The sequence below is a fragment of the Lolium rigidum genome, chromosome 7 (genome assembly GCF_022539505.1).
Source record: "Lolium rigidum isolate FL_2022 chromosome 7, APGP_CSIRO_Lrig_0.1, whole genome shotgun sequence".
In the NCBI taxonomy this organism is placed as follows: Eukaryota; Viridiplantae; Streptophyta; class Magnoliopsida; order Poales; family Poaceae; genus Lolium; species Lolium rigidum.
Genome location: NC_061514.1, coordinates 11834552 through 11975844, shown reverse-complemented (window position 1 = coordinate 11975844; position 141293 = coordinate 11834552). Strand labels below are relative to the sequence as shown.

The 141293-nt window shown below is 47.2% G+C and overlaps 9 protein-coding genes, 1 long non-coding RNA gene and 1 other non-coding gene across 30 annotated transcripts in view; 4 read left to right on the top strand and 7 right to left on the bottom strand.

The window, feature by feature from the left end:
- LOC124676333 overlaps positions 1-517 on the bottom strand; it is a 3270-nt gene extending 2753 nt beyond the window's left edge. For 2 of the 3 annotated variants that reach the window (XR_006993576.1, XR_006993577.1), the window contains exons 1-2: positions 178-387; positions 1-91 (exon numbers count right to left, since the gene is read on the bottom strand). The exon at positions 1-91 is cut by the window's left edge. This is a non-coding gene — a long non-coding RNA (uncharacterized LOC124676333). Of the gene's footprint in view, positions 92-177; positions 388-495 lie in introns of those variants that run through there. The other variant, XR_006993578.1, reaches the window with a different exon arrangement.
- Positions 518-1501: 984 nt separating this feature from the next.
- LOC124679228 lies at positions 1502-6174 on the top strand. Of its 18 annotated transcripts, none has more exons than XR_006994877.1 (6): positions 1502-1597; positions 1697-1786; positions 2255-2434; positions 2655-2751; positions 3397-3882; positions 4263-4534. XR_006994877.1 is itself a non-coding variant. In XM_047215026.1 (3 exons), the coding sequence occupies exons 1-3, from the start codon at positions 1520-1522 to the stop codon at positions 2309-2311; spliced, it is 327 nt and encodes a 108-aa protein (XP_047070982.1). In that variant the 5' UTR covers positions 1508-1519; the 3' UTR covers positions 2312-2641. The 18 variants fall into 18 exon arrangements, 1 of the variants encoding a protein (XP_047070982.1); XR_006994873.1 differs by having other exon boundaries at positions 1697-1888; positions 2655-2720; positions 3778-3882; XR_006994871.1 differs by having other exon boundaries at positions 1697-1888; positions 2655-2720.
- A 4399-nt stretch (positions 6175-10573) lies between these two features.
- Positions 10574-10646, bottom strand: TRNAA-CGC. The gene has a single exon. It is a non-coding gene; the product is annotated as a tRNA-Ala (tRNA).
- A 62468-nt stretch (positions 10647-73114) lies between these two features.
- Positions 73115-75939, bottom strand: LOC124675014 (probable adenylate kinase 6, chloroplastic). The gene is made up of 4 exons (XM_047211076.1): positions 75614-75939; positions 74797-74937; positions 74264-74536; positions 73115-73590 (listed from the first exon to the last, which is right to left on the bottom strand). Exons 1-4 carry the CDS (start codon positions 75917-75919, stop codon positions 73447-73449), a joined length of 864 nt encoding a protein of 287 aa, XP_047067032.1. The 5' UTR covers positions 75920-75939; the 3' UTR covers positions 73115-73446.
- A 512-nt stretch (positions 75940-76451) lies between these two features.
- Positions 76452-79901, bottom strand: LOC124672478 (polyamine oxidase 4-like). The gene is made up of 9 exons (XM_047208700.1): positions 79414-79901; positions 78790-78994; positions 78577-78690; positions 78401-78488; positions 78217-78302; positions 78016-78118; positions 77784-77881; positions 77118-77547; positions 76452-77021 (listed from the first exon to the last, which is right to left on the bottom strand). Exons 1-9 carry the CDS (start codon positions 79439-79441, stop codon positions 76704-76706), a joined length of 1470 nt encoding a protein of 489 aa, XP_047064656.1. The 5' UTR covers positions 79442-79901; the 3' UTR covers positions 76452-76703.
- A 2090-nt stretch (positions 79902-81991) lies between these two features.
- Positions 81992-85754, bottom strand: LOC124675898 (polyamine oxidase 5). Its single transcript, XM_047211973.1, has 10 exons — positions 85630-85754; positions 84348-84463; positions 84151-84239; positions 83941-84054; positions 83762-83849; positions 83596-83681; positions 83401-83503; positions 83141-83238; positions 82612-83041; positions 81992-82505 (listed from the first exon to the last, which is right to left on the bottom strand). Exons 1-10 carry the CDS (start codon positions 85661-85663, stop codon positions 82185-82187), a joined length of 1479 nt encoding a protein of 492 aa, XP_047067929.1. The 5' UTR covers positions 85664-85754; the 3' UTR covers positions 81992-82184.
- A 5499-nt stretch (positions 85755-91253) lies between these two features.
- Positions 91254-93206, top strand: LOC124679198. The gene is made up of 3 exons (XM_047214999.1): positions 91254-91313; positions 91438-91729; positions 93103-93206. The coding sequence occupies exons 1-3, from the start codon at positions 91288-91290 to the stop codon at positions 93127-93129; spliced, it is 345 nt and encodes a 114-aa protein (XP_047070955.1). The 5' UTR covers positions 91254-91287; the 3' UTR covers positions 93130-93206.
- On the top strand, positions 93200-94630 carry LOC124679197. Its single transcript, XM_047214998.1, has 2 exons — positions 93200-94098; positions 94245-94630. The coding sequence occupies exons 1-2, from the start codon at positions 93200-93202 to the stop codon at positions 94474-94476; spliced, it is 1131 nt and encodes a 376-aa protein (XP_047070954.1). The 3' UTR covers positions 94477-94630.
- Positions 94631-107242: 12612 nt separating this feature from the next.
- LOC124675020 (protein DJ-1 homolog D) lies at positions 107243-117227 on the bottom strand. The gene is made up of 5 exons (XM_047211081.1): positions 117033-117227; positions 116791-116907; positions 108414-108854; positions 107923-108285; positions 107243-107680 (listed from the first exon to the last, which is right to left on the bottom strand). The coding sequence occupies exons 1-5, from the start codon at positions 117084-117086 to the stop codon at positions 107489-107491; spliced, it is 1167 nt and encodes a 388-aa protein (XP_047067037.1). The 5' UTR covers positions 117087-117227; the 3' UTR covers positions 107243-107488.
- Positions 114361-115747, top strand: LOC124675019. The gene has a single exon (XM_047211080.1). It carries the CDS (start codon positions 114361-114363, stop codon positions 115558-115560), a length of 1200 nt encoding a protein of 399 aa, XP_047067036.1. The 3' UTR covers positions 115561-115747.
- Positions 117228-118246: 1019 nt separating the features above from the next.
- LOC124670356 (zinc finger CCCH domain-containing protein 32-like) lies at positions 118247-122197 on the bottom strand. The gene is made up of 3 exons (XM_047206867.1): positions 122049-122197; positions 120633-120743; positions 118247-120472 (listed from the first exon to the last, which is right to left on the bottom strand). The coding sequence occupies exons 1-3, from the start codon at positions 122178-122180 to the stop codon at positions 118571-118573; spliced, it is 2145 nt and encodes a 714-aa protein (XP_047062823.1). The 5' UTR covers positions 122181-122197; the 3' UTR covers positions 118247-118570.
- Between the last annotated feature and the right edge of the window lie 19096 nt (positions 122198-141293).

Sequence of the window (141293 nt, the reverse complement as noted above, 5' to 3'; positions counted from 1 at the left end):
TTCATTGTCTCGACGAAGGAGACAGACTGCTGGGATACTCGAGATCTGCTCCATCGTGAAAACAGACCCAGGTCCTTGATGTCCTTTTTTCCTAGATGATACCTCAGAGATATTACTGGTTGCTGATGAAGATAGTCAACAAGATATAATCACATCATTTCCAAAGGAGAAATTTACCTGGGGAGCAAACTCTGAATGTGTTCATGTTGGTTCAGCCTTTACTGGAATACAAATAGACCGGCCCATCTTATCCAACTCCTTAGCCCTCTCTGCATCTTAGACAAAGTGACCTTTAAGTATCAGTTTTAAGCTTCCAGATGATTGTACATGCATACTGAATCTTGCAGCAAGCATAGGGGAAATTTATGACAAAATATATTGTGAAGCAAAAGTATAGTGTGCACTATATACATCGTGTGAATTACATTTGCTAGATTAGTAAGACATAGTACTGATGTACATGTAAAATAGAAACATTACAGTGAAGAAACATACCCTGAAATCAGTTTGAACACACAGTACCACAGTGCGCTTAGGTTCTTTAACCTATAAGGCTGGTATTGACATATTGTAAGAGTCAGATATTGAAAATCATATGTGGTTAAGAAAAGAAAATGCAATACATGGAAGAAGTAATAATCGATGCATTTTTTTTGTTTGAAAATGCTACTCTACTTACTGTAATCAATACTGTATACACCTACTGCTACGCTCCTAGCTTCGATTACTGGATGAATAAATTACCACCACAATGAGACCCCCAAATTCCCCTCAAGCAGTCCCCAAAAATCGATCGCCCGCTCCAATCGAGCAACCACCATAGAGGGCCTACTCTAATTCAACCACGAAATAGGATGAGAACGATGATTCATACCTTTGGGAGAGGCTTCCGCCCGGTCCGCCGGGGCGGCGTGGCTTCGGGGCGACAAAGGGGACCACCAGGAGGCGCGGCGGCGACCGAGCCCACAGCTAGGGTTAGCCGCAGCGTCGTGCCCAGGGGCGGAACGGCGGGGCGCGGGTGGGGATCCGGGTGTTGGGGCAAGGCGCAGCTTTCTTAGGGCGTGGCTGCGGAGGATGTGGCCGGCGTTGGCCGGCACGGGGGCGAGCGGCGGTGGCGCATCGGGGAACCGAGGGAGGCGCGAGAGAGGGAGGGAGGGAGGCGCGGTCGTGCCGGGGAGGAGAGAGGAGATGAGAGAGAGAGAGTTGAGTTCGGTAGGTTCGATTTTTGGCATTTAGGCCCTTCAATTGGGTCGTACGAGTACGTCGCAGTATAGTTTTCATTTTTGCCCCTTAGATTCTGAGATATTAACCCGCACTCCGTATGCCCAATTGAGGCGAACTACCGCATCGCCCTCGCCCCTGTTCCAACGCCGCCCGCTCCGTCCCCCACGTCCGAGTCGCCGCCGTCCCCAAACCCGGCGAGGAGTAGGGCGCTAGCGAGGATGAGTTGCCTCCACGCTGCACCGACAACCATCGCGTGTCCCGCATCGACGAGGCCTTCTGAGCTCCCGGCTCGAAGATGCAGAGCGTCGGCCGACGACGAGTTCTCCTACAACTGCCAGACCACATCTTCGACTACCTCGTCAACAAGGATTCAGTGAGTTCTCCGCCCGCTCCCATCCGATCCTTGCTTCATTCGTTGTGGATTTGATTAGACATCTATTGATCTGGTATGGTTTGTGCTCGATTTTTGCAGGCTGGGTGCAGATCTGTTTGCACAGTCTGGGTGCAGATCTATTTCCAGGCTTTCTTTGGTCTGGAGAATGTAGCCCAGGCTGTGGATGAGGTAGCTGCCACTGCCAGTAGCTATTCGGATTTTCTTTGTGCATTTTGTGTTCCCATCGAATCAAGATCACCGTGCTGTTCGTCTAATGAACCGTGTCCTGATGTGAGTTGTTCATCTATTCTAGATATGTGCAGACATACATTTTCAAGAGATATTTTTATTAGAAGAAATATTGGTTCTAAGGCTTCATTCGTAGGATACTGCTTGCTTGGGTCATAAGATATTATGATTAAACCGAAAAAGGTTACATTGATGATTTAAATTGTTTCTTTTATGTATAAACTTTAAAGTATCTATGATTTCTAGCATTCTAAAGTGCTCGTATGTGTCTCTAGATGCCATGTACTTGTTGGGTTTTTTAAGATCTAAATTACGGAAATTCTGTTTTGAATGTTATGTTGTTACCTATTTCTGTTACGCTCCCATGCTATGCAAAACTAAAAACTAATTCTGTTATGATATTTGCAGCTTGAGATTAAAAAAGAAGGATCGAGTACACATGTAGTTCTGAATAGTTTTCGATAAACTGAAACTTGGTTGGTTTGTGTATCCGACCTCTAAAAAAATGGTTTGGAGGGATAGTAGCTCACTGGTGAAACTACTAAAATCTTTCTCTTGGATATTTTGAGCATAAGTTGGCACAAAGTGGTGAGTTATGACTTCCCAGCTTGCACACGTTCTGTAGTAAATCATGTTGCCACAGTATATATGAGTAGTATAAAGATCTGGTTGTAAGGTTTAATGTTAGGAATGGAAAATGTTCCCGTTGATTGTTGTTTCAAATTGACACTCGATCATTAGTATTTAAATATTACTTATCTTCTTAATTTTTATTTATGTATTTATGGATGTTATTTGTTGCATTCAGTATCTAGGCATGTAAAACGTAATACTCTGAATGAGGAGCTGTATGGTTCAGTAAATACTCCTTCTGGTAAGTGTCCTTGCCGTTCATCCTTATCCAGGTGAATCTTTTTTTCCCAGTTATTCCTTCTGTCCATAATCTCAGGCCAAATGAAAGTATATGTTCTTGTCTTCCAGCATTTCATTGCATACCATAGATGATTGTCTTGTCTCTTTCTTGGTTCACATTGACAACTGCTTGTTGCTTTGTTGCAAAGTACATATTTATCTCAAAGTTATATTTTAAATATCAGCTAGAACTTGTGTTTTCAAGAAAGGATAAACATGTTTTGGAAATTGTTAATTCCGTGTACCTTGTTTTTGTATAAAAAATGTCAGCAGAATTGCAAAGATGACACAGTTCCGTGACATGGAATTGAAAGCTGATATTTGTTTTTCCAAACTCCAGTATGATGAGTGTTTTATGGATTCTGATGTCGCTGTTGAGAGGGAATGGAGCTTTCACAGGGAGCTGGCTAGATGAATTGTATTCTGTAGCTACACAGGGAGCTTTTATATATTGACCAATGCATTTTTTTAGCAGATTAATATCGTATTCTAGAGTTCGTAGCCAACAAGCATGAACATCTGTAGAAAACATCGATATATCTTTTCTTTCTGCAAAACATCAGTAGAAAACATGTGTTAAGACATAAGCATGTCTTAACATATGGGATATTGATTTGGTTCCGTTATCTTACTTGCAGCTTTTATTTTCAAGTTTCGACCATAACATGCTATACTAAGCAGCAACCATCTTCTGAGCAACTTTTACTTGAAGTCTTGGACCATAATGTTGTACTCATCAGAATCATGGGCAGGTCGACATCAACCTATTTTTGATGCTGCTTGCTTACTCAACATGTAGTATATTAGTAGCTTATGTAATGTTAAAATAATTATTATAGATGCAGTAACATGTATTAGTGCATAAACCATTTACTTGTACACTACTCCTGATGCAGAGCTTTGCAAATAATTTTCATGGCTGTGCATAAATAATCTCCAATTCTGTTATCCTGAATCGTGGTGTGCTCAGGATTCTGCTCTTCTAATGATGTGGTTTTGTATATGCTTGGTGCTCGCAGTTGACGGAGAAAAAGCTGGCAACTTCATGCGGGAGATAAAGGTGCAGAAGCTCGTCCTTGACATCTCCGTCGGGGAGTCAAGATCGCCTCAGCCGTGCGTCGAAGGTATAAATATGACTATCTATTTATCCTAATTCTCTCCTGGTTGAGCTCGCGCTTGTCGGATTCAGATTACTTTCATCGAGATATATTAGTATGTTTGCTGTTAGCTTTGGTGATGCTGGGATGAGCAGCGAGTGTTCTACTTCACTTGTAGCATTCTAGTTAATCTGGAACAACGTACAAAGTCTTTTCCCTGTTTGTCTTGGTCCTTTACGTCTCCTAACAAATCAAATAGATTATTTAGCTCAGTAGATATGTTACATGGCTATATAGTTTGATCGACTAGTTCTTTTTTCTTGGTAGCACACAACACACTCTGTTCTGAAATTCCTCTCATTTTCTCTCTGATCTAATCTCTCGCTCTCTCTCTCTCTCAATTACAGTAACCATGCAGGATACGCGATTTGGTGGTGCTACTTTTCCCAAGACTTGAGGTTATTTTCCTCCCCAAATTCTAATCCTTTAGGACTGAGAATGTGGATGCTTATGCTTGTAGCAATGTTTGAACATGGAATTTTCCCTTCTAAAATATGCATGTTGTGGTTTTAGTACACAGAAATCTGTTAGTACTGGTTATGATGTTGAACCATGACCCTGGATCTTTTCCCTTGTTGGTAATATTTAGTATATTTTCAAACCTTGATATTGGACCTTATATTCTTCATTTAGTTCCACCAGTTCATGTTCTTGCTCGATATAAAAAGGAGCTTAAAACAAAGCTTCTTTAGAGAAGGAAACCCGGAAGTTAGAATAGCCAATGAGACGAAAACAAGTGAATGCCAATTATGTATGTGCGTCTTAGTAGCCTATATGTGAGTTTCTTCCTACACCTGATGCTGCTACGTTGTTTTTATCTAGAATGGCTTATTAAGTTGTTGCAAAATTTCTGGTACTCAAAGATATAAATGAGAACAAAAAACACATCAGTTTGATAGAAGGTTTTTTCAGAAATGGTTGGCATTCACGCTGCAACAACAGCCTGTCAGCTTTCTAGACATAAGACATGGAGTTAATAATTATGCTGCTAACCTTGTACAGCATGCTGCACATTAAATCTATTATTTTCTTTGCAATTGGAATGGAGGTCCTTGAGGTCCTTCATTTCTTGTCACATCCCTTTTCTTAGGGTGTGTTTGGTAGCCTGTGTCATTTGGAATTCACTCTCCCACCTCAGATTTCTGAGCTCATACAAGCCGACCTGAGATTTTGTGGTGTGTTTGGTAGACCGTATGTGCCGAGATAATCTGAACTGATACTTTGTTTGGCACTGTATGTGGATTGAGATTGGCCAGAAAAGAATGAAATTACAGTGCGGTCCAAACTCTTGCACAAAGGATCCTAAACAAAACCCAACAAAAGCAATCAGGTCCTTGTCTGTGGGACGATGCAGCGGTGGGCGGTGGAGCGTCGATGGTGGCCGGCGGGCGGTGGAGGGCGGTGGAACGCCGACCGTGCGCGGCGCGGGTGGGCCAGGAGAGCGGCCGGCGCGGGCGTTCTCGGCACTGGCCGACGCGGGTGACTGGGAGAGCGGCCGGCCGGGGGTCCTCTGCTCTGCCCGGCGCGGGTGTCCTCTGCATTGGCCAGCGCGGGTGGCTGGGAGAGCGGCCGGCCCGGGGGTCCTCTGCACTGGCCGGCGCTTGTGGCTGGGTGAGCGGCAGGCGCAGGACGTCCCTCGCTCGCGGCCGCGCGGGTGGGGAGAGCGGCCGGCGCGGGCGACCTCGCTGCTCGGCCGGCGCGGGTGGGTCGGCGGATGAGGAGGGCACCGGCGGCGACCCTTGCTCGGCGGCGACGGCGGGTGGCTACGGACGCGGGAGGAGGTCCGGTGCGAGCTCCGGTGGCGCGAGATCGACGGGGAGAGGTGAGCCGTGCGGGGGCAAATGAAGCGGTTGGGCACGTGGGGTGGAAGACCGTGTGCGGGAGCGGGCTACGCGGGGCCAACCTACAGTACTTTGCGGGATGAGGCCAGCTTGGCCGGGTTGCGAACCTCGATTCCGGCTTCCCAACGCGACCTGGCTGAGAGGCAGTTTCCGCACGAAGCCGGCAGTGCCGAGATGGCCCGACCCGGGCTAACAAACAGGAAAAAGTTGTTTTAGCTAGGTTGAGATGGGAATATCTGGGTTGCCCCAGTCTACCAAACACACCCTTAATTGACAGGACGTGAAGGTTTTACGGTAGCTCCACGTCAAGGTTTGATGACATGTGAAGCCTACTTATCAAAAAAGTATCAGAGCTGTGGTTGTACTGTACGATACATGATGTAATAGACTGATCATGTGTAATACTGATCCTGTGTAACAGACTGATTCTGGTCGTATATCAAGCGTAAATTTGATTTATGCCTGGTCTGATAATTATTATTTTTATTTATATATTTTAAAAACATGAAATCTGCATTCTCGAAAACAACATCGAATCCGGAATCTGAGGAACATGACAAAACCTGACATGTGATATGTGGTGCCTGAACTGATTTGGTGTGGGTTTGGCATCCGATGCTGATAAAGTAATACTGCTTTTTTGTTGATCTGCTCTTGGTGCCTGAACTGTAGTATTTCTCTTCCAGGTTCCTTCACCGTGTTCACTTTTCCAAACTGCCCCAAAAGAGACTTACCTATTAGGGCACCTCTCCAAAATGCCCCAAAAAGTAGCCACCTACAGGGGCACTTCTCCAAAATGCCCCAAAAAGTAGCCACCTACAGGGGCACTTCTCCAAAATGCCCCAATAGGTGTATACCTATTGGGGCACTTCTCTAAACTGCCCCAATAGGTGTATACCAATTGGGGCACTTCTCTAAACTGCCCCAATAGGTGTATACCTATTGGGGCACTTGTTCAAACTGCCCCAATAGGTGTATACCAATTGGGGCACTTCTCAAACTGCTTCGATAGGTGTATACCTATTGGGCACTTCTCAAAACTGCCCCAATAGGTATCACCTATTGGGACACTTCTCAAAACTGCCCCAATAGGTAGGGCATTAGAGGCATTTTGGCAAAAGTGCCTCTAAAAGGGGGTATTTAGGGGCACTTTAAAAAGTGCCCCAGGGCAAAGTGCCCCTAAATTCCTACCGTGTAGTAGTGATCCATCCTATTCCACCGAGGCACTTTGACCGGGTTAACGTACGTACGTACACCTCTCGCTAGGACAGGGACCAGCTATAATTAGCTGTTGACATGAGTGATTGTGCTTGGCTGTGCAAGCCCGAAGGTACACCGAACAGTATCGAGATCCATCGTCCCACATAAAGTACCAGAGTTAAGTTCAATCCATACATTTTGTGTGTGTTCGTGGAGAAGTTAAAACCAAAGTTACTATATGCAAAAATAATCCTAAGGTTGCACTAGCTAGTTTCATAATGTATTATTTTCCTCAAAAAAAGTTAGGTAATTTTTAGTTGACTGAGAATTAGCTAAACCTCAGTCAAGTTGCTGGCAGTTGGATTGTCTATGGACTGTGTGGCCCATAAGCGCGCATGTAGTTTGTACCCCTCCTACCTATTTTATGTTATGAATAATTTTCCGCGCAAGTTAAACTGTACAAACTTTAATCAAGAATATAGATAGTAATACAGTGTTCTACCATGTCAAATGCATATAATATAAAAATATATTTCATACAATTCTAAAAATATTATTATTTTGTTGTATATGTTTAATTTTACTAAGTTTAACTTTGATCAAAACTTATATGCAACATATTTTAGGCAGGAGGGAGTATGGGTTTCTTTCAGTTTTACTAGCTAGCCTTGTACCGAGTATTGTTCCTAACAAAAAAAAAGATACAATTGCCAAAGGGCTAGGATCACCTCTGCCTAATAAGTATGCTGCTCAGATGTGATTTAGTAGGATATCACGTTGCAACATTAATCCTATTTACAAGAGCGGTTGACAACGGTCCAACTGTTACAAGGATATGACTAATTTCGATGGAATTTACATACGAATGAAAATTCTCCGCAATTTTTTTTGAAACGAGGTAAAATGATTTCTTTTTTCATTATTGAATAAGAAAGAGAGTCTTAGATGTTACATGGCCTAGATCCACACAGTGGCGATGCCAATAGCCAAAGTTCGGGTCAAATGGCTTAGATACCGAGGATTGAAACATAAATACCTATAGACTAAACGGGTTTTCCAAAAAACCTATGGGATCACTTGACCCCACAAGTTACATGTAGATCCAATGTTGGACCAACACTATCCAACAACATGGAACATCCGTGCTAAAATGACAGCTCACCCGAAATGGAATTATTCAAGCAGTTGTCACTACCAACAACCTAGGTTGTAGCCTCCTCTTTGATGTCATCTAAGAATGTACTACGGAGGTTGGAGATGTGTCGAAAAATCCTTGAGGTGCCCTTGTTCCAAAATTTCAACACAACAAAGAGTGATCATGGAAGAGGTGGCTTTGCGAGGAGTTCCATGAGGTAGAATCAAAGCACTCCAACACTCCTTGATATTGTGGAGAGCCTCCCATTGATTCGGAAACAAGTGTGGAGTCCCAATCCATCTCGGAACACACCACAAATACGAATAGAGAAACGGCAATGCACGGTGACACTTAGATTCCGGAACGTGCCGACATAGCGGTAATTTCTCTCAATTAGGCCATCCCTGGTGGTTGGAGCTCTAAGAGATCCGCCGTTCACGCTCAATTGTGGATGATCAACCAAGCAAAAATCTTCTACTTAGGGGGGGGGGGCAAGTCTGTCAAACGAGGGTGCTCATAGATGTTGCCATGGCTCTAAAAAAATGTAAATGGTAAGCCAACAATGCAACATATGATTCTGGTGATGTGGGAGTGCCAAGTCATAGAATCTCGAGCATCCGTGTTCAAGTTGATTTCATGGAGCTTGGACCAAACAATAAAAAAGGCGGATATGATCAACCTCAAGTCCAAAGGCAATGTCCATCGGTCTAATTGAATCATCCTCATGTGTAGTGTCTCTAGCACCGGTGTTTCCTCCTGCATATTCGGAATTTTTTGGGAAAATGTCCCTCGGGCGGCAACCTATAGAGCGAGGAAGTGCTAAAAGTTGGCAACGTTACCACTTCCAATGGATGGACCAAGAATAGATTCAAATCAACTTCAGTGCACGGGTATCCTAACCAGTAACCTTCGCACATAGCTTCTATGATGAATTCCACTATAGCCATGGCCAAGGCAGCCTCGACACCCCTTGCAAAGGTATCCAAGCATTTGCCCAGGAAATTTTATTTGGTACCTTTGTAGAGTTGTGATCTTACTAAGAATAACCTTACAAAACATAGATGCACTAAAAGCACAAAGTGTTTTTTTACCATGGCGAGATAATCAAACATCTTTTTTCCAATTCAAGCTTGCATGTGCTACATGGGAATTTCCCAAAAAGTTCATAATCTTCGTTCAGGTGGAGAGACAACCTTAACCTGTCGCTTTGTCTATTCTAGAATGGATCACATTGTATGCACTAATCCCATCCATGGTCTACTATTTAGCGGCTGGAAGAAGTGAGCCTAACTCACTTGGTTAGGGAAGTGGATGTACAACCTAGCCACACAGGTTCAAGTCCCCACAGACGCGAATTTGGGTTCTTATTATTTAAAAACAAAATCATTGTAGGGATTTTTCTTACCGTATTCCTTTCAAAAAAACTATTTAGCGGCCGGAAGATGCTATGTTGAAGCAGGTGGATAAACATGTCTTTACCCTACATGGACGAACCGTTGGTGTGTAAATCGGCCTTCCACTCCAATAGGCTTGATATTTGTCGTAGGTGACCATGTACTTTGCCTTCGTTCGTGTTGGTATGGCCTTGTGGGTGTATTTGTGTTGGCTATGTGCATCCCCTACGGAGGCTAGATATATTTGTGTATATTTCTTTCGCCTTGATGGTACGTTAGAAGTCTGATAGAAGCATGTTTGGGTCAACGGATATGTTTCCATTCACCGGCACTCACTAGTCACTCCGGCCCAGAACACAAGCATCAGTGAATCTTACAACAGAAATACTTTACTCCATGCAATGCAATCATCCACTTTAGTTCGACAAAGCCCCCACAAGCGGCACACTTCCAACTCGGCCTAAACATATAGACTCAGCCCCCTTTCGCAGGTTCCATTTGTAGATGTGACATTTTCCCTCCTATTTGTTGCATTACGTACGTGCTACTGCTGCATGTCCTCTACTAATCCCATCTTCTCTTTAATCATGGCACAAAACAAGGACGGGATTGAAGGAATGATCAGTTTCTACCTAGCAAAATCGCCGTACGCCAGCAGTAACCCTACCCTTAGCAGCTTAGCTAGTACTAAAGTGATCACTACCAAGAACATTCTTCACAAATTATGGCTTTCGGGCGTAGCGTAGCGTAGGCCATGCACTAGTATGTCAGCATGTCGGTGTCCTTGTGCGTGGCCTAAAGTAAAACGAGCTGTCTGCGTTTTTTCTAGCTGGAACGCGTCTCCATTTTTTTTTCAGTAGTCGATCGATTTTTTGTAACGGCCTGGAGGGTTTGGGCTTTTCAGTTACGCCGGTGGCTCGGCCCACTGTTACTCGGCTTTTGTTCTTACGCGTTTGATGTGGGCCTTCGTGTAACAAAGGGAACCGCAGGAAAAGCCCAAAAAGAGAAGTAACCGTCCTTTTAAGTTTTAACTGACTGAATTTATTCACTGATGAAGAAATTTCGGATTTAGAGAGTGAGAGAAAAAATGGAGGTGCGGGGAATCGAACCCCGTGCCTCTCGCATGCGAAGCGAGCGCTCTACCATATGAGCTACACCCCCGTTGTGATATCAGGGTCAACTTCCCACTATATATAAGTAGGACTTCGTGTGGCAGCTTCCTTTTTGTTACCCCATGTATTAAGTTTTTTTTTTCCGAAATGGGCAGCCCAACCTTACATTTTTTAGTGCATATCATTGAAAGGTGCCACAAGGAAACAGATAAAGAAAATACATCACACAACCCATAGCCACCACTCAAACAAACCGGGAACAATCGCATAGCCCGAAACACACTCTAGCCGAAACGAGAGTGTACATCTGGATAAGCAGAGTCTTTAGCGACCATGTCTTCCACACGATGTAGAGGCCGCCACCGCCATCGAACCTTCGAGAAATCTGTTAAGACACATGTTGATTTGACATCTGACGCGTGTTCCTAAAATTTCTTCTAACATAGGCAAGACACTGCAATCATGACGCAAGAGGAGAATACAAACAGCAAAACGAGACTTGGTGTACAGATCATCTCACGTCGGCCTCGCAGTGGAGAAAAGCACAAGTAACGGAAACTCAGCAAGTGCATGAAGATCAGTATCGATCGATCTCACAGCCATATGCAAAAAATCACCTGCTGGTATAGCGAGTTCATAAGATTATGGCGGTGACCTTCTTTCAAGAAGCTTTAGCTGCAGACTAACAGATGTCTGTCTTCACAGACCGCAATGGCTGTTACTACTGGTTATCTGATCTTCAGACACAAGAGAATGTACATCAATGAATACAACCTTACGCACATCAAACTCGTACGAGCAAGGGTTGAACAATCAACTATACAACTCAAATAACATTTTCTTTTCCCGCAATACCAGATCAAACAATCGAGTTGCCAGCCCTACTGAGCTACTTGCTGAGGAATGTTTATTAAACTGCAGTTGGCATAGGCTACAGGCCCTTCAGATGAACAATTCCCCACAAGAACAGTGCAGCCTTATCTGAGCGCAGACAGTGATACTTCGATACAGTGACTGGCCAATGAAACGGAGACATGCATATTCAGTTGTCTTACATGGGCTGGCCGTTGGAACAGTAATAGCTGCATACTTCTCTCTCTCCAAAAAAAAGCTGCATATATTTCATACACATGTTGCATCAAGAAGTAAAACCCCAGGCGGAGTGCAACCATATAATGGCAGCGGCCAACACAGATGGTGCTGCTTAATTGAAAAATAGAGGCGTCTGCTAGATAATCAAGAAGATACAAGCGGCGAGAGTGAACCCAATATCCTGGTGCTCAAGGCTCAAGGACGATATCCACGGCGCCTTCACTCCGGGCAGCAGGCGGAGTGACAGCATCTCTTCTCTCCCGTGACAAATCATGGTCCAAAGACTCCTCGGTATCAAATGAGTGGCCTTCCCTCCTCTGCAGCTCTTCCGGCATCGTCTCCACCCCACTGCGTGCAAATGGTGTGACAGCATCTCCTCTCTCTCGTGGGAAACCAAAGCCCAGAGACTCATCGCTGTCAAACGTGTAACATTCCCTCCTCTGAAGCTTTTCTGGAAATGTCTCCATGCCGGTGCATGCCAACAGGATGGAGACATAGGAGAGGAACTCCACACCAGTTCCAAGAGCCTCCGCATGCAGGTATCCACGGCATCGGCTGGCAGAAAAGCAAAGCATCTCCACCCACACGCCTTGGATCAACTCCCATATCTTGGTGTCATTAACGCTCAACAAGCTCTGAGCTAACTCCCAGGCGTCGCCAACAAGAGACGCTGTGTCTTGGCTTAAACTTGCTGCTGATTTGCATTTCTCAAATACTCTCTTTGTAAGCTCTTTCTCGTTCATAGGTGTCGTCTCGCCCTCCAGTAAGACCTCGAGTTCTTCGTAGGCAGTCTCCAACAACTTCTTTCTGCTGCCTGGCATGAGCATCTCAGGATTATCAGACAACAGATGCACCATGTAGTTGGACATCACTTTGCACCAACGGGCACCTAAATGATCATCCGGAGACGTGCAAGTGTGATGAATGTATAAATCTGTGGCCAGGTGCCACAGAACAATGCTTTCATCAAATGGCCTCTTTAAGCTCCAACCCAGCTGTCGGAGACATCTGTTCCTCGCCAGCGTCCACTCACCCCTGGTATCATTGAACATCCTGTAAGAGTACACGTCCCTTATGTGCTCCTTCCACCCTGTTTCAACATGCAAACGTACCAATTCTGTGATCTCGTGGCACGAATTGCTAGGCTCCATGTGCCAAAAGTATTCCTCGAGCAAGTCCTTGCATCGTAACCATCCCACGATGCTCCTCAACGTGGAGCGCCTTCTGTTATTGGCAAATAATTCAATAATATTGTGTTGGAGAATTCTGCCACAGAACTTTTCACCGAAGTTGTCTCGTACGAACTGGTGAATTGTCTCCAGCATCACAGTGGCAAGCAACAGACCAACTGTTAATTCGTAATCTTTACCACCATATCGTTGTTTCTGCCCACTAAAGATTACCAAGAAAAACGCTGTCCCTAAAATTGACATAGTTAGTAAATTTGTGCAGAGATTGACGAGAGCTCGCCCATTCTTGAGAGCAGAGTAGACTAAGCCAACCGCTGTAGACTCTTTGGTGTAGAGAAAGCTGGTCATTTTGGATAGGGTATTTTCTATTGCGCGATAAGCTGATTCGCGCTCCAGCGAATAGAATATTCTTAGAATGTTTAAACGAACAGAATTACAACATGGAAAGTCCAAAAATAGATCGCAGGGTAGGCTTCTGATGTATAGCATTTGCAGCGGTCCATCGGAATCCATGATTTCTTTTGTTTGTTCTATGAAGTGGAAAAGCTGGTTAAGCTGTTCATCTTCTCTGATGGTGTTGCCCCGTACGACTTCAACCTCATACGAGTTGGCCTTTCGCAGGGCATTAAAGCTACTCTCTTTTAGAGCTAGGCCCTTCTTAAAGCATCTGATTATCACAAGGATGAAAAGCAAAACCGTTGCAGCCAACAACGTTTGGTCCTTTGACGACCATGTCTTGTAAAATATGTAGAGTGCAACTGTGACCTGACAGTGTAGAGTGAGCCAGTTATTAGATATTTTAGATAAAGATTAATATATTAGTAGCAAGTGCAACTATCCTAAGAACTCTGTGTTGCGGGAAATTTTTGACATGGGGAACTTACATAGCTAAATTACTAAAAAAGGAAAAATAAGATTCAAGTCACATAACAACCAACACTGACCTCAACCATGTTAGAAATAGTATTTGAGTCGGTTGTTTAGACTCGTATGTATTCAGGACTTCTCCCTCTCCCTCTTGATACTCCTATATAAACCAAGACAAAAATACAAACTCGGTTATCCGAGTAGATTCAACCCTACCTGATCTTTTACATGGTATCAGAGCCGGCCTCTTCACCGACGAAACTGATCGCCGAAACCCTACGATCCATCCTCTACCTCGCCGCCGTCCCGATCGTCTCTGGTCGTCGTCTCCATGGCGTCGCCCTCGTCGTTCCAGTCCATCAATCTGGGACAGCCGCCGTCTGATAAACTAACGCGCGCCAACTACACAGGGTGGCGAGCCCAAGTCCTTCCGCCGATCCGAGGTGCTCGCCTCTTCGGTCTCCTTGATGGCAGCGATGCTGCTCCGCCGGAGATGCTTGAGGTCGCGCCTACGGACAAGGAAACTACGGATCAAACTCCCAAGAAGATCAATAACCCGGCCTATGACTCGTGGATCTCACGGGATCAGATTGTGCTCGGGTATCTCCTTCAGTCGATTGGATCTGAGGTTCTGCCTCACGTTCAGAGAATCGAGACCGCCGCCGGTGTCTGGCAGGCGGTTGAGGAGATGTTTGCCTCGCAGTGTCAGACCGAAGTCACGAACTTGCGGATCGAACTGGCAAACACCAAGAAATTACAGATGTCGACCGATGTGTTCCTCACCAAGATACAACGCATCGTTGATGCCCTTGCTGCTGCTGGCGAGCCCATCCGCACCAGGGAGCACATCTCCTTCATCCTGGTAGGTCTCGGGGCGCCCTACAATGCGCTGGTCGCCGCCCTCGGTGCGGTCACCACGCCGCTCACGCTCCCCTCGCTCTATGCTCAGCTTCGGGCTTATGACCAACGCCAGGAGATGCTCGGTGGTCCTGCTGCCTCCGAGTTTGAGACTTCTGCCAACTACACGCAACGTGGCGGACGCGGACGCTACAACAACCGGTCTCGCGGTGACTATGGTGACCGCGGTGATCGCGGTGACTACGATCGCCGTGACGTGCGCAGGGAGGATCGGCGAGATGATCGCCGTGATGATCGACAGTCGCGTCAAGGACGCGGTGGCGGACGTGCACCTCCTGGCGGGGGCCGTGGCCGTGGACGTGGAAGGCGTCGCACTACGCCATGGGTTAACACCACCTGCCAAATTTGCAACAAATAAGGTCATGCCGCCAAAGACTGCTGGTGGTGTTTTCAGGATGATGATGACGACTCCGATGCCAAGGAAGCTCATATTGCCTCCTATGGTGTGGACACCAATTGGTACCAGGACAGCGGTGCCACTCATCATATCACCAGCGAACTCAACAACATGACAGTTCGGGACAAGTATCATGGCACTGATAGGGTCAACACCGCCGGTGGTCATGGTATGCCTATTTCACATGTTGGTCATTTAATTGTTCGTACCCCTGCACAAAATTTCCATCTTAATAATGTTCTACATGTCCCACATGCATCGAAAAATCTTTTGTCTGTCCATCGGTTTACCCTTGACAATTGCGTGTTCATTGAGTTTCACCCCTTCCTCTTTTTGATCAAGGACCAGGTCACGCGGAGAATTCTTCATAGAGGGCGTTGTGTGGGTGGGCTTTACCCACTCATATCTTCATTGATGTCTTCCTCATCCTCCAAGCATGCATGTGTTGCCGCCAAGCCCTCACAAACAAGGTGGCACAGTCGTCTAGGGCATCCATCTCTAGCCATAGTTAGACAAATTGTTAGCAAGAATAAACTTCACATTGTTAAGGAGTCTAGTTTAGAGTCAGTGTGTGATTCGTGTCAGCAAGCTAAAAGTCATCAATTGCCATATCCTATATCCACAAGTGTATCCACTGCTCCCCTCCCGTTAGTTTTCTCTGATGTATGGGGTCCTGCGCCTACCTCTGTGGGTCGCCATGATTACTATGTAAGCTTCATTGATGATTATAGCAAGTTTACGTGGATTTATTTGCTTAAGAAACAAATCTGATGCCTATTCTGCCTTTGTTAACTTTCAAAAGCTTGTTGAACGCAAACTCAACACCAAGATCCTTACTGTTCAGCCAGATTGGGGTGGAGAATATGAGAAGTTAAATTCTCTTTTTGAATCCCAAGGCATCTCACACCATGTCTCCTGTCCTCATGCACATCAACAAAACGGTGCTGCCGAAAGAAAACATCGTCACATTGTTGAAGTTGGTCTAGCCCTTCTTGCTCATGCACATATGCCCTTAAAATTTTGGGATGAAACCTTTCTCACTGCTACCTATCTCATCAATATGCTTCCTAGCAAAGTCATCAACAATGACACGCCTGTTCATCGCCTCTTAGGAACAAAACCAGACTACAAGTCCCTTCGTGTGTTTGGCTGTGCCTGTTGGCCCAACTTGCGTCCCTACAATAAACGCAAGCTTGCTTTTCGCTCTACACAATGTGTCTTCCTTGGTTATAGTCCTCGCCATAAAGGGTTTAAATGTCTTGAGGTTAACACAGGCCGTGTCTATATTTCCAGAGATGTTGTTTTTGATGAGGCTGTTTTCCCTTTTCAGAATATGCATCCAAATGCTGGAGCTTTGCTCCGCAAGGACATTCTTTTACTTGACCCTTCTTTGCATAATTTTGAGCATGGGAACGCTTCAATTGATGATCTACATGATGATAATAATCATACTTCTAACCCTGGTTCCAGTGTTCCTTTTGATGCTCCACAGATTACTACATGTCCAAATTCGGATGCCCCAGAAAATTCTGTCGAAAACGGTGCTCAAACCAGGTCAAACAGTTCCTCACATGAAATAACAGGCACAGGGACAAACAGCACAGGATCTTCCTCGGGATCGGTGCAATCCTCCTCGGATCCTGCGTCCTCGGATCGGACGCTGACAGCCTCTGCGCGCCAATCATCGTCTGCGTCCATGCGCCGGTCGCCTGCCGCGACTGCGGTAGCAGCGCGTCGCCTGGATCTTCTGTGCCGCCATCCTCTTCCGCGTCTGGCACACACTCGCCCACAGGATCAAATGCGGACTCTGTTGTGTCAGATGCAGCACATGCTGCCGGATCCAATGATGGCCTTAGTGGATCCTCTGTGCCGCCGTCTCCTGTGCGCCCTCCTGCCACACGTGTTTCGCAGCGCCCTCGTCGCCCTAAACAGTATACTGACGGCACGGTACGATGGCTCTTGTCCACTACTACAGATGAACCTGTTAATCTGCAGGATGCCCTGGATGATCCACTCTGGAAAGCAGCCATGGATGAAGAATTTCGAGCTCTTCAGAATAATCAAACGTGGAGACTTGTTCCTCCGCGGGTAGGCACCAATGTTATTGACTGTCGTTGGGTTTACAAAGTAAAGCGCAAAGCTGATGGGTCTGTTGATCGTTACAAATCTCGTCTTGTTGCCAAGGGATTCAAACAACGATATGGTATTGACTATGAGGATACTTTCAGTCCAGTTGTTAAAATTGCCACAATGAGACTTGTACTTGCGACAGTTGGATGTCAAATATGCGTTTCTACATGGTATTGTCAAACAACGATATGGTATTGACTATGAGGATACTTTCAGTCCAGTTGTTAAAATTGCCACAATGAGACTTGTACTTGCGACAGTTGGATGTCAAATATGCGTTTCTACATGGTATTCTTGAAGAGGAAGTTTATATGCGACAGCCACCTGGTTATGAAGACAAAGGAAAACTAAACTATGTCTGCAGACTTGACAAGGCATTGTATGGACTGAAGCAAGCACCCAGAGCATGGTACTCTAGATTGAGTTCTCAGCTTATTCAGTATGGTTTTGTTGCTTCTAAATCAGATACTTCGTTGTTCATCTATCACAAGTCTCGAGTCACCATCTATATGTTGATCTATGTGGATGATATTATAGTTGCCAGTTCTTCTTCTGCTGCTACAGATGCACTTCTGAAGGCTCTTAGTGGAGAGTTTGCTTTAAAAGATCTTGGAAATCTTCATTATTTCTTGGGTATTGAAGTTCATCAGGTTGATGATGGCATAGTACTCAGTCAAGCTAAGTATGCTCAAGATGTTCTCAGTAGAGTTGGCATGACACATTGTGCAGGTTCCCCTACACCTCTGTCCTCTTCTGAGAAGATTACAGCCAGGGAGGGAGACATGTTGGGACCTGAAGATATCACAAACTGCTTTACCGTACTTGACTCTTACAAGACCTGATATTTCTTATGCTGTCAACAAGGTGTGTCAGTATTTACATGCTCCTACTACTGTGCACTAGACTGCTGCTAAGCGTATATTAAGATATGTGAAGCATACACTCAGCATGGGTCTCACTTTTATGAGGTCTAGCTCTACTTTGGTCAGTGCTTTCTCAGATGCAGACTGGGCTGGCTGTGTAGACGATCGAAGATCTACTGGAGGGTTTGCTGTGTAATTTGGACCAAATCTGATTTCTTGGAGTGCTAAGAAACAGGCTACAGTATCTAGGTCAAGTACAGAGGCAGAATATAAGTCTGTGGCAAATGCAACGGCTGAGATAATCTGGGTACAGTCTCTTCTTGCAGAACTTGGAATCAAGTTATTTCAGAAGCCGTGTCTATGGTGTGACAATCTAGGAGCCACATATTTGTCAGCAAACCCGGTTTTCCATGCAAGAGCTAAACACATTGAGATTGACTTTCATTTTGTTAGAGAAAGAGTGATGAAAAAGCAGCTTGACATAAGGTTCATTCCTTCCAAAGATCAAGTTGCTGATGGGTTCACAAAGCCACTTCCTGTAAGAAATTTTGAGGAGTTGTGATTAAGGGAGGGTGTTAGAAATAGTATTTGAGTTGGTTGTTTAGACTCGTATGTATTCAGGACTTCTCCCTCTCCCTCTTGATGTACTCCTATATAAACCAAGACAGAGATACAAACTCGGTTATCCGAGTAGATTCAACCCTACCTGATCTTTTACAAACCATTGCCTGTCATCACGCGAGAAGTTTCTCTAAAAACAACGCCTTTAAAAGGGGTAACAACACATAGGCGTCACACTTGACATATGCATTCAAAGATTAGGTTCTAGGTTTTCAGTTTGGAGAGGAGAACCGAGCAAATTTTATGCAATGCCTTCAGCAAGGTAATTATGCTGAAGCACCACCTGACATGGGTATGCCTATTGGGAATATCACGTGTATGCTCCTAGTTTATGTTTACAGGTATCTTAAGAGTTGAAGGCCTACGGATCCAAAAGTTTGAAGGCCCATGAAGCCGAAGATATGCGGTCAAAAGGAGTAGACTCAATATAGGGAAACTTGTAGCAATATATGAAAAGGCCCAACGCGGCCTGATGTTTGTATACTTTGACATCAAGAAAAGCCTCGGCTTCGCCTCCTATATAAAGGCAAAGCTGAGGTTGAAGAAAAGGATCGATCATTGTTAAACCCTAGTCACCGTTTCTTTTCTAGTTAGGCGCCTCTGTTCGCTTGACCACCTTCGAGTTCTACTTGCCCTCTATTTCCACGAAATCCTAAGTCTACAATCTGTAGGCATTAACGTGTTGATACCTCGTCACCACCATTGCCAGGTTGTATAACCCAATGTAACACCAAAGGTTTTCACCATAGAAATCTAGTCCCCGGTTCTCAAGAAGCATTACCAAATCTCAAGCACGATGTCTTTTCGCCCGCGCTTGACCATGGCCTCCATTCCTTACACCAAACACATACATGTACCCATACGCATGCAGATGTGTTGTGAATGGGCAACTGGTATTCACAGAGGGCCAAAGGCCAATAGATGTAAAGGTGTTACAATGTGCAGGTAAGCCCCTCATACACTGGGGAATACAAGAAAGGGGACTATACAACTCTAACACCCCCCTCAAACTCATGGTGGATCAAGAACAATGAGTTTGGAGAGGAAGAACCCATGTTGCGCTCTAGTCTGGGCCTCCGTGAAGAAGTCAGCAAGCTGTAACTCCGAAGGCAGATATTGTAGAGCCATAACCTGATCATGCACAGAAGTACGCACAAAGAAAGCATCAACACCTATGTTCTTGGTGAGCTCGTGCTTCACCGGGTCACGGGCAATGCTGATAGCACCAGTACTGTCCGACAAGAGAGGATTCGGTGCGTCAGCATAAACACCAAAGTCCTCCAATAACTAGCGTAACCACGTCACCTCTACCGTCAATAGAGCCATCACTCTAACTCAGCCTCTACACTCGAACGAGAGACTGCGATCTGCTTCTTGATCTTCCAAGCAATGAGAGAACCACCAATAAAGACACAGTAGGTAGAAAGAGACTTGCGATCCGATGGATCACTAGCCCAGGTAGCATCGGAGTAGATCCGGAGTTGTCAGGAGATGCAACTAGAAAAGAAGAGACGAAGGGAGATGGTGCCACGAAGATAGCATAGGAAATGAAGGAGATGACTATAGTGGACACTAGTCGGAGTTGACATGAACTGACTCATATTGTGGACTGGATAGGAGATGTCAGGCCGTGACAGCAAGTGATGATAGTGAGTTGGGTTCGGTAGAGGATCACCATCGGTGGCACGGAGATGGACATTGAGCTCCATAGGATTCTCGACAGTGCGCCAAGAGCGGCACAAGTGAGAAGGTCCTGAATATACCTCTCCTGGGAGATATAGAAGCCATCGGAGGTAGAAGAAACCTCAATCCCAAGAAAGTAGCGAAGAGGACCAAGATCAGTCATGAGAAACTGCTCACGAAGACGGGCCTTGACAAAGGCAATGTACTCAGGGTCATCACCTGTGATGATCATGTCATCGACATAAACAAGAAGGAGAGTCCGACCACAAGATGATCTGTGGACAAAGAGTGCAGGGTCATGTGCGCTAGGGACAAAACCAGCAGAGGTCACCACAGAGGTGAAACGCTCAAACCAGGCGCGAGGGGCTTGCTTAAGGCCATAGAGAGAGCGCCGGAGACGGCAGACCATGCCATCGGGAATAGAGTACCCAGGAGGTGGTTGCATGTATACCTCCTCACGTAAGTCGCATTTAAGAAAAGCTTTCTGCACATCAAGCTGAGAGACAGACTAGTGACGAACAGAAGCAACGACAAGAAGAGTACGGATAGTGATCATGTGACCCAATGGACCAAAGGTCTCGTCATAGTCATGGCCATGCTCCCGCTGAAAGCCGCGAGCCATAAGATGAGCCTTGTAGCGCTCAAGAGAACCATCGGAGCGTGTCTTGATCTTGTAGACCCACTTGCAGGTGATGGGACGAACAAAGGGAGGAGGAGTGACAACATCCCAGGTGCCATTCGGATGAGCAACATCATCCCGATAAGAGGTAGGCTCAAGGACAACAGAGAGACCGTAGTGAGTGGGAGAATAGCGACCAGGAGGAGGACGAGCACGAGCACGAAGATTATGAGTCGGATCAGACGGAGAGGGCATCATGCCAGAAGTGGAGGGCATGTTAGGAGGAGCATCATCATCCTCACGTGGACGACGGGAGTAGTGAAAATGGTAGGGAGGGATCACCGTAGGCGAGGAAGGGGACATGGGTGAGGAAGATGTGTAGAGTGGGGAAGGCGGTGAGGGAGGAGAGGGTGGTCTAGTGGGTGAAGGAGTATAAGGTGGTGAGAGACGCGGCGAAGCAGGGACCTGAGGCACAGGAGGAGGTCAGTGAGGGAACATGAGAAAAGAGATATCATCCACCGAGAAGGAAGAGGAGGAGGGACGTGGGTAGAAAGGACACGACTCATCAAAAGTGACATCCCGAGAGATGCGCATCCGACGACCAATAGGATCCCAACACTTATATCCCTTGTGCTCGGGACTATAGCCAAGAAAGACACACTCAACAGATTGAGCAGTCAGCTTGGTGCATTCGCGTGGAGCAAGAAGAACATAGAAAACGCAACCAAAAAGACGAAGGGTCGAATAATCAGGAGCGCGGCCATTAAGATGCTCAAGTGGAATACCACCCTGCAGGGCCTTGGAGGGCTGAAGGTTGATGAGATAAGTGGAAATATACATAGCCTCAGACCAGAAATGAGGAGGAAGAGAGGAGGCGATCATCATCGCATGAACCGTCTCAAGAAGGTGTCGATGCTTGCGCTTAGCCACGCCATTTTGAGCATGGGCACCAGGGCAGGAGAATTGGGCAAGAGTGCCCTGCTCAGCAAGAAAACCAGGCAACTGCTGGGAGATATACTCACCAGCGGAGTCAGCCCGAAACACACGAATATGCGTGGAAAACTGAGTATGAACCATGGCAGCAAAACGCTTATATATCGAGAGAACCTCGCTGCGAGAAGTCATAAAGTAGATCCAAGTGTGGCGAGAGAAGTCATCGATAAAAATAACATAGTAGTGTTGGCCCCCCCTTGGAAGCAAGGGAGCCGGACCCCATACATCAGAATGAACCAAATCAAAAGGACGGTGAGATACTGGCTCACTAGTAGGATAAGGTAACTGATTCTGTTTACCAAGCCTACAACCCTGACAACCCTAAAGCGAAACATCTCCTGAGACAGGCCCCAGAAGACCTCGACGAAGTAAAGACGAAAAGCGAGAACCACAAAGGTGACCGATGATGCCACTGCTTAAAGGAGGCGGTAGTGGAAGCAGCAAGCACAAGTGGTGCAGTCGGTGAAGTGGTAGAGGAAGGAACATGAAGCCAGTCAAGATCCCAAAGTCCCTGGGAGTCAAGACACCGAGGGCCAGCCCCAACCAGTGCTCAAGTGTGAGTGTCCTGAACAGAACAAGAATCAACATAAAAAATGACCTGATAACCAGAATCAGTGAGTTGAGCAGTGGAAAACAAGTTCATTGTAAGACAGGGAACATGAGAAACATCATGGACAGAAAAGGAGGAAGTAGAAAGAGTGTCACGACTAGCAACACGAAGATAAGTGCCATCAGCAGTAAGAACATGAACAGGAAGGGGGAGAGGTCGAAGAGAAGAAAGAGAGGAAGAATCAGGCGAAATGTGAAAAGAAGCTCTAGAATCCAGAACCCACGAGGATGTACCTAACTCTATAGACGAACCAGCCACAGAGGCGGTAGTACCCGTCAAAGTAGAGCCAGAGGAGGCAAGGAGGTGCTGATGCCTCGCAATATCCTACTCAGTGAAGCCGCGGGTGACAGGCGCTCAAGATGGAGTACGAGGAGGCGCTCCCCGCTGCTTCTGATAGCAGTCGGACTCAAGGTGACCAGGCCTTCGACAGACCACACATATGGATGCGCATAAAAGCAACAAACTCCCCATAGTTGGTACCATCAAAGATCACTGGGCACCGAGGAATACTGACATAGCCAGATGCGGAGGACGCCAATTTTTTCTTTTTGAACCAGATCTAGATCTAGATCTGGCAGAACTTCTCGAGCTCGGCCAGGGAGGGGCCGGCCAGGGGTGGAGGTAGCCGGGGCGGTGCTGGCCACGGATGGGGCTGGCCAAGGCAGATCCGTCGACCGAAGACGGCCGGAGGCGGGGCTGGCCTGAGCAGGGGCGGCCGGGGAGTGGGCAGAGCTAGCCGGGGTAGGGGCGGCCGGGGCAAGGCCGAAGGCAGGGCCGACCGGGATGAGGCTGGCCGGCAGAGTAGGATCAGTCGTCGGAGAGCTCGCCGGAGAAATCGACGGCGATGATGGCGGCAGCACGTAGTTGCTACATGCAAAAGGATCTGAACCAATGCTCTGCCTACCATGTTGTGAATGGGAAACTGTTATTCACAGAGGGCCAAAGGCCAGTACATGTACATGTGTTACAATATGCATGTAAGCCCCTCATACACTGGGAAATATAAGAAAGGGGACTATACAGGAAAAGCCCCAGTTGAACCTGGGTGCACGTGAACCCAGGTTGGAAATGCATTTTCGAAATGTGAAAAAATTCTGAAATAAAAATATCGGGGTACGTATGCATGTTCTATGTGTGCGTAGAAAGTTTTCGCGGAGAAACCACTTTTTTATTTCAGAATCTAAAAAAGACAAAATACGTCACATATATACTGCTATATAGCCCTGTAAAATTTCACTTTTTTGCCGAGGCAAAATAAAATGTTTTTTCAGAACGAAACTCATGTCGAGGGCACATGTTTGAGATGATCTTTACAATCATTTTGTGTTTCGATTTTTGAAACATGTTTTGACATCACAAACCCACTTTTGAAAAAATGGGTTCACATACACCCAGGTTCACAAAAGCCGGTCTCGGACTATACAACTCTAACAAGATGCACACACCCACACGCCCTCATATATACGTCCAGTCCTGAACATTCGGCATGGAATACACACAAGCGTCACATACGACACCTGTGGAACATGACATCAGAGTGTAAACAAACTTACATTTGCATCCTCAAACCTTCCAATATGGAAAGAGGGAGAGAGAACATACCCTTGATCCAAATTGTGAAAGCCAAGTCATGCTTGCCCGGAGACTCTGGGTGCCCTCGAAATATGCATGGTCTAGGACTTCTCGGACAGTCTTCGGGCACAACATAATGATGTGCATTTGCTGTGTAACTCATTGTTAACCCGAGTGGTAGCCAAGAGATACCCCTAGAGCCTCTGGAATTTGAAGCCTCCCGCCGACGGTAAGTTCCGACCACAACAGAATGTTGACCACTGCTAGAGCTTCTCTAACCGAATCCTTATAATCAGTTGGAGTGTAAATTTTTGGTTTTACTCCTTTAACTGGCACCTAACCGATCCCCTAAAAAATTAGTAGACTAAAACTTATATTCGAGTGTGACACGGTCCTTTATATTTAATAACCGAGTGAAGGTCAAGTATAGCTTTCCCAAACCCCCTCTAGCGGCCACCATGCACGTATCCTAATAGCGTTGCTCCCCTCGGCCGATTTGCAGCGCTCGTCCCGTGGCGCTTCATCGTCATGCGGCGCATCCTTAGCCCCCATCGGATCCCCCTTTTGTCCCCCACTGCAGCCACTGATGAGGAAGTACCATGGTGTGCACCAGCGGTCATGGAGCATGTGGGTCGCGGATATCATGGACCACAACACCGCAAAAACGCTTGCTTGACTCCTTCCACTCGGCGGCGCATGCCACAAAAAGTCTGCAAAAGCCCATGACATCGTGTCGACGCAGTTCTACGACACGGATGTGACGGTCAGATTTACATTTGGTGAGCCATGACCGTGTGATGCTTCGATGGTCAGCCATCGGGCCGCGTGGGAGGACCAGAAAGCTCGGCAGTGGCTCGAAGCGGCGCATGTCGACAATGTGTTCATGGAGGGAGCTCCACGAGAAGCACTCAGATTGGGTCGCGCGAGAGGCGGTAGCCTTCGAGTGGTATGCCGAGCAGAAGGCAGTGAGAGACACGGCGAAGACCATCGTGATGGCCGCCAGAGCTAGGTCGTCTAAGGAGACGGAGGTCATCTACCTCATCTTTGATGACATCGACGATTCCATCAAAGAAGTCATTGAAGAGATGTTGTCGAGGAGTGATGATGATTTCAAGTTTTAGGCTAGAGTTTAGTTTAAATTTTAGTATTTTTATTTAGTAGTTTCAATCAACATTTGCACTCACTAATAACCTTCCTATGGAAATAGAGATCCAGCCTACCCTTGATCTAAATTATGAAGGCCAAGTCTTGTAGGCCCAAAGCCTCCGAGCACACTTGAAACCTGCGAATTCTGGAACTTCTCGTGCCAGCCTCCGGGCACAACATCAGGTCTTGCACTTGTTGAGAAACTCTTTGTTAGACCCGAAGGTATCCCGGAGGCCCCCATGGAGCCTATGGCCCTCTGAGAGCAACCTCCATCCCCAATAGAAGGTTGACCATTGTTAGCAAAGCATCTCTAGCCACACGCCCTGGATCAACTCAGCGACGACCGTGCAGAGCATCAACGACAAGGGAATGGTGTGTGGCGGCGAAGAATCGATGGAGATGGGATTAGAAGAAATAAATAACATAAAAGAGAGATGTGATAGTGACGATTCTAGGAATTTCCGGAAGGCGCGAAGGAGGATTTGCGTGTAAGAGCAAACACATCGTGGTTGTCCGTTCATCTTTAAATGGACAGGGGCGCAGCCTAGTGCCACGACCTAATCTGCAGTCCATTTATAGACTGGTGGTGAACATGCAGCGTGTCCTTAACATCCGCCCCGACCCCCATGTGTCGGTTCTTTATAATGCCGACTGCAGAGACTACCACCCATTCCCAATCCCACCTCTAGTTCCCACAAGAGTCTCCCACGAAATCCGAGGAAATCATATCCCCTATCGTTGGAAATGACGAAGGGTCAAACGTCAAAGAAGTGTTGACATGCTGATAAGGACAACAATTCTTCCGGACACTGCCATCAATTCCCACCACTGTCGTCGCCACCTATGCGGAACCGCACGAACGTTGACGCGAAGATGGCCCTCATGTAATGGGAGGCGGAGGCGCCTCTCCCATGGACCGACGTGCACCTCCCGACCGGGTGGAACCTTAATGGGCTAGCATTCAGGTGCTGCCCGTTCTTACCTTGGGTCTCAGGTACCACCATGAGATATGCCATCATTGGGCCTCCTTCTACCCGATCTCGTGCAAGACACGATGTACGACCCCTACTCGCCCCGGTGGGACATGTAGTGATAGAGAACTAAGCAACGAGGTACACCGAACTCCGTAAAGAAATGACGAGAAGATGGAGTAGCTGGAACCATCGCCGACTTACCAGAAGCCGGAGAAGAAGAACCAACGATCCCTCACTACCCTGAGAAGTCAAGGGGTGGAAAGGGAAGAAGAACAAGCAAAGAAGACCATGCAAGGACCACTTGACAACCCAGACGTCACGAGGTCAACTTGACAAGACTAAAGAGGGCCTCACTACCCCCTCGAGTCGTGTCGCATGCAATCAGGTATTGGGGGGGGGGGGGGGGGTAACCCCCACGTCTTAAATGCCAACACGGCGTTAGCATGACCATGCCATGACGCCTAAAGTGAAAGCCGTATCCGATCATGGGATGTGTACCTTGACCCATGGGTCTTGGTACAATAGGTACGCGGCCTCCTATCCTTCACGAGTGAGGCCACACAATCGTAGTACAAATAGGTACCTCTACCATAGCGGTTGGGATTGACTGAGACCTACTCATACCAAGGCAACTTAGATGAACGAAGCCAATGAAATCCTAGAAACCACAAACCTATGGAAACTGAGCGAACGACCTTAGGTCCTTCCTCTCTCGCAGATAGAGATAACGAGGCAACGAGATCTTTTGAATTTCACCCGTTCATAGCTTGTTCTTGACTCATATGCAAGTATAGGCGCCGGCTATCTTCCCACCGGGAGCCGACGATACGTCTCAAACGTATCTATAATTTCTTATGTTCCATGCTAGTTTTATGACATTACCTACATGTTTTGTTCACACTTTATATCATTTTTATGCGTTTTCCGGAACTAACCTATTAACGAGATGCCGAAGTGCCAGTTCCTGTTTTCTGCTGTTTTTGGTTTCAGAAATCCTAGTAAGGAAATATTCTCGGAATCGGACGAAATCAACGTCCAGTATCTTATAATTCCACGAAGCTTCCAGAACACCCGAGAGGGGCCAGAGGAGAGGCCCAGGGCCACCACACATGGTGGCGGCGCGGCCCAAGGGGGGGGGGCGCCCCCTAGTGTCTGGCTGCCCCAGACCCCCTCCGAGGCTGCCCTTCCGCCTACTTAAGGACTCCGTCGTGAAAACCCTAAAAGAATAAGCCACGGGACGAGAAAAGTTACGCAGCCGCCGCCATCGCGAAGCCAAGATTCGGGGGACAGAAGTCTCTGTTCCGGCACGCCGCCGGGACGGGGAAGTGCCCCGGAAGGCATCTCCATCGACACCACCGCCATCTTCATCACCGCTGTCTGTCTCCTATGATGAGGAGGGAGTAGTTCTCCCTCGAGGCTAAGGGCTGTACCGGTAGCTATGTGGTTCATCTCTCTCTCCCATGTGATCTTTATGTGATCATGACCTTTGTGATCTAGTTGAATATCATCTATGTGCTACTCTAGTGATGTTATTAAAGTAGTATATTCCTCCTTCATGATGTAATGGTGACGAGTGTGTGCATCATGTAGTACTTGGTATAAGCTATGATTGTGATCTCTTGTAGATTATGGAGTTAACTATTACTATGATAGTATTGATGTGATCTATTCCCCCTTTCATAGTGTAATGGTGACAGTGTGTGCGCTATGTTAGTTCTCGGTATAATTGCAATGATCTATTATGCACTCTAAGGTTATTTAAATATGAACATCGAATGTTGTGGAGCTTGTTAACTACGGCATTCGGGTGCTCTTGTAGCCCTACACAATGAATGGTGTTTGTCATCCAACAAGAGAGTGTAGAGAAAGTAGTATTTGTTTATTCAGTTATGTGATCAATGTTGAGAGTGTCCACTAGTGAAAGTATGATCCCTAGGCCTTGTTTTCGAATAAGTTACACCACAGAGAATTGCTTCCCACACCAGCAAGCTATTTTCTGGCACCGCTTGTTTACTGTTTTACTGCATCTTTACTTCCTGCAATATTACCACCATCTATATCACTTGTATTTCACTATCTCTTCGCCGAACTAGTGCACCTATACATCTGACAAGTGTATTGGGTGTGTTGGGGACACAAGAGACTTCTTGTATCATGATTGCAGGGTTGCTTGAGAGGGATATCTTTGACCTCTTCCTCCCTGAGTTCGATAAACCTTGGGTGATTCACTTAAGGGAAACTTGCTGCTGTTCTACAAACCTCTGCTCTTGGAGGCCCAACACTGTCTACATGAATAGAAGCGTGCGTAGACATCAAGCTATTTTATGGCGCCGTTGCCGGGGAGGAAAGGTAAAAGGCACTCATACTCCGGCCCCAGGTAACTAAGTTATTTTCTGGTGCCGTTTTAAGTGCTCGAAGCTATTTCCTTTAGATCCTGCAATTGCATCTTTTTGTTTCTTGTTCACTAGTTAGGCATAATGGAAAATAGCAATGAGCTTTTTATTCTATTTCCTGAGTTAAGACATGGATGGTTTGATGCGAAAATTAAAAAACCTATGGAACCTTATTTGCATGCTAGTAGCAATGATATTAGTATGAACGCTTTGAACACCATTGTTGCTAATGATATGGTAAATTCTAAGCTTGGGGAAGCTGGTTTTGATGAGCATGCCATTTTTAGTCCCCCAAGCATTGAGGAGAAAATTTTCTTCGATGATACTTTGCCTCCTATTTATGATGATTATAATGATAGTGGTCTTTTGGTGCCGCCTACTATGGAGATTAAATTTTATTATGATTATACTATGCCTCCTACACTTGATGAGAATAATAATGATAGCTACTTTGTTGAATTTGCTCCCACTACAACTAATAAAATTGATTATGCTTATGTGGAGAGTAATAATTTTATGCATATAGCTCATGATAAGAATTTTTCATTTGATAGTTATATTATTGAGTTTGTTCATGATGCTACTGAAAATCTTTATGAGAGAGGAAAATATGGTTGTAGAAATTTTCGTGTTACTAAAACACCTCTCTTTTTGCTGAAAATCTTGAAGTTACACTTGTTTTATCTTTCTATGCTTGTTGCATTATGCTTCATGAATTTGTTTACTTACAAGATTCCTTTTCATAGGAAGTGGGTTAGGCTTAAAATTTGTTTCATACTTGCTTTTGATGCTCTCTTTTGCTTCAACTCCTATTTCTTGCGAGTGCATCATTGAAATTACTCGAGCCCATCTTAATGGCTATAAAGAAAGCACTTCTTGGGAGATAACCCATGTGTTTATTTTACTACAGTACTTTTGTTTTATATTTGAGTCTTGGAAGTTGTTACTACTGTAGCAACCTCTCCTTATCTTTATTTTATTGCATTGTTGTGCCAAGTAAAGTCTTTGATAGTAGGGTTGATACTAGATTTGGATTACTGCGCAGAAACAGATTTCTATCTGTCACGAATTTAGGCAGGGCTCTCTGTAGGTAACTGAGAAAAATCTGCCAATTTACGTGCGTGATCCTCAGATATGTACGCAACTTTCATTCAATTTGAGCTTTTTGATCTGAGCAAGTTATGTGCCCCAGAAAAATTCGTCTTTACGGACTGTTCTGTTTTGACAGATTCTGCCTTTTATTTCGCATTGCCTCTTTTGCTGTGTTGGATGGATTTCTTTGTTCCATTGACTTCCAGTAGCTTTGGGCAATGTACAGAAGTGTTAAGAATGATTGTGTCACCTCTGAACATGTGAAATTTTGATTATGCACTAACCCTCTAATGAGTTGTTTCGAGTTTGGTGTGGAGGAAGTTTTCAAGGGTCAAGAGAGGAGGATGATATATGATTAAGAAGAGTGAAAATTCTAAGCTTGGGGATGCCCCCGTGGTTCATCCCTGCATATTTCAAGAAGACTCAAGCATCTAAGCTTGGGGATGCCCAAGGCATCCCCTTCTTCATCAACTTATCAGGTTTCTTCTATTGAAACTATATTTTTATTCGGTCACATCTTATGTACTTTACTTGGAGCGTCTCGTTTGTTTTTGTTTTGTTTGAATAAATTCATGCTTGTGTGGGAGAGAGACACGCTCCGCTGTTGCGTATGAACACATGTGTTCTTAGTTCTATCTTTAATGTTCATGGCGGAGTTGAAAACCGCTTCGTTAATTGCTATTTGGTTGGAAACAGGAAATGCTTCATGTGGTAATTGGTATAATGTCTTGAATAATTTGATACTTGGCAATTGTTGTGCTCATATAGATCATGTTTAAGCTCTTGCATCATGTACTTTGCACCTATTAATGAAGAACTACATAGAGCTTGTTAAAATTTGGTTTGCATGATTGGTCTCTAGAGTCTAGATATTTTCTTGGTTAAGGTGTTTGAACAACAAGGAGACGATGTAAAGTCTTATAATGCTTACAATATGTTCATATGTGAGTCTTGCTGCACCGTTTTATACTTGAGTTTGCTTCAAACAACCTTTCTAGCCTAGCCTTGTATTGAGAGGGATTACTTCTCGTGCATCCAAATCCTTGAGCCAAAAACTATGCCATTTGTGTCCACCATACCTACCTACTACATGGTATTTCTCTGCCATTCCAAAGTACATTACTTGAGTGCTACCTTTAAAATTCTATTCTTTGCCTTTACAATACATAGCTTATGGTAAAATATCCTTAAAAACTATTGTGGTATTGAATATGTTGCTATGTATCTTATTTCTTATAAGTTGCTTGTTGAGCGGTAACCATGTTTCTGGGGACGCCATCAACTTTTACACCTTTGTTGAATATCATGTGAGTTGCTATGCATGTTCATCTTGTCTGAAGTAAGGGTGATTTTCATGATCAAATGGTTTGAGTATGCATATTGTTAGAGAAAAACATTGGGCCGCTAACTAAAGCCATGATCCATGGTGGAAGTTTCAGTTTGGACAATTAATCCTCAATCTCTTATGAGAATTTTATCTGTTGTTGAATGCTTATGCATTAAAGAGGAGTCCATTATCTCGTTGTCTATGTTGTCCCGGTATGGATGTCTAAGTTGAGAATAATCAAAAGCGAGAAATCCAATGCGAACTTTCTCCTTAGACCTTTATACAGGCGGCATAGAGGTACCCCTTTGTGACACTTGGTTGAAACATATGCTATGCAATGATAATCCATGTTAATCCAAGCTAATTAGGACAAGGTGCGAGCACTATTGGTATTCTATGCATGAGGCTTGCAACTTATAGGATGTCTTATACATAATGCATATGAATTATTACTACCGTTGACAAAATTATTTCTATGTTTTCAAAATAAAAGCTCTAGCACAAATATAGTAATCCATGCTTCCCTCTGCGAAGGGCCTTTCTTTTACTTTATGTTGAGTCAGTTTACCTACTTCTTTCTATCTTAGAAGCAAACACTTGTGTCAACTGTGTGCATTGATTCTTACATGTTTACTTATTGCACTTGTTATATTCTTTATGTTGACAACTATCCATGAGATATACATGTTACAAGTTGAAAGCAATTGCTGAAACTTAATCATCCTTTGTGTTGCTTCAATGCCTTCTACTTTGAATCTATTGCTTTATGAGTTAACTCTTATGCAAGACTTATTGATGCTTGTCTTGAAAGTACTATTCATGAAAAGTCTTTGCTATATGATTCAGTTGTTTAGTCATTGTCTTTACCATTGCTTTGAATCACTTCATTCATCTCATATGCTTTACAATAGTATTGATCAAGATCATGTTGGTAGCATGTCACTTAAGAAATTATCCTTGTTACCGTTTACCTACTCGAGGGCGAGTAGGAACTAAGCTTGGGGATGCTTGATACGTATCAAACGTATCTATAATTTGTTATGTTCCATGCTAGTTTTATGACATTACCTACATGTTTTGTTCACACTTTATATCATTTTTATGCGTTTTCCGGAACTAACCTATTAACGAGATGCCGAAGTGCCAGTTCCTGTTTTCTGCTGTTATTGGTTTCAGAAATCCTAGTAAGGAAATATTCTCGGAATCGGACGAAATCAACGCCCAGTATCTTATCATTCCACGAAGCTTCCAAAACACCGGAGAGGGGCCAGAGGAGAGGCCCAGGGCCACCACACATGGTGGCGGCGCGGCCCAAGGGGGGGGGCGCCCCCCTAGTGTCTGGCTGCCCCAGACCCCCTCCGAGGCTGCCCTTCCGCCTACTTAAGGACTCCGTCGCGAAAACCCTAAAAGAATAAGCCACGGGACGAGAAAAGTTACGCAGCCGCCGCCATCGCGAAGCCAAGATTCGGGGGACAGAAGTCTCTGTTCCGGCACGCCGCCGGGACGGGGAAGTGCCCCCGGAAGGCATCTCCATCGACACCACCGCCATCTTCATCACCGCTGCTGGTCTCCTATGATGAGGAGGGAGTAGTTCTCCCTCGAGGCTAAGGGCTGTACCGGTAGCTATGTGGTTCATCTCTCTCTCCCATGTGATCTTTATGTGATCATGACCTTTGTGATCTAGTTGAATATCATCTATGTGCTACTCTAGTGATGTTATTAAAGTAGTCTATTCCTCCTTCATGATGTAATGGTGACGAGTGTGTGCATCATGTAGTACTTGGTATAAGCTATGATTGTGATCTCTTGTAGATTATGGAGTTAACTATTACTATGATAGTATTGATGTGATCTATTCCCCCTTTCATAGTGTAATGGTGACGAGTGTGTGCGCTATGTTAGTTCTCGGTATAATTGCAATGATCTATTATGCACTCTAAGGTTATTTAAATATGAACATCGAATGTTGTGGAGCTTGTTAACTCCGGCATTGAGGTGCTCTTGTAGCCCTACACAATGAATGGTGTTTGTCATCCAACAAGAGAGTGTAGAGAAAGTAGTATTTGTTTATTCAGTTATGTGATCAATGTTGAGAGTGTCCACTAGTGAAAGTATGATCCCTAGGCCTTGTTTCCGAATAAGTTACACCACAGAGAATTGCTTCCCACACCAGCAAGATATTTTCTGGCACCGCTTGTTTACTGTTTTACTGCATCTTTACTTCCTGCAATATTACCACCATCTATATCACTTGTATTTCACTATCTCTTCGCCAAACTAGTGCACCTATACATCTGACAAGTGTATTGGGTGTGTTGGGGACACAAGAGACTTCTTGTATCGTGATTGCAGGGTTGCTTGAGAGGGATATCTTTGACCTCTTCCTCCCTGAGTTTGATAAACCTTGGGTGATTCACTTAAGGGAAACTTGCTGCTGTTCTACAAACCTCTGCTCTTGGAGGCCCAACACTGTCTACAGGAATAGAAGCGTGCGTAGACATCAGCCGACATCACACGTATTTTACCAGCACCGCACACATATCAATCCCATCACCACCACCAGGAAGTAATGTTGTTGCCGACGATCCATTCCCAGGGCCATAACCTGTATATCTCTTGTGTGCTAGAGGTTGTTATTACCCCATCACATCGTGGTCACAATCCCCCCACCTACTTACAAATTTACGACAGGGAACCTAAACCTCGACAGTTTGAACGCCAGGTAGGGGCTTTACGCCGCACATAATTCTTCGATGGGTTATGTATTTCCTTATTCCACCAAAGAATATCCCATCTTTGATAACCTCAACCCCCGCACCTCTCTGGCTGGTGACTGGAGAGCAGTCAGGTTGGGCCATATCTCTGGAGGGCTAAGAGGAACCACAAGCCAGCATGGAGGCGCCCCCTAGCTAAAGGTGGTCGCATCCCGCAGTCCGGGAAGGTACATCGCCTCGAAAGGCCTCACCTCCTCCTCGTTAAGGCACCATGAGCCTTAGGCCTCCAGGAGGCCCTTGAAGCTAAGCCTTGCTAGCTGGAGCAAACCTCAGAGCGGAAGATTAAAGCGTGAATATGATCACCGGAGGATAATCCCCTCGAAGAGCTCTGCCAGAAGGCCCAGGTTGCTAGGCGCCAACATGCTCCCCCATTCAATAATGGAGCTCCTCGGCATGAGCTGGACCCAAGTTTCTGTCGGGCGGAGCGCGCCACTACACATGAAATCTCCGGAGACCCGCAACACCCCTAGGGCCGAGTGGCCCACACCGCCCACTTGGGAGAAAGTAGAAACACCCGAATGGAGGTGGTGGTATTTTAATTAGTGGATTTTGAATGCTGATATGAAGTCATCTTCGGACGAGCAGCCCTAGCCCGGCCAGATCGGGGCTATGCTGGATTACGACCGCCTTCATCTTCAAATGGCGGGAACGCTAGGGGTGATTTTTGAGGGAGCTCCTCAGCAATGCCCACCATGAGGGGCTTAGGGTTGATGGAATCCTACAGGCTAACACGAGATATCAGATACCAAACAAACGGGGAGAGAGATTTACCCAGGTTCGAGGCCCTCGATGAGGTAAAAACCTTACTTCCTACTTGCCTGATCTTGATTTGTCGAGTAAAACAAGTTACAATGGGGTAGCCGATAGACTACTATGGTCGACTCGCCGGGAGGCAATGATTCTAGGGTTTGTGCTAAGTTGTTGTGGTTCTACGTATTGTTTTTATTCTGAGTTTGGCAGGCCCTCTCCTGGCCTTTATATAGTAGGCCAGGTCTCGAGAGTCCTGTCCAAACTCGACTAAGTTACATTGGAGTATAATCTATTCTTTCCTTATTCGACGTCTCCCTGCCTTGTTCATCAAGAGTTCATCTGTTGTTAGGTTTCCTTCATCGCAACCGACATATGAGCCAACCTTGATCTTGGGTCAGCTTCGTGGGCCCCTAGTTGGGCCAAGGGAAGTATACTAATGTCGGGTACCCGAAGAGTAATGCCCACATCAGTGATCGCACTACATGTAAGCCTTCCAGTTGGGGCAACAATAGAACGGAGCCTTAGAGTGGAGAAAAACAATGGCGGTGTTGATCATACCATCTTCTAGTTCAAAGAAGCGTCCAAGGGATAGAGCGCCCTAGAACTCGGAAAGTCGACGGGTGGTGGAACTGGCAACCCGTTGCCAAGGACCTAGTGAGTGTTAGAACAATGCCAAAGGAAATACGAAGAATCATGTCAGCACGGGCCGAACGAGCCCTCTAATTTTTTTTATCATGCGCCACCTCATTCAAGCCAAGTAGCCCGGAGAGGACCAGGAGCCTGGAATCGTCGCCAAATTCTTTTCCGATGTACGGGAGCCACATCTGCTACGCCAATTATCTGATGTTCGTCCCCAAACCATGTGCGAACTCTACTTCCCCATCAACATAGGCATACTACAACAAATGGAGGAGCTCACATGGGCTCGGGGACTCATCCATCGCTATGGAAATGACCCATGAGCCCTCGACAACAGAGGACACCTTCCTCACATCCGCCAAATAGTGGGAGGGAGTCCTTCTCCTCACACCGTACCCTTGACACAACCTGTCAAACTCGATGGAAACCAGAAAAGGTGTTGGCGATAGAGCTAGACGGGATAACTCGGGAGGTGCTGATAGCCAACATCAATGATCCGTCTTCCGACTTACACTACACATGGGGAAAGGATTACGAAGACACCGACGAGATTTCGGGAAGTCAGTGGCGACGCAAGAAGACCAAGCTACAACATCCCTCAAGCATCTTGACCCGTTACCAACGGCCTCCTCCGTTAGATCAAAGGGACACGCGAAAGGATACCACGGCTCTGGCGGAACTTGGACAAGGTGAAGCTCCCCGCCTCTTTTCGGCTCGAGGCAATGAAAGGAACGTCGAGGACTCCAAAGGGACCAGGGTCGGGACCTACATTTCAAGAACGCATCCTCCTAACCTGCAAGATGCAGTCCGACACCAACGCCCATCAGTCCATCACCTCGTAGGGGAATACCATCTAATGAAGTTGTTGTTTGCTCAACCCAATGAAGACATGATGAAATAATAAAATACACTGGTCATCCTTGAGCTGGCTCAACACGATCCAATGTGCCTAGAAGTCACCTTATCCGTAGTCTACGGCAGGCGACTTCTGTCATTCAACTGCAAAGAGTCAAGGAGGAAGCCTCGGCAACTTCAACCACAAGCCGTCGAAGGAAGAGGGACGGGAGCTCGAAAGAAGATAGCGGACCCGACCTCCACTGTTACGAGAGGTCAAGCATGCATGCTCGCCACACACTAGTAGTTATGAAGCGAAGATGACGACAAGAGGCGACCACTTCCCCAAGACATGCCCCCATAGAAAACTTTGGCCTTCCTCAACCATCTGGAACCACCATTGTGATGAAAGGTATAATTCCCAAACAGTACAAGGAAATGATTCTCGGGAGGAAGGCACACCACCATCATCCCAGGAGGTGGCATACTATGTTACGAGTTGCAAAGATAACATGGTAACTTTCGAACGAAGAAGGTGTCGTCGTGGTGAACAGACAGATGCCATGGGATGGCTTAAGTTGGGGCCGAGTTGGACGCTAGAGGATTCGGGGGAGGGTTTTGGATCAGGTAGGATGAACTTCCGGGTGCTTTCCTCAAGAACTTGGCCAAGGCCAGAGGTAGAAGAAGAGAGACACAAGGATGAACTCCGTTCTAGATCTTCTCTATTCCATGAACAAGGTTACAAGAGGTATCTTCGTACATACATGCGTCTTTGCCCGTGAAGAGGGCTGCCCCCTCTCCTTATATAGGGGAGAGGGTGGCTTACAGGGGAAGAAATCCTAATGGCATCTTTGAACAGACAAACTACTTTACAAAGCTACTTTAATCATAGGTGACGCCGGTATCTTCTTTAATCGGAGGGGCTGACGTCCTCCGGTTGCTTTTGGCGTCACCTTCCTCTTTGGCGCCAGGGCTTCGTTTAAAGCTACTTTGCTTAGGTCATCTTTGTCTTCTAGCCTCCGAGGGAATCTTTGACCAGCTTTGCTTATACCGGTAGTCCGGTATCTTCCTAGCTCGTTCCGGCATGCCCCTCCTTGGGCATACCGGTATAAGTTCTTTAGCTTAAGTTCACAGTCCGGATTAAACTGTAAACCGGTATCTTGATAGGCCAAACCATCCGGTTAGGCCTGCCTTTGGCATACCGGGGGTCATCCCCCCAACATTAGTCCCCGAAGCTGGTATAGTCCGGTGAATTTTATCCGACGGGCTATGCCAGGTTCCTATCTCACAAGGTACCGGTTTGATCTTTCTGGCTCCCTGTTCGAAGATGCCGGCCTCTTTGCCTTAGCCTCTTTCCGTTATCTTCCGGACTTTCCTGGTATCTCATGTCATACTCACATTTTCCTTTCTTTGCGAAGTGTCTCCGGTGTGTTTTCTCCGGTATCGTCGACATTAACTCCTTCCTCGGCGAAGTCGAGAATTTCTCGGGTACAGCGCCTGTCAGGGACATGGACACTGTGCCTGACGCACCAGTGTCAGTGGTCACTTCGCTTCGGCTTCTACGCCAGCATTAAATGTGCCACACCGGATCCTTCTGGCCATTCCGGATCCGTGCGGTGACCCTGTGGCCTCTCGATTTTTGCGCGTGTATCCTCACGCCACGTGGCGGCCCACGAGGCGAACCGCCGCGGCCTGACGGTTTCCGGCCCATTTCCTCTTTTATCTATTTAAGGGCGGAGCAGTTCATCTTCATCCCCTTCTCCGCACTTGCCCTCATTCCAGAGCACTTCGAGCCCTTCGCCCCTTGTTTCCTCGTCGCCGCCGGTCGCCACCAGAGCCTCGCTCCCGACGAACTTGCACCGCTCTCCCCGCCACGGTGAAGCTTTTCAGCGCGCGGAGTTCTCGTGGTTCTTCTCCACCGCCGCTCCTTCAAGCTTTTCCCGACGGACCTCACCGCTCTCCGTCGCCAGTCCTCGTCGACGGCCAGGAGCTCGCCTTTTCTTCCGCGAACTTCTTCCTCGCGCCCTCTGTAGCCTCAGGTGAGCCTCAATGCTCGTTTGCCTTCTTTCTCTTGCTTTCCAGATCTTGGGTTGGTAGGATATTTACTCTCCCATTTCTTTTGCTTTTCTTCTTACTCGTAGATCTTCGCGCGAGGGTAGTTCTTGGGAAAACTGTTTTTTGAGTAGATACCGGCGTTTCTCAGATTCACATGTTTGGAGAGGAGTCTCTCTCCGCTTCGTCTTCCAGTAAGCAAGAAAGTAGAGCTTCCGACGGGCTAACCGCAGATCTTGCCCGGATGGAAACCGACTCCGGCAACGATCAAGAGGCTGGCAGTTCTAGCCAAACCCCCGGAACAGATTTATCCGGTATCACACGCGGAGCCTGGAGGGGCTCCGACGTCACGCAACACGAAATCGACTGGCTCCGCCGGTCTAGGAGGATACCGGAGGGAGTATCCTGCCGGCTCCCTGGCGATGAGATCGAACCGGTACTTAACCCCGGTGAGTTCGTGGTTTTTCTCGCTCACTTTGAGCGCGGCTTCGGCCTTCCTGCCTCCGAGTTCTTCCGCGATGTCCTGGATTTTTATCAACTCCAGCCTCACCATCTTCCCGGCAACGCCGTTTTCTACATTTCTTGCTACGCCACTTTCATGGAGGCCTACATCGGCATCCGCCCCACCCGCGAGACTTTTGCTCGCTTTTTCTCTCTTCGGATCAACTCGGTCCAGGGCAAGGAGATTCCTAAGCCCAAACCCCCCGTTCAATGCGGGTCTTGTATTATCGGCTCCCGCCAAGGGAGCCCCTTTTTTAAGTTCTCCGGCCTCAAGTCTTGCCGGTTATGGCAAACGACGTTCTTCTACGTGAAGAACGAGGGCGCCGCGGATCTCATCAACCTACCGGCATTCAACCCGGCGCCGCCCACCAAGGTCAACTGGGGCTACTTCCCTGGGACGAATCACATCGAGACGAACCGGGTCGTACGCTTCATGGAGAAGCTAATGAGGGAGACCAACATCTGCTCTGATGACATCATCCGCGCTTTCATATCACGCCGGGTGCTTCCCCTTAAGCGGCGGGCTCACAAGATGAGCGAGATGTACGGTCCCGGCGATCCCACCCAGATCACCGGCCTCCCCCTAAGTAAAGCAGATGTAGTCCTCAAAGCTAAACAAATCTGCAAAACGGACATGCCGGATAACTGGGAGTGGGGCTTCGTGCCTCTTAGCTCCACCAACCCTCCAACCGACAAAGTAAGAGATTGCCACCCGGACTGCTCTACCGGTAACTTTTATGCTGCAGCTGACTGGCTTTCTTTTTGTTTTCAGGCCAAGGACCACTTCCCTCGTATCGAATCGGACAAGCGAGGTCCTTGCCGGAAGCGCCCGCTGGACAAGGTTGACCCAGATCCTTACGTGTCTTGGACGGATCTCAAGATGGGCCGCACGCACACCTCGCACCCTGGTAATGTTTCGTCCGAGGCTCCCGGCTCCGTTGATGATCTTACTGTGCTTGAGGTAGTTTTCTCTTCCGGCCTCTTATGCTTTTATTGTTATTTCTCTGCTGTAGATGCTTCCTCAACTGGCCCCAACCCACAGGTCCATGAGCACGTGGCCCCCCTGCAGGCCGAGGTTGGCCAGGAGTTCCTGGACAAGCTTGCCTCCGGGAGCAAAAAGAACAAGGCCCCGGCACCAGATGCCGGTTCAAGCCAGGCCCCTCCTGCCAAACGCCCCCGGACGGAAATCCTTGGAGGCAAGGAAGTAGGCAAGAGGCGCTACAAGAAGAGGAGCATGCCTGTCTCTTCCGGGTGAGTTCTTATTTTTCTACCCGCTTGATTTCACAAACTTCTTCTTCCGGTTGCTTTTTCTTATCTTTTCTTTCCTTCTTTTTAGCCCTGCGCTCTCGCTCTCCAAGGGCGCTACCGGTACGATGCCGGGAAGCTCCGTGGGAACGGCTAGGACCTCGTCCCCTCCTCGTTCGAGCCCGGTACACTTAGGTACCGGCAGCCCTTCTGCCTCCCCTTTGGGAGGCACTCCAAGTGCGGGCGCGCGGCCCCTACAACTTCGATCACCGCGCGGAGGAGGATCTTGTCCCTCCTCCAAACACACAAGATACCGGCGCCAGCAACATCGGCGCCGATACTGAAGCTGCCGGGCGGGCGGGACCCCAAGTTCCTCCCGTCCTGAAAGAGAAGAAGAAGAAGAAGAGCTCATGCTCTTCCCCCTCCAAGGCCGTGCCGGACTCTTCCGCGCCGGCCAGCTCTACGCCGCCACCGGAAGCTCATGTTCTTGAGCCAACCGGGGCTACGCCGCCGCCGCCGCCAGAAACCCCTGCTCCTGAGCCAGCTGGGGCCACGCCAACACCGCCGCCGGAAGCTTCTACAGCCAAGCCCACCAAGGACGCGCAGATGCCGCCGCCAGCCCAAGGACCCTCTGCGTCCAAGCCAACGCCGCCGCCAGAAGGCGCCAAGCTTCGCGTGTCCGAGCCCTTCAAGGGGAAAGGCACGGCTTCCGGCCCGCAGTCGCTGGTGCTGCACGCCGGCCCCGCCGCTGTCGTGGCTGGGGAGAGAGCTACCGGCCTCCTCGGCCGGATTACAGAACTGAAGCGCGAGGGCAAGGAGCTGGGGCACCTGCTTGATTACGCTGAGAAGTGGAATCAGGCGGATGTTTCCGCAGCTACGCGTGGCCTGGGGAAGGACCGGCTTCCCGCCATCGACCCGGCCGGCCCCCGGAGCACCGAAGAACACTTCATGCGACTTAAGCGCGCAGTGAGGGAGTTCGACAATGCATGACACGACGCCACCAGCAATGTGGTGGTAAGTTTCACTAACTTTGTTGTAATTTTTCTGCTGATGCCGGTTTTGTTCTTTCCGGATTTACTCATATCCTCCCAGTCCCCGAGTTTTGGGTTCAGAGCGCAGCTCTGAGCGCGAAACTTTTTTCAAATCTTGCGAAACCGGCAGCTTTCTCATAGTTACTTCATTTTGTCAGAGCACCGCGGACGCCCGAAAGTAGCTCTTCGAGGAGCTTCTTTGGGAGCACCGGGACCTTGCCGAGGCCCACAGCCATTGCCAAGGTTTGTTTTCTTTGGGCATCCGGCTTCTTTCTTATGCAAAGATCTTGCTTCTCAGTACTTACGAATTTTTCTCTAACAGCCATCCCGGAAGCCTCCCTTGAGGCCCTCAAGACCCAGATTGTCAATCTCCAAGGTACCGTTTTTTCTCCGGTTGCGTTGTCGTGCTTTACCGGTTAGATTTTTGTTCAAACTTCTTTCTCCGGGTTTCAGCTGAAAAGGAGCAGCTCCTCCGGGATCACCAGAAGGCCTTGGACGCCCAGCAAACTACCTCCAGGGAGCTCAAGGAGCAAGCTATGCAAGCCGCGCTCCAGCATAGCCAAGAGCTGAAGGATGCCAAGGCAGCAGCCGAGGCCAGGCTGGCGGAGGTCGTGGATGATTCCGCGAACTCCACAGCGGTGCTGAGGGCAGAGCTGGAGGAGGAGAGGAAGGCGCGGAAGGCGGCTGAGCACCGGATTGAGCTTATGACCACTGATCATAAGGAGTATGATCGGCTGGTCATGCAGATTGATGCGCTGGCTCTTAGTAAGATTCTGTCTTGTCTCTTCTTTCGCTTACCCGCTTATTTTGGAAGCGTATTCGTGCTCTTTTTCCTTCCGGTAGATTGTTTCCCGGTATCTTAAGCTTATGTTTTTCCCTTCTTTCTGTAGAGCACTTCCCGGACTCTCAGACGCATGCCGTGAAAAAGGTGATGGAGGACAGGGTGGCGCGGGAGTTCCCCAACATGGACGCGCAATGGGACGGGTACGACTATCTGGTCGCACTTTCCGCCCGAGTGCAGCATATGCGCTCAGTAGACCGGCACCTTGCCGACCTGCCGGACGTCGCCATCCAACTTTTCAAGGTACTGTGGCCTGAAGAGGCAATGCCAGCCAACATCACGCTCACAGCCAACCGGCTAAAGGAGGCAGGGCGCCGGATTCATGAGTGGCAGTGCTCCGCAGCCCGTGCCGGAGCCGATACCGCGCTGCGCGTCGCGTGCTCCTGGTACCCGGACTTGGATCTGGATGCTCTTCAAGGCGTGCGTGAAAACGCTCCTACTGATACGGATCCGATTCTTACCGCGAAGCGGCAGGATCGCGCCTATCGGCTTGCTGAGTACGCGCCGGCTCGCACCTTCATCCCTCCTCCTTCAGGCGTCAAGGACTACCTCAGCGATGAGGAGGAAGAAGAGGAAGATGAAGATGAAGGTGCCGGAGATGTGCTGCCGGAAACTGGTGACGCACCCCCAGAAGCTCCAGAGGCCCATGCTGCTTCCCCTGAAGCCCCTGCTGTTTAAACATTTATCGTGGCATGCTTATCTGCCTTGCTGTACCTGAGCTTCAAAAACAATGTTTGTTAAATTCTACCCCGGTATGCCGGGGTCTTATGATGTAACATAAAACTTATCGTTTTGGTTGTGGTACAACTTTATGCCGGTATCTTGGATACCGGTAACTTATTAAGTTATGTTGGTTGGTTAACTGAGTGTGTCGCCTTTGTTGTTTGCTTTATCTTGCACTGTGAAGATTCCGGAATCATCGCCGCATCCAATTTGATGCACACTTGGTTCTTTCCCTTTGCCTCTGCCTACCTCTTTTGGGTGTTTTGGCGTATGAGTTACAAAGTTCTTTTGCCAAGCGAACACTTCCTTGAACTTAGGTAAGATTCGAAATTTTTCACAAAAAACCGGCAAAGCCGGGGTTAGTTAAACTTTCCGGATTGTTCGTTCCCACTTCTTCATTTCGCAGTTCACGTGCTTAATTCCTACCGGTTTATCTTGCTTGCCATGAAGCCGGTTTGCGGACATCAGCAGAGTCGAAGACTCCGGTAGGTTTAGCACGTTACTAAACCGGAAAGAAAAAATGTTTAACAAGCAACCGGTAAACGGAAAAAATAAACATATTACATGCAAGTTTGATAGAGGCAGTCCCTGAGAAACATTCGACGTGCCGGATTCTTTTATTCATAGCATAAGGTACAAAAAGGAACTTCTTATAGTACAACTTCATGAGTAGAAAGGGCGCAACAATGCTATGTTCCAAGGACGCTTGGTCTCATCTCCGGATCTATCCGCCTTTCCTTCTTTCCATTCCTGTGCGTCAATTAAGTAGTAGGCATCATTGTGCAGAGCTTTGCTTACAATGAATGGCCCCTCCCAAGGAGGTGAGAGCTTGTGCCGGCCTTCAGTGCGTTGCACTAAGCGTAACACCAAGTCTCCTTCCCGGAAAACTCTTGGGTTAACCTTTCGGCTGTGATAGCGTCTGAGGTTTTGCTGGTAAATGGATGTTCTTGCCAGTGCCAGTTCTCTTGCTTCTTCTAGCAAGTCCACATCGTTTTCTCGGGCCTCTTTTACCTCTTTTTCGGTATAGAGTTGCACCCTTGGTGAGTCATGGAGAATGTCGGTTGGTATTACCGCTTCTGCTCCGTAAACCATGAAGAATGGAGTGTATCCGGTAGACCGGTTTGGAGTCGTTCTTATGCTCCATAGCACTGATGGCAGTTCATCAAGCCAACAGCCCGGTGTCTTTTCGAGTGGTTCAATAAGCCTTGGTTTTATACCGGAGAGCACCAGTGCGTTGGTTCTTTCAACTTGGCCATTGCCTTGTGGGTGTGCCACCGAGCACAGATCTAGCCGGATATTGTTGTTCTCACATAACCGTTTGAACTCTCCCTGGGCAAAGTTTGAGCCATTGTCAGTTATGATGCTATGCGGATATCCATACCGGAGGATGACATCTTTTAGGAACTTCACCGCTGTGTGGCCGTCACACTTTGCGATAGGCTTCACTTCCAGCCATTTGGTGAATTTATCCACCATCACCAAGATGTGGGTCATGTTTCCTCTTGCGGTTTTGAATGGTCCAACCATGTCAAGGCACCAAACAGCAAATGGCCATGTCAACGGTATGGTTTTTAAGCCGGAAGCTGGGGTATGATTTTGCTTGGCGTACCTCTGGCAACCATTGCACTTCCTTACTAAATCCTCAGCATTTTCCAAAGCCGTGGGCCAGTAGAATCCATGCCGGAATACTTTTGCCACCAGCGCCCTTGACGAGGCGTGGTGCCCACACTCTCCTTGGTGAATCTCCTTGAGCATCTCTTTTCCCTCTTCCGGTTCCACACATCTTTGAAGGACACCGGTAACACTTCTCTTGTACACCTCGCCATTAATGAAGGTGTATGCTTTAGCTCTCCGCTGGATTCTCCTTGACTCGGTTTCGTCAACCGGCAAGGTGCCGTTGATCAGGAATTCCTTAATAGGTTTAACCCAAGATGGTGCTTCTCTAACCACAAACACCGACACGTCTATGTCCATGCTGTCCACAAGCATTGCTTCTTCCGGTATGGGCGTCGCAGTCCCCGAGCTTACCGGCGTAGTCCCCGGGGTTGCCGGAGCAGTCCCCGAGCGTGCAGGAACAGTCCCCGGGTTTCCTTCGTCAATATCCATCGGCACCACGTGTGATTCCGGTACGAAAATTGATTCTGACTCCGGACTTGGCTTGATTGATGGAACTCTTAAGTGCGCCAAGGCTATCCCGGGAGGAATCTCTTGCCTGGACGAACCTAGCTTGGATAAGGCATCCGCGGCATCATTTTCAGCCCGCGGCACATGGTGAAACTCACACCCTTCAAAGAAGCCGGCAATCTTTTGCACATGAAACCGGTATGAAGCCATGTTGGCATCTTTTGCATCCCAATCTCCGGAACACTGCTGCACCACAAGATCTGAATCGCCGTAGCAAATGATCCGGTGCCCACCGATTTCTTTTGCAACCTTGAGCCCATGGATTAGAGCCTCATACTCAGCGACATTGTTTGATGCCCTGAAATGCACTTGCAAAACATACCGGAGATGATCTCCCTTTGGTGAGGTGAGTACCACACCGGCACCCAGACCCTCTTTGAGCTTGGATCCGTCAAAGTGCATCTTCCAGTATTCTATTTTGTGCTCCGGCGGCTTGTACTGCATTTCCGCCCAATCAACCAGGAAGTCAGCCAAGGCTTGTGATTTTATGGCATCTCTTCTTTCGTATACCGGCACGTACGGTGACAACTGAATCGCCCATTTTGCAATCCTGCCGCTGGCATCCTTGTTGCCCATGATATTTGAGATGGGTGCTTCACTTACCACCTTCATGGGGTGCTCTTCAAAGTAGTGCTTGAGCTTAGTGGCGGCCATGAACACGCCATAGGTCATCTTTTGGAAGTGAGGGTAGTTTTGTTTTGAGAGGGAGAGCACCTCGCTCAAGTAATATACCGGCCTTTGCACGGTTTTTCCTTCTTCCTCTCTCTCTATCACAACCACAACACTCACAACCCGGTTGGTTGCTGCTATGTACAACAACATGGGCTCCCTTTCCAAAGGTGAGGCCAATACCGGAGCGGTGGCTAACATTGTTTTCAGCTCTTTGAACGCTGCGTCTTCCTGTGGGGTCCAGACGAAAGTATCGGATTTTTTCATTAAGGCATAGAGCGGCAAGGCCTTTTCTCCCAGCCTACTTATGAACCGGCTTAGCGATGCCAAGCTTCCGGTAAACTTTTGCACATCCTTTAGTTCCCGCGGGACAGTCATTCTTTCTATTGCCCGGATTTTTACCGGATTCACTTCAATGCCCCGGCTTGACACAAGGAAACCAAGCAGCTTACCGGCAGGGACACCGAAAGTACATTTTGCCGGATTAAGTTTCATCCGGAACCTTCTCAAGTTATCAAATGTTTGCCGGATATCGTCAATTAGGGTGTCTTTTACTTTAGTTTTTATTACGATATCGTCTACATAGACTTGCACATTCTTTCCAATTTGATCAAACAAGCATTTTTGCATACAGCGCTGGTACGTTGCACCAGCGTTGCGCAAACCGAAAGGCATAGTGACATAGCAATAAGCCCCGTGCGGGGTAATGAACGCAGTTTTTATTTGATCTTCCTTTTTCGGGGAATTTGGTGGAAACCGGAATAAGCATCAAGGAAAGACAACAACTCACACCCGAGCAGTAGAATCAATCACACGATCGATCCGGGCAGAGGGAAAGGATCTCTTGGGCAAGCCTTGTTGAGGTTGGTGTAGTCGATGCACATGCGCCACACCTTTGGAGCTTTTGCCTCCAGGTTCTCATCTTTCTTCTTTTCGACCATTACCGGATTGGCCAGCCACTCAGTGTGCGTGACTTCCACAATGAATCCGGCAACCAACAGTTTTGTCACCTCTTCTCCGATGATTTTCCTCCTATCTTCAGCGAACCGGCGCAAAGGTTGTCGCACCGGCTTGGCATCCTTCCGGACGTTTAGAGAGTGCTCAGCCAGCTCCCTCGGAACACCTACCAAATCATCAGTAGACCAGGCAAAGATATTCCGATTCTCACGGAGGAAGCTGACGAGCGCGCTTTCCTATGCTTGATTCAGGCCGGCACCGATACGAACGGTGCACTCTGGGTAAGCCGGATCCAGCACGATGTCCTTCGTTTCGTTTGTCGGCTTGAATGCCGGTGAGCCCAAGTTTCCACTCATTGCCGCTAAGCTCAACTGTGAGGTCTGAGCCAGCGCAACCGCAGTTTGCATCCTCCTTTTTTCCTCCGCGATCACCAGTGATTCCGCTAGGTTTGATCCGGCAGATGCTGTTTCCAGTGAGACTTTGTAGTTCCCCACCACAGTCAAGGGTCCACGAGGTGCCGGCATCTTCATCTTGAGGTAAGCCGTATGAGTTGAGGCCATGAAAGCTGCCAATGCCGGTCTCCCTAGCAGTGCATGGTAGGGACTGTCTAGGTCCACCACCTCAAACAGAATGTTTTCCACCCGGCAATTGTCACGTCCTCCGAAAGACACATCCACCCGGACTTTTCCTACCGGTGCACAGGACAATCCCGGAACGATTCCATGGAAAGTGGTGTGAGTTGGCTGGAGCATGTTTTCTGTTATCCCCAGCGTGTGCATCGTATGCTTGTACATGATGTTTATGTTGCTTCCATTGTCTATCAGCACTTTGCTGAACTTGACTCGAGTTTCTGGCCCTCGCATGATTGGGTCCACAACAAGAGCGTAACCACCCGGATTCGGCATGATCTTGGGGTGATCCTTGAACGACCAGGTGATTTCCTGATCTGACCACAGCATGTACTTGGGAACCGCCGGCATCACGGCGTTTACTTCCATGGAGCGGCGATGCACACTTTGCCTGTCAGTTGGCTCAGTGACAAAGACAACACAGCACAAATGTGGGTCCTCGTAAACATTCCGGCCCAAAGGTGCCGGCGGAGGCGGTTGATCATGATTTTCCTCCACCCGGTTAACTTGCTGGTACTGTTGCACCGGTATGGTATTGGCTCCGGTAAGAGGTGGTGGTGGTGGTAATGGGTGTTGGTGTAGCATGTCGTGCGAGGGCGGTAGCATTGTGGAACAGCCATCCGCTTGCGCATCCTTCGCCGCTCCTCTTAGCATCAAGTGCTTGATCCAGGAACAATCTTTCGTTAAGTGGTTCGCCGGCTTCGATGGGTGTGGGGTGTGCAGCTTGCACGGCATGTCCATAGCCGCTTCCATGGTGTACCTCATATGCTCTTGCCAATCTTTTTTCTGTCCCCATCCTTCTTTTTGGACCCATTTCTTCTTAGGACCCGCCCATGGCTACGATCCGGTCTTTTGCCTTTGGTTTCCACTGGGGCCAGAATTTTCCTGCACCGCAGCTACTTGCTGCGGCCCATACCTTCGATCCGGGAAATCTTCCCTTCTTTTGTTATGCCGGTTATCCCGGTGTTGATCTTGCCGGGGTTGGTTTGACTGTGCCGGTTCAACTTGCATAGCCGGCTGCAGCGGGTCTCCCAACGCATAGTTTTCCGCCACTCGCATCATTTCAGCCAATGTGCTTGGCATGTTTCTCTGCAGCCTTTGCCACAGTGGTGATCCTCTCCGGCATCCCTGACTGAACCAAGCAATTGCCTGTGCTTCAATCACTCCTTCACACGTGTTTCTCATTGAGTTCCACCGGGTGAGATAGTCCCGGTCTGTTTCACTTGCACGCTCGCTGGCACAAAGCGAGCTGTCGGGGCCGGTTTGGCCTCTTGTAAGTGCTGCTGAAGTTGCTCACAAAGGCTTCCTCAAAGTCCAACCATCCGTTTACGCTTCCTGCTGGCAAGTTGTTAAGCCAGATACGCGCAGGTCCTACCAGGTAAGACGGTATGATTCTTACCGCCCAACGCCGGTTTACTCCGCCACCAGCTACATAGATAGCTGTGACATAGTCCGCCAGCCAATCTTCCGGCTTGGTCGTACCATCGTATGTTTTCGTGTCCCGGGGCAACTGGAAATTGCGTACCGGTGGCTCTTCTCCCATGATTCGTGGGCCAAAGCACCTTGGTCCGGGAGGACCCTCGGATTCGATCATTTCGGAAAGATGCACTCTGTCCGGCTCGTGCCTCGCATCCCGGCCTCGGCAAGCATCTTTCCCCCACACGTTCCCCCAAAGGGTTCCGGTAGGCTACGACTCGTTCCACCTCGGAATCTCCCTCTTCATATCTCTCCGGTTCCGCGGCTCTTGCCCGCCGGTACCTTGGTGGTCGCATTTCTTCTTCAGCGTACGCTGCCCTTGCAGCTCGATAATTTTGCCCGGTTTCACGTCTACCGGCATGATTGTTTCCGGCATAACCATTCCGCGCATAGCCATTTCCGGCATAGCCACGACCTGCTCCATAGCTTTTTTCTCCGGCATCATGTGGCCCGGCTTTTTGTTTTCCGGCAAGGACCGGATCATACACGGTCATCTGCCGCGCATTCATTTCTTTTTCCCTTCTTTTATCCGGATGGGGGGACGAGGCCTGCCCCTGAGACTTGCTTCCGGCAACTTTTGTCGACCGGATCGATTTCGACTCTAGCGCTGCTTTGTTCATCCTAGCAAGCTCATCATTTTGTGCCTGTATGGTATCAAGCAGCTCTCTAACTCTATCCTGTTGCTTTGCCAGAGCCTCGCCGGATAGCGAGTCACACATTTCCATAGCGGCCTTAGCAGCTTTTATAGTTTTATCCGGACTACTGTACTTAGGTTTCTCTACGATGCTCACAGATGCAGAGGTACTTTTGCCGGCATGAATTTCCTTACGCAAATCCTGATCTAGATTGCGAGCCTTAAGCCGGTTTTCCGGCATCCTAGCGGCATGAGCGCTAACTGAAGCAAAGCCATGGGTAGCGTTGTACTCACGTAGGGTTAGGTTCAGCTCACGCTGCGCCTGGAGGATGTTTGCGCCGCCGGTAAGCAGCGCCTTGCGTGTCTCCTCCAGCTGCGCTTGGGCCGCAGCCGGATCGATGTTCTGCGCGATGGGCGTTGCCAGCACGTTCATCGCCGCTTGGAGTGGCGTTTCCGGTGGTGCTGATGATGCTCCCGCAGCTCCTGCGTCGCGCTCCAGTGGAGGCTTGGCCGCACGGGTCGATGCCGCACGGCCAGCACCTTCTTCCACAGCGTCCTGGCCGGCGCCGGCCACGCCAGCCATCATGACCTCCACGCTGCCGGCGGTGCGGCCAGCACATAGCCACCTTGGCGGATCCGGTGCCACCAGCACCGGCGAGAGGCACTGGCGCACAGGGACGGTGCCGAAGTAGATGCGGTGGCTGCCGAACTCGATGATGCGGCCGTTCTTGGGGAACTTACCGCCGTTGGCAAAGCAGCCTGCGTTGTCGTTGATGAAGTCCATGGCGTAGATGTTCTGTACGAGCGCGGACACCGTTCGCTCGCCGTCGACGTCGAGGAGGCCCGCCCGAATATGGACTCCAGCAAGCGCCTCTCTCTGCCCCACGGTGGGTGCCAACTGTCGTCGTGGTGAACAGACAGATGCCATGGGATGGCTTAAGTTGGGGCCGAGTTGGACGCTAGAGGATTCGGGGAGGGTTTTGGATCAGGTAGGATGAACTTCCGGGTGCTTTCCTCAAGAACTTGGCCAAGGCCAGAGGTAGAAGAAGAGAGACACAAGGATGAACTTCGTTCTAGATCTTCTCTATTCCATGAACAAGGTTACAAGAGGTATCTTCGTACATACATGCGTCTTTGCCCATGAAGAGGGCTGCCCCCTTTCCTTATATAGGGGAGAGGGTGGCTTACAGGGGAAGAAATCCTAATGGCATCTTTGGGAGAACGAGCTACTTTACAAAGCTACTTTAATCATAGGTGACGCCGGTATCTTCTTTAATCGGAGGGGCTGACGTCCTCCGGTTGCTTTTGGCGTCACGTTCCTCTTTGGCGCCAGGGCTTCGTTTAAAGCTACTTTGCTTAGGTCATCTTTGTCTTCTAGCCTCCGAGGGAATCTTTGACCAGCTTTGCTTATACCGGTAGTCCGGTATCTTCCTAGCTCGTTCCGGCATGCCCCTCCTTGGGCATACCGGTATAAGTTCTTTAGCTTAAGTTCACAGTCCGGATTAAACTGTAAACCGGTATCTTGATAGGCCAAACCATCCGGTTAGGCCTGCCTTTGGCATACCGGGGGTCATCCCCCCAACAGAAGGAGGCATAGAAGGTTGCGCACTCGGGGGATCAAGGTTTGCCCTTTTCCTGCTTTGCCATGGGCTTGGAGCATTGATAGGAAATATAGAAGTGGGTATGATTGATTCCACCTACCCATTGAGACGTTTGGGCGGGCGCTGACCGAAAGGCTAGGCAACCCCTAAGTGGCCCATTGGGCCCTCTATCTGGCAAGACTGTGTCTCCAATCAATCCAAAAGCTAATTAAAGGGAAAATAGTCGATGGATTTCGACTCATTTCATTTTGATTCTCTCCTATTCGAGGTTAGGCCTATTTAGTACCATGCCTATCTCCTTGACCCACACACCTGCAAGCTCAGAAGTCTAGGAGGCTGAATGAAGCACGCTTACCATGCAATGGGCTAAAATTCAAAAAAGTTAGTTGTGCTAGTTCTCCGCAGCCCACGCCTATTGGTCTTCGGACTCTACCAATGATAGGTCGAAGCTGGAAGCGCAGGCCATATGCGAAAACATTGACTTCGGTAGGCCCCCTATCATAGTATGCCAAAACTTTGGGCATATTTATGCCTGATTAAATGTTCCAGCCAGTCAACGCCCACTAATCGTCTCCAAGAGACTAGGTGTCGAACGACCTCCTTGGAAGGACGCAAAGCTCGGACTCAAGGTTAGCATCCTAAAAGGCGGACACGAGATACCAAAGGTTGGGGATAGCTCGAAACGAGTGCCCTCCCCTTGCGGTCATCACTCGTTCATTTTCCTTTCTAATGTATGTGACCCATCATACCAAGCTAGTAATCATCTCATTTCAAAGCATTTCAGCAGGAAAGGGAAAAGGCAGGATGCATGGGTAGCTAACAGCAGGAGACCAGCATCCTCCCTTCGTCCAAGAAGGCGATCCAGCAACACGAGTGAAGTTAGACCCCTCCTAGGCATGTCGCATGATCATGAGCACTGCACACAAAATGGGGGAAAGAAAATCAAGGCCCCTGACTGAAGGAGGAAAGAAGCATAGTCAGGAAAAGGCTTCTAACTTGCTTGAAAGGCATGCGGGGGCAGTTTGGAAGGCCGTCTAGAAGCCTCTCCCACGCAATAACCAACACTCTGGCTCCCACGGCCACCCAAAGCCTCGCCCGGTTCCTGAGTACTTGACCAAGGAAGACGGCCAAAAAAGAATTAGAGCCCCACGCCAATTGATGACATCATCGGCGTCTCCATGGTATGTGCAATTGACTCACATTGTGGGCGAGATTCAAGTTCTGAAGATCCTCGCAACTCATTTCTAGAGGAAGGCACACTGAAATGTGGGTCAGCTTCCTTAGCAAAGATTGGAGTTCATCATGAGTGAACTCTTGGGGAGAGATCCTAGCAAGGTGCAAGGACCCCATCCACTACCCAAGAGGATGAAGACGCGCCTGAAGATGTTGAATGTGATGATTCATCTAGCACAGGAGCAAGTCCAAGCAGTCCAGGCCATCACCGAGGGATGTCCTGAGTCGCTCCCCCATCATAACAACCATGATCTCATCTATAGGGATCTTTGTCGACCAAGTGCTCCGAGAGAGTGGAAGGCCCCTGGCAAAGGGGGGAAGGCTAGACGTCTCGCGGTAGGAAAAGAGACCGGGGCCGTAGAAGAAGGACTGCATCAATGAAGGTTCTTTGGGCTGCAGCCCCAAACCAAGAAGCCAAGAACCACGAGGAACTATGCTCGTGATGTCACAAAACATCTCATTGGGACTCTCCCCTCTAACCTGGTTGTATAAGAAGAAGGGCCTCCACAACTAAAGAAATGGGACGATGCCTAGGTACCCCTCGTAGAAAGTCACAAAGCTTTCCATACAGGTGATGCTGCCGGGTGTTAGATGATGAAGTTGGATCCCATACCAATAGAGCAGACGACGGACAAAGCGATCAACGAGTCAGATAACCGCCTCGTCACAACAGACATGAAGAGCACACACTCCTCCGGCCTTAGGTGCGGTTTCCCCTCCATATCTGATGCCTGCTAGGAGGAAGAAGGTAAAATCCCATCCTCTACATCTCCTCCAACCCATCCATCACCAACCTCCCTCCAGACATGAGAGGCCAACAGTCGTGACCACTGCTTGACGAGGGATTAACTCATCAATGCCTACAGATTGTAGACTTAGGGTTTCGTGGAAATAGAGGGCAAGTAGAACTCGAAGGTTGTCAACCGAACAAAGGCGTCCAACACGAAATATTACGGTGGCTAGGGTTTCACAAATAATCTATTCTCTCTCTGCCCTCAACTTTGCCTTTATATAGGAGGCGCAGCCAAGGCTTTTCATGCTGTACAAGTTTACATACACCGTGCCGGGTTAGGACTTTCAATATATTTCTTACAAGTTTTCCTATATTAACTCTATTTCCTTAACTCGCACGTCCTCATCCTCATGGGCCTTCAAACCTTCGGGTCCGTGGGCCTTGAAGTCTTCGGATACAATTGAACAGGGACCATGGACACACATACACCATGTCCTTTGGGCATACCTATATCACCGCTATTGAGGCTTCCTAAGGACATGACCATTCCTCTGGTACAATTGGAACCTGGTTCCCTTTAATGGTAGGGTGGAAGCAAGATGGCAAGTTGTTCGCCATTTTGTGGATTAAGAGAGGCAACTGGATCGATCTTGAAGAAATAAGAAGGGAGACAGAAACAAGGAGATGAGGCAACATCATTATTAATATGCAATGTGGGACCTCCGCCACGATGCGAATCTTGAAGCGCATGCGCACCTCAAGGATTGCCACGACACCGTAGGGAGTGGGCGGTGGCCCCACCATGGTTGGAGAACCGGGAATTACTCATCCTTGCATAACATTTCAAGACCGAAAGAGAAAATGATAGACCACACTTGGCTCAGGGGCTTGGCAACAAGATAGGCCCGGCGAGCGGTAGTAAACTCCCTTCGTAACAAAAATTGGACGCCAGGCCCACCTGAAGGCCTAGAACCTAGACTTCATAAGAAGCATGGTTAACCCCCTAAATGTCGGCTTCCAGCACCCAGAGGATTAGGGTATAGTGATGGGTAACTAAGCTACGGGATAGCCCGAGCTCTATAAAGACATGGCAAGAAGATGCAGCAACCGGAACAATTGCTGGCTTCCTAGAAGCCGGCAGAAGAATGAACAACGCTTCCTCACTACACGTGAGAAGAAAAGGGGTAGAGAGAGAAGAAGAACACACAAAGAAGACCACGCAACGAGTGACAATGCAGTCGTCACGATGCCACCTTTGCAAGACCAAAGTGGGCCTCACTGCCCTCTCGAGTCATGTCCTACGCAATCAGATACGACGGGTAACCCCCCCCACGTCTCTAGCACCATCACGATGTTAGAATGACCAAGCCATCCCATCCAAGCATGGGGTTTGTACCTAGACATGTGGATCTCGATCCAATAGGGACGTGGACTCCTTTCATTCATGAGTGAGGCGACACTCTCTTGGTATAAATGTGCCCCCTATCAGAGGGGCAGGGACCGACCGGTACCACTCAGACCAAGTCAAGCACATGCGAACCGATCCAAGCAAACTCTAGAAACCACAAACCTAAGGAACCAGAGCGAACGATCTCAGGTCCTTCCTCTATCGCTGTTGAGGGAGCTCCTCAGCAATGCCCATCATGAGGGGCTTAGAGTTGACGGAATCCTGTAGGCTAACACGAGACATCGGATACCAAACAAACGGGGAGAGAAATTTACCCAGGTTCGGGGCCCTTGATGAGGTAAAACCCTTACTTCCTGCTTGTCTGATCTTGATTTATCGAGTAAAACATGTTACAATGGGGTAGCTGATAGACTACTATAGTAAACTCGCCGGGACGCAAGGATTATAGGGTTTGTGTGCTAAATTGTGGTGGTTTCATGAGTATTGTTCTTCTTCTGAGTTCGGCAGGCCCTCTCCTAGCCTTTATATAGTAGGCCAGGTCTCGAGAGTCTTGTCTGAACTCGACTAAGTTACATTGAGATCTAATCTATCCTTTCCTTATTCGACGTCTTGCTGCCTTGTTCATCAAGAGTCCTTCTTCTAGTAGGTCTTCTTTTATTGCAACCGACGTATGAGCCCATCTTGATCTTTGGTAAGCTTCGTGGGCCCCTAGTTGGGCCAAGGGAGGTAGACTAATGTCGGGTACCCGAAGGGTAATGCCCACATCACTCGCACTCAGAGATAACGAGGCGACGAGACCTTTCCCATTTCCACCTGTTCATACCCTATTCATGACTAAGAGGTAAGGACGGGCGCCAACCGAATTCACACCAGAAGCCGGCACCACCCGTATTTCACCAGCACCTCACACATATCAATCCCATCACCACCACCAGGAAGTAGGGTTGTTGACGGAGATCTATTTCTGGGGACTAAACCTGTATAACTCTTTGTGTGCCTGAGGTTGTTACCGCATCGAATCATGGTCACAATCCACCTCCTACATACAATGTACGATCGGGAATCTAAACCCCGACATGTAGCTAGAGTTGGAGCACGATCATCAACGACGCACCTACTTCACGGGAGAAATGCAAATGCAGGGGGCACGAGGTCTTCGAGGAGGACGATGCTAAGGGATTCGACGAGGAGGACGATGTGGAGGGCCACGAGAAGACCTACACGCCCTTCCTCAGCATGCAGGACACCTTGCCGACACTCTTCCTTGTCAAGTAGGAGGATGACCTCCCTTTGGAACCGCCCAAGATGGACGACAAAGCAGCCCTCCAGCAGGCCCTAAAAAAATCAGACCTAGCCGAGGTGGCCATGTGGCCGGAGCTCGCGCCGCCACTCCACGATTTGGTGATGGTCCGCCAACCTGATCATCTCCAATTGTAGAGCGCCCGTGCCCCTTCGCATGTGCCGACGTCTCGGTTGTTGGTGCCGAGTGTCGTGTACCCATCGCCTACGCGTGGGCCTCATGCGCATGCGTTGTCACGTCGTCAGCGTGGCCACCTACTGTCACTAAGATTGAGGACGACGACTAGCGGCCGGTGAGGAACCCTAGTATATCGAACTTGGTTTTGTTTATTGTATCTACTTTTATTTAATGTTTTTAGTTTAATATTTTTTAAATGGAATGTAAATTACTATTAGTATTTAAAAATATCAAAATGTTTCAACCCCACCCCAAAATGGACGAGGTGTGGACAAGGACCACGGCCTGTCCGCATCACTCCCGAAACAGACCTTTTAAGACACTTTTGGTGTCCAAAATGAATCGGCTCGATGAAGACGCCCTAAGAAAATCTCCATCCATTCTAGGTGTGTCTTTTTAGGCTTATTTCTTCTTTTAACTTTTAAGAAGTTATAAGCCACAAATCACCTGACTTTCAGTTTATATCATCATGCAACAATATGAAGCCACCAAGATCACCTATTTATGGTTTACTTTGCCATAACACTACAGGAATGGGCCGATATGCCGAGCCGTCGACATGGGCTACGCCGAGGGCCGCCCTCGGCATATCTACTCGGTGACTACCTCCCTCGGCAGAGTCACTATTGCCGTCGGCATAGCCCGGCCCTCGACGTAGGATCGGCATACAAATTAAAAAAAAAAATCAAATTTCCATTTTCAAAAAATAAATTCCAATTTTTTTTTGAAAAAATCATTTTTGCCTATGCCGACGGCAAAACCCTCGGCATATAGTTTTAAATTTTTTCAAATTTTAATTTATTTTACACCATTATTTTCTAATTTTTCTTTTTTTTACTTGTTCACCCAAGAGACTTTTAACTCTAAGTACACTTAATCTTAGGTCAAATTACAATCATGGTTAAACTTCCTAGTCGGTCACCCATCATCACACTACTCCAGGTTCAGGACGCTTAACTTCTTGGTATCCATTACAGAATTAACACCTTGCTAATAATAATAGCATATCAACCCTATTAACCCTTGGACCGTGATGTCACACCTCTTTATTTTTGAATTCCAAATATTTACTTAAGTAAACAACAATGAATATATAAGTAATAATAATAATGAATTCAAATAACAACAAAATGATTTTTTTCTTCTTTCTATTTAATATGGAATAATTAATATATTTAAATCGGAAAATCGAAATTCCACAAATAATATGTCAAAATCGATCAGAAAAATGAGAGGAATCTAAATATAACATCCATATCATCATTTGAACCTAAAATTAGAGGAATCAAAATATGACGTACAGTTTGCCATCTGGCCAAAACAGCCCCCTTGGGAGATGCGAAATGGCTGTACTAGGCGCGCTGGTGTACCGTTCGCCAACACGCTAAACGGAGAAAAATTAGCATATAAAGTGATGTGTTATAGACCTAAAACATTTTTCGTGGAATTTATTGAGCGACGGAAAGTGTACCCCTAGTTCAAATCCGGTCAGTTTCCAGCGGATTCGGCGGGACACCGCAGAAAACCGCAGGGATTCCCAGATACCTAGCACGCACATATGGCATGTGATATGTGGTTCGGAGGCGGTGTCCTACCACTACGCGGAGGTCTCGCGCAATACTAAAATACGTCCCATGTAGCTGCTTCACAAAAAAACCGTTTTGACACCCCGAAAATGAAAAAACCATCGCCCATGGGTTGGATTGGAAATCCGCTCCCGGGGCCTTGCTTCCCATCCCAGGGACCACACACGTGCCAAATATGGCCTCATTCCGAAAAACTATGCGGTGTCACAAGCCGTTTCCTACTCATTTGCCCCAAAAGCCATAGAACTCCGGACGTGATAGCCCTGTTTGTGAAGGGTTTTCCAAAATAATTGCCGTATCCTAATTCTGACTTTTGGAGTGGTTACTAGGACACATAAAATGATGCCATGGGGCTCCGCGGGATTTTCTGACTTCGTTTAAATTGCCATTTGGTCAAAACGCCCCACCCCCCACGGAGATGCGGTATGGCCGTACCGGGCGCGCTGGTGCACCCGTTCACCATCGCGCTAAACAGAAAAAAATTAGCACATAAAGTGATGTGTCGTAGACCTAAAAAAAATTCGCGAAATTTATTGAGCGACGGAAAGTGTGCCCCTAGTTTAAATCCGGTCAGTTTCCAGCGGATTCGGTGGGACACCGCAGGAAGCCGCAGGGATTCCCAGATACCTAGCGCGCACATATGGCATGTGATATGTGGTCCAGAGGCGGTATCCTACCACTATGCGAAGGTCTCGCGCAATACTAGAATGCGCCCCATGTAGCTGCTTCACAAAAAAACCCGTTTTGACACCCCAAAAATGAAAAAAACCATCGTCCATGGGTCGGATCGAAAATCCTCTCCTGGGACCTTGCTTCCCATCCCAGGGACCACACACGTGCCAAATATGGTCTTGTTCCGACAAACTATGCGGTGTCACCGGCCGTTTCCTACTCATTTGCCCTAAAAGCCATAGAACTCCGGACATGATAGCCCTGTTTGTGAAGGGTTTTCTAAAATAATTGATATATCCTAATTCCGACTTTTGGAGTGGTTACTAGAACACATAAAATGACGCCATGCGGCTCCGCGGGATTTTTTTGACTTCGTTTAAATTGCCATTTGCGAAAACGGGCACCCACGGAGATGCGGTATGGCTGTACCGGGCGCGCTGGTGCACCCGTTCACCATCGCGCTAAACGGAAAAAAATTAGCACATAAAAAGTGATGTTTTGTAGACCTAATTTTTTTTCCCGGAATTTATTGAGCGACGGAAAGTGTACCCCTAGTTTAAATCCGGTCAGTTTCCAGCAGATTCGGCCTGACACAGCAGGAAGCCGCATGGATTCCAAGATAGCTAGCACGCACATATGACATGTGAATGTGGTGCGAAGGCGGTGTCCTACCACTACGTGGAGGTCCCGCGCAATACTAAAATGCGCCCCATGTAGCTGCTTCACAAAAAAACCCGTTTTGGCACCCCGAAAATGAAAAAACCATCGCCCATGGGTCGGACTGGAAATCCGCTCCCGAGACCTTGCTTCCCATCCCAGGGACCCCACACGTGCCAAATATGGCCTCGTTCCGACAAACTATGCGGTGTCACGGGCCGTTTCCTACTCATTTCCCCTAAGAGTCATAAAACTCCGGACTTGATAGCTCCATTTGTGAAGGGTTTTCTAAAATAATTACGGTATTCTAATTCCGACTTTTGGAGTGGTTACTAGGACACATAAAATGACGCCATGCGGCTCTGCGGAATTTTCTGACTTCGTTTAAATTGCCATCTGACCAAAACAGGAACCCGAGGATATATAAGAAAGTATTTGAATTATTAGTATGTTAGCATGGTACTGTACATGATTCAAATATGCATGATTTTGACATAAACGGATGGAGGATGTTTATCTGAACATTTTGATGTTGAGTGTGGATTTTGTACACCCAAGCATGGGTGTGGGTGTACTCTGTACCGTTGATCTGGGCCTGGAGATTCGTGCGAAGGCTGGCCTGGTGAAACATTATCCTGCCCTTCTCAAATTTTCCTGTCACGTCCGTTCTCCTTTTCTCCCGGCTTTTTGCCACGCGACACGGTACCTGCCGGGGACACGAGACGCGCTGAGTACCAGAAAGTACTAGGGTGCATGTTCTCCATACCCAACCTCTCCGTTGTGTTCCCTCATGCTGTAGCCGCCGGCGTCACCAGGCAGTTGTCGACACCGCGCCGCCGACGCGCAGATAGCTCACGCCGTCGTCTTCCCCGTGCGCCGTATCCAGGGAGCCGTCCACGCCGCCGACGCGCCGTCCCCGTGCGCCGTCGCCGCGGTCGCCAGCAAGCCGTCCGCACCGCGCCGCCGACTAGCAGGTACAAGGTAGCCATTGACGTGCGCCGTGCGTCGCCGCCGTCTCCCCTTTTCCTTGGATATTGTACTAACGGCGACGCGTGGTGCGTGCAGGCAATGGCCGCGGGCGCAACAACGGGGCGGACGGATCCACATTGCTCTGGAGGGGGTGACTCCTCAAGCTTCTTCTCCCCTGTACCCAAGTACATCGGCTCGCTGATACCTCCTCCGGGCGCTGCGCAAGGTGGCGAATCGAGCGTCTCCGCCCACGCAGGCACCGCCGACGCCGAGGGAATAGGTGCTGCGGGCTCTAGATTTGACGCCGTGTCCGAGGAAGAAGGGTGGAGCCACGAAGGGCTCGGCGGCGACGAGCTGGGCTGCAACATGGAGGAGACCCTGTCCCAAGATTTCGACGGCGCTGCTGCCCCATGTGCTACAGGCGTCCAAGAGGGAGCCGGCGACGATGACGACGCGCCGTCACAAGATTTCGGCAGCGCTGCTGCCCCATGTGCTACAGGCGTCGGCGTCCAAGAGGGAGCTGGCGACGATGGCGACGCCGGGATCGGGAAGTCTAGCTCAAGACCAAAAAAGTAAGATCATGCAGACTGTACTATTATGTCAATTCCAATTTCTCCACCTCTCAACTTTTCTCCTTCACGCTGCTGCGATGAGTGTGTGTAAGGAGACTATGTTTTGGTCGATTCTGGGTCATGTGCTCTGATCGGGCGCAAAATGTCGCACTTCTCTTCCGTAGTCAGACACAGAGGTCTCTTTTTGCTTGCAAGTAGTAGATAACAAGAGAAGAGCTATAAGCCTATAACAGTATTGCTTCAGTTGTGTGATCCATACAGAATTCTATACTTATGCTTTTTGTTTTGTGTGTTGAGTTGGGAGATGGAAATCGCCTGAAATTCTCACTAGATCAAATGTTACTGTATGCATTGAATTGCATCGGATTTTCAAAGACTGAATATTTGATCACTTGCGTTGCTTATTTCAAAGAAAACGAACGAAACCTTATGTGCCACGGATTAATTCAGCTCCTTAAGAAGAGACGTTGACAATTGATTTTTTTTGTCAGGGAAATGGTAGAGGGAAGTACATCAAGATACTTAAGAGACGTTGACAGTTGATTTTTCGTCAGGGAAATGTATAGAGGGAAGGATTTTATGATGAAGCAAGAGAGATGGTAAGAAAACAACAAAGAAAGACAAGAGTGATGCCGGTGCTCGGCCGGAAGGTCGTTCCTAGCAGACAACATTTTGTAAGCACTGCAAGAAATCTGGACACAACTCTTTACATGCACGGTGTTTGCTGATGGCCGGACTGATCCTGTTCTGGAGAGTCTTCAAAAGAAGCCCTACAGGCAGAACAGATGTAGGAACTGCGGATGCTTAGGCCATAAATTCAGCAACATGTACTGCTGACTTGGAAGAACAAGATGTTTAGTTCAATGATTCAACTCCTACATTGGTCATTCAGATATATTGTTCGGTTATTCCTTTTGTATTAGCCGCAGCTCCAGCCAAAGATGTCATTTGAATGGCTGTATATTGGCATTTTAATGTTGATTTTTTTCTGAACTCTGTAACGTCACAGCTTAGCCATTCCCTGATACTGTAATTTATCTGCTGTAATTTGGGAATGCTTAATTATTGTCGAATTTTCTGGTCTGTTATTGTTACTGAAGGAAATGGTGCCTGCGTGCAAAGTGTTCCATAGTGTTTCAGAATAACTGAGCAACTGCCATAGAGGAATGCCTGGAAAAAAATGATGGATGTGATTTGAACAGCTTATGTTGCATTTTCTAGAATGGTGAATTTGTGATACACCGAGCTGCTTCTGTTATTGACAATTTGATATGCTGGTGCAACAACGCTGGGCTGTTCAGTCGAAGAGATTATGTGCCAGTTATCTTGAGTTTTATCTTAACGGAACCTTTCTGCCGATTCATTTGACATTTACTCTGTTCTTCTTATGTTCCAGTTTAGAAGGATTTCATTTTTTTCATCTAATGAATTAGGATAATCATGTACACAATCACAAATGTAGGAATCTTTGGTGAGATTCCATTGCAGCGCGCTCCACGCCACCGCAATTGAAATCTGCATTTTGCTCATCCCGTTCATGGTAGACCACCGTTTGGTGCTCCCTGTTTTTCTTTCTGTCCACTTCAGACATCCTCCTCCTCTTGCAGGCCTCGTAGAACATGGAGATACCGGCAGCGGGAATGAGCTTGACGCAGCAGGGACCGAGCCACCGAGGCCATGGTACATCCAATACCGGTGCCATTTTTACTGAGGATGCAGTACACGGCGCGCATGATGTTCTTGTACACCTGTCGATGAGGGCGCCCGCGAAGGCGAGCGCCTCGCCTGCCGATGCACCGGCAGGGCCGCCACCCACCACGGCCACACGCATCAGGCGCGCCGGGCGGAGGAGGAGCAAGAGCTGGAGAGCGGCAATCAGCGGGCGGCGCATGAGAAGAGGCTCGGGGAGAGGAGGACGACGACGCGCCGTCTTCTCGCTCGTGTGCAAGAGTACGCCATGGTTCATGTCCTGCCGATGTACATGCCGCCATGCTTTGAGTCAACATGCTCTAAGGTGACTCTATGTCTGGCTGCCTCGTCCTCCGCCGCGGCCGCATCCTCCGGCGGAGCCGCCGCCGCCGCCGCCGCCCCCGAATCCGGCGCCGCCGCATCCGCCGCCGGTTCCGCTGCGCAGAGAAGACTGGGACATGGTGCTTCCCCGGTGCAGAGTGGACGAGATGGTGGTGGACAAGAGGGGAATCGGGAGGAGAGGTGCTGGCCGCGGCCGGCGGCTGTTGGCTGAGAGAGGAAAAGCAGCAGCGGGATGGTGGAGTCATCCCGTGTCGGGTGGCTTTATGCCCCTGTTCATGGGACCCACCTACTTTAGAGAATTGAAGGGAAAAGAGCAAAATAATTTCTCTCACTTGGCATTTTGTCCGAATCTCCAACCATCTAACGGCTATGGAAGCACCCACACTCATGCTTGGGTGTACAAATGTATTTCCGCATTTTGATACCTTATACGTATTTTTCTAACATCATATGAATTAGTTATGATTTTTACAAAATTAGATAAATTTGAAAAATATCCTACGCCGAGGGTGGCCGTCGGCGTAGCCCTGTCTACGCCTAGGGCCAAACATATGCCGAGGACTGCCCTTGGCGTAAACCTCGCTACGCCAACAGCAACGCTACGCCGAGGGTCGACTGCAGGCTGGCCTGGCCGGGCCATACGCCGACGGCCCCAACTTTTGGCCGTCAGCGTATAGTCTGGCCCTCGGCGTAGCCTCCCATTCCTGTAGTGTAAGGCAAAATCCAAAAGACAACCAAGCAGCATGTAAAAATAGATATTCTAACATCTAAAATAGCAAGACCGAAGGTGAAAGTTAATAGATGACCGTGGCAATTGGAAGGAAAGTGCCGCTAGAAGATTATAGAAGTTGGTGTACAATGTAAAGTGCTGCTACAATGTAAAGTGCTGACCTTTGACAGAGAAGTTAGGATGTGGCGGCTCCACTGTTCGTTGTCTTCAATCTTGTAGGTGGTTATGGCGACTTGTCCGCCGAGGTGCATCACCAGGATCGGCGCCAACAACAGCTCCATGTCGCGGCCGCCAGGCGCGTAGGTGCACCCCGGCCCACTCTTCTGTCGGCTGATAAGCGTGGCGAGGGCGAAGAGCGCCAGAGCGTCGCTGCCGATGTGCGCCAGCCGGAACGAAAATCTCAGCCATGGCGGAATGTGGAACTTACGAACGCCGGCAAGTAACACCAGGAAGTATTGCGCGCAGGTGCTGGCTACAACGAGGATGTGCAGCTCCCACTCGTCCCACCATTGCGCCATGCTCTCTCTCGGATCTCGGCGTGGGTTGTGTTTGCGAGCTGTAGGCGGTGCGCTCCAATGGCTTCTCTTAATTATGTAGGCGCCGTCGCCCACTGGTAACTCATTTCCGTTCTAGCTGTCTTTAAATTTCATACTGCGACGTGCTAGATGCGCGTAGTCAACACTCAACACTCGAATAATGAAACCACATTTAATCTTGGTCGACACCAATGGGTGAAACGGAAGAGATTGATAATTTTTTTATTACCCGTACAGTCGCAAGACAAGCTAGAGGGAGGGGAGAGATACATTTCAGATCTGAAGCACATCTAGTCTCGCAAGTGCTTCATTTCAGTTAGTACATGATGAACCCCGCAACTTGCTTAATTTCAGTGACATCTAGTCTCACGACTTGCTCGCCAAGTCCTTTAGTCATCGTGTAAATAAGCCCCCCTCGGGGCTTAGGGTCGAACACGTATATTTAATTAATATACGATCCTCATCTAGTACTAGTAATCTCACAAGTTGCTTCATTTTAATTTCATTTGTTGTCGGGTCGACATGAATGAACGGATACTAATGCATGATACAAGTTGACTTATTGCCATGTCCTTTGTGCCATCGTGTAAATAAATCCCCTCTGGCCTGAACATTTATGACTAATCTTAATCAGCACGACTTGGAGCGACCACTCGTTTGGTCTTGTGATATCAATGGCATCTCTTTTAAACATTCCTGCACCGAACTGCACAACTGCGCAGATATGTGCACGGAACATCCTATGCACGGTACTTATGCCACTCTCAGTAGAGTTGTGTACACTACGTGAACCTTGTGTTACCACATGGACGATCTACCAGTATGTGGCCTTGGGCGTCTTGGACCGGAGGCGCCCGTCCCGTATCAAAAACGGTGAACCGGTGGTATCTTCTCTCCTCTCCTCGCCCATCATCTGGCATGACCACTGTGCTAGTAATTTTAAAAAATGTGTCTCCAAATATTGGTTATTATCATCTAATCTTGACAGAAAAGGAGGCCCCGTACATTTTCTTTGTGCATTATCCTTTGGGTACTTGACATTAGTCTGCCTCTTTTGTTCCAACTAGGGGCCTAAAAAGCTTACCCAAGATTAAGTTCGGGTATGAACAAGGCAGGAAGACGTCGAATAAGAAAAAGATAGATCAGACTTCAATGTAATGTAGTTGAGTTTGGACAGTACTCCTGAGACCTGACCTACTATACATACAAAGGCCAGGAGAAGGCTTGCCGAACTCAGAAGAAGAACAATACATACAACCACCACAACTTAATACAACCACCACAACTTAGCACAAACCCTAGAATCTTTGCCTCCCGGCGAGTCGACCATAGTAGTCGATCGGCTACCCTATTGCAACATGTTTTACTCAATAAATCAAGATCGGACAAGCAGGAAGTAAGGGTTTTACCTCATCGAGGGCCCTAAACCTGGGTAAATCTCTCTCCCCGTTTGTTTGGATGTCTCGTGTTAGCCTGCATGATTTCATCAACCCTAAGCCCCTCATGGTGGGCATTGCTGAGGAGCTCCCTCAACAACTGGCGCCATCTGTGGGGAACCTGCTAGTACAAGACACTACATCGACTGTTCCGATCATGTCGGCTACAACTTGGCCGACATCATCATCATCACCATCGGCTCCATCATCGTGAAACTCAGGGAACTCGATTCGTTTCAGGTTCTTCGAGTTCACTCCACACACCGACGCATCGCGTTCGGCCTTTTCGGGCCTGCACGGCGGGATGGACATGACGTTCGGGAGCGTCCACATCTGCGTCGACTCTGGGGGGCGTTCTGCGGCTCCCGGCCCGATCGCTCCTAGCGTGGCAAGAACTACAACTTCATCGACAGCTACATCTACTGCTTCGTCACCAATCACAGCCGATCTATCGGCTACGCCAGCGTGTTCGACCCCGACGACTTCATCATCATCATCATCATCATCATCATCATCATCATCATCATCATCATCATCATCATCATCACGCCGTACCACGTCCACCATGTCCATTGGATCTGATGATTCCGGGATCATCGGATCTAACATCGTACTATTGCCTCAATTGCGACACCAGGCACGGACTTGGTTCAGACGCATCACCGTTCGTCTGCAGCACCAAGTACTCCTCTGACGAAAAAAGTATCGGCAACATCACCCCCATAGCTATGACGCAAGCAGCTCATCATCAAATCTGTGTTATCATCAACCCCCAGACCAAAGGCGAGATCTCCGGGGCGAGCGCACCCCGCGTGTCAATCGAGAGAGGCGATGAGATGGCGAAGCCAGCGACAGCAACACCAACAGAACCTTTACTGTTTCCCAGGAGGAGTACGATGCAGCTCGCAATGCCATAGTAAACGGCCTTAGCCTCCCCGTCGGAGTATCTGCAGGCACCCTCAATGCCTACCACATTATTCTTGAGAGAAACTGTTCTCGGCTGGCCAGGGAGCAAGCCGATCTTGATCGATGTCGGCAGGTGGCCGATCTATTGAGCGAGCGATGAAGGGGCTATCCTCACTTGGAAGTGCCTCCAAAAGCAACTAAGAACCTGGGAGGTATCGCCCACGTATCCTCCGCCTCTCGGAAGGAGCATCAAACCTCTCTAAATCTTTTATAACGATGGATATAACAGGCATGCTCAGGTCCAAAACTGTCGAAGGAGCGACAGCAAACCTTGCAGCCTATTTGATCAACAATCAACGAACACCTGACAACCCAATGGCTCTAACCCATCGGGGCGCCCTGGAAAGTCTCGCGATTCTCGGAGACAAGCTTACCCCTAGGAAATAAAAAAAACTACCCACCACGGTAGCGGCTCGCGGCATCGCTCATCATCGAAGGACGCCCGTGACGATATGATACGGCTCAACCTGGTAGTACTATTATTCTTTCTGATCCCATGAAACTTGAGTCAAGCTATATGCAATTGCCGCACGACAGTGTAGATGAATCAGTACATATGACATACGTGCATCCTCTGGTAGTAGACATGGGCACCTATGCATTTTGGAATAATGCTGATGGTATGTTTCCATGTGCGTATACACCAAGCCATGGAGATAAAAACATGCATGTGCATGAGCCCAAACAAATATCAGTTCAGAGCAAAGTTAAGATACGTGAGGAGATATTTTCTGGTGCAAATACGGGAGCTCAAATCGGCGATTATTTCGAGAATCCTCGTCCACCAGAACAAGCTGCACATATTTGGAAGTTTCAGCCGTGGAGATTGCTTTCCCTGAAATCATCTGGATGGGGTCCACCTGCAGAACACAAGGAAGATGGAATCCACGTTAACTAAGCCAGGAAGGTTCAAGTTTGCTTTTATTTCCTTGTCGGTTTGTGCAACAGGTTTATTTTGTACGCAAGATTAGGATCGGCTGATATATAAAGCCATAGAGCCACCGATTGTAATTTTTTAGGTTGAATTTTATGATTTAAAACACGTGTGTGTTTCGGCCGTCGCGTCGAGGGTGAAAATCCCCGTGTGTATCCGTTCAGACCCATCGAGGTTGTTTCCGTGCGTCGGATTGGAGGTGTCGTGCTTCTAATTGCTGCGTGGTTCGTCTAGAACCATCCAAGTAATTCCTCTCGCCGAGAAGGGTTTGCTTGTTGTTCGCGCGAGTTTGCATCTCAAGATCGTAAGCCGCGTTACTTATCGCTGTCGCTACTGATCGCCGTGAAAGATTGGGCCAAAAACCCTTTGGATCACGTTGATCCTTATCATCTTGGTATCAGATTCGTCGGGTTTCTCACGGCGTAATTTGTTGTTGAGATCGATCTGTTGAGTTTGTTCTGCTGGTGAAGTTGCTGCCGGATGCGATTTGCCAACATACTGGTGTTTGATCTCTTGTTTTTTTTTTCTGAAGTTGGGGCGGTTTGAGAGATTTATTTTTGCTTAGCCGCCGATCTGCAGTTCGTGAAGATCTGCTGAAATTCTAGATCTGCGGAGGCTGCCGTGAAGGAGTTCTATTGCTGTAGGTCTACGCAGATTGATATTTGTAAGTTCTGCAACATACACAGTCGGTTTCAATCAGATACTTTTGGTCCTTTTGCTCCAGCTTGGAGTTTTTCTTCTGAAGGTCTGAAACTTTGGTCGACTGCAATTTTGATTGTCTGATATTTGCTGCAACTATGGACCAAAAGGCCGTCCTATCCTATTCTTTTCAGCGAGAAGAAGAAGGATGCTCTGAAAGTCTATTCCATTCTCGTGTGAAAGTGCAAGAAAGGGCTTGTGCGTTAACGATTGATCATATGAGTTTGATCAACGCTGCTAGTCTTGAGATGGTGGAGAAGTTAGAGCTGCCAACAACGTTACATCCGCACCCATACTTGCTGCATTGGGGTCGAAAAATCTCACCATTACGCATCAAACCAAAATCCATTTTTCATTGGGAAAACTATCAATGGAGGTCTGGTGCGACGTGATTCCGGTACATATGGTTTCATGTCATTTGCTTATGGGCATACCATGGGAAAAGGAGAAAGGTGCAGTATACTCATTGGATAGCAATTGTAATTATTATCGGTACACTGTAACTTGTGGAAAACATGAGTACAATCTGCAGCCTTTGGATACCATGACATATAAGGCCTGGAGAAAAGATAGACTGCAGAAAAAGAAAGATCTCGAAAAATCCATGAAGAAGGAGGCCGAAGCAAAAATCCGAGAGCATGAAGAGGCGAAAAAGAAGGAAGTCGAAGCTGCTATACTCCTTCATATGCTTGTTCAATCTACAAGTGAAGACGCCAAGACTGCTGCTATTTCCGGCGTTCGTCTTTCTGATGTAAAATCTATTAGTGATGCCGCTGCTAATGAAGATGACTGGAAACCGAGGACGGTTTCCTTTGAAGGGAGGGAGGATGATACGGCTCAACCTGGTAGTACTATTATTCTTTCTGATCCCATGAAACTTGAGTCAAGCTATATGCAATTGCCGCACGACAGTGTAGATGAATCAGTACATATGACATACGTGCATCCTCTGGTAGTAGACATGGGCACCTATGCATTTTGGAATAATGCTGATGGTATGTTTCCATGTGCGTATACACCAAGCCATGGAGATAAAAACATGCATGTGCATGAGCCCAAACAAATATCAGTTCAGAGCAAAGTTAAGATACGTGAGGAGATATTTTCTGGTGCAAATACGGGAGCTCAAATCGGCGATTATTTCGAGAATCCTCGTCCACCAGAACAAGCTGCACATATTTGGAAGTTTCAGCCGTGGAGATTGCTTTCCCTGAAATCATCTGGATGGGGTCCACCTGCAGAACACAAGGAAGATGGAATCCACGTTAACTAAGCCAGGAAGGTTCAAGTTTGCTTTTATTTCCTTGTCGGTTTGTGCAACAGGTTTATTTTGTACGCAAGATTAGGATCGGCTGATATATAAAGCCATAGAGCCACCGATTGTAATTTTTTAGGTTGAATTTTATGATTTAAAACACGTGTGTGTTTCGGCCGTCGCGTCGAGGGTGAAAATCCCCGTGTGTATCCGTTCAGACCCATCGAGGTTGTTTCCGTGCGTCGGATTGGAGGTGTCGTGCTTCTAATTGCTGCGTGGTTCGTCTAGAACCATCCAAGTAATTCCTCTCGCCGAGAAGGGTTTGCTTGTTGTTCGCGCGAGTTTGCATCTCAAGATCGTAAGCCGCGTTACTTATCGCTGTCGCTACTGATCGCCGTGAAAGATTGGGCCAAAAACCCTTTGGATCACGTTGATCCTTATCATCTTGGTATCAGATTCGTCGGGTTTCTCACGGCGTAATTTGTTGTTGAGATCGATCTGTTGAGTTTGTTCTGCTGGTGAAGTTGCTGCCGGATGCGATTTGCCAACATACTGGTGTTTGATCTCTTGTTTTTTTTCTGAAGTTGGGGCGGTTTGAGAGATTTATTTTTGCTTAGCCGCCGATCTGCAGTTCGTGAAGATCTGCTGAAATTCTAGATCTGCGGAGGCTGCCGTGAAGGAGTTCTATTGCTGTAGGTCTACGCAGATTGATATTTGTAAGTTCTGCAACATACACAGTCAGTTTCAATCAGATACTTTTGGTCCTTTTGCTCCAGCTTGGAGTTTTTCTTCTGAAGGTCTGAAACTTTGGTCGACTGCAATTTTGATTGTCTGATATTTGCTGCAACTATGGACCAAAAGGCCGTCCTATCCTATTCTTTTCAGCGAGAAGAAGAAGGATGCTCTGAAAGTCTATTCCATTCTCGTGTGAAAGTGCAAGAAAGGGCTTGTGCGTTAACGATTGATCATATGAGTTTGATCAACGCTGCTAGTCTTGAGATGGTGGAGAAGTTAGAGCTGCCAACAACGTTACATCCGCACCCATACTTGCTGCATTGGGGTCGAAAAAATCTCACCATTACGCATCAAACCAAAATCCATTTTTCATTGGGAAAACTATCAATGGAGGTCTGGTGCGACGTGATTCCGGTACATATGGTTTCATGTCATTTGCTTATGGGCATACCATGGGAAAAGGAGAAAGGTGCAGTATACTCATTGGATAGCAATTGTAATTATTATCGGTACACTGTAACTTGTGGAAAACATGAGTACAATCTGCAGCCTTTGGATACCATGACATATAAGGCCTGGAGAAAAGATAGACTGCAGAAAAAGAAAGATCTCGAAAAATCCATGAAGAAGGAGGCCGAAGCAAAAATCCGAGAGCATGAAGAGGCGAAAAAGAAGGAAGTCGAAGCTGCTATACTCCTTCATATGCTTGTTCAATCTACAAGTGAAGACGCCAAGACTGCTGCTATTTCCGGCGTTCGTCTTTCTGATGTAAAATCTATTAGTGATGCCGCTGCTAATGAAGATGACTGGAAACCGAGGACGGTTTCCTTTGAAGGGAGGGAGGATGATACGGCTCAACCTGGTAGTACTATTATTCTTTCTGATCCCATGAAACTTGAGTCAAGCTATATGCAATTGCCGCACGACAGTGTAGATGAATCAGTACATATGACATACGTGCATCCTCTGGTAGTAGACATGGGCACCTATGCATTTTGGAATAATGCTGATGGTATGTTTCCATGTGCGTATACACCAAGCCATGGAGATAAAAACATGCATGTGCATGAGCCCAAACAAATATCAGTTCAGAGCAAAGTTAAGATACGTGAGGAGATATTTTCTGGTGCAAATACGGGAGCTCAAATCGGCGATTATTTCGAGAATCCTCGTCCACCAGAACAAGCTGCACATATTTGGAAGTTTCAGCCGTGGAGATTGCTTTCCCTGAAATCATCTGGATGGGGTCCACCTGCAGAACACAAGGAAGATGGAATCCACGTTAACTAAGCCAGGAAGGTTCAAGTTTGCTTTTATTTCCTTGTCGGTTTGTGCAACAGGTTTATTTTGTACGCAAGATTAGGATTGGCTGATATATAAAGCCATAGAGCCACCGATTGTAATTTTTTAGGTTGAATTTTATGATTTAAAACACGTGTGTGTTTCGGCCGTCGCGTCGAGGGTGAAAATCCCCGTGTGTATCCGTTCAGACCCATCGAGGTTGTTTCCGTGCGTCGGATTGGAGGTGTCGTGCTTCTAATTGCTGCGTGGTTCGTCTAGAACCATCCAAGTAATTCCTCTCGCCGAGAAGGGTTTGCTTGTTGTTCGCGCGAGTTTGCATCTCAAGATCGTAAGCCGCGTTACTTATCGCTGTCGCTACTGATCGCCGTGAAAGATTGGGCCAAAAACCCTTTGGATCACGTTGATCCTTATCACGATATCACGCAGAGCAAGATTGATAAAGACCGACGACGACGCGATGTGCGTGCCAACTTCGATAGTGAATATTCTGAAAAAACTCAAGAGCATGATGGTGAGTTCCGTGGAGCCGTTTGCTTGAGCCACAAGATTCGGGAGACAATGCCGCCGAAAAGGTTCAAACCAACACCCACCGATGCTGCCAAATACGATGGTCAGCAGGAGCCAATGTCGTGGATATAAGATTATCTACAAACAGTGATCTTGCATAAAGGGAACCAGGTGGCCGCGATGCAGTGTTTTCCGTTATACCTCAAAGATTCGGTACTGGCATGGTTGAGAAGCCTGCCGAAAGGGTCCATCAAATCCTGGGAGGAATTAGTCGACGCTTTCGTCAATAACTTCCAAGCAACATACAAGAAACCTGTTGGAATCTAAGAACTGTGTCAATGCCACCAAAAGTCAAAGGAGTCGATGCGCGCATATATCGGGCGCTTGATTAAACTTCTGAACGCTGCCGAAGAAGTCTCTGTCGACAGGGTAATTGATGCCTTTAGCGATGGCATCCGATGAGAAGCATACATTAAAGAACTAGGCCGAAAAGAAGACGAAGACCATAACCAAGCTCATGGAGATTGCCAACAGTTGGGCTGATGGCGAAGACCATGCGCGGAAACCTCATCCTGCGCAAGTAGATTGAGGTCGGGGAGCGACGGGACGACTTGAGCAGCGGCTGCGACGTCGTTCTCCTCCTCCATCTCCAGCAAGGGGTCGTAGCCCGGCGGAGCGAAGTGCGCCGGGTACTCGCCGGAGGTCGTTGGAGATGGGAGGCAGGGGCCGAACCCGTGGCGCTGGTAGTACACCAGTGGAGGCAGCGCCTCAAATTCTTCGTCAATGAGCGAACTGGCGCTCGGCCCGCCCAGCAGCCATTCCATGGGAGGGATGGCGAAGGCGGGCGGAGGAGGCAGCTGGTCGTCGATGTCCGCGGTGATGTTGGAGGCAGAGGCCTCGTCCTCGTACTCGGCGTCGACAACCTATTCTGCGGCAACTTCCGGTGCGACAGCGACCTCCGGTGCCGCAGCAACGACCTCCGGTATGGCTGGAACCTCTTCCCCGGGTGCAACTGCCCTGGTACTTACTCCTGATGTTCGGTGAAGTGGTTGTGCTGCACATGGCGGTGAACATGGTGGTAGTGTTAGCGATGGTTGTGGCAGCGGGGGAGGCCACCACCAGGGCCGTAGCGACGGCGAGGGGCACCAAGCACTGCCCCGCGGTGGTGGAGGCCACCATTCATGTTCTGGCGCTGGTGTTGGCGGCAGTCGAAGTTCCGGCGACGAGCAGCAAGACCGAAGGTCCGGCGACGAGGAGAAAATCCGAAAGTTCGGCGGCGATGGAAACGGTTCTCTCGTGCCACAAAACGAGCGAAAGCAAAAGCCAAAGATGGCAGGGAATTCATCTTTCTCTCACCTTTTTTCTCTATGTACTTTCTCCTTGACCTATTTGCTAGGGTCAGAGCAAGTGCTGATGACGTGAAGAGATTCAGAGATTGGAAGCAAATGATTGCTTTTCATTGATAGGCACTGTGGGTATTTATATGACATAACAGTCGGGAGTACATGTCAGTTACAATACTTGTGTCGCTTTGAAAAGGACACAACCGTTCGCTTTGCATAGCGATTGGACAAATCCCTAATATGCTAACTGCTATAGGAAATATTCTAAGAAATCTGCTAACTGCTTGATTAGCCTAAATCTAAAGCTAGTTTATTCCTAACAATTTATATTCAAATCTTGAAATAGCTCCGTTCAAGGTTCGGGTATTCCTCCTGATTATAAAATTGAACTCGAGTTCCCCACGTGTTCTGTAAATTCCCTCCAGTGGTTCACTTTTTGCAAACAGAGGATAAGCAAAAGAGCCACGGCAAAGACAACATTCTGAATCTATAATAATGAGATTCACGACAAAAAGTATTAATAGAATCATGAGACTGCTCCAATATATAGTTCCAGCCAACGCACTCCTCACTGAGCTTGGATCAAAGAATAAAGATAATTTTTGAGGGTCAGTTGACTGAAGTCTGAAGCAAACATAACAAAAAGCCATTCTCGAAAAAAGTAACCAAAAAGCTCGACTAGCAGATAAAACATTCTGAGTCTCAGCCATACCACAAGAATCGTCCGCATGCATAATATTTTCATAAGAATGGTTGATGTGTGGCTTCTGTCCAGAAGCAGTGCTTTATCAGCGGACTACAAGCTCAAATGTCGGTTATATACAATCTGTCCTTAAGGCATAACCATTTAAAGAATACCACTAGCAAGCCCATCGAACTTGCATGATCAATGATCAATCAGCTATACAATCTTGAGTGCCAGATCAAATAATGGCCCCGAATGAGCTACTTTGTAGAGATGCTATGAATTGCCTGTTGGGTAGCTACGTTTGACATAGGCTACAAATATGTTGTAATACGCATGTTTAACACAAACGAAAACTATGCTGCAGCAGATCTTTTGTTGTCAGGGTCTTCTATATTCAAAGCCTGCAGTAGTTTCGGCCATGATTCGGGAATTCCTCCTGGTAAATTGAACTCCAAGAGTTTGCCGCGTGCCCTGTAGAAATCCTCCACTGGTTCACACTGCAAAGATGACAAGTTACTTTTGTTTTCAACAGGTAACAATTATTACTTAGAAAAAGGATAACAGGATGCTGCAGCTTGCAGTGAGCAATAGAGCAACAGTCCAACATATAAAGGAAATATTCTGAGCCTATACTAATAATATAAAAGGAACAAAGATTGCTATGCGAGTTCCATAATATTATCAAGTTTATCAGATGAATCATTGCTGAATTTTGAACAAAGAATGAACATAATTTCTGAAGTGTCAATTGGCTGAATGGTAGTACATCTTGGTATTTCACACATTCAAAGATATATATAAAACATTACACGCCTATACTAAATTACTAATAAAAGGAGGGAATGCTGCTATATTAGTTATCTAATGTAGTTTCAAGTTTTGAGGTGAAGTGTGCTCATTGCTGAATTTGGAACAAGGAAATACACATCAAACTAGCGTTGATACATGAGCATTAAGTGTGAAGTAGATTAATATCAGTGATATATACCATATAAAATAACCAGCATATCTACGTCTCCGTATTTCATACATGTAAATCCAAGCATCATTTTTTTATACAGAAAAAATTACTAATTGACATCGTCTGCATTTAAACATAGCTACACACACCATACTAGTGAAAATTGATTGTTCAGATCAAAGAAAATATGAATATTCTCTGGTACATACCAAATCATGGTAGACACGCAATCGCTCCTTTACCACCTCTTCGGTATCATCTGCTCTAGTAATCAACTTTGATTCGCACTGTGGAGGAGGTAGTAGTGGAGGCATATACATTCGAGGGCCACCATTCACGCCCTCAATGTCGATGGAGGCCACGTTGAAGTTTCCTCCACACTGGCTACACTTCCTTCTACCAATGCATTTCGCAAGAAGAGCTTCTTCTCGAAGTTTGAGATTGATTACCAAATCAATATCCGTGACTCCCTCCAGTATTTCCTAAAAAAGCACACAGTATAATTACATACAGGTACCCCTATCAGCAGATAAGTTTGAAAACTCGGTTGATGTTCGTTGATCTCAAACCATACTAAAACTAAAACTAACACAGATAAGATTATTACTAGAATAAAATTCCATGATATTGCTCTGAAACTGCACGCATGTTCCATGATTTCATCCCGTAATGATAAGGTTCAACCGAGAAGATGCAAGTATATGTCTTGCATACTTACAGTCAGGTGAAATAACTAGCTCACCGCTTGTCTTATAGTTCTTGGAAATCCATCAAGTATGAAACCCAATTCACCCTTTTCTTCTCCCTCCTCGAGTCGCTTTGACAAGAGATTTATGATGATCTCATCAGACACCAGCTTTCCATGATTCACAATTTCAGCAAGCTGGAAACAAAAGCAGGCATAATGATCAAGTAAACGGGAGATACACAATGAAGTCTAAGTAGAGAGGCAGAAACAGTAAGTGATCATAAAGGGTTTCCAATGGTCCATAACCAAACTGAAGTTACCGACTGTAAAATCACTGCATCCATGCACTAGGCCTTATGATCACTTGTAATGGGGTTTATTATAGACTTGACACTTTGACAGGCTTGTGAGGTTTTATAGGTTTTGTTTACCGAAGGATTTTGTTTACACAAGTCGACTTAGTATGTGCTATAATTCGAATGAACTGCCGGCACAAAATCAGCCAAGTCAGCAATGTTCTGACTGCTGAGCAGATGCGCAACAGTTGGTGCAGCCGTGATCCTTCCCGGTTGCGCAATTGGATATTCTATTACTGGAAGTGTTGTGTGCCTGTGTACAAAATGGCACAATCTCTGACTTGGATTGGTCCTCCCCTCAGAAATTTAAACCACCTTGTCTGCACTGTACGTATCTGCTTTTTCAGGTTGCTGGTGATAAATTGGCACCGGATGGAGGGAGCAAATCAGCTAAATTAGTTTTAACTACAGTACTAAATCATGGCACGCAATCGACTTCCAGAGATAAGAAAACTCGCGAAACATCACCCTATAGAAGAACGCCACATGGAGATTGAGGCGGAGGCGAGCAGTACCTGCTTGGAGAGGGGGTCTTGGGAGGCGAGGGCGTCGCGGACGAGGTCGCCGGTGGCGACGTGGGGCACGCCGAGGAGCCGCGAGAGGCGGCCGGCGTAGGTGCCCTTGCCCACCCCGGGGCAGCCCAGGAACACCCACTGCACGCGGCTCCCGTCCTCCCCCGGATCCCGTCGTCCGGCCTTCCGCCCCGCCACCAGCCCAGCCGCCGCCAGCGCGGGCGCCTCCTTGGACGCCGCAACGGAGAGGTTCCGCCGGGACGCGGCGCCGCCTCCCAAGGCCCGGATCGCGCGGGACATCGCCGACATCTCTCGCCGGCGAGGGGCGACGAGCGAGCGAGACAGATTTTTTTTTTCGTCGCCTGTTTCGTGTTCGACTTCGAGACGGACGACGAGCAGGAAGGCGAGCTGCTGCTTCCGGCCTTCCGGGCAATGACGACTTGGGCTAACACGTGGTGGGGCCCACATGGTGGGCCCGGGTCTAAGCGGTGGGAGCACGTGCGGTAATAGAAAAATGGGCCGGTGGCTTCGCTGGAAGATCCAGATTCCGCTGTCTCGCGCCAAACCGCCCGTGTCGCCGTCGACGTTGGCATCGAGATCCACGGGCGGGCAAACTGGCCACGTCATCTAGCAGCCACGCTGAAAGCCACGTCATCCAGCGTCACGAACTTGACACGTCGCCCTCGGTTCCACCCTTTGCTGGCAAGTTGCTATCACACAGTAGACAGACGAAGAAGAGAAGCTTCTTGTACGTACCTCAAGTTAAAGAATCACACAGAATTCATGTTCATTATTACAAGGATAATTCGGACAAGATTCAGTCCCCAGCTCTGCTCTTGAATTACCACCAATGATAAATTTGATAACAAAAATAATAATCACCAATAATTCCAGGAATACAGTGTACGAGTACAACGATGCCCTCACTGGTCTCGACTTATTGAATAGAATGCAACACGAAAAAATTAAAACATATCAGTAATCTTGTTCTGCCGACACGGGCTGATCGATTGCACAATGACACACTTTCTGTCAGTCAACAGATCAATCTGGCATGGCAGAACGCAGCTTGGCTGCATCTCCTCTTCATCTTCTAGGTGCGGCAAATCTGGAGAGGGGCGACGACCTCGGCCATCTCCTCGCAGCCGGCGGCGACCTGGACGAGGTCCGGCACGCCCTTCCGCATCAGCAGCCGCGTCCGGCACTCCTCGGCCGCGTCAATGCCAGACGAGTAGGCGCCGTGCACCGCGCCCGAGTGCTCCGCGCTGGCCGCCTCCCCGGCGAAGTACAGCAGGCTGTCCACCGGCGCCGAGAACCTCTCGCACACGTCTGACGGCTTCCCGACCAGGTCGCACGAGTAGGAGCCCAGGGAGTTGGGGTCCGAGCCCCACCGCGACACCAGGTACTGCGTCTGCAACACAAGATCATGGGCATGGTTAGTTCAAATGATCAAGCATCACAAAATGCAGATGTGCTTCAGTTTCAGGTTCAGACAGAAGTGGCTTACAGGTTCAGTGGCGCCGGGCACCATCGTCCGCAGGTGAGCCATGACGAGGGCCACGGCCTCCGCGTCCGACAGCTTTTCCACCTCCTGCGCGAACCGGCCGGCGGCCATGTAGACAAGCACCGGGTTGCCGGTGGCCTTGTGGAGGTTCAGGAAGTAGCCGCAGGTCTTCGGGGTTGGGCCGACCATCCCCAGCACCTGCACGTTGGGCCAGAAGGCCTTGTCGAAGTGCATGGCCACCTTGTTCTCTATGCCGACGCCGAGGTCGGCGATGGCGGAGCTCTTCCATGGGGGGAGTTCAGGCTCGAACTTGATTATGTTCGCCTTGAGCACGCCTAGCGGCACCGTGATTATGCAGGCGTCGGCCGACTGTTGCGTGCCGTCCTCGGTGGTGACCGTCACTCCGTTGTATTGGCGGGCAATTTTGGTTACTCTGAATGTGCAGTAACACCAAGTTAAGTAAAATATCTAGCAACTGCAAGTAAAAGAAGGAACACATGGAAGTTTCAAAATGAACATGGTTTGACTCAAATAGCATGTTTAACTTAGTATTTTAGATGGAGTACTACTTGGCAAGGTCATAACAGCAGAGTTTAAGAGAATATGTGTGACAGGCATACTGAAGTTATTCCTTGCATAATATATGCTGGGAATTTAAAAAGTACTCACCTCTGATTAAGACGGATGTCAAGACCTTGAGCGAGAGCCTGAATTACAGGATAGTATCCATCAACCATCAGACCATGCCCACCAGTAAGAACATGTTCCTGCACATAGGACGATAACTCAGCGATATGTAAAGGATCTAAACGACTGGTGGGTCTTCTTTTTTGTGGTGTGTCCCCACCATAGGATGTTATTATAGATAAATGCTTAATGGGGTCAAATGATGTGTGCTAACCTGATCCCAGTTCTTCAGAGATATTTCATCTGCATCTGCAGCAAACCATGCCTCCAGCCGGCAGACACACCATTGCATGACTCGATCATCTAGCCCTTCTAGCCTAAAAATTGGTAACAATATGAGTTAGGCTCTTGTTCTGGAATCATCCGATTTACAATCAAATCATTGCATATCAGTCGGATATAAGACAAGACATACTTTAGATCAGGATGCCTCTCAAGCACCATTGAGATTGCCTGTTGAAGGGGCATGTCATGTTCCTGCTCATCACGGAGTTTCACAGTCTGCAGCGCACAAAAAAAAAAGAGTATTACAGTTAGCTGCAACCTTTTCACTCAAAAAAAAATCCAAGTACTACTTAGGAGAGTTAATAACTATCTACCTCCTTAAGAATTCTCTCAAAAATTAAGCCAACTTTAGCAGCTGTGTCCGTTGGGACTTGAAGGCCATTCTTATCAAAGAGTGAACAACTGTGAATGAAGAGATTAACACAGTGAGATTTAAGAGCAGAAATTAAGTATCTGGATTGCAAAGGTAAACTCCAAGTGCTAAAGTTACCTTTCCAAATCATGGTCATACAGAACAGAGTTGTCACCACTAGTGTGATATAACCTCAGCCCAAGATGGCCGATCAATGGTGCTAGAGAATTCTCATTACTAACACCATGCAACCTGAAATTTTCCATCAACACCAGCACAATTTAGTAAAAGATTATGTAAACCAAAATCAATAGAGGATTGTTCCCATGAATCAATTCAAGCGAGACTAACCATGAGGCCCCCATATCAATGGGGCATCCGAAGGAGTAGTCGGTGTGAACACGGCCACCGATACGATCTCTCGACTCCAGAACAGTCACCTCAAAAGATGAATTGGAAAGGACACGGGCTGCCGCAATCCCCGAGATGCCACCGCCGATCACGATGACCGATGGAGGCGAAGCGCACCGCCTCTCGATTGTTGGAAGCAAAAGGCCTGAAATACAACAATGCACAGGAATTGTTACCAATCAGGCCCTGTGTAAGGGGATCAAAAGGGGGATGGAATCTGTATGAGCATAGCCACCCAAATACTACAAAATTTTCCCTCGATTAGCATCGTGATTAAATGATAAAATTATGTAATCTTGTTTACATATTGTTGGAAGCAGAGGCCTATAAGTACATCAATGCAGAGGGATTTTTACAGATCAGCGTGGGATCGAAAGGGGTAAAAATCTATGTCAGCATAGCAACCAAATTTCTATTTCTTTTGCTCGGTTATGACCGCAATTGTATGATTAGATCCAGAAATCCTTTTCTTAATCCCCATTCAGCACGCAAAATTACCCCTTTACGAAAGATCTAACAGGAACCGCCAAAATCAGAGAAAATACAGGAGAGAGATCACCGTACCTCCGGTTTTGAAGCTGTTGGGATCCATAGCCGCGGTCGCGGCCGTCGCCGAACGAGAAGAAGGAGAATACGCAGACAGAGAAGCAGAAGAGCACGCCTCCGTCCACACACACACGGCACCGAGCACGATCGCAGTTTACAAGAGACCGGCGGTGCTACTACTACAATTACTAGTAGCGAGGGCACGATTATTCAGACTACGTATGGGAATCGAGATGAAGAAGACGAAGACGAGGAGGCCGTCCTGGAGGCGGCTGGCGTCGGAGGAGCGGCGGAGCGTGAGGCAGCTCATAACCCTGTCTGGCTCCAAACCGGCAACGCGAGGGTGGATCCCTGCCTTCCTCGCGGACGATTACTCGTCGCGACGGCGATGCGATCGATCCGGCGAGAGGCCAAGGATGAATTATGCTCCTTCTTCCTCTCCTCCGGCGGCGGTGCGGCGTGATCTGGTTTTGGGATGGCGTTTGGGTGGTGGGAAGTGGAGGCGGGTGCCGCGTTATATAGGCGGGACGGAGGAGGAGAGGAAGTCGGCCGCGACACGGAGACGGACGGACGGGCCGGCGGCTCGGGGAAGCCGGCTGGTTCTTTCCGGTTTGCAAACTTGTTGAGTTGCAGGTGAGATATTTTCTCGGAATATCCAAGGGGTATGCAAGTGGGCCACCATGGCACCAACCGTGTGTGTTTTGTAGTTTTCTCCTCCTCGGCATTATATTATACTATTAGCTCCTTATGAAATTTATCTTTTTATAAAGTTAAATTATCTTTCTAAAAAAGGCTTACAATTGCAAAGGAGATAAAGTGTATAATTGTAGTACTATTATATTTATGTTTTTAAAAATGGTTTTTAAGAATAACAGTGATCCTTCGGATTTCATTTTCATTGGCAACGAAACGACATCGTCATTGAGCCTAGAACTAAAAAACTATATTAGTACTTATATTTCTTTTCCTCGTCAAATTCTTGTTAGCAACCCTTTATGAATAGCTCGTTGTCTCATTGTATATGTAGGAATCCAAAGTTCAAACCGGATTGTTCTTATGTCGACTTAGACAGAGTTATTTCTCAGCTCTATGAATAGTAACAACGGTGTTTTTAAGACCATAAATAGTTGGACTCTTGGTGCTGAAATCTTTATCTCTTTGCAAGGCAACTTCATTGTGACATGAAATTGTTAAATTATAAAAGTTGTGATAAATTAGTCAAAATAGTCAAATGCTAAATACAAAAATATAGATATTTAATGTGTACAATGACCAACAAATCTGCCCATGATGACAGGAGCCTTTGATGAACTTTACCATAATGGCATGCCAATCATGCATGTTGAGGTTTCCCTCCGTGTGGTAGATGGGCATATGTAATGGAGTGTACACAACAACTTCGACTTCCCATTCCGTCAAATCCGCCAATTTCGAGTAATGTGTTCACATGGATATACTCTTCTTTCCGGTTATTCTTTTTAAATAATTTTGTGTAATGTGCAAATGAAAGCTGATGACACCCTACGCGGCCACTATCTTCCCTCGTGTTGTCTAATAGAAAAGTTAAAATTTCAAATTTATGTCAAGTTTATTCAGTTTTCTATTTGTGAGACTACAATCTGAAGCTTTTGATCCAAAGATTTATACCTTGCTCTCAGTGGTTCAAAATATCGCTTCAGAACAAACTTTCAATTGAAAACTTGTCCAAAAATTTAGAAGAATTAAGACATCACTTCATTTACTTTAATTAGGGTTTATGCAAGGATTGCAAGCCTATGCAAACACGATGGTAGATGAATATCTATGTAGATAACAATCTTTGCTCCTCCTTCATGCTACCGAACATGGCCACCTTCTTGGCCTCCATCTGAATTGCCTTGCGTTCTCCTCCATCCGGACACGTCGTGGCAAAAGAACTATACATGGCAAAATTGCTCTGCAAAACACCGAGGGTCTTGGAAGTTGAAGAGGTCAAACGTTTGGTTTAACACTACTTTTAAGAGTAAAGTGGTATTTATATTTGATGCTACCGAACTGAATAAAATTTGTGCGTTGTCTCGCACGATGTAACCATGGAATTGATGCCATGTTTTTGGCCCACAAGATTACGAATTATTCCTATAGATGCGAACTTGGGCACCACAAGGTTTTCTATATAAAGAGTGGTGGAGCTTGACTGAGAGAATTGAGGGGACCACAAAAGATATTTATCTTTGAATTTTATGCAATACTCCTGTATAGATACATCTGAATCTATGGAACAGTGGGAATGCATGATATTTAAGCCTAGCAATTAAGGATATTCTTTAGAAAAACTTAGGTAGACGGGTGGGGTGATGGCCGCCTTTGGCCCTAAGAAAGATCCAATAGACATCAGATTATGCAGAAGAAACAATGCTAGGCAATGTCCTCTTTGCTTTAAGCTAAGTTTGCGGTTGTTGAATCATGTTGTGATGTGATTATTTATATAATATATTATAGGAAATTAATAGTTAAAGTTGGTCAAACATATTAAAACATGTAAAAACTGGTCGGGGATACGAAATATAATAATTCACTGCAATGCCAAACACAACTAAAGAGTACCACATAATCGTAATATAAGAGTACCACATAATTGATGAAAAGAGCAATATCAATGACATCAGAGAGATTAATTCTGCATGTTATTCAGAGTTACATTAAAGATCAAACAGAGAGGTTGTCTAGTTTTGGAGGCATATACGGCACATGAATCAGCCTACAATGTTAACAGAACAACATGGTGCTAAATAGACAGGTTTGTTCTTTCACAGCCTCGATATCTGGAGGGGGACCATGACTTCAGCCATCTCCTCCCTCATGGCAATCTTGCCGACCTGGAACAGATCGGAGATACCTAGCTGAGTCGAGAGGCGCCTTCGGCAGTCCTCTGCAGCGTCAATACCTGATGAATACGCACCGTGCACGGACCCAGAGTGGTCGATGCAGGCGGCCTCCCCGGCGAAAAACAGGTTGCCCACCGGAGCACAGAATCTTTCATACAAGTCAGCTGGTTTCCCCACCAAGTCGCACGAGTAGGAACCGAGTGAATTTGGGTCGGTCCCCCACCGTGAAACCAGATACTGAACCTGGAAATGTTTAGCAAAAGAGGTTAGAACTTTCAAAGCTACCATACAAATTCTGAAATACTTCAACCACTGTAGAGAATGTGAAAATAAGCATCTAAAGCTTTACCGGTTCAGTGGCACCTGGAAGCATTTTTTTGAGCTGTGACATGACAAAGTTAACAGATTCTTCGTCCGACAGCTTCTCCATTTCGTAGGCGAATCTGCCGGCTACCATGCATACAAGGACTGGGTGTCCTGTGGCTTTGTGAAGGTTAAGAAAGTAACCGCAGGCATTTGATGTTTGGGCAACCCTACCCAGTACTTCAACATTGGGCCAAAAGATTGTGTCGAACCGGAGGGCTATCTTGTTCTCGAGGCCAACACCGAGATCAGCGATTGCTGATAGTTTCCATTCTGGGAGCTCAGGTTCAAACTTGATGATATTTGCCTTGAGTACACCAAGAGGGACAGTTATTATAGCAGCATCTGCAACAAAGCTTGTCCCGCCTTCCACACATACAATCACTTTATTATACCGCTGGATGATTTTGGTAACCCTGATCACAAAAAGGATGAAATAAGAAGCTGTCTATTTGGGCCTTAGAAATGACTTATCAATGTGAATTATTGGATCATAAGGATATGCTTCTGTGTACCTGTGGTTCAGGTGGATATCAAGATCTCGAGAGAGGGCTCTGATAACTGGATCATAGCCATTCACCATAAGTCCATGTCCACCAGTAAGAACATGTTCCTGTAAATTTGCAAAGCTCAGCACACTTGACAAGTGTCATAGTCCAAATACGCACCGGTGCAGGTCATATCAGCCAGCATTTATCTGCTGACTTGGCAAGTGGGGGCTCGACAAACGAACACATGTTAGGTATGAGTATATCAAGCAGTTCCTACTACATACCTGATCCCAATTTTGCAAAGATATATTATCCACGTCCGTAGCAAACCATGCTTCCAATCTACAAATGCACCACTGCAATACTTCATATTGCAAACCCTCAAGCCTGTAAAGATAAATACATATATTTTAGTCATTTCACAGCTGCACTGAGACTTCATCATTCCAAATTATACAAATCTGCTGTACTCCACTTACCTTAGATGTGGATTCTTGTCTAGCACAATTGAGATGGCTTGAACAAGAGGCATGTCGTTTGCATTTTCATCTCTAACTTTCACCGTCTGCAGTATTCACAAGAAGGTTATAACTGATACAGCGAGACAATAAGAAGATAACATTTAAATGTAAATGGTTGCAGTACCTCTTTAAGAATTTGCTCAAATATTTCCCCGACTTTGGTTACTATCTCCTGGGGGACTTGACGACCATCCTTATCAAAGAGAGCGTAGCTAATAAAAAGAAAAAAAAAATGTAAGAGAAAGAAAGCCAACAAAGTTAAAGGAGGAACATACACATATGTCAATATGGAAAATGAACTACCTCTCCAAATCATGGTCATAAAGCACAGAGTTATCACCACTAGTGCGATATAATCTAAGCCCGAGAAGCCTAATCAATGGCGCCAGAGAATTCTCATTGCATACACCATGCAACCTGAATCACATGATAAAGCCATGAGATCACTCTGTATAAAACTCAATGCAAGATGGAAGAAACACAACTAAATACTAGTTCTAGGATGCAACTAACCAAGATGCTCCCATGTCAATTGGGCAGCCAAAAGAATAGTCAGTATGCACACGGCCACCAAGTCGGTCTCGCGACTCTAACAATGTGACCTGTAGGTGTGCATTAAGCACTAGTTTTACTAACTGCTTTTGGATAGTACACTGTACAGAACCTGAAACAGAAATATTTCATATTTTCATTCTCCAGAGACAATTTACCTTAAATGAAGCATTTGACAGTGCACGAGCAGATGCAATGCCTGAAATCCCTCCACCAATCACAATCACAGAAGGCGGAGAAGTGTTTTGCCCATCAATGTGCTGAACAAAAAGACCTGGAATCATGGGAAGAGAATAAGCATAAAATTCCCTTAGTATCACGTATACAGTATTTCTCAAGCATCTACCTGAATAAGAAGATTGTAAAATTGTCACTTATGTGTGTCAATTTATACTGACATTTTTTTTTGTTAAATCTCCTACTGGACATAGGCAGTTGCCTGTTCTAGCATATGAAAAGCCACCTGAATAGAACTGTACGTCTTCTAGGGAGTGACAGGACATTATCAGGAATATGCCATGAATGATTTATAATGTTGGAACACACCAGCCTGAGCGATCCCTAGAATTATTCGATGCGCAGCAGTATGGATTAACCGATGCAGCAGCATATTCCATAAAAAGAAGGCAAACCAGAATAAGGAGCAGATAGACCTTGGATGCTATTCTCAATTTGTTTTCTTTGAAACACAAAAGTTTTTCTTTTAACTTTTTAGTGGCCACAGTTTTTCGGAAACTTGTTCTACATCCCTTTCACAGATTCACTTGGGAGTCCCCATCACCAGTCACCACCGAACCCTCGCTTCACATGCAATATTCTCTGCTAGTATAACAATTCCCTTTCTTCGCCTGTAATATTCATTGTTTCCGATTCTCACCCGGTGTTACTTTTCTGTATCTACCTTAAGGTGATTCAGTTGAGGTCACCAAAAAACCTCCTTGTTTCAATAATAAACGAACAATCTCCTTGTTATGAAAAAATATCTCGGCTCATCAATCATATTAAGACCCATCATTTTGTGTATATCTAATTTTCCTTTTATGAAGGCCCCAAACATGATTGGTGGTCCCCTATCAGCATCAAATGAATCGAACGAATGATTCTGGTCCAATAATTTTTGGCCTTTTGGCATTTGGAGAAGACAGTGAACTGTCACAGTGTCAAGCATGATTGAGACGTCAGTCCAGACAGCAACATCCCGGTAGATAGAGATAGCTTCCTAATTTCTACTAGTAATACGTCACTTGAAACAATTAAATTCCACAATCAGTAATAATAATTACCCACACGCCACTTGAAACAACTTGCACGTATAGTTAGGTAGTGGATTTGATGCAGTGGGGGAAGCTAATTTATGTTGCGCTGACATAACGTTGAGCACACGAAACTGTAAGAAAAAATACTAGGGAGGAAACAAGAGAGGGGTGATCGGGCACGCACCTCCGGCGGCGAAGGCATTCGGCGGCTGGTCCATCCTCCGGCGGGGTCAAACTGCAGGGAGAATGGAGTCGAATCGAATCGGAACAGAGTTTACAGAGGGAGGCAGAGATCGGAGGGTGCGGTGCGTGGCGCGGCGGGAGAGAGACCGATCCGGGCCGGCCGGCGGGGGCTAGCAATTGGAGGGCAAGGAGCGGAGGCGGGCGCCACGTATAGGAAGCGAGAGGTAGAAGACGAAGACGAGGAGGCCGTCCATGCCGCCGCCGTAACAGGGGTCGACGACGCTGTTAGGAGCGGTGCTCGGCGCCGCGCGGAGGACTCCTCTCATAACCAAAACGGCCCGTCGCCGGCGAGCCGCCCCGCGCCGGCGATCCTCTCCAGCGGCGCCACGCCGAGCGAGCCGAGCCGGACGGTTGTTCAGGTGGTGGAGAGCGAGTGCGAGTGCGCGCGCGCGGGACAGGGGCGCGCGGTTGGGTTAGTTGTTGGTCGTGATGGGGTTGTTTGGTTGGTTGGTTGGTGCGGTGCGGGTCGGATGCGAGGATGGCGCGGCGGTTTTATAGGGCTGGCCGTTTTGCGTGTGCGTGCCTGCGGAGTTTGATTATTGCGGGGGTGGCACGAACCGTGTGCCGCGCATGTGGAGTGGAGTGAGACACTATACCACCCAACTCTAATCTTGTTTTAGCACTTCACGCTGCGATTTAATTTACGTTAGGGCATCTATCTATAAAATGGATCAGGACGATCTTGATCCTGCCAACTAGGAAAACCACTTTTTTGCATCAACACAATCACTCACGTGAGATAAGAAGAAGAAGAAGAAGAAGAAGAAGAAGAAGAAGAAGAAGAAGAAGAAGAAGAAGAAGAAGAAGAAGAAGAAGAAGAAGAAGAAGAAGGAAAAAAATGCCATGAGCAGCCCAAGCGAACCCAACACCTAAAATGGTCATGTGGCGCTCGTGGGATTCTGCCTTCTCATTGTGGTTCTCCCACCGGCGATGCCTAGCGGTATCGGCAACAACCGGTGGGATGTCGTGGCACTACTTCGGGATCTCTCCTTCGTCAAACTTGGGTGTGGCATAGATCGGACAAAAGGTGCCCTACATGTGGTACCTCTCTCATTATTTGAGAAGGGCTTGTTCCTAGATAGCTTCATCTGGACCTATCGCCTCTAGCAGCCCTTGCTATCATTTGCCTTGGGCTCTCCTTTGCTCAACTCGTGCCAGATCTATGCAACATGCTCAAGTTTACGGTGGTGGTGTGGTATGCCTCTTCCGAGTTGGGGAAGGCATTGAAGTGTCGTTGTGTTCCTCCTTGGAGGCATCGTGTTGGCATTGTGCTCCTTCTCATGTCTTCCTAGATTTGGATATGGCGACACCTTTGTGTCATTCCATATTATTTTTATTGTGAATGTGGCATTCTATCTCCGATGAGGCATCGAAGGAGGTTTTCCTTTCATGACGATTTTATCCTACGGGGGCTAGCTCTGAATTCGGGGTGGCCCACAAGAAGTTTCTTAGATGCTCTAGGTCACCTGTGTAGTGTGCTGCATTTTTTCCATTGTGATAGCACATTGGTGTCGATAGTCTTGGTTGTGGACCATCTTTTGGCTTCGCCGGTGGCACACCGGTATTGTTGCATTGTCTCTGCTGTTTTATACACTTTTGGAATTTTGGCGATACTCATATGAAATTTTTGTATTTGGTGTCAATGTACTTTGTCTAGTCCCTTCAAGCGGTCTTTTTGCCTTCCATTTTGTGAACTTATTTCTGGAGCTCCTTATTAAGCGACAGATCGAGGTTGTGGAGGTGGATTGTTGCTCCATGACTTTGGTTTGTTGTGCTTGGGGCGTGGCTTGACGGTGCTTTAGCTTATGATGATGTGGACATCACATGGGTGTTTGTGGCATGGTCTCGACTCTATAGGTTCTTCATCGTCGTTTGTGGGTTAGCTCGTCGAGCCACGACAGTAGTACCATAGGGTGTCGGCTATTGTAAGGGGCGAGTTCCCTCCACATATTAACCCCCCTACTATTTTTTTTCCTTTTCATTCGATATTGGACTTTTGGCTAGGGTATCTACCCTTTGTAATCCTCTATATAAATTTGTATCCCTCAATGGAGCAGGTGGGGTAATACCCCATAAATATTTTTGAAATTCTCTTATGCTACAAAAAAAATAGAGCAAAATTCAGGTAGTTGGCCGGTTGCCTTTGTATGTGAGCCTATTGTATGAGAGGTTCCATTTTTACGAACTTTAGATGACGTGGAACTTTCAAAAATCCATCATGATAGAGTAAACATTTCTGAATGGCCCTATTGTTCGGACAAATCATAGGGGACTATCTGAGACGAGTAAGCTCAAACTTTTGAGAAGAATTAACAAGTGATGTAGTGCAAAAGTTTCTGAACATCTAAAACCAATTCCACACATCTATATAAGTGCATTCCCAGATCGTGAAGAGTCTAGCGATCGCGGGTGCCCAAGGTTTTGTTTTTTTGTGTAGTTACAGTTGATCTAGCTCTTGTCTTTGTTTAGGAGCTGCTTGTCTGTGGTAGGATGTTATCTGAAGTTGTATCCATACTTCTCCCGGAGTATAGATTAGTGCAAGCAGGTTTTTGTCATGTAGTGGATGTTTCGATATCGAAACACTCGTAACACTGTTTCCTATCTTGAGTGAAAGTGTCCTCTCTTCTTGCTTCCTTTATTTGTATTTCTAAAACTTGTAGTGAACTTTATGTTCTTGTTATGCAAGTAATGAACAAGGGAGTAGCCTGATTTGAAAATTGTGTATGCATATTTGTCTTTCCTTTGTGCAAAAATGAAATTCTATAGTGCGCATTTGCACATGCCTTCCATTAAGAATTTCGTATGATCAAAAAAAAATCGACTTTTCTTTCAAAATTCGAATGCTCACTGGAGCCTGGGATCCAGATAGCATTTTGTGGAACTATGGCCTATATTTTTTCCCCAGCTCCATGGCTTTCGTGTTCTCAAAGAGTTCTTCACCGCACGTGTTTCAAATTTCATTAGAAGAAGAAGAAGAAGAAGAATTCTCAAATACAATACAAAACACACGTTACGTCACCGTGACACCAAAGCTTCACCCCTGGATTAATTGCCCATGCGTAGGCCGAAATCTAACGCTTCCGTTCGCGTGTGGGCGTACCACGCCAAAGATACCGACATTTTGAGCTAGGAGCTAGGAAAAGCGAAGAGACCAGCAGAGGACAGCGGTACTTGCACGCCCTCCAAATTTTGCCAGGCGACCCGGAGCTGGGTAGGCTAGCTAGTGCCAGAGGGAGGCACATGCATGGACTGCTGCTTGCCTGCTTCAGCCATGGACATAGATCGATGATGATGATTCATAGACGACATGTAGCATCTCCAGGGTAGCATCTCCAGAGTTCGTAGAGATAGCAGATAAGTCTGATGCTAAGAGCCTGAGACTATGATATTGCAGAAGCTATATACGTGTCCAAGTTGAAAGATCCTACGTGCGGTATTGGGCAGCATATATAAAATGGTTGGTAACCGAATTACATCGCATTCATAGGGTAGGTGCAACCGAGGCTGCGCAAACTGCTGACTCTGATCGCTTTTGTAAAGTCTTTTACCCTCATGTCATGTGGTGGTGCCATTTTGGTTCTAATAATGCTGGGAAAAATACACATTAGTGTCTTTCCTTTTACATGTTTGTTAGAAATTAGTATGCAATATATAGACCGACTAAGGACATGTTCTGAAGTCCTCCGGCTTCAAGCATACCGAAACTCCACCTCGGAGCAGTGCCGAATACTCTAGACCCGCGAAGCTAGATTCGAGAAGCTAGCCCGGTTTGACGTGCAAAACTCGGAGCAGCACTATTGTATTTTTCATTGTATTAACTCCATGGGTCAAGTCCTAGACTTGACATGGGTGTTTGCATTTCCCTGGATTTATTCTAGGATTTAACTGGCGCTATGCTTTCAGTGGTAGGTGACGTGCCCGTCAACAGCGAGACGCCAGTGGTGACTTCGTCAACTTCAAGATATGCCGGCTCAGTTCCTCGGAGGTGCTCATAGGGGTAGGGTGTGCGTGCGTGCGGTCATAGGGGTGTTTGTACGTGCGTGTTTGTGAGCGTCTGCGTTGTACTGTGTTCTCAAAAAAAAAACTCCTTGGGTCAATTCCACCATAGAAAAAAAAAATTATAGGATTTTGCAGGATTTTGTTCCTTAGAATTTTTTCCTATATACAACTTGCTTGATTTGCATAATTGGGAGTGGTGAGGTTTTCTCCTATAGATGGACAAAACTTTGCAGCGATTTATTTCACATTAACTCCAATCTTGTGAAAATTTTCCTTTATTTATGTGAGCAACACATTATCATCCATGAAGCGGTTTTGCTATAGTGCAACCAAACAATTAATACATCAGATAGATGATAATATACATCTCAAAAAAGAAGAAAATTCACTTTTGGTCCTCAAATTTTAGTGAAAGTCTACTTTTGGTCCTGAAACTTATGTTTGGTTCAAAATAAACCTTAAACTCTCAAAAGCATTCATTTTTAGTCCTTATTCTGGTTGATCCAAGAAAATATCTGCCATGGATGAACAAAACCTCAAGGCAATGGTGCAACGGCAGAGAGAACGGACGATGCGGATAGGCAGAGAACTCGGGCCTTCGTGGCGCAACACTTCAAGTGAATTAGGACAGAAAGAAATCGGTCGAGGAACTGGTTCAGAAACACAACGTTTTTTTTGTATTGAGATGTTGTGTTCGACATCTCTGGTAGCTTGGGATTGGTCTGGTTCAAAACCAATTCAGTAGGTTGGCTGTTTCTTCATTCCACGTCAGCAATTTGCTCAACACGACTGAGAAGGGATGAAAAGTGAACTATTCTAAGAGTTCAAGGTCTGTTCTAGACCAAAAATAACTTTTAGGGCAAAAAGTAAACTTTCCTAAAAATTCAAGGACAAAAAACGGACTTTCTTAAAAAAAAAAAAGATAGAGCTGCTACCGAGCAATAATGCAATGGCCGGTGGATCTAAACAATACATGCATGATAGAATGCTCTGATTGATTGTAGCTAAAAAAAGAATGCTCTCATGATTGATGAGAGAAATGGAGATCCCTATGGATTCCGGACCATCTTCTGTTGTTATGCATCGGTACCCCACTTGATGCATGTGCCGATGTAGGGAAAATTGGATCCATACCATCAAAAGATCCAAACTTTAGAAAAATACCACCCAAAGTTTTGCACTTAGAAAACTGCCATTGAAAGTTTGATCCGTTATTGACTTCTACCACTACCGTCATCTGGACGTGAAGTCACGAATGGATCAGGGGATGGATCAGCCCCGTGCTCAGCTTGACTCAAACGCAACACATTGAACTGACCCAGGCACCCAGCCCATCCTGGACCGAACGAGCCCAGACCACCAGACCGAACCAGCGCCAGCGACGGCGACCTCCTGGCGGCGCGCGTCCCCGCGTTGGACCTCCCGGCGGCGCGTCTCCTCGGCGGGCACGGCTCCTTCTCCGAGCGCTCCACCATGGTACGCACCATCGTCGACCCCCTTCTCCTCTTGTTGCTACTCCTTGCCGTGCTCTCATAAAGGGCTAACCCTAGCTTTGGGGATTCTATAGTGCTGAGACGCGGGAACATCAATCTGGGCAGGGATGGATGGTGTTGGAGTTCCAGAAGGGTAATCTCACTTGAATCTCTCCAGATTCTTTCAATTTGTACATATTTTGCTTGTATTTGTGTGTGGCACGTGTTGTGTGAAGGGAATAGATTAGCTCCTTATGAATCTGGCTTGCATATTGCAGGATTGATCCGAAATTCGCTTGTAGAATTGAGATTATTGTCAATTCCTACTTTAGTATAATAGATGGCAAGAAGGTGTACAATAAGGGAAGGACTGTAAGCTGGGTTGTTGATGCAGAAGAGTATGGAGTCACTGATCTAGAGAAGGATATCGCTCCGTACTTCACATGGGCCAGCAACCAAAAGCCAAATTTTTGGGTTGTTGACTCAAGGCTGAATGCGACATGCAGGTTAGCTACTGATGGTCAGCTTCTTGATTTGCTAAGGGGATCTCAAGTTGTTAAATTGTTCATGGTAGTCGGTGCACGTGGGGAGGGAACAAGTGCTGCAGCTAATGAGGTTGGGGAAGACATTGCATTGAACGTGGCTAGGGAGGGTATAAGTGCTGCAACAAATGAGCCTAATGAGGGCACAAAAGCTGCTGCGAACGTGGTTGACGAGGAGATCAAATTTGAGGGATTTATATGGGAAGAAGTACCGAAATATGGAGAAACAGCTGCAGGGCCAGCAATGGTTGAAGAAGAAGAGAAGGAACACTTCATGACTTTTGGGTGTGATCCTCATGGAGATGAGCCAGCTGGAGCAAATGAAGAGTGGAGGTACTTCAAAAAAGTTAATGATGCAGTTCATGATGCACAACCAGCAGAAAATAGTGAAAGAAAGGCGCAGAAACGAAAGAGGACAAGGCAAGCTCAAGAGTTTGATCATGAATGTGTTCCTGATGATGAGGCTGGTATGGTAGGTGATTATTTTGCGCCTCACACAACATATGATCCAGATAATCCAATCATTAAGGAGAAGGACACCTTTGGAGACAAGGAAGAGTTTATCCAGATTATGAGAACATATTGCATAAAAAATAACTTCGAGACTATGGTTGAACATAGCGACAAGAAAAGGTACAGGGCAAGGTGTGCAGATGAAAACTGCGAGTGGAGAGTTTATGTGAAGAAACTTCATGGAGGCGACACGTTCATGGTTAGTATTATTTGTTTCTAGATTGTAAATATTATTGATTATTTTATCTCTAGCACATTTATCAAAGACTTATCTAACTTTGTAAATCCTATTGATTTGTAGGTGCTAAACATATCTTCATTGGATGATCACACATGTTCAGCCTCAACCACACTAAAGGGACATCAAGCCTCCACGTCTTGGATATCTCAAAATGCAAAAGATATTATTATAGAGGATCCCACCATCAGTGCAAAGAAATTGCAGAAAAGATTGGAGAAACAATACCACATTGAGATGTCATATTTTAAAGTGTGGGCTGGGAAGAAATCTGCAATGAATGATATTCATGGTACTTGGGAGGAGAGCTTCACAATGCTATGGAGATTCAAAGCAGCTCTAGAAGAAACTTGTCCAGGAAGCATTGTGGAGATCGATTGCAAGAAGATCAATGGACAAATGCATTTCTCAAGGATGTTTGTTTGCATTAAAGCATGTGCTGATGGTTTCTTGGCTGGGTGCAGACCATACCTTGGTGTTGATTCCACTCACCTCACCGGCAAGTACAATGGACAATTTGCTGCAGCAACTGCCATTGACGGACACAACTGGATGTATCCAGTTGCGTATGGTATATTTGGGAAGGAAAACAATGAAAATTGGGCATGGTTCATGAGCAAATTAAAGAAAGCTATTGGCACTCCACCTGGGTTGACGATCCACACGGATGCTTGTAAGGGATTAGCATATGGTGTCAAGAAAGCCTTTGGAGCGGATGCAGAGCACCGTGAGTGCTTTAGACACCTAATGGCTAATTTTCGAAAGAAGTTCAAAGGCGAGGTACTGAAATACATGTGGCCATGTGCATGGGCATGCACAACTCGCAGACACGATGCATTGATGGCGAAAATTGCAGCTGATTGTCCGAAAGCAATTCCCTTCTTAGATATGCATCACAAGCATATATGGAGCAGATCTAAATTCTCCAAAGAGTGCAAAGTTGATTATGTAAACAACAATATATCAGAATGTTTCAACAATTGGATCAAGGATTACAAAGACCTTCCGGTTGATTTTCTCATGGACAAAATTAGGGAGATGATCCAGGAGAAGATGTACACAAGGAAAGAGATAGCCAAAAGACTTGAAGGCACCATCCTCCCAAGTGTGTTACATGAGTTGAACATGAAGAGTCGAGCGCTGCACTATGATATCCAGAAAAGTGGCCCCATCTCAGCTGAAATATCAGGAACAACAAAAGAAGGGAAGACATGGAGGTATGCGGTCGACCTTGAGAAAAGAGAATGTGGTTGTGGACAATGGGAGGTGTCCGGAAAACCATGCCCTCATGCTCTATACTTGCTTGGCAAAGTTAGACTACTAAAGACCGAGGACTTCGTGCATGAATACTATTCGGTGGAGAGATTCAAGATGGCTTATCAATTTGACATCGCTCCAATGAATGGCAGGTCTGAATGGCCTAATGTTGATGTTGGTTTTGAAATGATTCCTCCACCTCTACAAAGGGCTGCTGGCAGGCCAAGGAAACAAAGAATCAAGGCTAATGGAGAGCCAGGAAAAAGAGGACCATATCAATGCAAAAGGTGCTATCAGTTTGGACATATAGAGAAGGGTTGTAATGCTACTCAAGCTGAACTAGAACAAGAGCTTCCTCCTCCTCGTCCAAAGAAAGGAAAAAAATCAAGGTAATGTAGTATCATCGGTTCTTACATGTCCTACATATTTTCGCTTGCTTCTTATATGTGCTGCATATTTTCGCTTGCTTCTTATATGTGCTGCAATATTTTCGCTTCGATCTTATATGTGTTGCAACTTTTTTCTTGCCTCATAGGAAAACCAAATCAGAAGATGGTGACGCCTGTACAACAGGTGTTGAACCCTCTTTGATGCCGCATTCGAGCCCAAGTGTAACAACTCGAAGGAGTGCTGCTCTTTCTCCAACTAGCCAAGGTGTAACAATTGGAAGAATGACGTCTCTTTCTCCAACTAGCCCAGGTGTAACAACTAGAAGTATGGCTGCAATTTCACCAGGGGGAATCAACCGTAGGCTCATAATTGAGTAGATGATTTCCTTTTGAGATGATTGAGTAGATGAATTAGATATCTAAGTACTTTGCCGTGAACTGTGGTCTTTTGTGTGAACAGTCCGTAGAAGTATGGCTGTTGAAACTTGTGCTCTGTCGTTTCAAACTTGTTGAGATGGTTGTTATATCCTACTAAAATCTAGTGTCATATGCACTTATATATCTTGATGTAGTGTTATTGATATGCTGATGAAGTCTGGGAGTGTTTTTATCTTGAGTTGGTTATGTCCAGGAGCTAAACGTTGTGTTTCCAAACGTTTTCCTGGGCAGGTTCACGTCCAGATGACGGTAGTGGTAGAAATCAGTAACAGAGCAATCTTTCAATGGTATTTTTCTAAGTGCAAAACTTTGGGTGGTATTTTTCTAAAGTTTGGATCTTTTGATGGTATGGATCTAATTTTCCCGCCGATGTATGATGCATCATCATGCATGCATGTGTAGCTTCATATACAATGCCAGGATATTTCAGGAGTTAGGTCATGACTGATCACATTTCAAGGATATTCAAAGCTTAGGTCATGATTGATTTCATATTCTCTCCTAGTTTTGCCCATCTTATATTGTCTTTGCTTTTTTAGACAATTCAAAACTTGTAGTATTAGTCTCGGTTTCTGCATTATGAATGAAAATGTATGCAGTTACAACATGCATTAAAAATAAAGAGTGTGAATAGTTATCAGTCGACTAAGAACTAACTTCGTTCTCAGTCAGATGATACCCTTAAATCTCAGTTGCAACACATGTTGTAACTTATAACTAGCGTGAATCAAGGAGTTTTCTATTAGTTGGATCCCACTTGCTACTGGAGAAAAAAAATCTTAGTTGCAACCCCACTTGCAACTGAAAAAAAAAACTCAGTTACAACTCATATGCATAGATCACGATGCAATTAAATGGTGAACAACTTGACCAAGCACGAAACTTTGTTTCAGCTAGTTGAGAACTTGCAAAAGCAAAAATAAAACTAAATAACGCCGAATAGAAACACACAACAGATGCATCAAGTTAGACAAAATGGCTAACAAAATTTGCAGGCACTTTGCATTCACCATCCAAAGTTCCAACCGAGAGATAAAGTCCATATTAAGTAATTTCAGGCACTGCAAACATTAGGTAGTTGTAATGAAGTGTGAACCTGAAATCATTAGGCAGTTAAAGAAGTGTGATCGATTACAGCTTTGGTTCGTGGGTCGTCGCGTGAGATGGATGGATAACAACCGGCACACACGGCCGCCGGCGGCCGTTCGAGAGCCCGAAGGTAGCTAGCTACCAAAGCAGCCGGCCGGGGACTCTGGTTGATGGCTCGGGATCGCCATCCTTTTGTTCGCGCGATCTTCAGCGAAGGTGCGGAGCCTTTGCGCGGGTAGCTGCCAGTTGCCGAGTGGTCGATGATGGTCTGAGGATCGATCTCTCGTCATCCTCGCATGTGCGCCTACGGATGAATTTGCTAGTGGCGTGACCGGAAAAGCGCTGCCGCGGCAGCGGTTTTGCTACCTCGTTTCGGTGCCGCCGCGTCGACCTAAAACATGACTAACCGCACTCCGGGGTTATTAATCAGAAGCATCTGCCATGCCTCAAGTCTGATGTCACTCTTGGGATGCAGGGCACGTATGTGCTGTAGCTTGCTCTGTTGACGTGAGCAAAGATTGGGTGTGGAAGAAGACAGGGGGCCGGGCGGCGGGAAGCCCGCCTGATGTATGTTAGAGCTAATCCAGCCGCCTAATGCAACAGCGGTGCGGCTATCTCCGTAGCCTAATTTTGCCACCTTCATAGGCACACACCCGAATGATTTGCCTTGTCACCTGGCAATTTCAATCTGGATGCTATACAAAATTTTATGTTATACAAAATTTTATTCAATTTTATTTGCAATTTTAGGCTTTTGCGGAAAATAAAGTGGTCTAGTGCAAAACTAGATGAACAACCTATATGATATGATATTCAACTTCAAGCATGATGTCCATCATAGAGTAAATAAAAAGGGATATAACTAACCGAAGCACGCAGAGACGATGATATATCTCAATGTTCACTTTCTTGAGGGGAATCTAGTCACCGTTGGAGCGGTGCGGCTTACAACGAAAGACCCCCGATGCCACGAAGGCACACCGTCTTCTCTATGAGCTTCTTCCACGAAGTAGAAGCTCGATCCACTATGTGGAGGCCTTGGGGAGGCCTTTGATCCCTTACAAACTTCTGATGCAATCACAACACAATTGCTCCCGGCCCCACCTAGGAGTCCTCAATCTCCAAGAGTAACAAGATCGAGGCAAGAACTTGAGACAAGGCTCAAATCACGAATTTGATTGGTGGAAAGAGAGTGGGGGAGAGATCTTTCGTTTGGGTGGATCCCCTCTCAAAATGGTTGGATCACCCTCAAGAAATTGAAGAATTTGTGGAGGGGAATTGCAAGGGAGTATGAGAGAGTTCTTGATATGAAAGAACTCTGATCTAGATCTCAAAAGGTGGCCAAGGTAATTGATCAATGAAATCAGCCCCTTTCTTAAATATGGATGCTAGCTGTTCTTGGCATAAAAGTCTAGGGTATGACTGGCCATGGGCCTGGACAGGAAGAGGGCCCAACCCACCGTTCCGTGCACGGGCGACAGAAAAGGAGAAAAAAGGGGCGGCAGACATGGACGGTATGACCGGCCTTGGGCCAGGTCATACCGGCCCAACCCACTGTTTCTTGTTGGGATGAAGAAGGATGCGCGACCACATCGCCTGTTATGACCGGCCCGTTGCCTGGTTATACCGGCCAGGTTTGCTCGTCGAGGGCATAAGGAAAATGAGAGGGCACCTGGTCATACCGGCCTAAGGCCCGGTATGACCGGCCAGACTTGTTGTTTGGCGAGGAAAAAGATCAAGAAAAACTGATTTTCAAGGGCAACTTCGGGAGAGAAATATTGGAGATAAAAGGGAAATTATGGTGGAGAAAATCAAAGAGTGATTTGAACCAAGTACAAATAAAAACTTAGATCCCCTCTTAATAGTGTGGGTTCCTATACTCAAGAGAGAAAATCGAAAAGAAGAACTACTGAACCACCGTTTAGGGACTCCATCTTCGAGTCACTTTCTCTTCTTCTTTTCTTTGTCTTCTTCTTTCTTTTTGCAAACATGAAACAACAGCGTAAGAGGGAGAGAGGACTAAACCTGTAGATGATCTTGAAGAAAATGTTAGTCCTTTCTAACCTTGTACTCACCAAACACCAAAATAATATTAAGGGCATAGATACCCTTACAATATCCCCCTTATTGGTACTTGGTGACAACAAGGTTAAATCTCACATAAATAATACGGGAGGAGACAAAAGAGCTCCCACACACACATAGCACCGTTGCAAGGAAAAGATGGATATCACAAATAAGAAAATAGAGGTGCAATTTAATATCCACAAAGAACCAAATAAACTCACGAGTGATGGAGCTTTACAACACCAGCAAAAACTCTTGAAACGTTGGGACTACAAGTGCAGAGTGTGTAGTCTAGAAAATAATTTTCCTCACAAGGGTGACTCGAGTGTTATATAGAACTCTCGGGGAACTACCCAAAGAGGTATCTCTCCCTCTCTCGGCGAATTTTTACCTTTCATGATTCTCTGAAGCTGAAGGCTGAGGCTACCTCATGGAGAGCCTTGTATATTGAGCCAGTAGAGAAGACAGCAGAAAGCCCCAAACACCAAGAGAGATTATCAGGCAGCGGCGACAGGGAGAACTGAAGAAGGAGGGCATCAAGCTCTAACCACTGAGCAATTTTAGGTGGGCTAAAAGTGCGTCTAAACCTAGGGCGGCCATTTGGGGAGTTGAAGACAAGGGCAACCGAAATTTCTGGATTGTCACAGCTAGCAAAAAGGCTAGGGAACAGAGGTTCGGCGTGGATCCATCTATCCAGCCAGGATAAGGTGTCTACATAGTGTTCATACCTCCACAAAGACTTCACTCTGGCAATACGGCTTTTGATTAAATTAAGTCGATTAATCTACCAGTGTTCTTTCATTATATTTTAAACAAGTAGCAGTAACCTCATTCGCTGCTCGAGTAAATCTTTCCATAAGAAAAAAATTTCTGATGCTAAAGACCATCGTCCTAGTATGTAGAGCTACGGAGTACGGACAAGGAATTCATAATGTTTTTGTTACTAGTTGCAGGTTGGAACTGATACTACTACAAAATTGTCTACCCTGACATGATTGGAGCACAGTTCTGCAGATGTGGCGCAGTCCAACACCCCGTCATTTACTGACTCTCCAAGCACAACATGCTTCCTCTGTACATCCCAGCGATATAGCGAACTCCATGGTGAGGAACATCTGTACAGGTCTTGGTTCTTGGATCATAAATCCGTGTTCTCCAATCTGGCTCTGGCCAACTCCAGTTCCCAGAAGAGTGGTTTCCAGAGTAGTAAAGAACGACCCTGCCGTCGTCCAATACCCTCAAGAGCCGGACGTTTGATGCAAACATCCAGGGCTCCGCCATGGGCAATTCCAGTCTTATGCTGTGCCCCTTGACCCAAACGCCATTCTCCAAGTCCGTGGCGAACCATACGTCGATCTGTGCCATGGGATAATCATGGTAGTCAATGGAGTGACGAAGCATAACTAGGCTGCCACTTAGCTTTGCCAAAGTGACTTCGCAGTCCAGATTAGTGCTGTCGATTGCCGGAGGACCTGCGAGTGTCGCCGGCCTCCACTCCTCGGTATGGAGGTCGAACGCCATGACACAGTTTGTGTCAATTGCAGAGTTATCGGCACCACCAAAGATGTCGAAACTGGGGAATTTTTCGTGCGGCAAGAAGTAGGCGACACCTTGGACGACAGCGCTGTGAGCGACGACGTGGTACGGAGCGGTGTGAAAGTTGACGCACAAGAAGGTGCTCGCCACTGGCCTCCAGCGGTCGTCGCCGACGGTGAACACGTGGCAGTGTTGCTCCATGCGCCGGTTGGCCGTGTAGTTGTAGCGGGAAACGATGCGGAGGACCTTGTGCTGCCCCGTGGAGGCGACCCGCCCGAGCGCATAGGACCCTTCGTACAAGGATCCGACGCTACGCTGAAGGCCGTCGGAGGGCAAGGTGGAGGCGGCGCCGGTGTCCGGGTCAACCACGCGGACGCGGTTGTGGTCTAGGAAGAGGTGCAACGGGCCGGGGTGCTTGCGCGACACACCGACGTGTTCAGGCCCAATGGTTATGTGTCGGACGACGCTGCCGGACAGGTCCGTCATGTCGATGCGGTCATTGTCGCCGGCGAGGGCGAGGATGAGGCCTGGACGCAGCGCAGCATGTTCCTTGATGAAGGACGGGTCGGAGAAGAGCGAGCGCCACGACCGGCAGGCTGAGCGGAAGCGGCATAGCGCCTTGGCCGGGACGCGCAGCAGGACCTCCCACAACTCGTCCGGCGACAGCACCATGCCGGCATCGGCGGGAGGGATCGTCGATCGCTTGCTCGCTGGCTCCATCGATCGTGCTTTCCTCTTTCCTCCCTCGTTAATTCGGCCTGCGGCAGGAAATTCGGATCGTGAATTCGTGATTAGCACTTAGAATTTATCGATCGGCCGGGGATTTGCCCGCGTCCGATAGACTACGCCACACCGGGTTGGAAACGAACTCTTGGCCCAGTGGGTGTCCTATGCGTGTCATATCTAGGCCACCGGCCTCCCAGGTAGATCATCAGGGCAACAGGGATCATTCGTTAGCACCTTTTTTTTTCTCGATTGGTCTGTTGCAGGATAAAAACAAAACCTGCTGCCTGTTGGAATTATGTGTCCTAGAAATATATTTAAAATACTTAGAATTATTTTATATTTGGAATACCACATTATGGAAATATGCATGTATTTGACATGGAATTAAATAGTACTCGCTGCAATGTACTCCAATTAAGTTTTAAAAGCTTAAGGAAGTTGGTCGGTTATCAATGGAATATAGTATACTTCGTATTTATATCGGAAAGACTACACGAGTACCTTGATAATTTTAAGGAATTTGGTCATGGATTAGGTTACAACCCTAATAGGGATGTGCATCATTAATAGAATTTATACATATGATCATGGCGCATTGCTCACAACTGTATGGTCCAGGGGCTCAATGAGTAGAATCTGCCAATAGACAAACTATATCGTGGTTGGTAGTTTCAGCTGGACACTATCCGAAAAACTAGCACAAATATGCGAATTGTGAGCGGCACCGCGAAAAAGCGCTGAAAATAGAGGGTGGACCACAAACTCCAACAAATAGCGGATATTACTCTCGACAGTAGTGAACCTAGGAATGAACTGGAGGGTGGGCACACTCCAAAACAAAAATTCCACTTGCTCATGTGTTACTTAAAATTTACAAACTGCAAATATAAAAAGTTGGTGAAATCTCATAACATTATAGTCGAATCAATATATTTTACAATGGCAAGATATTTTATACAAAACTTTTATACTTGTATTAAACTATCGTAATCATATTATAGCCAAATTGAGTATAATTTTAGATTGCTAGATTTCTTAACTAACCCACAATACATAGTTTTTCTTCAAATTTAAATTTATGTTGCAATAAAGATTTACTTAAACTATTTTTCACCTGTTGCTAAAATTATATTGTGTATTTATATATGTATGTGTGTGTGTTGGTGCATATATATTTATCAATATCCACAATTACGATGATACAAATCTATAAATCGTACACCAAATAAATATCTTAGTTCTAGTTCTGGTTTATTGCTAGGTACCTATACTTATAGATATTTCTAACCATTGGCAAATTTTTCTTGCAAGTTAGATTTCGTAGTATGTTCACAACATGTGTGTGCTCTACACATGGTATTGGAACCGTATATACAATAATAATATACAGACATAAAATTACCTTGGATACGACTTGTTTTAAATGTGATTAGTGGTCATATGGTGTATGCAAGTGCTCCGGCTAGTTTTTCAGATAAACTTTTTTGTACGATGTGGTATAGATACAAATAGGTAATAAGATGAATGAGTAAATTGATTCCGGATAAGGGACACGATATCACAATTCATCTTCATAGTCAATTATGCAATTACAACAATAAACTAAAACAAAAACCGACTTCTGCTTGGGCTGCTCGGGTTGTTGTCGTGCGCCCAACCTACCATGGCCCATCCGAGTCATGGCTGATTTCCTTTCTTCTTGCATTGCGGTCGTGTGATATGTCGCTGAGCGAAAGAGCATGTGTTGCATCCTCGCATACATCACCCGCCAGCCACCGGAGTGGAGTTGTCTGCGCTCAATCACATTCCCGTCACGAGTAGCCGAGTAGGGGTGTGAATGAACCTAGGACGAGAGGGAAAGTGCAGGGTCGCCCCAATGGAATGTACAGAGGTTATTCTATGGGCTATTTGATTGGATCGATTATGCCTAAGTGTTGATATGGTAGTTATTTTTTGAAAATTCAGGATGGGCCATGGCCCACCCGGCCCACCCTCTAGGTCCGCCCATGACTCTTGATTGGTCGATCGATCTGCTTAACTATGACATTTTCGGTTTTCCTAAAACTTAAAGTAATCTTATTTTTTATTTTTAAGAATTAGGGTGTGTCTACCAAAAATTATTAGGTAGGAGGGGTGTGAACTCAATATGGCAACGGGAACACTAACCACTGGTTATTGCTCAACCATAACCATCCCCGTGCAGAAAAATTTTCTCCGTCCCCATCCCCAGTACTATCATGGTGCGAGTTCTTTTACCATCCCCATCTCCACTAACTATCATGGTGCCAGTTCTTTTACCATCTCCATCCCCATCGGGTAAACAAATAACCATCGGTTGACCATCCCTGCTTTAGCTAGTAACTATGAGCCCAAAATAAAATGACAACATGGTAGGATGACGGGGCTGGCTGGATCAAAAGTTCAGGAAGGAGAGGCGAGCGTTTGGGAGTTGAGATTTGGGTGCTATGGCGGTTGGGGACGGGAGGGGAAATGTGAGGACAATAGGATTAGTTTTTTTTCGGTTGCCCTTGTCTTCAACTCCCCAAATGGCCGCCCTAGGTTTAGACGCACTTTTAGCCCACCTAAAATTGCTCACTGGTTAGAGCTTGATGCCCTCCTTCTTCAGTTCTCCCTGTCGCCGCTGCCTGATAATCTCTCTTGGTGTTTGAGGCCCTCTGCTGTCTTCTCTACTGGCTCAATGTACAAGGCTCTCCATGAGGTAGCCTCAGCCTTCTGCTTTAGAGAATCATGGAAGGTAAAAATTCCCCGAGAGAGGGAGAGATACCTCTTTGGGCAGTTACCCGAGAGTTCGATATAACCCTCGAGTCTCCCTTGTGAGGAAAATTGCTTCCTGGACTACACACTCTGCACTTGGAATCACAACGTTTCAAAAGTTTTTGCTGGTGTTGTAAAGCTCCATCACTCATAAGTGCGGACTGCGGAGCCTTTTACGAGGATACTACTGTACCTGCCAGTCGCCGAGTGGTCGACGATCTGAGGATCCATCGATCTTTCGTCATCATGGCATTTGCACCTATGAATTAAGGGCATCTCCAACCGCGCGACCCAAACGGACGCGCTGGGCCGTCCGTTTTGGGCCGTTTGGGTCGCGCGCTGCGCCCAACGCGCGGACGCATCGCATAACCGGTGGGCAAATTAAAACGAAAAAAAGAGGCAAATTTAAACGAAATTTCATTGAACATATGCCCTATTTTGGGCAAATTTGTACATAGCCCTATTTTGGGCAAATAAAACTAACAAAAGAAGCCCCTATATGGGCTTTTAAATTTAAACTACAAACCCTCTATTAGGGTTTGATCGGCGGCGCGGTGGTCGCCGGTGCGCCGCCTAGCCCCTGTGGCCGTCGTCGTCGTGGACGACGTCCCCGGGCGGCGAGGCGCTGTTGTGGCTCGACCGCACCGGGGACTCCGGCCACGGAGACCACAGGGCCTCCTCCCACGGCGAGTGGGGGTCCGGAGCCACCCGAGGCTGCGGCGGCGCACGGAGCAGCGCCTCCTCCCTGAGGCGCTGCTGCCTCTCCTGCCAGGCGCGGCGCCTGGCCTCCTGCCGCCGCTGCTCCTCGAGGCGCTCCTCGTCGGCGCGGCGCCTGGCCTCCTCCCGCCGCGCCGCCTCCTCCTCCCGTCGCGCCTGGCGGGCCTGGGCGTAGAGCTCCCAGCCCTCCGCCTCCTCGGCCTCCCGCCGGGCCGCCTCCTCCATCTCGGAGGTGCGAATGGCCGCATGGAGGTGCGGCCATTTCGCGTCCTCCTCCGCCGCCGAGATGAGCAGCGCGGCGCGGAGGTCCGGGTCCTCCTCCGAGGACTCGGGCTTGGGCTCGAGCAGCGAGGCGGCGGTTGCGGCAATGCCGCGCCGCCGCGGGCGGCCTCTCCGATGTGGAGGCCGCCTCGGTTTCCTCCCGCAGGCCGCGGCGCCGGCGGACGACGGCGGCCGCTGCTCGCCTCGTCGTCGTTGGCTCGGGAAGCGAACCGTCGCTTCGGGGCCATGGCGGCGGTTTCGTCGCGGAGTGGAGTGGGGGCTCGGAGTGGAGGGCCGAGATCCCCTCCAGTCCCCATTTAATAGTCTCCCTGGTCACCGACAGGTGGGCCCAAGGGAGACGAGGCGACCAGCGCGCGGACGCGAACGAACGGCGCGTGCCATCCGCGGCCACGCAAACCTAGCCCAGATTTGGGCCAAGTTTGCGTCGTTCCGGACGCCGCGGCCGTCCGTTTTTGCGGTGCGTCCCCGCGCTGGGCCGCGTTTTTGTCCGGCTCGACCCAAACGGACGCGCGGGCGCGGTTTGGGTCGCGCAGTTGGGGATGCCCTAATGAACCAATTGGGCAATGGCGTGACCGGAAAAGCTCCGCCGCGGGGCAGCGGTTTTGCTACCTCGTTTCGGTGCCACACCACTGTCGCGTCGGCAGCACATGACGTACGTGTACGTCGTCGACCTAAAACATGATGACTAACCGACTCGCGCACTCCGGCATTACGTGCAGGGGAGTCACGCCTTGATGTCACACTTGGATGGTGTGTACGCAAGTGCTCTAATCTAGTATGGCGTTTGTCCACATATACTCCCCCGATCAAATTAGTTAACGCAGATTTAATAAATTCAGGTAGATTGTAAGGCAACACTTTATCTAGATCTGCATCAATTAGTTTGGATCCGAGAGCTCCTTCAGCTCGTTGTCGACCACGTTGAAGAGGTGTCTCGTCCACTACGTGAAGAGGTAGCAACAATCAGGGCTCCTTTGATTCATAGGAATATGAAGAGTGTAGGAATAGGAAAGGTGTAGGATTGGAATGTCATGCCAAGTTGAATCCTATAGGAATATGGTGTGTCTTTGATTGTAGCAAAGGAATTTTTCCATGAGGTATGAGCTTAATGCTTTTTTCCTATAGGATTTGTACTACAAGATTCCTATAGGAATAATTCCTATAGGATATGTTCCTATGAATCAAATGACTTGTATAGAAATTTTCCTATAGGATCCAATTCCTACATAATTCCTATATCAATCCTATGAATCAAAGGAGCCCTCAAGCTTTTGTCAGCGCGTGTTATTGGTTCTTTGGAGTGTGGTGACTTAGGTGCTTCTTATGAGTCCTCCGGTTTTTTGGTGTGGTGACTTGGGTGCTTCCTCTAAGTTCTTTGAGCAGGAGTCCCCTATAGTTGGTGATGATGATGAGGCTGAGGTGACGTTAAAAGTGGTTGATGAAGTCATTCCTGACAAGGACCTAGAGGAGTTGCATATGGTTGGAGAAGAATGCATCTTTGCTTGTTTATCCCCTCACGCCAAGCCCTTCCCGTCGTCGCAATCCGATGTGTCGTTGCCTATTCGACAGTATCTCGGAGAAGGGATCCTCACGAGGGGGAGAAAAAGTAGGGGCCATAGGGCGGAGAGTCCTCGGGACGGTGGTATGCAATTTACCCAGCTTCGGAACACCTGCTCGATGACAGGGCTGCTTGTCTGGAATTATCTGGACGCTTTCACGTTGTTACAATGAGTTATGGTTGTGCCTCTAGGGCTCCCAGGATCCGGCTTATAAAGGCGCACGGATCTAGGGTTTACACGGAGAGTCCTAGCCAGAATACAAGTTGTCTAACTACGGTATGTTATCTTGCCGTGTACGTCAAGGATCCGCCTTCACCTACATGTCGTACCAGATCCGGCTACCCCCTAATGGGCCAGGCCGGATCCGACTTCCGGAGTTGGTCGATGGATCCGGCTCCTTGTTCCTGGGCCGGACTTCATCCATCTTGATCTACAGCAACTGGGCCGCCCGATGGGCCACATGCCACCATCACCGTCTATGGGCCACCCGAACTTGCCGGATCTAGGCACTGTCGATGGTACACCCATAAAGTATACCCACAACACGATGTGCCATTTGCCTCTGAGTGCGAGGACATCAATGAGATCGTGGCTCCGGTGATGCTGGCCATGACCGAGCTACATGAGCTGTGTGGGGAGGCCTCTCCTCCTCTATCGATGGCGCATCTGCAACTAGATTCGCTTGAGACCTTGGCGGTGGCTTCCACTGGTAGCCTTGCCAGCCACTTGATTTTATTGACTGTGGTGATAAGGTTAATGATGTAGGTGCATTGGCACCCCAGTCTAATGCTCTCTTTGCAAAAGAGCTTTGCGACTTGCCCGTCGGTCCCGAGGCGGCTAACCCTATATATGGCAAAGGGATTGCTTGTGTATTGGTTGGGAATGCTTTAGAGGACATAATAAAGAAGGTGGAGAAGTCTTTGTCTCCCACAAGGGTAAGAAGGATGAGGGGCATTGCGAGGAAAGCTTCTGCAACCTCTTCATGGGCTCATTTTGGGTTGTTGTGTCCGTTCAGTCGGGTCTTCTTTGCGGCGTGGTGATCTAGGTGTCGTAGTTTGTGGTGGAAGTAGGTTGAGAGACTTTGTTAGTTTGTCGGTCGAAAAGTTGCCTATATTGGGTGTTGCCCTCATGTGGTTTTGGTGTTGTTGTAACGGTTTTTGCCTGAATTTCGTTAATTAACTAGGCATCTTTTCTTCTTAATTAATAAATTGAGGCAAAGCTTTTGCCCTATTTCAAAATATAAAAAAAAACTTTTTGTGGCGCACCAGCTTGACACACTGGCTAAATGTGCAGTAAAAATCATGCCTGAATACAAATATGTATGAGAGCTAACCCGGGGATTATCTATACTACTAGTACCTCTGTCTATAAAAGCTGTCTATAAAAGGATGTTGAAAGTGTGTCTAAATTTAAACAAACCTTCTAAATTTAAACAAACCTTCGACATTTTTTTATAGATGGAGAGAATCATACTTATATGATTTGCTTCATGTGGCTCCTAGAAGAAGGTAAATCAGTTCAGAGGTCCCTAGCCAGGCGGCTTAGGATTTAGCTAGGATTCCTTTTCAGAGCAAAGAAGGATGGATCCATGAAGGTCGAATTCAGTTTCAGCAAAGCAAGCAGTCGACTGATGCTAGTACACTATCAAGAACTGACACGTGAGCAAAGATCAGTGTGGAAGATAAGAAAGGGGCCGGAGGGAGGCCAGATGCGTTGTCCGAGCTAATCCGGTCGCTGATGCAACATCGGCGGAGCTCTATCTCTATTCTTTGTCACCTAATTTCGCCACCTTCATCAGCAAACGTGCGTGGCATAACCCAAATGGTTTGCCTTGTCAGCTGCGTTTAGCACTATGCCGACGCCTTCCCAATTCAGTTCTGGCCCTGTTCTACACGGAAGAGAGGGAGAGAGAGAACAGGAGAAGCAGTGTAAAAGAAACGCCAGGGACTATTAAGTATTAATAACAGTCTATCTTTATTATTTCAACCACAAACAACGCCAGAAGACGGTGCGGCAGCATAGGTACAGAGTGAGCAACAGGCTGTCTCAAAAACTCAAGGACAAGGGTGAAAAGTGCGGCGCGGTTACATCACTGGCACGGTGGACGACATCAGTACATCTTCTACCTGGGTGTATATATGGGTATAATCCGAAAAAGCCTGGACTCCGGGGCTAAACATTATCTCGCGGACCGGAAGCTCTCATGCAAAGGAGACATTGATGCCGAGGAGAGCCATGAGCTGGGAGACGAACTCCGGGTGTGCGGGCCAGGCCGCGCCGGTCACGAGGTTGCCGTCGGTGAAGCACCGGTGGATGGGGTCAGGCTCCAACCAGGTCGCCCCGGCGAGCACCACGTTAAGCTTCACAGCCGGGTATGCGGTGCACTTCCTGCCCTGCATGTGTATCATACACAAAACCGGCGTGAAATCAGTTTCTTTGGGTCAAGTCCATGAACAACATAGAACATTTCTATTCTCACTATAGTAACTATTACATCTTCATTTTATCAGGTACCAAATTACCATGACCCAGGAGAGTCGTGTTACGTTTTGTTCAAAGCAGAACTTTCCGTAACCAGGAAGAGTAAAATTGATGCAGATCAGCAACAGCAAAATGGGCATCAGTTACTACGTACCTGAAGAACCCCAGCAGCAGAGAGTATCTGCTGGCCATGGCAGATCGACGCCACAGGCTTTCCACTATCCATGAACCCCTTGGCTAGGCTAAGCACTCTATCATCCAGCGCGAGGTACTCGGGGGCACGTCCACCAGGGATCACGAGCGCGTCGTAGCTCGAAGCATCCAGGCCGCCAAACGACGCGTTCAAAGCGAAATCATGGCCAGGCTTCTCGCTGTAGGTCTGGTCACCTTCGAAGTCGTGGATGGCGGTCGGGCACTTGTCCCCGGCAGCCTTGTCAGGGCAAACCGCGTCGACGTGGCAGCCCAGGGCTTGGAGAGACTGGAACGGGACCATCACCTCGTAATCCTCCATGTAGTCCTGTTTACCATGAAATAATTAAAACAAAGAAGGTTTTACTCAAGTGGTTACAGATTATGAAAAATGAGAAACAATACAACAGTAATCTGAAATAAATTTGACTAGCCCAAAGTTTCTGCGATACATACCCCGCAAAGGAAGAGTATTCTTTTGTTTGAGCCTGTCACAGAGCCTCCAAGTGCTTTTACAAACAGGCTGATGAATTCAGGGTGACCATCATAAGCTGCTGCCGTGACAAGATTACCGTCAGCAACACATTTTACCATAGTATCAGCTTCTACCCACTTGGCCCCAGCAGCAAGCAAAACTGGTTTAACGGCAGGGTACGCAGTGCATGTACGGTTCCGGACCACTCCTGCTGCTGCCAGAATCAACTGTCCATGGCAAACTGATGCAATAGGCTTCTTGCTATCAGAGAACTTTCTAACCAGGTCGAGCACTTTCTCATCCATTGCCAGGTATTCTGGTGCGCGGCCTCCAGGGATTACCAGTCCATCATACTCAGCGGGGTCGACCTCATCGAATGAAGCATTGAGTGTGAAGTTATGGCCTTTTGACTCTGCATATGTCTGCATAGCGCATCCACAAGACAAAATGAATGCAGAGAAGAATTATGTCAGAAGTACGAAAGAATACCATGACACCGATAATAAAAAACCATCAACAGACGCATACAGCTTGGTCTAATTTTAAATATAGCCTGCCGTCATGATTAAACTAGGCTACGTCTCATCAACTGTGCAGCAAGATGACGTCGATTGACAAAAACTTCACTCTCGCAGTACTGCTTATGATTAAATTAACTTTATTAATCAACTCGCGTTATTTCGTTCTATTTCAGTTATGAGGATAGGAGCAATGACACAGAGGTGGTTTAATTGATCGATCGATCGGCTTCATAATATACAATCTCCAACTGGAGCTATTCATTTTTGTACCTCCGTGATGGACCCTGAACAAGCCGAGCTCATCGCATGCAGGAGGGCACTCATCCTAGCCAAAGAAGCCGGTATTGACAAGATTCAGTTGGAGTCAGGCTGCCTGGGAGCTGTGGCAAAAATCGGAAGTAGTGAGAGGGACCTATCCCATCATGGTTCGCTTGTGGAGAAAATAAAGAAGCTACTGAAGAGCTTTGCTGCGCATGGTGTCAGGCATGTGCGCCGTTCGAGCAAACGGTGTGGCGCGTAGTTTAGCTAAGTTGGGCTGCGAAAATAAGCTTTGTAAAACATGGATGGGTTATCCACCAGACTTGATTGTGTCTCTGTTGGCATCCGAATATGCTGGATGAGTATAATTGTTGTTCTCCAAAAAAAAAAAAAAGGAGTGGACACAGACAAAAGATTCAACGGGGCAAAAACATTTGCAGAGGCACTTCTGTTGTACATTTTTTCTTCAAAATTCAAAAGAATCTCAGAAGTTTGAGCGGGGATCAGGACTGCTGGACCCCCACTTGGCTCTTTCTGGGTCCGCCATGGCTTTGCTCATGTTCGTCATGAACAATTTGACATAATATTCTTCTAATCGAAGAATGGAACACGGTATCCTCGCTGATGAGGGGCTATGATTTAGTGGTACACAGGACTTGAGATACCTGTGTTCCAGCCTGAGTGATCTACTGGCCGAGGTTTAAGCAAAGTTAGTGCAAATGCAACATGTTTTGCTCATTTAAAACAAATCTAGTCAAATAACTTTTAATTTCCAATTCTATTTGATGTAATTAAAGAAACTATTTCCAGGTTACCAGTAACCTCCTCAGGTTAAATCTTTCCATCCGGTAACCGTAGTTGTGATTCCATTCGCATCAAGAAAAAATTGTGATGCTAGACCATCATGCTGTATGATATATTTATCCAAGACACAAAGTAAGTATGTAAAGTTAGGTGCAATGAATGCTACCGGTTACAGGTTGCAACTGATACCGCTAGTAAATATTCTAGCATGACTTAATTGGAGCATGAGACGCAGTTCTGCGGCAGACTTGATGTGGCACAATCCAACACCCCACTCCAAGGACTACATGCTTCCTGTGTACATCCCAATAATATAGCGAACTCCATTCTGCGGGAAATGCTTACAAGACTTGGTTCTTGGATCATAAATACTTGTTCGCCAGTTTGGCTCTAGCAAACTCTGGTTTCCAGAGTAGTAAAAGAGAACCCTGCCGTCGTCCAATACGGTCAAGAGCTGGATGTCTGGTACGAACTTGCAAGTCTTGAACATCAGAAATTTCAGTCTTATGCTGTGCTCCTTGACCCAAACACCTTTCTCCAAGTCCGTGGCGAACCACACGTCTATCGCTACCTTGTGATGACCACAGAAGTCAAAGGAGTGACAAAGCATAGCTAGGTTGCCATTTAGGTTTGCCAATTTCAGTTCGCACTCCTTATCGGTGATGCTTCTTGCCGGAGGACCCGGAAGCGTCGTCGGCCTCCACTCCTCGGTCTCGAGGTCGAACGCCATGACACAGTTTGTGCCTATGCTGAGGTTACTCTCGACATGGATCACGTCAAAGCTGGGGTACGTTCTGTGCGGCAAGAAGTAGACCACGCCCTGGATGACAGCGTTGTGGGCGGCAACGTGGCGTCGGATGATGTGAAACTTGACACACAACGGGGCGCTCGCCACCGGCCTCCAGCACCGCTCGCCGAGAGTGAACACGTTGCAGTGTTGCTCGATGCGCTGGTGGTAGCGCGAGACGACGCGGAGGACCTTGTGCTGCCCCGTGGAGGGAACCCACCCGAGAGCATAGGACCCTTCGAAGGAGGACCCGACCCTACCCTGAAGATCGTCGACGGGCAAGGTGGAGACGGCGCCGGTGTCCGGGTCAACCACGCTGATGCGGGTGCGGTCCAGGAGGAGGTAGAGCGGGCCATGGTGCGGCACGCAGATGGCTTCGGGCACAATGCTTATCCGTCGGACGACGTTGCCGGACAGGTCTGTCATGTGGATGGCGTCGTTGTTGCCGGCGAGGGTGAGGATGAGGCCTGGACGCAGGGCAGGGTGCGCGCCGATGAAGGACGGGTCGGAGAAGAGGGAGCCCCATGACGGGCAGGCGGCACGGAAGCGCCAGAGTGGCTTGGCCGGGACGCGAAGCAGGATCTCCCACAGCACATCACGCGACAGCGCGGCGCCGCCGGGTTTGCCGGTGGAGACCACGGAACGCTTGCTCGCTGGCTCCATCGATCTTGCCCTGCCTTTGCGGCCTGATGGTCGATCAGATCGTCGCAGTTTTCAGAGAGGCCGGAGAAAAATCTTATACCACCCGGCCACCGGGTAGTACAGGTAGATCAGATCGCTGGACCAACTCCTGGGCCGCGGCCGGCAGATGCAGCCTCCGCCGTTACCGAAAATGCGTGTGGGCTCTGCTCCGACGAGCGACGCAAAGTGACCGGGCTGTCCGCGGCGACGCAAACCTGGCCCAAATATGCGCCAGGTTTGCATCTCCGCGGACACTCCACGATCGCACCGTGTGTCCGCCGAAACTTACGTAGGACCTGCGCGTCAGTGGGAGGGAGGCCGATAAAATCCCGCCAGTGGAAATTAAAATAGACCGGCGCCAGCAATCCAGAAGCGATGGACCTTCTCGCCGCCGCAGCCACCACCATGGATTTCGAGGTAACCCTCGCACCCGCCGTCGCCCCAGACTCCCCCATAGCCACGACCATAGCCTGTTATCACCAGAATTTGACCGAGTCAGAGGTGGGCCGTGATCAAGATGGACGTGAAGAATATATATAGAAGAAATACGTGAATCGGCCTTTTATACCAAGTTGGGCTTGTTTGCCCATGTATCTGTAACATATTAGATCGCATCTTAGTTTAGAAGTTAGAATCTTACTCGTGCACGGTTTGGTGCACGCCCACATTAGAAAGTCCCCTGGACTATAAATATGTATCTAGGGTTTATGGAATAAACAACAACCAACGTTCAACCACAAACAAATCTCGGCGCATCGCCAACTCCTTCGTCTCGAGGGTTTCTAGGTAAGCACCATGCTGCCTAGATCGCATCTTGCGATCTAGGCAGCGTAATGCCTATCACGTTGTTCATGCGTTGCTCGTACTGAAGCCTTTTTGATGGCGAGCAACGTAGTTATCTTAGATGTGTTAGGGTTAGCATTGTTCTTCGAATTACATGCTTTCGTTATGCGACCCTTGCACATCTAGCCGCCCTACACCTATCTTAGGTGTAGGGCGCACCCCGCTTGATCATAATTTAGTAGATCTGATCCGTTACGGTTGCTCCTTGTTTCATCAAGGATTAGTTTAACATCCGCAATAGTTAGGCCTTACAAAGGGTTGGAGGATCCAGCGGCGTGTAGGGTGGCGTTTGCTAGCCCTAGAAAGGATGTTCGGGGATCAACCTCGTGTTGGTTTTTAGGCCCTGTCTAGGATCGGCTTACGGTCACCGTGCGCGAGCGCGAGGCCCAATCGTGAGTAGGATGATCCGATTATGCGGTGAAAACCGTAAATCGTCGTAGATCTAATCAGCTTTATCTTGATCAAGCAGGACCACCATATATTCGGACACCTCGTCCGGATCATGGGTGGATCGGCTCTCTGAGCCGATTCACAGGATAACCTGAGAGCCGATCGAGGCTCGTATTTAATGTTTACGTGTATGCCATGCAGGAAACTAAGCGAGGCATCATCCACACCTTCCGACCGGGTATAGGTCGGGTGGCACGCCCTTGCAATTGGCATCGGCGCGTGCGACCAGGAGGCTTTGCGGGCCGTCGCTCTGAGGGACTGGGGCCAGCCGCAGCCCTAGTTGTTCCCGGCTCTACCGTGTTGACCGTCTCTGCCCGCCAGGGGGTTTCTGACGTCAACATAGCCACAATGGAGGCCGCAGCTCCGGCGGAAGCAAAGCGGGCCGCCACCGACGGCCGGGACGCTAAGCTGAAGGCGGCAAAGAAGATGTTGTCCAAGGAGGAGAGAGACGTCGACGCCGCGAAGCGTCGCGGCCGGCGCAGGAACCTGAAGGAGAGGAATGCAACGACCGCCGCCCTAGAGGCCGGCCAGCAGGTGTGGCAGATGCAGGTGAAAGCCGCCGCCGCGCAAGTAGGCCTCCATCCGAGCTTAGCGGAGGCCATAAGGCTAGCAAGGCCGATCTAGCCCGGGAGGCACAGGTCATTGCCTTCACCCAGAGCTTGGAAAAGATGATGGCCGAGAATCATGCCGCCATGGCGAAAAGGGACGAGAAGAAGCGTCTGAAAAAGATGTTGCAGCTGCCACCTCAGGAAAGAGGTTATTAAGGTCCAAAGGATGGACGTCGAGGCCAAAAAGGCAGACGCCGAGGCCAAATTGCGTGACGCCGAGGCCAAGAGGATGAAAGCCGAGGCCAAGACCCGTGCAGAGGACACAAGGATCATGCTAGCCGACTTGAGCAGCATCGACGATAACACCAGTGCCTGGTTCATGAAGAGGCGCGCTGAAATCCGCGCGCGAGACGGCTGATCAGCGGCGCCAATGTGTAGCATCATGGCCTCCTTTTGGACTTCATATGCTGTTCAGGCCTTGTTGTGCCCCTTTTGAACTCCACTTTGCGTTGTACCATGTGCAAAGGTGTGATGAACTTATTTTAGACCTCGATTTGAGCTAATTTGAGGCTATAATTTCGTGCAAATCTGACCTAATTTAAGGCTCTTTTCTGAATTTTCTGAAACTAAACTGGCCCGCGCCAAAAATCCGTCGGCCCGCTAAAGCTACCCGACGCACTAGCAGATATTTTGACCATCCGAAATAGGTCGCCCCGTTGGAGATGCCCAGTCTGCCTCCGCCAATGCAGCGACACGGCATGCAGGAGAGTCGCGGTGGCGTTCAGAATAGTAGCGAAGAAGGAACCGTGGATCAGTGCTTTGAGATTCGGTCGCCAGTTGTCGCGTGCTCGAGTTGGTCCAGCAATCCGGCCCACTGGGCCAAGAGTTCGACTTCCTCTGGGGCACGGTACCGACCTACTTTTCCTTTCCAACCCGGAGTCGGACACGGCAAACCCCCGATCGATAAAATCTCCCCGCCACGCCCTAGAGGCAATCACCGAATCACGATCCGAGATTCCTGCCGCCGCGCGCCGCCATGACCTCCGTGGAGCCCTTCAACCGGCTGGTGCGGCTAGCGGCGCGGGCCTTCTACGACGACGAGGTACCGTCCACGGGCGGCACGGGCGGCACGCAGCAGCAGCACGCGCAGGCCGGCATGGCCGTGGTGGTCCTGGACGCGCTCACCAGACGGAACGGGCAGTGGGTCCGGGAGGACGACCTGGCCGCCTCGCTGCGGCTGCAGCCGAAGCCGCTCCGCCGCGTGCTGCGCTTCCTCGAGGCGGAGATGATGGTGGCCACGGACCACCGCAAGGAGCCGGCGCCACCCAAGCCCGCTCCCGCCGCCGACACCTGCCCGGGCAACGACGAGAAGGAGAAGGCCAAGCTGCACGTCAAGTCCTACTGCTGCCTCGACTACGCGCAGGTCTGCGACGTGCTGCGGTACCGGATGCGCCGCATGCGGAAGAAGGTCGACGACGAGCTCACGGCCGACAGCCGCAACACGGTGCAGCAGTACGCGTGCCCTGGCTGCGGGGGCAGGTACTCAGCCTTCGACGCGCTGCGCCTCGTGACGGACGACGGGGAGAGCTTCAGCTGCGAGCACTGCGGCGGCGAGCTGGTCGTGCAGAACGACGACAGGATCGCCGCGGCCGAGGAGGACGGTGCTGGCGACGACGATGGCGGTGGTGATGACAGCAAGGCGCGGAAGCGCAAGCGACGCGCAAAGCTGGTTGACATGCAGCGGAGGATGCTCGAGCAGCTGGAGCCGCTAAGGGCGCAGATCCGGAGGGTGGAGGGCCTGCCCCCGCCAGAGTTCATGAGCCTACGGGCATGGCAGAGAGCAAACGCTGTTGCTACTACTGCAGCAGCGGCGGCAGCAGCGGCGGATGGAAATCCGTATTATCATCCAAAGACAGAGTTTGACGTTGCGATACTCACGCCGGGCTCTGGTGGTGCGGATCAATCTGGCACGGGCGCTGATGCAGGGTTCAAACCCTTCCCTGCATGGATGATCACACCAGGCATGAATCTGACAGACGAACAAAGAGGAGAGACCAGTGGCAGCGCAGCATCTTCCAAACTGGGTGAAAAAACTGAATGCCAAGATGATAAAGACGAGAAGATACTGCAGAACGAGTACGCAGGCGCTGATTTCGGGCGGCAGTTGGGCGTCAAGTGCAAGCGTGAGGATGGAGACATCGATGAAGAAGATGACATTGAGTGGGAGGAGGGCTAAGAGGCAGCGGCAATCATTTTAGAATTCAAATAAATTGAGGATTGAATCTCCTTTGTAAAGCAGTTGTTTATTAGCGCTTCTGTTACTTTCTATTAGCTCTGAAGAAAACTGAACGCTCTTGTGACTGTAAAGAACCTGATCACTGGGTTTCAGGATGAATGGAACCATGTGTTGCTCTAAAATTTCTTTTGAGGATTCACTGCATATTCAAGACTAGATATGTAAAAAGAGCAGAACTTGGGAAGAATAACACTACACTACAAAGACCTCTAAAGCCTAGTTTTCATACAGAAGCAACACCGTCTTGGGAAAAACAGGGAGCAGTAAAGTAGTGACGCACCAATGTGGAAAATGGGGAAAAACATTCGATTGCACTATGGTGTGTACTTTGTATCATTATTGAAGATGAGCTCTTCATGCGTGAAAAGTCGTATATTCAAACTGAATTTCTCCTCTTATTTAAACAATATTTACGTGAGTTTAGAAAACTTCACCAAAACAAAAACAAAAAGACCCTAAGATTCATTTGGTTTAAGTGTTACTACTCATATGATAGGTTCCTTTGTTTACACACACTAATCAAGCATATTTGCATATTTATGGAAGCCAACTAAAACAAGAGTAAATTGCTGCAAGAGAATCACCAAACCCCAACAACTCATATCAAATCATTGAATCCAATACCCATAGCGCCAGTATGCAATTGTTGGTTGTATATATCCACACTACATAAAAGTGACATCAAACTACCTGATACGCGAGCATCCAAGCCCGCTGTTCATCATTTTGTACAGCTAGAACTAACTACATGTACCAAATAGAGAGGATCTGCCCAATCATTATATGTAAACTAGGATTCTTTTATAATCAACACAAGAGCTTTTTACACCATTTATAGGCAAGATGGAAATGTGTGTTTACCCACCGATTGCTATTACACTGTTTTCACAAAAAAGAACTGACAGAGTTCAACAGGTTCAGTAGATTTAAGAGGAATTGCGTCTTGACCTTAGAAAACATGCCTAGTCTATACAGTTCAATCAGAAAGTAGCCACCCAGCTCATCAATAAACACAGCATGGAGTCTTAAATTCTCCATTTGAGATCATCCTGACGACTCTAATTCGCCTGGTTCATCTCACTGTGCAACCCAGCCAAAGTGCCAAACCCTATCCACTGGAACATGCAGTACCAACTAAGAAGCAGCAGATGTACGAACAGATCCAAGTACCTGGTGACCGGTGGGCTGGTGCACGGCGGTGCGGCAGGCGTCGCCGGCCTTCTTGCCGGGGCAGGCGGCGTCCACGGACACGCCGTACGCCTGCAGCGCCTGGAACGGGACCATGGCCTGACCCCATCCATCCAGCGGTCCAAGAACCAAATCGGAATCAGCACACACACGAATAGCAGGAAAGGGAATCGATCGATCGGTGCACGGAGGACTGGAGCAGGGAGTGGTGATGGTTAGCCGACCTCGTAATCCTCCATGTAGTCTCCGCAGAGCAGGAGCACTCTCTTGGCGGCCATGGCTGATCTGGCGTGCGTGCAGGCGAGATGTTCGGGAATTTGTCAAGCTCGAAGTTTGGGCTCTGGAAGCCTCTGCTGAAGTGAGGGAGCAGCGGCAGCGCTATGTGCCACTAGAGAGTCATCCAGAGAAACGAACACCTAGCTCTCGTTTAGTTTCTTCCTATTATTTCAATATATTTTTTTCCAGCTCTTTTATCTGTTTTATTTTTCGTTTTCATCAAAATTTATAAAGTTTATACTGTATAAAATTTGTCCAAGAAACTTCTTTAACAGATACTTGTGTTTCTCCAGAACTTTTCACAGTGACAAAAAACTACTGTTTGCAAGTTAAAATCCAGTGCCAGAAGACCTCACATGTACATGATGTACTGGTATACATTATGAAATGCTAAAGTTTTATCTCAATTTATTTTTTTCATGAGTTCCAACAATTTTCCCACTTTTGTTATCAGTTTTTTTTTTGTTTTCGACCAAACTTTCTTCAAATTTATCAGAATTCACCAACTTTTTTTTGGGGACAGATTTACTGTTTTTCTCCAGAATCTGTCATGTGGTGAAAACAAAATCCAATATTGGCCCTTAAAGAGGCAGGATCATAAGATCTCACACATACATTATGCAGTTACACGCTTAACATGCAAAGGTGTGATCAAGATCTGCCAGGGCAGCATCATGTGATCTTCCGAGATTGACGCAAATATACTATCTCGTGGTTAGCGAGGTTGGATGCTCTGTGCTGTGATATCTCCCAAGCTGCTGATTTGGCCATCATCAGCGGAAAGAAGAAAAAAAGCTTAATTTACTCTCGGTACTATCGTCTCCAAATTCGTGTCAGAAGCAAATACATTCAGCATCGCACAAGATCGGGAGAACTAATGCATTATATATGGTTAAAGAATGAGAAAAGCAGTTCTTCAGATGTGTTCATCGAAAGCCACAGAATGATCACACTGTCACTGATGTATGTCATATACTCCACTGATGAAACAAAACTGACTCTGACTTCAAAATCAAACATATGCAATCATGCATCCCAGGGGAAAGAGAGCTGCTATGCCACAAAATTTACATTCAAGAATCACACAAGCACAAGCTTTTTCCTGTGTAAACAAAAGATGCCATCCCATGATGGCGGTTATATTATCCATCGGGCACAAAAATCAATGAAATCATCTTTGATGTTAGTAATGAAGCTAATACAATACATGAGTTCCAGGATAGATCATCAGAAATGCTGGACAAAGTGCAGCTGTTTTTACACGTAAAGGCTTTCTCGTTTATGAAATCTACCTCACTTAATACCTGACCTATATATTACTTATCAGTTATCAGCCATTGGAAAGAGCAGGCTTTTTGGCACTCTATGGACTGACAAAGAAACATGGAGCGCCACAGAATTTTATCCAAGAGAATCAACTATGAAACCGAGCATTTCAGCTTGGCCTTGAACTTGAAGCGACATAACCAAGAAAAGGACCAGAGGCTCAAGAGAAGACGACCCCTACTTTATGGGCAAAGTCATCGTCGTCGTCATCTTCAAATTCCTCATCGTCTTCTGGATATGCATTCTCATCTTCAAATTTGTATTCATGGCCTTCGGTTGCCTCGTAGTCGGACTCCCCCTCCCTCTGCTCATAGTTGTCAGCCTCTTGAGTTCCTGCCAGATCCACTTCAATAATATCTTCAGCCTCAGGTTTGTCACTGTGGGAGGAAGATTGCCCATGGCCATCCACAGGGATATGTCCTTCCTCTTTATATTCTTCATCGCCTGATCTGCTCTTGTATTCTTCAGAGCTGGCAATGTTCTCATAGCCTTCCTTCTCAGCTTCAACAGAAGGTTCAGACTGCCCGTGAGAGACCAGAGCAGATTTATCTTCTTTGACATTGTGGGCAGACGAACCATTGCTGACTGCAGCCTGCCTTTTCCTCTGTAAGATGAGGCTGAGAGGCTTTGGGCCTTCGAAATCAAGAGATGCTCCAGGCTCAACGCTTCCGTTTGCCTTCCTAGACTCTGGACCAAAGTCTCTGCGGGTGGCAAAGTTGAGTGAATCTGTTACATTCCTTCTCAAATGCTGGCCTTCTGCATTCCTGCCACTTGAAGCACGTTCGCTTGATCTTCGTTCGCTTGATCTCCGTTCGCTTGATCTCCGCCGGGTCCTCTCCTGATGGTGCAGTTCGCGATGCCTGCCACCCTGAATATCCATATGATGCCTAACTGGAGACAGTCTGTCCCGGAGTTGTCTTCTATCTCGCTCAGTCTCAGCGCGAGTATCAAGTCTATCAGGTGACCTTCCAGGAAGCTTTATTCTGCCTTGCAGACGGGAGCTTAGAGTGCTTCCTCGAGAGCCCTGATGGCGATCTCTGTGTGTATGGTGACCATCGAATGCCCTTTCCCTGTAGTGTTCATCCCTCCGGCGCTGCTCTCCACTGCGTTCTGGACTAACGACTGAAGACCCGTTTATTTTTCTCCGGCGGAGCCGGTGACGTAAATCTGATCCATCTATCTCAACAGGACCAGTCTCTCTGTGTCGAGGCCTTCTTTCTGAATGGGAAGGCCTGTCCATGTTCCTCTCAGATGATGTTCTATGGCGCTTCCTCTCATAGCCATCATACATTTGCCCAACCATTCCTTGCTCACCCATTCCATTGAATAGCTCCCTTTCATGATGCAGCGGCATTTCAAAATCAGCCGGAGCATATTCATAATCTTCTACTTGATATATATCCCTTCCAAAATCTTCACCATCATAAGCAGCACCATCGGCATCATTGTGCACAAGAACGTCAAAATCCTCATCATCTGCATCTCCACTGTTCTCTGACAGGTCATCTTGAGGAGGTGTTTTGTACCTTTGATTCCATTCTTGTGCAAGATCACTTTCCAAAGGAAGACTGTTCTGATATAACTCCTCTTCTGAAGAGGTTCTGAAACTTTTATTCGCTGCTGGCATGCTGTTTTGTACCCTCTCTGACATTGGCACAGACTTCACTACATTGGAAGCTAGTTCAGCTTGTATTGCAGCTGTAGCTGTCTTTGCAGAATTTGCTGTAGGCCTATTAACTGTTATTTTGGAGCTGCCATCGATTACTGGGCCACCTTGCTGAGTTATTATATGTTTATTCTGCGCAAACTCCTTAATACCCAAAAAATCCTTCTTTTGGGTCTGAGGCTGCTCCAAAGGAAAGGAAGAAGCCTTCACCACCTGCTCTGGTGGATTACTGCCAGCGGACTGTGGATGGTAAAAAGGGCATTTGTCACCTTTTATGCAGTTCCCTTTCTGAAAGTAATAGCATGGGACCATCTGCTTGCCCGAGTTATAAGCAGCATAGTTTGAAGAAGCTGCAGGTATTCCAGGAGTTGGAGCACCAAACATACCATCAATTGGCTGTACAAAGTAGAGGAAACAGAAATTAGCTTCAGATAACAACTTCAAATGATAAAATGTCAGAACAGTAGAAGACTATAGCTGGCAAATGGAAGCATGACAGTAAATACAAGCGATCTTATGGTGCATAAGCAGGAAAATGAAGGGAAAGGGAGCATACCGGATGACGAAATGAACATTTTGGATTCAAGCAATTGCCATTTAACCAGTACCAACAGTCTCTAGGGTTCATCCGGGCACCCTCGCTGTGACGAAAATCACATTCATTCCCCTGAAAGAAGGAATAAAAGTCAATGAAAATATTCTGACAGGAAACTGATGAATATCAATTATAAATATTCAATCATGGTATATATTGTATACTGTAGCACAAAAATGAGATAAAGAACTATAGACAGACTAGAGAAAGCGAAATGCAGAAACCTAAAAGGTAAATCTAAAAGCAAAGTGGCAATCCAACCATACTTTGAAACACTATCAACCTAAAGCACCCAATAGTGAGGAACTTACACCCCTTACAGCATATACACCGCATAGGGTATTCCAAGGTAAAATAGAGAAGACCTATGTGGACATAATGTATGAACGGTAACAGAAGAAGTATTACTTTCGTAGTACAACAGTGGCCAGAATTCAGGGTGGTTCAAATGTACAAGACTAATGTCATACCACGATAATATTCTAAGAAGTTTCTTATACTATCTTAAAAGTGATAAACACAACTACATAGTCGGTACAGGTTGATGAACAGCAAGCATTTAGTCTTTACATACAAAAGTAAGTTCACAGAGCTGTTAATAATGATGCAATCTAGACCTCTGCTATTGGCATGTGCTTTCTTTTCTAGAAAGAGGAACAGGAGCAAACGAAATTCAGACATGAAAGCATATACCCAGTGAGTAGTGAACAATTCCTATCAAGTAATCTTCCATACGAACCAGGAACTGGGCAGACAAATTTAGCCTACCCGGTGAGAGAAGAGACGGTACAATTCATGTCGGACACCTTCTCCCCACAGCTAAACGTCGTATAATGGACGCAACAGTCAATCACTGTTGACATTCATGCTACCTTGTTTTCATCCCTGGAGTTCCTTTCAACTAAATATAAGCCTACCATCACAATTTTCGTTGTTAATTAACAGGGACATGTCTTGACCTGCCCATTTTATCGTGGAACCTGAATAACTCGCGCCCAAAGCTAAATGGTGTATAATCAACGCAACAGCCAATCGCTGCAGGCACTGATGCTGCCTTGTTTTCATCCTTGGGAGTTTCTCCTTTCAATAGAAAATACATCAGCCTGCTACCGCAGTTTCAATCGAGGAACAGGGACGCAACTTGACCTAGCAATATCGACAGGCAACCTGAAACACTAACCTCGCGCGCGCATAAGAAACATGCTGGGACGAAAGCGCTCGATCTTGCAAGCGCGAAATTAGCTCGGATACGAGGAAGGAACCCTACCGCCTGACGCCGATCCCCGAACAAAATCATGAGCTATAATAGAGCAATCGGCGCGAAACAAACCAGCATGGAGGGGGAGCAAACAGAGGAATCGGCGCGGCGGTGTTTACCTTCTTGCAGGTGGCGGGCGAGGCGAGGAAGTAGACGCAGTCGGTGTTGCGCCGCAGCGCCTCCTCCTCGGGCGTCACGGGCTTCGGCGGCGCCTCCGCCGCCGGCGCCGCGGCGGTGCCGGCCGCCTCCATGGCCCCCGTCGCGAGGGATCCTCCTCCTCCGCCGCCGCCGCCCCTTCGCAACGAGCGAGCGCGGTGGGTGGGTGGTGGGGGGACGCCGATCGCTCGCGCGCGCGCGCGCCTGGGGCGGCGGAGGGGCTAGGGTTCGGCGAGGCTGGCTGCGGCGGCGCGGCGATGGGATGGGATCTACCTAGGTGTAGGAGGTTAGGGTTGGGGGAGGAAGGCGAGGGGCGGGCTCGCGTTTGCGTTTGCGGCCGCGTGTGGACTGCGTTGGAGGCGGAAAAACAAAACAAATATATGATGGGAGCCGGGGAAGGGGACAATGGAGATCCACACCGTCATAGGCTTTTCTTCTCACCCCACCCATTATTAGTCCCTTTTATTTATTTATTTTCTTGGTGGATTATTAATAGAAATTGGCCTAATCTTTTATATCATCAAAGGTTATAAAAAGATAGGTCTAAGATATGTCAATAAGGGTGCCTAAGCTTATCAGGAAGCTACTCGGCCACTAGTAGGAGATTGTCGATGAGGCAAGTAGTCGACGAGACAGGCTGCATGAGTCTAGTTGTGTTGATCTACTTGTGTTTGACCTAGTTAGATAACTATGCGGTCGAGGACGTGGTCGACGGCGAGAAGGAAGGTTGGGGTGTGAGGTAGGGCAGCAGAAAGTGGGATGCGATGGCCACTACGTCGATATGAGTGGATGAACTGTACCTACTTACTGAGAGAGAGAGAGAGAGAGAGAGAGAGAGAGAGAGAGAGCGAGAGGGAGACTCGCAGTGCTTTCAGAACTAGGAGGAATGCTCTATGTTGGTGTGATGTGAGCACATGGCAAGAGATGAAGGTAGCTTCTTTGCAATTTGGAGAGCATGTCTAAAGCGAATGAGTTGAGAAGTGAGAGCTAAACACGGAATTGAACATTGACACTTCATAAAATCTAGAAATATCTACTCGTAGTTTTTCAGACGTGTTTGCCAGACTCTATAATATAAAAGCACTCTACCACGAGTTTTATATATTTATTTATGAACATCATGAAAAAATTACAAATAAAACGAGGGGTATAACGATTCGAGAGAAATGTAAAAAACTAGTTTTCTCATATTTATGACGAAATCACCATAAAAGATTTTTTTTCTTAAACATGCCAAGCAAAATAATACAAACATTTTTTGTAACAAGATAGTGTTACAGTTTAGCACTAGAAATGTATATGTAATGATAAATATGTATTGTAGGAAAAAAATAATATAACATTTTCTAGTTGCTAGTATTACTATTACTCCCCAAAACAGTTGTTTCATATGTAATATATATAATATTGCATCGTTAAGAATAACAATATATGAATAGCTAGCTGATTTATCTAACGATAAAAATGTTTAGCACAAATAAAGATGTGGTTACATTCTTATCTTGCCCTAGACACAATATATGGTTGGCTCATTAGCATAGGTCTTCTTAGCTACAACATGCCTAAAATAAGTTGATAATTGCAAGAACACAAATCAATTGTAGTTAGTTTTGAAATAAGAGTATTGAGCTACTAGTTAAGGTCTTAATGCCTCTTGCTACTACCTATTAAAGATTACTTGTAAATTGTTTTCTAATCACAAAATGTTTTAACGGGATGGTTGTAATTGGATGAAAATAAAGTAAATAAAGCAGTAAAAATCATTATAGGAAATGGGTTGAAACTTAATAATACAAAATGTTCTCATTGATTATTGGATCCACCTTTAGCATTAGGATTCATGTTAATCAAGATAAAGTATACTTTTAATCATATTGTGTCTGGGAGACCTCTGTAATAAGATGCGCCCAGAAAGTCATCGGTCATCGTTCTCTAATTAACCACAACATATAGTCTTCTGCAAGTCACATATTGACTATTTCTATTAAGGATTTGTTGTCGTCAGAAACCCACCGGCGGGCAGCGACGGGCAACACCGTAGAGCCGGGACAACTAGGGCTGCGGCTGGCCCCAGTCCCTCAGAGCGACGGCCCGCAAAGCCTTTCTGGTCACACGTCCGATGCTGTCGCAAGGGCGTGCCACCTGACCTATACCTGGTCAGGAAGGTGTTGGATGATGCCTCGCTTAGTTTCCTGCAGGGCATACACGTAAACATTAAATACGAGCCTCGATCGGCTCTCAGGTTATCCTGTGAATCGGCTCAAGGAGCCGATCCACCCATGATTCGTACAAGGTGTCCGAATATATGGTGGTCCTGCTTGATCAAGATGAAGCTAAAACGATCTACGACGATTTAGGGTTTTCACCGCATAATCGGATCATCCTACTCACGATTGGGCCTCGCGTTCGCGTACGGTGACCGTAAGCCGATCCTAGACGGGGCCTAAAAACCAACACGAAGTTGATCCCCGGAACATCCTGTCTAGGGCTAGCAAACTCCACCCTACACGCCGCTGGATCCTCCAACCCTTTGTAAGGCCTAACTATTGCGGATGTTAAACTAATCCTTGACGAACAAGGAGCAACCGTAACGGATCGGATCTACTAAACTATGATCAAGCGGGGTGCCGCCCCTACACCCGAGATAGGTGTAGGGCGGCTAGATGCGTAAGGGTTGCACTACGATAGCATACGATACGAAGAACAATGCTAACCCTAACACATCTAAGATAAATACGTTGCTCGCCATCAAAAAGGCTTCAGTACGAGCAACGCGTGAACAACGTGGATAGGCTTATGCTGCCTAGATCGCAAGATGCGATCTAGGCAGCATGGTGCTTACCGGAGAAACCCTCGAGACGAAGGAGTTGGCGATGCGTCGAGATTTGTTTGTGTTGAACGTTGGTTGTTGTTTATTCCATAAACCCTAGATACATATTTATAGTCCAGGGGACTTTCTAATTCAGGTGTGCACCTAACCGTGCACGGGTCAAACTCTAAATCACCGATACGTAATCTAATATGTTACAGATACAAGGGCAAACTAGCCCAAACTTTGCATATAAGGCCGATTCACGTATTTCTTCCGTATATAATCTTTAAGCCCATCTTGATTGCAGCCCACCTCTGACTCGGTCAAATTCTGGTGATAACACATGCCCCCCTGGTTTTGGAAATGTCATTTCCAAAATCATTATGCTTATCCCTCATCGGGTCATGCCGTGGCGTCTTGCCTCCTTGACTTTATCACCAATCTAAACAAACGAAGGAATGTCCTCACTTAACCCTGTCGATAGCCAGAGTCAGGCACTCCCCAAAAGAGCCGATGGTATCACATCAGCCTCTACGATAAAACGGGAGCAAGGCCAACCTAACTGCCTCTCCAAACGGTAACCTGCGCCCTTCGTCTGAGAAAATCAGATCCCCAAATCACCGCCCAGCAGCCCTACGGATCTCAAATCTCAGCCGCGCCGTCCCGATCCCTCAGCGCATCCAATGGCGGAATCATCCCACGCCAACGTCATGGCCTCCGGTCTGAAGGTAATCCTCAACGGCCCCCTTGCCACATGCATCAATGTCAGGAGTAAACAGTAAACACCTGAATTAATGTTCTATTCCACTATCAATTTTAGGTCTCAGACATCCTGCTGCCACATCCTTCTCTCGCAAATTCTATGTGCCTCGGTCCTCGTTCTTCCGAGAGTCCCGCCCTCTTAATTTCATGCGAAGCCAACAGGATCCCCTTCGTGAATCAGAACTTAGATCTGACCTCCTGGGCCGACTGCCTGCGAGCCTGGCCTAATCCCCCTGAGGGTTGGGTGACATGGTACAACAGAGTATCCAAAGCCCATTATGCCACCTGGGAAGCCATAGGGATAGCCGATGCCCTATCACTATCATTGTCTCCTCTTGAGAAGAATGAAAATATTCTGAAAACCATCGGCTATTTCTGGTCTGACGCACTGAACTGCTTCATGTTCGGCCATGGCCCTATGACACCAACCCTGCTGGATGTGGCCATGATCACGGAGCTTAGACATTGCATCCCCAAGCCCTTCCGCATTCAAACCGCCGAAAGTCCCTTTCACCCTTTCTTCCAAAAAAGAGTGTACCGGTTGGGGTGCCTACCTCAATCGTTATATGAAGACCAAAGGCCCTGTGACAGAGAGAGAACACACAGCCTTCCTGAACTTTTGGTTGGAACACTTCATATTCTGTGGCCCATCACCTGCCCCTACCAAGAATTACCTTTCCCTAGCCTACGAACTGGCCAAAGGCACCCATCTTGGCCTAGGTAAGTTGTTTCTTGGAGAGGTCTATCGATCTCTTCAACTGATGTCCGTCAAGCTGTTCTCTCAAAAGACAGATTAAATCGGCGGTCCTCGGTGGTTTATTCAGTTATGGGCGCAGCTATACTTTCGAACCGGATCCCGGACTTCCCACCTTTGACCTCCCGCACCTTTCCGGATGCTAACGGAAAGGATATCCGATGTACTAGCTATGGCCAAGCTTTGTATGGTCTCCCGGGCAAGAGGTCGATCCCTAAGGAAGCGAGCAGGGTGGTTCAAGATCTTCTTCCAAGGTTTGGACAACCCCTCGTTCTTTCCTTATACTCGAACCGGAGAATTTTGAAAATCCAGTCTCCTTTCGATTGGATAACTTTGCCGATGACGATAGCACCCAAGCATCCGTATTCCATCATGATTCGTCCTTGCTTCCTCCCTGTTGGCATGAGTACCTCGAACCGGATCATCAAGCCTGGTTATGAGTGTTATCAACCGGTAGTGGTAGCCCGACAGCTCGGTCTTGAGCAGGTGCCTCCACACTTCTTCTTACACCACCTGACAGCAAGCAGAGCTGAACTGCTTCGATGATACGTCTCCGACGTATCGATAATTTCTTATGTTCTATGCCATATTATTGATGATACCTACATGTTTTATGCACACTTTATGTCATATTCGTGCATTTTCCGGAACTAACCTATTAACAAGATGCCGAAGTGCCGGTTCTCGTTTTCTCGCTGTTTTTGGTTTCAGAAATCCTAGTAACGAAATATTCTCGAATTGGACGAAACGAAGACCCAGGGTCCTATTTTTCCACGGAGCTTCCAGAAGACCGAAGAACACACGAAGTGGGGCCACGAGGTGGCCAAACCATAGGGCGGCGCGGCCCAGGTCTTGGCCGCGCCGACCTGTGGTGTGGGCCCCTCGTCTGGCCCCCGACTCTGCCCTTCCGCCTACTTAAAGCCTCCGTCGCGAAACCCCTGAGGCGAAAAACCACGATACGGAAAACCTTACTGAGACGCCGCCGCCGATCCCATCTCGGGGGATCCTGGAGATCTCCTCCGGCACCCTGCCGGAGAGGGATTCATCTCCCGGAGGACTCTACACCGCCATGGTCGCCTCCGGAGTGATGAGTGAGTAGTTCACCCCTGGACTATGGGTCCATAGCGAGTAGCTAGATGGTTGTCTTCTCCTCATTGTGCTTCATTGTTGGATCTTGTGAGCTGCCTAACATGATCAAGATCATCTATCTCGTAATTCTATATGTTGTGTTTGTCGGGATCCGATGGATAGAGAATACCATGTCATGTTAATTATCAAGTTATTATACATGTGTTGTTTATGATCTTGCATGCTCTCCGTTTCTAGTAGAGGCTCTGGCCAAGTTTTTACTTTTAACTCCAAGAGGGAGTACTTATGCTCGATAGTGGGTTCATGCCTGCATTAACACCTGGGACAGTGACAGAAAGTTCTAAGGTTGTGTTGTGCTGTTGCCACTAGGGATAAAACATTGGCGCTATGTCCGAGGATGTAGTTGTTGATTACATTACGCACCATACTTAATGCAATTGTCTGTTGTTAGCAACTTAATACTGGAGGGGTTCGGATGATAACTCTGAAGGTGGACTTTTTAGGCATAGATGCGGTTGGATGGCGGTCTATGTACTTTGTCGTAATGCCCAATTAAATCTCACTATACTTATCATGTCATGTATGTGCATTGTTATGCCCTCTCTATTTGTCAATTGCCCGACCGTAATTTGTTCACCCAACATGCTTTTATCTTATGGGAGAGACACCTCTAGTGAACTCGTGGACCCCGGTCCATTCTTTAATACTGAAATACAAATCTGCTGCAATACTTGTTTTTACTATTTTCTTCGCAAACAATCATCTTCCACACAATACGGTTAATCCTTTGTTACAGCAAGCCGGTGAGATTGACAACCTCACTGTTTCGTTGGGGCAAAGTACTTTGGTTGTGTTGTGCAGGTTCCACGTTGGCGCCGGAATCTCTGGTGTTGCGCCGCACTACATCCCGCCGCCATCAACCTTCAACGTGCTTCTTGGCTCCTCCTGGTTCGATAAACCTTGGTTTCTTCTGAGGGAAAACTTGCCGCTATGCGCATCATACCTTCCTCTTGGGGTTGCCCAACGAACGTGTGAAATACACGCCATCAAGCATATTTTCACGGCGCCGTTGCCGGGAGGAAAGGTAAAAGGCACTCATACTCCGGTTCCAGTGTAAAGTACTTTTCTGTCGCCGTTGTGTTTGTGCTCGAAGCTATTTCCTTTAGATCCTGCAATTGCATCTTTTTGTTTCTTGTTTACACTAGTTTGGCATAATGGACAACAATGAGCTTCTTATTCTATTTCCTGATTTAAAACATGGATTATTTGATGCGAAAATTAAAAAACCTATGGAATCTTATTTGCATGCTCGGTAGTAATATTAGTATGAACGCTTTGAACACCATTGTTGATAATGATATAGAAAGTTCTAAGCTTGGGGAAACTGGTTTTCATGATCTTTTAGTCCCCAAGCATTGAGGAGAAAATTTACTTTGATGATACTTTGCCTCCCATATATGATGATTATAATGATAGTGGTCTTTTGGTGCCACCTACTATGGAGAGTAAATTTTGTTGTGATTATACTATGCCTCCTACACTTGATGAGAATAATAATGATAGCTACTTTGTTGAATTTGCTCCCACTATAACTAATAAAATTGATTATGCCTATGTGGAGAGTAATAATTTTATGCATGAGACTCATGATAAGAATGCTTTATGTGATAGTTATATTGTTGAGTTTGCTCATGTTGCTACTGAAAGTTATTATGAGAGAGGAAAATATGGTTGTAGAAATTTTCATGTTACTAAAACACCTCTCTATGTGCTGAAATTTTTGAAGCTACACTTGTTTTATCTTCCTATGCTTGTTACTTTGCTCTTCATGAACTTGTTTATTTACAAGATGCCTCTTCATAGGAAGCATGTTAGACTTAAATGTGTTTTGAATTTGCCTCTTGATGCTCTCTTTTGCTTCAAATACTATTTCTTGCGAGTGCATCATTAAAACTGCTGAGCCCATCTTAACGGCTATAAAGAAAGAACTTCTTGGGAGATAACCCATGTGTTATTTTGCTACAGTATTTTGTTTTATATTTGTATCTTGGAAGTTGTTTACTACTGTAGCAACCTCTCCTTATCTTAGTTTTATGTTTTGTTGTGCCAAGTAAAGTCTTTGATAGAAAAGTAAGTACTAGATTTGGATTACTGCGCAGTTCCGGATTTCTTTGTCGTCACGAATCTGGGTCTATCTCCCTGTAGGTAGCTCAGAAAATTACGCCAATTTACGAGCATGATCCTCGGATATGTACGCAACTTTCATTCAATTTGAGCATTTTCGTTTGAGCAAGTCTGGTGGCCTAATAAAATCCATCTTTACGGACTGTTCTGTTTTGACAGATTCTGTCTTTTATTTCGCATTGCCTCTTTTGCTATGTTGGATGAATTTCTTTGATCCACTAATGTCCAAGTAGCTTTATGCAATGTCCAGAAGTGTTAAGAATGATTGTGTCACCTCTGAACATGTGAATTTTTATTATGCACTAACCCTCTAATGAGTTGTTTCGAGTTTGGTGTGGAGGAAGTTTTCAAGGGTCAAGAGAGGAGTATGATGCAATATGATCAAGGAGAGTGAAAGCTCTAAGCTTGGGGATGCCCCGGTGGTTCACCCCTCGCATATATTAAGAAGACTCAAGCTGTCTAAGCTTGGGGATGCCCAAGGCATCCCCTTCTTCATCGACAACATTATCAGGTTCCTCCCCCGAAACTATATTTTTATTCGGCCACATCTTATGTACTTTGCTTGGAGCGTCGGTTTGTTTTTGTTTTTTGTTTTGTTTGAATAAAATGGATCCTAGCATTCACTTTATGGGAGAGAGACACTCTCCGCTGTTGCATATGGACAAATATGTCCTTAGGCTCTACTCATAGTATTCATGGCGAAGTTTCTTCTTCGTTAAATTGTTATATGGTTGGAATTGGAAAATACTACATGTAGTAATTCTAAAATGTCTTGGATAATGTGATACTTGGCAATTGTTGTGCTCATGTTTAAGCTCTTGCATCATATACTTTGCACCCATTAATGAAGAAATACTTAGAGCTTGCTAATTTGGTTTGCATATTTGGTTTCTCTAGAGTCTAGATAACATCTAGTATTGAGTTTTGAACAACAAGGAAGACGGTATGGAGTCTTATAATGTTTACCATATGTCTTTTATGTGAGTTTTGTCTGTACCGTTCATCCTTGTGTTTGTTTCAAATAACCTTGCTAGCCTAAACCTTGTATCGAGAGGGAATACTTCTCATGCATCCCAAATACTTGAGCCAACCACTATGCCATTTGTGTCCACCATACCTACCTACTACATGGTATTTATCCGCCATTCCAAAGTAAATTGCTTGAGTGCTACCTTTAAAATTCCATCATTCACCTTTGCAATATATAGCTCATGGGACAAATAGCTTAAAAACTATTGTAGTATTGAATATGTACTTATGCACTTTATCTCTTATTAAGTTGCTTGTTGAGCGATAACCATGTTTCGGGGACGCCATCAACTATTCTTTGTTGGATATCATGTGAGTTGCTATGCATGTCCGTCTTGTCTCGAAGCAAGAGAGATCTACCACCTTCATGGTTGGAGCATGCATATTGTTAGAGAAGAACTTTGGGCCGCTAACTAAAGCCATGATTCATGGTGGAAGTTTCAGTTTGGACATATATCCTCAATCTCATATGAGAATAATAATTGTTGCCACATGCTTATGCATTAAAGAGGAGTCCATTATCTCGTTGTCCATGTTGTCCCGGTATGGATGTCTAAGTTGAGAATAATCAAAAGCGAGAAATCCAAAATGCGAGCTTTCTCCTTAGACCTTTGTACAGAGCGGCATGGAGGTACCCCATTGTGACACTTGGTCAAAACATGTGCATTGCAAAGATCCGGTAGTCCAAGTTAATTAGGACAAGGTGCGGGCACTATTAGTATACTATGCATGAGACTTGCAACTTGTAAGATATAATTTTCATAACTCATATGCTTTATTACTACCGTTGACAAAATTGTTTCATGTTTTCAAAATAAAAGCTCTAGCACAAATATAGCAATCGATGTTTTCCTCTTTGAAGGACCATTCTCTTTACTTTTATGTTGAGTCAGTTCACCTATTTCTCTCCACCTCAAGAAGCAAACACTTGTGTGAACCGTGCATTGATTCCTACATACTTGCATATTGTACTTGTTATATTACTCTATGTTGACAATTATCCATGAGATATACATGTTACAAGTTGAAAGCAACCGCTGAAACTTAATCTTCCTTTGTGTTGCTTCAATGCCTTTACTTTGATTTATTGCTTTATGAGTTAACTCTTATGCAAGACTTATTAATACTTGTCTTGAAGTACTATTCATGAAAATTCTTTGCTATATGATTCACTTGTTTTCTCATGTCATTACCATTGTTTTGATCGCTGCATCCACTACATATGTTTACAAATAGTATGATCAAGGTTATGATGGCATATCACTTCAGTAAATTATCTTTGTTATCGTTTTACCGCTCGGGACGAGCGGAACTAAGCTTGGGGATGCTTGATACGTCTCCGACGTATCGATAATTTCTTATGTTCTATGCCATATTATTGATGATACCTACATGTTTTATGCACACTTTATGTCATATTCGTGCATTTTCCGGAACTAACCTATTAACAAGATGCCGAAGTGCCGGTTCTCGTTTTCTCGCTGTTTTTGGTTTCGAAATCCTAGTAACGAAATATTCTCGGAATTGGACGAAACGAAGACCCGGGGTCCTATTTTTCCACGGAGCTTCCGAAGACCGAAGAACACACGAAGTGGGGCCACGAGGTGGCCAAACCATAGGGCGGCGCGGCCCGGGTCTTGGCCGCGCCGACCCGTGGTGTGGGCCCCTCGTCCGGCCCCCGACTCGCCCTTCCGCCTACTTAAAGCCTCCGTCGCGAAATCCCCGAGGCGAAAAACCACGATACGGAAAACCTTACCGAGACGCCGCCGCCGCCGATCCCATCTCGGGGATCCCGGAGATCTCCTCCGGCACCCTGCCGGAGAGGGGATTCATCTCCCGGAGGACTCTACACCGCCATGGTCGCCTCCGGAGTGATGAGTGAGTAGTTCACCCCTGGACTATGGGTCCATAGCAGTAGCTAGATGGTTGTCTTCTCCTCATTGTGCTTCATTGTTGGATCTTGTGAGCTGCCTAACATGATCAAGATCATCTATCCGTAATTCTATATGTTGTGTTTGTCGGGATCCGATGGATAGAGAATACCATGTCATGTTAATTATCAAGTTATTATACATGTGTTGTTTATGATCTTGCATGCTCTCTGTTTCTAGTAGAGGCTCGGCCAAGTTTTTACTTTTAACTCCAAGAGGGAGTACTTATGCTCGATAGTGGGTTCATGCCTCGCATTAACACCGGGACGAGTGACGAAAGTTCTAAGGTTGTGTTGTGCTTGTTGCCACTAGGGATAAAACATTGGCGCTATGTCCGAGGATGTAGTTGTTGATTACATTACGCACCATACTTAATGCAATTGTCTCGTTGTTAGCAACTTAATACCGGAGGGGGTTCGGATGATAACCCGAAGGTGGACTTTTTAGGCATAGATGCGAGTTGGATGGCGGTCTATGTACTTTGTCGTAATGCCCAATTAAATCTCACTATACTTATCATGTCATGTATGTGCATTGTTATGCCCTCTCTATTTGTCAATTGCCCGACTGTAATTTGTTCACCCAACATGCTTTTATCTTATGGGAGAGACACCTCTAGTGAACTGTGGACCCCGGTCCATTCTTTAATACTGAAATACAAATCTGCTGCAATACTTGTTTTTACTATTTTCTCTCGCAAACAATCATCTTCCACACAATACGGTTAATCCTTTGTTACAGACAAGCCGGTGAGATTGACAACCTCACTTGTTTCGTTGGGGCAAAGTACTTTGGTTGTGTTGTGCAGGTTCCACGTTGGCGCCGGAATCTCCGGTGTTGCGCCGCACTACATCCCGCCGCCATCAACCTTCAACGTGCTTCTTGGCTCCTCTCGGTTCGATAAACCTTGGTTTCTTTCTGAGGGAAAACTTGCTGCTGTGCGCATCATACCTTCCTCTTGGGGTTGCCCAACGAACGTGTGAAATACACGCCATCACCCGACATCCTTACTGGCCAAAGGTGTTACACCTTCTTTGATGCTTTGGCCATCTCAATTCCCCACAACCTCCGTTTCTCCTTCACTACCGACGGTTTCGAGACTTGGTGGTCCATGTGGAAAACCCATGTCTTCAGAAGGGCTTTAGGACCGCTGTTGAGACAACTTGATGCCGAGTACGACATCCCCGCAGACCAGGTACCATTACTCAAACTCTTCTTGTAACTGCTTATGGTGACTGTCTGTGTCCTGACTCCATCTCCCGGCAGCAACAAGATGGCCCAGCTCCCACGCAAGCCGACGGCTCCCCCTTCGTATTCCTTCCTCCGGCCCCAGTGGTTCTCTTCTCGCCGCAGCTCGCCATCTCCGAAGAAAGTCATAATGCGAGCCGGCCGATTTCACCGAAATCGGCTCCCAAGAGTAGAACAACTTCGGGGCCGGCTGCCCCCGAGCCTCGACTCGGGCGAGGGCGGCGGTGAGGAAGGTGGCTGTCGGAGAAGACACGAAGCGCAAAGCTCCCGCCCGGAAAGCTTGCACGTAAGTTGATCCGTGTCTTGATCGAACACATTTGCCTTCCCAAGCTTTGTCACATGGTTGTACCTCTTCTTTCAGACTTCCACTGAAGAGAACTCCAGTGAAGGAGCACAGTCCAGTCCAAGGGACTCCTCCCCAGGCGATACAGAAAGGTCCACTACACAGAGCCAGACGGATTCGCCAACGTCGGCTCCTCGGAAAAGGTCGACTCCCGAGCCGACTGTCCTTCAGATTCCGATCCAAACGAGGTCACGCATGAAGCGTCGATGCGTCAAAAGGGCTCGCACAGGCCCACAAGTCTCCTCGCCGAGCCAGGAAGTTTCAAATGTAATACCCTCAACAGCTCGTGTTCCACATCGTCCTGTCACTAATTGGATTGCCTCACCATTTCCCTTGCAGACTGATGGGATTTCTAGCGGGGACGTTGAAGAGGTGCCGATGCCATCCGCTGCCCTTGGCCTATCCAACTCGCCAAGCGTGACTGACCAAGTGGCTAACCTGGCCCAGACTACCGCAAAGCCGATCGTCACAACATCGGCTTCCCTTCCTTTCTTGGGAGAGGTAAGATCTCTCTCTCTCTCTCTCTCTCTCGGGCCTACTCTTTTCCTTCGTCGTATGCTCATGCTGCTCTTGCTCGTCTGTCAGGGGTGCGATCCTTCAAGCTTGCTGACGTTCGATCCCGACTCCATCGAGCCAGCTGTTTCTAAAGCAGGTGAAGAGCCAGACCCTAGCGCGGTCGATGGCCCGCTCCAGCGTCTCAAAGTTTTGCTCTCCTCCTCGGTCGATACCCTGGTCGAGAACCCCGAGGCAATTAAGGGCATTCTCGAGGACATCCAGCCCCGCCTCCCAGTAACGCTGCAAGTTAAGCTTTGGCCGGCGGTGTTTTTGTCAGTTTTCAGGTCAAGGGTGCAGTCGGCTCGTCAAAGGATTACTCTTCGCCGCGCCCAACTCCCGTTGAGAGCCGATATTGCAGGCAAATGTCAACGGCTCAACGAGAAGAAAGCCGCTTTAGACGCCAAGACCGCCACTTCTACTCGTGGTGTCAAACTTGAGACCTTGCGCAAGGAACTGGAGGACCTTGAGAAGAGGGCCAGGGAGACCAGACAACTTATCCAGGATGAGGAATCCCTCTTTGCTCGCTCCCAAGAGGAAGAAAAAGGCCTCACAGCTGATCTGAAGGCCGACCTGGCTGAAATTCGTGCCCTGAGCAGCCAGCTGGTGATGGGGAGAGACGAGGATGACGAGGCCGAGATCGCCGAGGTGGACCGAATCCGTGCCGATGCTCTTCACGCCCTTAATGCTTTTCTTCAGTAGGGCCTTCTTGTGTAAACTGATGCATGTAAACTTGCTCCACTGTACTTGTCAAAGTCAACTGCCGTGCATCGGCTTTCTTATCATTTTGAAGGCAATGTCGGTGCATCGGCTCTGGTTGCATCGCCGATTCGATTTTTCTTTGTTTTTTTTTTGTGTGGCCAATTTCCCTATCGGCCGCCAATATTCCTTCGCACATGCTCAATGGTGTCGCGCATGTTCATATGATTAGGTGCCCCCCCGAGCCGATTCTGCCAGGTAACTGCTGATATCGGCTCTATGGTTAGCCAAGATACTACGATGTGAACATCGGCTTTGTTAGGCACAAAGTGGATTTCTTCCAGTGTATCAGCCGACGCATCCCATTGCCCATTAGATCGACGTTGAGCCCAGACCGAAAGCATGGCGAGGATGATTTTGGCCGATCCCCAGAATCGGCCTCTATGTTAGTAAGTCCACGAAGGTCTGGCGATGCTTCTCCACAGATCTTTGGGGCCAATCTCACGGATCGGCATTACCGCGTTTGCCCATACATAGTGTCGGAGCCGGTCGCGTGGAACGGCTTCTTCCTTGTCTTCGCTGTGAGAGCAGCTGTCCTCGTCTCCGTCCTTACCAGGGTGGTGCTCGAGTCCTATCATGTTGACGTCGAGTGAGGATCTTGGCTGGCACTCTTCAAGGTAAGTGCGCCCCACTATGTTACGGTGGATGCCGGTGAAATCGGCACTCTTGATGCGCCGGTGGACGGGACTGGAGTGGCATCTCTCCTTTGTAAGTCCCCAGAGCTGGTCCCGACGGAGAATACCGATGGCTCATGATTTCCTGGATCACGCGCAGAGCGACACGCTCCAGAGTGTTCCCCAGGCTCTCGAGTGGCGGTGCAGGCGAATGAGCCACCATGTAGTTGATCTCCTGACGCGGCGACCCGGTGCGTTCTTCGACGGGGCGGACGGGTCCACTCCATCGAGTGCGCCTTCGGTGAGAACCCCTTCCACCCGACGCCATGGGAGGCGGGTTCCGTGGAAAGAGCCGATGAGTTCGGCTTCGAGGGCCGCCTTGATCTCGTCATGCTTCTTCTTGAGCTCGTCAGTCAGATCCTCGTACTTGACCGGAGTGCTTTCCGCCATCTCGGATGTAGATGGCGATGCGGTGGATGTCGAAGGTGGTCCCACCGGGCGTGCCAGAATGTGTTGTCGTCAGAAACCCACCGGCGGGCAGCGACGGGCAGCACCGTAGAGCCGGGAACAACTAGGGGCTGCGGGCTGGCCCGATCCCTCGGAGCGACGGCCCGCAAAGCCTTCACGGTCACACGTCCGATGCTCGTCGCAGGCGTGCCACCTGACCTATACCGGTCGGGAAGGTGTTGGATGATGCCTCGCTTAGTTTCTCCGCAGGGCATACACGTAAACATTAAATACGAGCCTCGATCGGCTCTCGGGTTATCTCGTGAATCGGCTCAAGGAGCCGATCCACCCATGATTCGTACAAGGTGTCCGAATATATGGTGGTCCTGCTTGATCAAGATGAAGCTAAAACGATCTACGACGATTTAGGGTTTTCACCGCATAATCGGATCATCCTACTCACGATTGGGCCTCGCGCTCGCGTACGGTGACCGTAAGCCGATCCTAGACGGGGCCTAAAAACCAACACGAAGTTGATCCCGGAACATCCTGTCTAGGGCTAGCAAACTCCACCCTACACGCCGCTGGATCCTCCAACCCTTTGTAAGGCCTAACTATTGCGGATGTTAAACTAATCCTTGACGAACAAGGAGCAACCGTAACGGATCGGATCTACTAAACTATGATCAAGCGGGGTGCCGCCCCTACACCGAGATAGGTGTAAGGGCGGCTAGATGCGTAAGGGTTGCACTACGATAGCATACGATACGAAGAACAATGCTAACCCTAACACATCTAAGATAAATACGTTGCTCGCCATCAAAAAGGCTTCAGTACGAGCAACGCGTGAACAACGTGGATAGGCTTATGCTGCCTAGATCGCAAGATGCGATCTAGGCAGCATGGTGCTTACCGGAGAAACCCTCGAGACGAAGGAGTTGGCGATGCGCCGAGATTTGTTTGTGTTGAACGTTGGTTGTTGTTTATTCCATAAACCCTAGATACATATTTATAGTCCAGGGGACTTTCTAATTCAGGTGTGCACCTAACCGTGCATGGGTCAAACTCTAACTCACCGATACGTAATCTAATATGTTACAGATACAAGGGCAAACTAGCCCAAACTTTGCATATAAGGCCGATTCACGTATTTCTTCCGTATATAATCTTTAAGCCCATCTTGATTGCAGCCCACCTCTGACTCGGTCAAATTCTGGTGATAACAGGGTTTTACCCCGTGATTATCGATATGAGCTTGGTGAGTCCCTCTTTATCCCCCTCATCCATGTGTTAAAGTATCGATACGGTAATGTCACTTCTCGTCATTCACTTTACGACACTTTAAACGGTAGTTCCCTCTCGAGACCATAAGTGAAATATTACATGGTGCACAACACATAATATCAAGAGAGAGAACTAACATACATTAATACTTAAAACCATAAATCATCTTAGATTCCCCTCATATTCATGCTAGGGTTTGTCCATCTCCACAAGAACTAAATGAACTACTCACACATGAAAGCAATCAAGAACATCATCATAATCTTATGGAGGGGATGAAAGGAATGTAATGAATTCGAATACAAATCTGCAATAGCAATCAAGATTACAACTATGGTTGGAGGTGAATGATGTTGGTGATGCAGATGTTGATGATGAAGGGGATGATGCCTTGTCCTCCGAGGATCCACGTAGCAGCCCGGATGTTGTCTTCTCCGGAGTTCCTTCTCTAGATCTAATCTGGGGCGGTGTTTCTCTATTTTGCGGAGTTGTGTGTGCTGGATCTCTGTGCCGTCTGCGCGAGGTAAAAGTATTTGACGAGGCAGTACTCCTGCCACGTCGTATGTGCCGATGGTATGGGCGCCCCCCCCCCCCCGCCGTACCAATGCCTACTAAATTTACTGGAAGTTGTCCTCGTATCCTCCTTTCGCCCAGGTGCACAATTAAGTGCTAAAATAATTTCTATCACGTCAAAATGCCAGAAAATAACAGTTTTCATTTGCATTGCCTTATTATTTCAAGATCATGTGTAGATAAGCATAAAAGGCCGCGATATCGCGGTAAAATACAAAGATCCTACTACTATTCAATGATAACTTAATTAAATAACGATGTAAAAACATGCTAAAATGCACTCATCATGAGTACCACACAAGAATGACATCTTCAGTTTTTCTTCTTGATCATATTATATTATTCTCTTCAAATCAGTGATTTTGATATCAATACTCAAGATATATCTTTATCTTCATGGAATGCGCACTTGAATCCAACATATGGACTACAAACAATACCTATCGAATATTCCTTCCTATAAACTCAATACAAACATTAGTCCATAGAGATTGTCATTAATTATCAAAACCACACATATGTGCAATGTACCCTTACAAGAGCTATATCTTGAATTCTTCTTTTGAAAACAAACTCTCAAGGTCTTGATCTATACTTGAAGATGAACTAAAAATATTACCTATGAAATAGTCCTTTATATAAAAACTCAATAAAAACATTAGTTCGTAGGAATTATCATGAATTATCAAAACCTCACATAGAGGAATATACCCTTACTGTAGGATAACGTTGCATAGAAAACAAAAATTTTCCTACCGCGAACACGCAATCCAAGCCAAGATGCAATCTAGAAGACGGTAGCAACGAGGGGGTATCGAGTCTCACCCTTGAAGAGATTCCAAAGCCTACAAGATGAGGCTCTTGTTGCTGCGGTAGACGTTCACTTGCCGCTTGCAAAAGCGCGTAGAAGATCTTGATCACGATCGGTTCCGGCGCCACGAACGGGCGGCACCTCCGTACTCGGTCACACGTTCGGTTGTTGATGAAGACGACGTCCACCTCCCCGTTCCGGCGGGCAGCGGAAGTAGTAGCTCCTCTTGAATCCGACAGCACGACGGCGTGGTGTCGGTGGCGGTGTAGAAGTCCGGCGGAGCTTCGCTAAGCTATGCGGGATGTGGAGGAGCGGGCGGCTAGGGTTTGGGGAGAGGGGGGGCGCCGGCCACTATAGGGGTGCGGCCACCTTGGTCTTAGGGGTGGCCGGCCCCCTCCCTTGGCCCCTCATTATATAGGTGGATCCCAAGTGTTGGTGTCCAAGTCTTCGAATAAGACCCGAACCAAAAACCTTCCATAGGAGGGGAAACCTAGCCCAACTAGGACTCCCACCCAAAGGTGGGATTTCCACCTCCCATGTGGGGGTGGCCGGCCCCTATGGTGGAGTCCACTTGGGACTCCACCCCATCTAGGGCTGGCCGGCCATGGAGGTGGAGTCCCTTGTGGACTCCACCTTCCTTGGTGGTTTCTTCCGGACTTTTCTAGAACCTTCTAGAACCTTCCATAGAACCTTCCGCGACATTTTATTCACATAAAATGACATCCTATATATGAATCTTATTCTCCGGACCATTCCGGAACTCCTCGTGATGTCCGGGATCACATCCGGGACTCCGAACAAATATTCCAACTCCATTCCATATTCAAGTTCTACCATTTCAACATCCAACTTTAAGTGTGTCACCCTACGGTTCGCGAACTATGCGGACATGGTTGAGTACTCACTCCGACCAATAACCAATAGCGGGATCCGGAGATCCATAATGGCTCCCACATATTCAACGATGACTTTAGTGATCGAATGAACCATTCACATATATTACCAATTCCCTTTGTCTCGCGATATTTTACTTGTCCGAGGTTTGATCTTTGGTATCACTCTATACCTTGTTCAACCTCGTCTCCTGACAAGTACTCTTTACTCGTACCGTGGTATGTGGTCTCTTATGAACTCATTCATATGCTTGCAAGACATTAGACGACATTCCACCGAGAGGGCCCAGAGTATATCTATCCGTCATCGGGATGGACAAATCCCACTGTTGATCCATATGCCTCAACTCATACTTTCCGGATACTTAATCCCACCTTTATAGCCACCCATTTACGCAGGTGGTGTTTGGTGTAATCAAAGTACCTTTCCGGTATAAGTGATTTACATGATCTCATGGTCATAAGGACTAGGTAACTATGTATCGAAAGCTTATAGCAAATAACTTAATGACGAGATCTTATGCTACGCTTAATTGGGTGTGTCCATTATATCATTCACACAATGATATAATCTTGTTATTAATAACATCCAATGTTCATGATTATGAAACTAATCATCCATTAATCAACAAGCTAGTTTAAGAGGCATACTAGGGACTTCTTGTTTGTCTACATATCACACATGTACTAATGTTTCGGTTAATACAATTATAGCATGATATATAAACATTTATCATAAACATAAAGATATAAATAATAACCACTTTATTATTGCCTCTAGGGCATATCTCCTTCGATCTCCCACTTGTACTAGAGTCAATAATCTAGTTTACATTTGTAAAGATATAACACCTTGGCCTTCTGGTGCTTTATCATGTATTGCTCACGGGAGAGGTTTTTAGTCATCGGATCCGACACGCTCGTAAACGTATGTATTTTGTAATTCATTTGCGTCTCAACGCATCACTCATTTCCAAATGAGTTGGCATTTAAATATGTTTGATCTTCTGGTGGAACCTTAATTCCGTTGTCTGAAATATGTCACTAATATTGTCACACACAATATAGCTTCAAAGTTCGACTCGTTCGAACTACACCAAGTTCTCAAAGAACCTCTTGACTT

What these genes read in the sequence shown, in the direction of transcription:
- LOC124675019 (XM_047211080.1), top strand. Translation starts at nt 114,361, where the DNA reads ATGACCTCCGTGGAGCCCTTCAACCGGCTGGTGCGGCTAGCGGCGCGG.
- LOC124675014 (XM_047211076.1), bottom strand. Translation starts at nt 75,919, where the DNA reads ATGTCGGCGATGTCCCGCGCGATCCGGGCCTTGGGAGGCGGCGCCGCG. An exon ending in AAGACCCCCTCTCCAAGCAG is followed by an intron (nt 74,938 to 75,613) that starts GTACTGCTCGCC and finishes TTTTGTTTCCAG; the next exon opens with CTTGCTGAAATTGTGAATCA. An exon ending in TGCGTGTCTACCATGATTTG is followed by an intron (nt 73,591 to 74,263) that starts GTATGTACCAGA and finishes TCATCTTTGCAG; the next exon opens with TGTGAACCAGTGGAGGATTT.
- LOC124672478 (XM_047208700.1), bottom strand. Translation starts at nt 79,441, where the DNA reads ATGGATCCCAACAGCTTCAAAACCGGAG. An exon ending in TTGAGAGAATTCTTAAGGAG is followed by an intron (nt 78,303 to 78,400) that starts GTAGATAGTTAT and finishes TGTGCGCTGCAG; the next exon opens with ACTGTGAAACTCCGTGATGA. An exon ending in GACATCCGTCTTAATCAGAG is followed by an intron (nt 77,548 to 77,783) that starts GTGAGTACTTTT and finishes CTGCACATTCAG; the next exon opens with AGTAACCAAAATTGCCCGCC.
- LOC124675898 (XM_047211973.1), bottom strand. Translation starts at nt 85,663, where the DNA reads ATGGACCAGCCGCCGAATGCCTTCGCCGCCGGAG. An exon ending in GACAAGAATCCACATCTAAG is followed by an intron (nt 83,504 to 83,595) that starts GTAAGTGGAGTA and finishes TTATCTTTACAG; the next exon opens with GCTTGAGGGTTTGCAATATG. An exon ending in TTCCAGGTGCCACTGAACCG is followed by an intron (nt 82,506 to 82,611) that starts GTAAAGCTTTAG and finishes AAACATTTCCAG; the next exon opens with GTTCAGTATCTGGTTTCACG.
- LOC124679197 (XM_047214998.1), top strand. Translation starts at nt 93,200, where the DNA reads ATGGCTAATTTTCGAAAGAAGTTCAAAGGCGAGGTACTGAAATACATG. An exon ending in AAGAAAGGAAAAAAATCAAG is followed by an intron (nt 94,099 to 94,244) that starts GTAATGTAGTAT and finishes CTTGCCTCATAG; the next exon opens with GAAAACCAAATCAGAAGATG.
- LOC124679198 (XM_047214999.1), top strand. Translation starts at nt 91,288, where the DNA reads ATGGATGGTGTTGGAGTTCCAGAAGG. An exon ending in GGTGTTGGAGTTCCAGAAGG is followed by an intron (nt 91,314 to 91,437) that starts GTAATCTCACTT and finishes TGCATATTGCAG; the next exon opens with GATTGATCCGAAATTCGCTT. An exon ending in AAGTTGTTAAATTGTTCATG is followed by an intron (nt 91,730 to 93,102) that starts GTAGTCGGTGCA and finishes CACTCCACCTGG; the next exon opens with GTTGACGATCCACACGGATG.
- LOC124679228 (XM_047215026.1), top strand. Translation starts at nt 1,520, where the DNA reads ATGCAGAGCGTCGGCCGACGACGAGTTCTCCTACAACTGCCAGACCAC. An exon ending in ACCTCGTCAACAAGGATTCA is followed by an intron (nt 1,598 to 1,696) that starts GTGAGTTCTCCG and finishes CGATTTTTGCAG; the next exon opens with GCTGGGTGCAGATCTGTTTG. An exon ending in CTAATGAACCGTGTCCTGAT is followed by an intron (nt 1,889 to 2,254) that starts GTGAGTTGTTCA and finishes TGATATTTGCAG; the next exon opens with CTTGAGATTAAAAAAGAAGG.
- LOC124670356 (XM_047206867.1), bottom strand. Translation starts at nt 122,180, where the DNA reads ATGGAGGCGGCCGGCACCGCCGCGGCGCCGGCGGCGGAGGCGCCGCCG. An exon ending in CGCCCGCCACCTGCAAGAAG is followed by an intron (nt 120,744 to 122,048) that starts GTAAACACCGCC and finishes TCCTTCTTTCAG; the next exon opens with GGGAATGAATGTGATTTTCG. An exon ending in AATGTTCATTTCGTCATCCG is followed by an intron (nt 120,473 to 120,632) that starts GTATGCTCCCTT and finishes TACTTTGTACAG; the next exon opens with CCAATTGATGGTATGTTTGG.
- LOC124675020 (XM_047211081.1), bottom strand. Translation starts at nt 117,086, where the DNA reads ATGGCCGCCAAGAGAGTGCTCCTGCTCTGCGGAGACTACATGGAGGAT. An exon ending in ACTACATGGAGGATTACGAG is followed by an intron (nt 116,908 to 117,032) that starts GTCGGCTAACCA and finishes GGATGGGGTCAG; the next exon opens with GCCATGGTCCCGTTCCAGGC. An exon ending in ACCAGCCCACCGGTCACCAG is followed by an intron (nt 108,855 to 116,790) that starts GTACTTGGATCT and finishes TGCGCTATGCAG; the next exon opens with ACATATGCAGAGTCAAAAGG.